This window comes from Stegostoma tigrinum, chromosome 15, assembly GCF_030684315.1.
Source record: "Stegostoma tigrinum isolate sSteTig4 chromosome 15, sSteTig4.hap1, whole genome shotgun sequence".
Taxonomy (NCBI): Eukaryota; Metazoa; Chordata; class Chondrichthyes; order Orectolobiformes; family Stegostomatidae; genus Stegostoma; species Stegostoma tigrinum.
In genome coordinates, this window is record NC_081368.1 from 71,691,172 (window position 1) to 71,835,350 (window position 144,179).

Sequence of the window (144,179 nt, forward strand, 5' to 3'; positions counted from 1 at the left end):
ACCTTTGTCCTTCTAGATGGTTCACATGAGTATAGAAGGGCAGCTTATCCACGATACAGACATTACAATCAAGCTGGCTTCAGAGGACTTGCAATGGCATTCTCTGTGCCCTGTGTCTGTGCCTTGATTCCTTATCAGCTACTGGTACCATGCGAGGCGGCAATATCTCTACTTTGATTTATGCCTGTGGATTATTTGAGGGGTGGTAATCTTCAGACATTGCAATGGATGCACTGAGCTAAATGCAGCATTCCATTCTCGATTTTTTTTTCAATTCAGTTCAATTCAATACATACAGCACAGGTATAGGCCCTTCGGTCCACCAAGTTTACGCCAATTCTTAATGCATATTTAGACCTGCTACTTATTTCCCATGTGCGGTTTCTATTCCTCTGTTCACTTCACATTCATTTGTCCACCAGAATATGCCTTAATCGTTGCTAACGTGCCTGCTTCTACCACCTCCAGTGGCAGTGCATTCCAGGCACCCGCCATCCTGTATGTGAAAAGTTTTCCCTGCACCTCTCCCTTAAACTTTCCCTCTCTCACCTTGTACTTGTGCTTTCTTGCAGTTGACCTTTCCATCCTGGGAAAAAGCCTCTGGCTATCCACCCGATCTGTGCCTGTCATGATTTTGTAGACCTCTATTAGGTCAACCCTTTCTCTCTATCTTTCCAGTGAAAACAAGCCAAGTTCATCCAATCTCTCCTCATATCTAAAACTCTCCAGGCCATACAATCCTGGTAAACTTTCTCTGCACACTCTTGACATCCTTTTGGTAGTGTGGCAACCAGAACTGTTTGCAATATTCCAAATGTGGTCTAACTAAACTTTTGTACTGCTGTAACATAACTTGCTAACTTTTATATTTGATGCCCTGTCCAATGAAGGCAAGAATCCTTCTTGACCAGTTTATTCACCAGTGTTGCTGCTTTCAGGAATCTATGCACCCAGATCGCTCTGCATTGATGCTAATGTCTCCTCTCAGGACAATATAAGACTGTCAGTCTCACCCTCTTCTGACTAAGGAGGCCGTGTGCAGAAGCCCCAATTCTAGAGACTTGGTCATTAATCCAAGCTGCTACTCCAGTGCATGGAAGTTTCAGAGACACTCTCTTTCAGAGTAGACATTGCACCTGGGCTATATCTGCCTTCTCAGGTGAATGTACAAAATCCATGGCATTATTGCTAAGAAAACTTGGAGAGTTATCCATAAGACCATAGATACAGGACAAGAAATGAGCCATTCAGCCCATCGGTTCTGCACCATCGTTCCGGGAGATCAGGCTGAGCTAACTATCCTCAGCTCAGCTTTTCTGTCTTCTCCCTAGATCCTCACTGATTGAAAGTCTGACTGTGTCAGCCTTGAATATACTTATGATACAGCCTCAACAGCCCTTTGAGGTAAATTTACACAGATTCTCCTCTGGGAGAAGAAATTCATCCTCACCTTCTAAATAAGTGACCCCTTATTTTGAGATCATACGCTCTAGTCCTAGACTCTCCCACAACCACTCCACATCTACCGTATCAAATTTCCTAAGAATCTCGAATGTTTAGACAATTATCTGTCATTCTTCTATTTTCTAACAAGCACATACCCAATCTACTCAACCTCTCATCAGAAGACAGTCCCTCCACACTTGACGTCAGCTTAGTGAACCTTCTCTAAACTGCCTCCAATGCTAATATATCTTTACTGAGATAAAGGGCCCAAATTTGTTCACAATATTCCAACCTAGGTCGGGCTAGTGCTTTGTATAATTTTAGAAAACTTTGAGCTCTGCTTTAATATATTATATATTTCTAAAAGCTCTGATACTATGTCCTTTTTAATTCACTTCAACATTTTTCCAATAACAGATGTTTTACGCACAGTCAGAGAAAAACAAAATGAGTTTAAACACTGCTTCCAGAAGACAAGAGGTCAAATCTTTTCAGCTTGTACAGATTAAGATGAGGATACAAGAAATAAATGGGATAAAATTGATATTGTTTATGAGATGAAGGTTTGTGATTTAATTTTGACTGTCTCTAGTTTCAAACAGTTGTCATTTCACATTGATATGTAAACTCTGTTTCTGTCTCCACAAATGCTGTCAGACTGCTGAGTTTCTCCAGCACTTTCTGTTTTTATTTGAGATCTCCAGCATCTGCAGTATTTTGGTTTTATTTGATTCACTCACATTTATCCCAGTCGTCCAGTCTTGTGTGTGACTCCAGATACACACTGATGTAATTGAGTCTTGACTATCTCTGAAGTGCTGCAGAGCACTCAGCTGCATGAAATTCAGGACAAATTAGTTCAAGCATTGTTATCTCAGCTAACCTTGCAAACCATACCAAAATGAAGAAATTCTTAACAAGGACGAAATAGTTTCCTCTATGTGCCCAGAGCCATTAGTATCTAGAACCTCCAAAGTCTGTTACGGCCTGGATTAAGTGCAGAGGTTGTCTCACTTCAGAAAGTCCTCATGTAAAGATTCAGGCTCAACATAACTTTTTTGCTCTGCTATTTTGATATTTCTAATATCAAACAGCCCTAACATACATGAATAAAGGCAAACTGCTGTGGAAGCTAGAAACCTGAAACAAACACACAGCAGGTCAGGCAGCATCTGTGGAGAAAGAAACAGAGTTAATGTTTTAAGTCTGGTAAGATTCTTCTTCCGAGCTGATATCTGCTGTGTGACTGAGTCGTTAGTACCCAGTTGTAAAGTATAATGCACTGTCAGCTGCTGACTACTGGAATCCTATCGACATTCCCACAATGGCTGTGATGGCTTCTACAAAGGCTTTTCTCTTCACTCTCAGAATGTCATTTCCAGAGAGTGAGCTTTGGGAATGTTTTGTGTGGGTCTGTACAACAACCTACTCAAGTGGAAATAGGAGTCTAAATCAATTTTGTTCATTTACATTCGAGGAGGAATTTATTTTTTTTTCCTTTTAGTGCCTTTTAAGATGCTAGATGGATCAGTTTTATTTATGAAAATCTCAGGAGAACCTGAGCAGAATAAGATAAAATTGAAGTTCAACGGCAAAGCAAAGTAATGCTAAATATTTCAGCGCTGACCTGCTTTCAGGGAACAACGGTGCTGTCTCATTCCAAATTAAATTGTGATCTCAGGAATACTGCTTCATCAAAGGTTGTGTTACTATGGCAATGAGTAGACTTATGGAAGTTCAGCATCAGCCCAGCCATTACATCCAGTGGGCCCACATTTTCTGGGTGGGGGTTGCCCTGTATGACTGTTGTCAGTTTGAAATCCCTGTCTGTGCTGAGTTGGCAGCTGTTAGTGGATGGAAATTGGGGCTTTTACCATCTGAGTGAGAAAGAAGGCAGTCAGACTGGTTTTGCCCCCTGTAGAAATGAATTCTGAAAGCTGTTGGAAATTGGGCATCAGGGAGAAAAAAAATTGAGCAGTTCCCTGTGATGCCCACTTTGATAGAATTGCACAGCTTCTACGCAATTCATATAGACAACAATGGATGATGTGTGAGAGGGCATCTACTTCTATTGCTACCATCATCCTGCCAAAGGTTCAGCACTGGAAGGAGGTTACAAGATTAGAGCAAATTAACAAGAAAGAGTAAAGAAGACTTCAATTTTAAATGCACCAAGAATTCAATTGGAGTGGTACAGAGAAAATGTTTCCTGTGCTGGGGAAATCCAGAATAATCATGGCATAGTTTTAAAATCAGAGATAAAGCATTCAGCAGAGCAGCCAGGAAACAGTGACTCAAAAGAGAGAGAAAATCTGTTGCTGCCTTCTTCAAAAGGACTGGGAGTACTGGAGAGCCAGCAGCCACTGGCCGAGAGGGACGGTGAATATTTAATAGATTCTATGATTCCTGATCCCAGGGGTAGAATTTAATGTTGGAGACCTTGGTTCCTCCAGCAGGCCTGAAAGTGGGCAGTTGGTTCAATCCAGCCACATGGTTGTCAGGCATTTGATGGTGAGGGTCCTGGCCATTCTACTGGGAGTGGACAGTAAGGTGGCACTCCCAACAGCTCCCATCCACTCAAAACGGCAGACTGATCTCTTCCTTCAGTGTCTCTGCTGCACTATATTGTTTGTCTGACTGCAGCTGAGGGAGGCTGCCATGCAGCTTCCAGCACAGGCCTTCGGTTCCATGTTACTGAAGATTGAGAAGGAAGATCCATAACCCTAGCAGCCCCCTAGAGTCTGCAGCTTGCAGTGAGGAAACGAGAGCCAAAAGGCTGATATTGAACACCAGACTGAGGCTGTGCTCGTGGTTCAGCAATCACGTCCAGTCTGTCTCCACTAAACTAAGAGGATAAAGGCATACACTTCCCTATCATTCAATGGAATGGTCCTAACAACAAGAAGTTTTAGCTATGAGGAATCTGGGGTTACTCTCTTTGGGCTGAAGACAGCTGACAGGGCATCTGGTTGTCGTTTTCAAAATCATGACTGAACCAGACAGGAAGAAGCTGTTCCCACTTGTAAAAGGAACAAGAACTAGAAGGCATAGATTTAAAGTGATTGTGCAAATGAAACAAGGGTGGTGTGAGAAAAAAATTTTCACACAGTGAATAGTTAGGGAATGGAATGCAGAGCCTGGAAACGTGGTGGAAGCAGGCATATTTTGGATGTTGAAGAGAGGCATTGGATGATTAATTTGATAAAAATGTTGTGCAAGAATATGGGGAAAAGGTAGGAGATTGGCACTTGTCAATAACACTGGTGCAGGCATGATGGGCCGCATGGTTTCTTTGTGCACAGTAATATTTCAGTCACTGTATGATTCTGTCTGAGGAGGCCTGTATGGTGTCAGAGTGCAGAGCATCACATATTAGCAGCTTTGGAATACAACTGCACAATTCATTTCAATGGCTATAAGAATGTCAGTGACCTCATTCAGTTCTAATTAAGGCATTTCAGTTTCCAAATTCAAAACCGACAATTAATTTCAACATAGGAGGGGAATTTAGCCAGCAGCATGAAGAGCTAATCAGATGAAGAATGCCTGCATGTAGACTATTTTACACTTGTTCGTGTGATGTAGTATCGCTGGCTGGGCCAGCATCTGCAGCCTGTCTCTAATCGCCCAGTCAACCACATTTCTGTAGGTCAGCAGCCACACATAGTCCACGTAAGGGAGGTATATTTCGTGAACCATGGTGGTTTTTGCAACAATTGATGATGTGTTCACCATTAGATTAGCTTTTAATTCCATATTTTTGTTGAATTCAAGTTCCACTATCTGCCATGGTGGGATTCAAAACTGTCCCCAGAATATTTGATTTTATTGTCACATATACCAAAATACAGTGAAAAGCTTTGTTTATGAGGCAGGCAAAGGCTGTATAGATCAAAAAGCCTTACAGGCATACAGGATACATGGCAGGTTACATTATTTCAGGCTAGAGTCCATTCAATAGTCTGATACAGCCGGAAAGAAGCTATTCCTGCTTGTATGTGTGTTCAGGCTTCTGTACTTCTGCCTGACAGAAGAGGAGGTTGTAGGAGATCATGACCAGGGTGTGATGGGTCTGTGATGATGTTGGCAGTCAATGATCAGTTCTTTAGTTTCACTGACGTTGAGAGGCAGATTGTTTTCATTGCACTGCATAGCCAAGCCTTCTATCTCCTTTCTGTATTTTGACTTGTCATTGTTAGATATCTGCCTCCTATGGTGGTGTCACCAGCGAACTTGTAGACATCACGGCAATACTGAGAGAAGATGTTCTTGAGGGTTGACTCACTGACTCCTTATGGAAAGAAGTGAGAAACAGAAAGGGGGATATAAAATTGGCTTGACAGTAGAAGACAGAGGGTAGTGATAGAGAGTTGTTTTTCAGATTGGAGGCTTGTGACCAGCAGTGTGCCACAGGGATCGGTGCTTGGTCTACCCTCACATCTACCCTCAGCACAGGCACACTTTGGTGGGTATTGAGTACCTCACAGCCAAGCAGGAGGCTGTGACAGTCAGACAACTGTGGAGACTTGGACTCATGCCTCATGAAGGCAAGTCTTGTACTGTAGGGCACACTACTCAACCCCTAGAAATCTTGTCTAGGACATGGGGACAAAAACCTGCAGAAACTCAGCAGGTCCAGCAGCATTTGTGGACAGTGAGACAGAGTTGATGGTTCAAGTCCAGTGACCCTCTAGATAGGTCCTCTCTGCCAGTGCACTGACTGTCTCCAGTGCTCTTTGTCTTCTGCAGACACATAAGAATCTCTCAGCATGCTAGAGGCTACCAGACCTTAGTCATGCAGAGGACAGCCACCAAAGTCATTTTAGGGAACAGGGCATCAAACTCAGAAGACTCCCTCCACCCTAATTGCAGCTGCCAGAACCACACACCAGCACATTATATGCATGAGACAATAAAACTTGGAAGCAGAGGTAATCCATTTTGAACCATTTGAGGCTGCTTAGCCAGTCATAGCTGTTCTGGTAATCCTCAACTCCTCATTCTTATCTTTTCCCCAGACTGATGACTTCCCTATTGAACGAAAATCTGTACAAATCAGCCCTGAATATATGTAATGACCCAGCCTCTGTCGTCAGGAATTCCACAGATTCACTGCTCCCTGAGGAAAAATAATCCTTAAATGGCCTCCACCTATTCCGAGATGATACCCTCAGGTCCTAGACTCTCCCACAAGGGGAAATTACACTGTCAAGTTCCATAAGAACAGAACGTAAAACATAGAACAATACAGCACAAGAACAGGCCTTTAGGCTCACAATGTTGTGCCGAACATGACCCCAAATTAAACTAATCCCTCTTGCCTGCTTCTGGTCCATAACCCTCCATTCCTGGTTTTTGTTGTGCTCATGTCAGAATGCTCTCAACTTGTATGTGAAATATCTATACCTTAAACACCACCCATTATTCCATTGCAGTTTCCCTATCAAACATCAATTTCTTTGTCTTGATCCTCCTTCATTCCATTGAAGTTAATCCTCTTCCAATCAATAAGTTTGGTCCTCTTTTTTTCTCTATCACTAAGCTAAAACTTATGATATGATTATCACACTTACCCAAGTGTTTTTCCAAGAGTACATGGTCTATTTGGTCTACTTCATGTTCCAGAGCCAAACCAGCATGCCCCTTTCTCCTAAATATGTTTCAGAAATTTCTCCCCTTATTATCATTTATTGTAATGTAATCTCCTTTGATATGTAGTTAATTTCAGTGGAGTAATTACAATTACACCTTGACTCTATAGTTCTTGCACTTTTTGTCCAATTAACTGGCAGATTTGCTTCTCTAATTCTCTCTCAGTATTTGGAGGTGTATAGAATGCACACTGAAGCACGATCAAGCTCCTTTCAGTCATCAATGGTTACTTTAAAGGTTTAATCAATCCCCAATTCCTATTTAACCGCTTTTATTATCATGTAATCTCTGAAATTATTTTTCCTAATTATAATTAATGCCATGTGAATTGCTGAAAATTAATACCAATCAGTAGAAATGATTGTTTACAGAGATTGTTTTCTTTAATTTATACCTTATTTCCATTAATACTGTATTTCTGATATTTCAGCAGACTTCTTCATTTAAATTGTTTATTTTAGCTAAATTTCCATTAATGACAATATCTTTGTTTCAGTAAATTAATTACGGTAGATTAATACATGTTTTGCCTTTTTGTTTATCTTTAAATATTTACATGGCATCCATTGTGCACTCAGCAGAAAATGGGTGATGATTGGTCAGTAACTCAGCTTTGATTGATTGAGATAGAACAAAGAGTTGTGGTTGCTGGAGATCTGAAATAAAAACAAAATTGCTGGAGAAGCTCAACAAGTCTGGCAATATCTGTGAGAAGAAAGGAAGGAAGGAAGGAAGCAAGCAAGCAAAGTTTAAGTTTCAAGCCTGGTGACTCTTCATCAGGATGGTAAGTAGCTGGGAAAAGCTGGTATTTATGATAGCCGAAATGGGGAAAGGTGGGGATGGGAAGGTCAGCCAGTAGGTAGAGATGGAGCCCAGAGGGAGAGAGGTGTAAAGGGTAGGTAACAAGGAGATAATTACAGGTACACCCTATGTACCCTTTAAGAGGAAGTGTAGCAGCAATAAATTCAGAGAATCCTGGGTGTCTAGGACAACTCAGGACCAAATGACTAAAAGAGAAAGGCTTTTAGAGAGTCTGAAGAGAGCAATTCAGCTGCGACCCTGGAAAAATAGATAAAGTGCAAGAAGCAATTTAAGTGAGCAATTAGAAGAGCGGAAAAGGGGGCATGAGAAAGGGCCTACAAACAGGGTTAGAGAGAATCCTAAGATACTTTATCAATAGATTAAATGGAAGATGTTAAACAGAGAAAGTGTAGGGCTCAAAGGGACCAAGGTGACAATGTGTGTGTGAAGCTGTAGGATATTGGAAGGATGTTGAATGAATATATCTATATGGTCCTCACCCAAGGAGAACATAGATACAGAATTAAGGAAAGAGAGTATGAGGAACTTGCATAGTTTGATACAGGAAATAGGGAGGTATTAGGGGTTCTGTCAGGTTTAAAAACAAATAAATCCCCTGGCCTAGATGAATTATATCCCAGGCTACTGTGGGAGGTGAGGCAGGAAATTGAAAGCGCTCTGACATAAATTTTTAATTCCTCTCAGGCCATGGGATAAGTGTCAGAGGATGGCTAATGTGGTTCCATTTTTAAATAAGGATGTTAGAGATGAGCCAGAAAATTACAGACCAGTAAGTCTCACGGCAGGGTTAGGGAAACTACTGGAAAAAATTCTGAAGGACTGAATTAATACTCACTTGGAAAGGCATGGGCTAATTAGGGATAGTCAGCATAGCTTTGTCAGAGGGAGGTCATGCCTAACAAATTACAATAAAATTCAATCACAAATATGTAAGTTGGGTTGAAATTATATCATCAAGTTTTGTTCATTGTTGATATCTGGGAAAAATTATTGTGACACTTCTGTTCAATTCCGATTATGTGATTTTTTTTGCCCAGGAGATTTGGAGTTTGCTATCTCAGAAATATCCTCTACACTTTGTGGAATATTGCGAGAATGTGTCACGTTTTTAATCAAGTTTTGCACTGTGTGTTTATCAGAAATGTGCATGCAATATTGCTCTGGTTACATCTTCATTGTAATTTCCTCAAAATTCAACACTTTGTTCTTTGAGATGCTGGCTGATGCGGAGCAGCAGATTCACCGTCTCCAGAATGTTGTAGACTGTAACTATTTTGTATCCAGGTGCATGGCACAGGAATTTGTTTTCGATTCCTCTCTCTTCAGCTTGGGGGAATGAGGCTGATCACAATGCATTCAACTTTCTCATCAACATCAACAAATTCAGCATTGCTTTCACCTGTGCAGTCTGTGTGGTACTAGTGCAACATATGTGTTGACTTTATCTGTCAGGTCATCTGTACCCAAGCTATGATGTTTAGAGCAAATGAAATATATGGAGCTGAAGAATCTGAAGGAGACTATTCATGATCCACTGTTACTTCGCCATTTGTGTCAATGGTGATTTTTGCAGGGACAGTAGAGGCTAAGCTGATAGGGTCAGTGACAGGGGAGAGTGTACATGGGGCTGTGGGAGAGGGTTTAAATGGGTTAGTAGAGTCAGTGATAATGGTAAATGATAAGGTAAATGGCTGTTGGGGCAGATTAGCTGTATAGGTAGAATTTGTGCTGGGGGAGTGTTGTGGGAGAGTATTGTGTCAATTGGATCCGTCATAGAGTTTGGAACATTAAACCAAACAGGATTAAGGGGAGGTGATTCTTCACTTTAAAGCCATTCTGCAATTCAATTAAGTAATGACTAGTCTGCATCTTAAGTGCATCCACCCACGTTGGAGCTACATTCTTAATCCACTTTCTTTGCTAAAAATCCATTAACCTGATTCCAAGCATTCAATTGGCATCCAGTCTCAATAACTTTGTCGGACAAAATATCAGAATTGTCACTTTTCTTTGTGTGAGGAAGTGTTTCCTAACATTATTCGTGAATATCCTAGCTCTAACATTGTGGTTGTTCTTTCCTGATTTGAGCACTCCTCAAAAATATGTGACTTTCTCTCTATACATCTTGTTAAATCCTTTAATTTTCATAAAATCAAAATCATGGTTTGATTGTTCATATTTTCATCACATTTTAAGTCTAGTCTAAATATTCTGGTTTCATAATGTAGCCTCATTTGCCTCAGTTGCTTTCCAATGAATCCATATTGGGTCAATTGATTAGAGTTAGGGCTCAGCAGAAACTGTGTGTCATTAATAGATCAGAACTGCAGCGAGTGGAGATTGAATCCCATTTGCTGCTAAAACAGACCAGGACTCGGGAAACAAATCAAGACTCTTGTAAGATTTCCTGTTTGTGAAAAACTGGAGTTATGCCCTGTGATTAAGGGCTGGAGAGCTATACTCAAGAGTCCAGGGAGTGCTGAGAAATCAATGGAAACCACCTCAATTGCAATTTGATGCACTTTGTTGGGTGTTGAATGGCATACACATTTGCCTCGTGTTATATCTGGGATGTTAAAATATAACGTATCTATTTTTGGAGAGCCTAACCATTTTTGGTGATAATATTTATGTTTTTTTTAAGGTTTTATTTGATAAATAAAGAAACCTGGATAAATTGGTTCTAATACAAAACCAGGTAGAGTCTGAGATTTATATCATTGGAAATATCATCACTTCAGTTAAAGTTAGAAATAGTGGTGACCAGTGGATGAGAAATGAAACAAGGCACCCCTCCAACCTCAGTTATAGCAGCAATCTGTTCCTCCTGAGTTGAAAATGCTCAAAAGTTGGTTGTTCCAAACGGAATCTACCCAGAGCTCTACACCACTGAAGCGTAACTAACACACGTGTATTGCAGTCTCCTTGACGGAAAGCCTCACAATTCATCAAGAACCATGGAGCATGGAGATCATTTAATCAATTGAGCCTATTCTACCAGAGTGAACTTTGGTTCTTTTCAGATGTAAAATCTGTCCAATTCAATACATTCATACAATATGTTTGAATACATTCAAAGACAAAGTTTACACTGCTCTCTGGCGAAGAGAATTCCAAAGACTAACATCCCCCTGAAAGAAGAAATTCCTCTTCATCTCTATCTTAAATTTAGATTAGGTTCCATACAGTGTGGAAACAGGCCCTTTGGCCCAACAAGTCCACACCTTCCTTGAAGCATCCCACCCAGACCCATTCCCCCATAATCCACACACCCCTGAACACTACAGGCAATTTAGCATGGCCAATCCACCTAACCTGCACATCTTTGGACTGTGGGAGGAAACCGGAGCACCCAGAGGAAATCTACGCCGACATGGGGAGAATGTGCAAACATCACACAGACAGTTGCCCGAGGTGGGAATTGACCCCAAGTCCCTGGTGCTGTGAGGCTACAGTGCTAACCACTGAGCCACCGTGCCGCCCTATTCAAAGACCAAATGTATCCCTTAGTTCTTAATTCCCCCAATATCTCATATCCGCTCAGCACGTAAATGGTTAAGCACCCTTGGAACCTTGCATATTTCAATAGGATCAACTCTAATTCTTCTAAACAACAGTGAGAATAAACCCAAGAAGTGCATCTTTCTTCACAAGGGAATCCCCTACATCACAGTCATCTTTAATCTTCTGTGAACCACTTCAAATGTGAATGTATCCTTCCTTTGGTAAGGAGACGACTGCTTTGCACAGTTGGAGCAAGACGACCCTGCTTGGCTACTTTATTCTTTTTACAATAAAGGCTAACATTCAACTTATCTTTCTGGACAATTACTGAATATGCAACATAAATTTTTGTGAGTCATGTATAAGGACATCAAGATCCTTCTCTGTTGCAGCATTCTGCAGTCTCTCTCTACTTAAGCCTCCAGCAGCAGATGGTGATGGTGAGGGAGTGCAGTGAGCAGGGGAGCTTGAGCAGATTTTCTGGAACCTGCAATAACAGTGAGGGAAGGCAGCGGAACCATAGAATTGATTCTGTCTGGGGGGAAAGAAAATGTCTCATTTGGGGGAAAGAGACCTTGCTGGAAAAAGAAACAAAGAAAAGGATTCCTCAACACAATCTAAACTACAGGCTTCACTCTTTGATAACAGTCTGGAGTTGGAAGCTGCATGTCAGGTGGCATTAGAAAAGCAGGGAGGTTGATATTTTGGGTTGGGAACCTTCTTCTTGCTATTTTTGGGGCTTCATTCTTTTTTTTTTGCCTTTAATTTCCCATCCTGTTTGTGATCACTTGATGCCAATGGAATAAAGAATCCTTGCTTCGTGATCTTTGAACTGGCTCTATGTTTAAATCTCATGACATCGCTTTGTGCCACCAACAAATGTTTCTGCACAGCAGTCAGTGCCTTCAGCCGAGTAGCTTTGGTGTAGGAAAGAGAAGCTTAATTTCATTTCTGGCACGGGTACGGGGACAGGAAGGAGCGGTACTGCTGAAACGAGGTCCACCCAAATTGATTTGGAAGGAGTGTTCTAGGAGGCCATAAAGTTTTTAACAATGGTTAAAAGAAGGAAGGGATTATGGTGAGAAAGAGAACATACGTAGCCCGTTTAAAAAATAAAGGGAAGCAAGTAGCAGATAACTGCAATTTAAGCAATATACCTAAAGGGAAAACTAAAAGATATCAGGTGATTAAACCAGAAGAGAAAAGTGAGAAGCACATGAGTAAAACATTAGAGCTGAACAACTGGTTAGGTATTATGCAAATAAGCATTCATAATAAACAAACAGAATGTAAAGATCAAAGTGCTGTTGTAAATTCAATTCGGAGTGCCAGGTATGGTTGCCATTTCAGAGGCTTGATTTCAAGGTGTTCAGGAGAGAAAATAAAAATATTTAAGATGGCAGTTTGATCTACCCTCTCTCTTTTTTTTGCTTCAGCATTATTCTGATAATTCTTGAGAAACAGCAGTGTGTCTCTAACTTTAGTGATTATGAATGAAATCATTTCAATAATATGAAAGGATATAAGAAGACTCACACAGGCAGTGGAAGCTTTACAAATAGTATTAAGAAACTGAAAACGATTTAGCATTGTAAATGTGAGTTGAATAATAAGCCCCTTGTAACTCCGTGATATTGAAGACTACATTTTACAGAGATTATATAAGAACAGGGTGGATTTAAAGGGGATTTTAATGTGCATGTAGATTGGGAGAAGGAGCATATCAGAAAGGTAATGAATTTCTTGAGTCTGTTGAGGTTGGTTTTCTGCAACAATATATTCCTGAAGCAGCAAGGGACGTACCATATTAGATTCAGTGATGGACAATTAGCTGGATATAATTTACAACCTAATGGTTTGTGAGCATTTACCTAATAATGATTACAGTATGATTGAGTTCAGAATAATGTTTGAAATGGAGAAACACAACACAGATATTTACAGAATCAGAAAGAAACCACTTAGGCCATTGAGTCTACACCAACGCTTCAAAGAGCATTCCACCATCCCTGCGGCCCCATGTGATCCCACACATTATGGGGCAAATTTTAGCATGGCCATTCCACCTAACATTGTACATCTTTGGACAGACACAGGAGGAATATGAAAACTCCAGACAGACAGTCACCCAAGGCTGGAATCAAACTCAGGTTCCAAGCATTGTGAGACAGCAGGCATCTTGCTTCTATTGAGAGTCAAGGCTTAGGTAAGGCAAATTTAAATGGAAGGAGATAGAGACTGTGTTCAGGAAAATAGGCAAAATTTGGAAGGTGCCAGAATACCATTGGAGAATGTTCAAACAAGAACATAATGTGATCCAGAGGCAGTTTATACTTCTCAGGGGAGAGAACACTGGTTGCCAAAAGAAATCCAGTGTGGCTAATGAAGAGATAAGAGAAAATACAGAACTAAAATGAAACATTTTCTGAACACAATTCCTGACAAATGAGAAGAATAAAAGATGAAAAAGCAGATTGTAAGCCTTAGAAACAGATACCAAATTTCTGTTTGGGGAAGAAAGAAGCGTGTTTAAGAAGAGCAGTAAATCCTTGAACAGACGTCAGTGGAAATGACCAACGCAGTGGATATATTGTAAGTTGTGACTTCCCACATTACCATGTCTAGTTACATTCTGTTGTACCAACAGAGCAGATTCATCACAGTGGTGGAGGGAATGGATCTCGGATTCCCGAAAATGAGGCTGGAATGTGGTCAGATAGAATGGTCCCTGTCCTCCCTACCATTACAATCATAATCACAAGCCCACCTAATCTCAACAGCTGCCCTGCTGAAAGGGAGTGGGTTTGACCTCTAAGGGGGGTTGATGCTGGAGTGCATGTTAGTTCTTTTAAAGGGAGAGTCATGCCCTGATCTATGGATAAAGCCCTACTTTAAATTTTTGCCTGAAATTTTTGCCAATTTTTGACAGAAGTGGTCATTGCTGCAGACACTACAGGTAGTCAATGATGGAGGTTGTCACTGGAGCCAGATGGTGAGGGAAATTGGAGAGATGTCCATGGTGATAGAATGGCTAGCCATGATCACGGGGTTGATGGATTGAGAGATTTTGAGGCTAGTACCAGATCTGTAATAGAGATAGGGTTGGGAAGTGACCTTGGGCACCTTCAGTGAGCACTGAAACCCCAAAGAAAACTACTACAACTTCCTGATCCTGGATAAGGGGGCAATGCAGCAAACATTGTTAGGCTTCCTACCTGATATGAGCATCCTCCTGCTGTAAATAGAATACTGGCAGGGTATAATGATCCTAAACTTGCCATTAATGAGCTACTTAAAAGCTTCAATTGGAGCATGCACAGAATTGCTGTTTAAATAATGTCAGCTAAGTCAGAGTAGGTAGGTACATGTTAGCCAGGCCATTCACTGGTTCTACAAATGCTACCCACTCACAATAAAACCTGCCAAGTGCTAGAGTGAGATCTGGTCCATTGACTCCAAAAAACCCAAGAAGTCATTTGAGAAATATAGACAAATCCACAACCTCATTGGCTAACGAATCAGTGCTCCACCATGTTGAAAAACACTAGGAGTAAGCTATGAGGATGGCAAAAGTATAGAATGCACTCTGGGTGCGGGAATTTCACTGTCCATCACTAAACGTGGCTCGGCGGCAGCACCACTGATTGAGCCGGTGGAGTCCTAAAGGACAGCGATGCAAGATTGGGTCTGGGAAAGATGGTGAGGGAACCAACAGAAAGTAAATATCTATCTTGATAACTAAGTGAAGGGTCTAGGCCTGAAACGTCAGCTTTTGTACTCCTAAGATGCTGCTTGGCCTGCTGTGTTCATCCAGCTCCACACTTTGTTATCTTGAATTCTCCAGCATCTGCAGTTCCCATTATCTCAGGAAATATCGACCTGCTTATCCCCAACAAACTGTTACTAATGGATCTGTCCATGACAGTATTGATTAGAGTGACCACTGCACAGACCTTGTGGAGACAAAATACAATTCTCACACTGAAAATACCTTCTTGTCGAACAATCAATATTGCAAAAAAGTAGGATATGTCTAGATAGGATATTTTTCAAAAAGTTAAAGTACGCAATGAAAAGATTCACAGCCATGGGCAGCAGTAGAATTGTATTCCACCACAACTGTAGCCTACTTAGTAATTGCATCGGGTGCACAGTGCCGATGTGCTGTCTTTCCTGCCATATCCAATCGTGATGGTGGTAAACAATTAAAAGACTAACTGTCGGAAGAGGCTCAATGAATACCCCCATTCTTAAGGATGTGCGAGCATGGCACATCAGTGCAAAAAGTAAGGCTGAAGCATTCACAATAGAAGTGCTAAGTCGATAATCGAGCTCAACCTCCTGCTTATTTCCTAGTATCTCGGATGCCAGTCTTCAGCCAATTTGATTCACTTCACTTAACATTTAATCCTTTCACTACCAGCGTACCGTGTCAGCAGGGTAGATGATATACAAATGGCAGTTAGCGAGAGTCTTCCAACAGAACTTTCCAAACCTGTGACTTTTATCCTAAAAGAACAAGGGCAGCGGATGCATGGGAGGACTGCCATGAGTAAGTTAACCTCCAAGCCACATCCTTTCCTGAGTTGGAAATATATCAGTGTTCCTTCAGTGTCACTGTGCCAAAGCTCTAGAAAGTCACTTCAAAAGCATTGTGTGTGTGCCTAAATGATTGCAGCGGCTCAAGAAGCTGAAACACCACCACTGTCTCAACGGCACCTGTTTGGGGGGGGGGGGGGGGGGGTGGAGGGCACAGCCACACCTACGTACAGTGAATGAATTTGAAAAAGTCCTGCCTCTCATCTTGATGCTTGACATGGGGACCTCAATCAAAAACATGACATTCGGTTCCATATCTATTATAACAATACTCTTGGCATGTCTCTCAATCTCTCCATTGCATCTTATGGATTACTACATAGGACTGGATAATTAAACACAGGGCAGACAATGAATCTTCATTATCCACCAATGAACACTATTTATCTCCCTGACAATGATCCAATGTGCAATCGGGTCATTCCAGGCTTTGATGTCAAAACCTCTACTGAGCCTCTCATACATACCCACTTCAATTATTCAATTCATACCCAATTCAATTATTCCAGCACAGAAGCAAGCCATTTACCCAATCATGTCTCAGCTAGCGCTCTGAAGGAACAAAAACTAAATATCACGACTTACTATATGCACTTCTATGCCATCACTTAATGACAGTTCTGTCTCAGCTTATCTGCTGCTGAAGCCCTCCTCCATGTCTTTGTAACCTCTAGACATGATAACTGCATTGCTCAGCTGGTCAGACTCCCATCATCCACTTGACATAAACTTTAGCTTATTCAAAGTTCTGATGCCCTTATCCTAACTCACACCAAATCCCACTCTTCCTTCTCCTCTATATTCACTGATCTATGGCAGTACCACATTTGACAGAGCCTCAATTTTAAAGTTTTCACCCTTGTTTTCAAATTTTTCCATGACCTTAGCCCTCACTGCCTCTGTTATTGCCTCCAGACCTACAACCCTCCAAAATATCTGTACTCATTAAGTTCTGGGATCTGGAACTTTCCTAATTTTATTTAGAGTATTAGAGTCATAGAGTTGAACAGCTCAGAAACAGACCCTTCCATCCAACTCATCCATGCTGACCAGATATCCTGAATTATTCCAATCCCATTCGCCAGTATTTATCCTGTATCTGTCAAAACCCTTGCTTTTCATGTACCTATCCAGATGCCTTCTAAATGTTGTAATTGTACCAACCTCCACTGTGCCTTCAGCCATCTAGGCTCAAACATCTGAAGATCGCCCCTTGACCAACACACACCCCACCCCAAATCTTCTTCAGTCGTTCTCCTCTTTCAAAACAGAAAGAATCCCTACAGTGAGGAAAGAAGCCATTCAGCCTATCAAATCAGCACTGACCATCCGAAGAGCATCCAACCCAGACCTCTCCCTATCGTATCCCTGTACTCCTGTATTTCCCATGGCTAACCCATCTGGCTCACATCCCCGGAAACTTCTAGATTAGATTCTCTACAGTGCGGAAACAGGCCCTTTGGCCCAGCAAGTCCACACCGCCCTTTGAAGCATCCCACCCAGACCCATCCCCCTATAACCCACACACCCCTGAACACTATGGGCAATTTAGCATGGCCGATTCACCTAGACGGCACATCATTGGACTGTGGGAGGAAACCGGAGCACCTGGAAGAAATCCACGCAGACACAGGGAGAATGTGCAAACTCCACACAGACAGTTATTTGAGGCTAGAATTGAACCCGGGTCGCTGGCGCTGTGAGGCTGCAGTGCTAACAACTGAGCCACCGTGCTGCCCAACTTTACTAGGCCAATCCACCAAACCTACATGTCTTTGGATGGTGGGAAGAAACTGGAGCACCTCAAGGAAACCCATGCAGATGCGGGGAGAGTGTGCAAAATCCCCGTGAACAGTCACCCAAGGCTGGATTCAAACCAGAGTTCCTGGTGCTTTGGAGCAGCAGTGCAAAGCTCTGCCACAATGCTCCCCACAGGTTACTCTTAAACAACCTGTTTTGCCAATCATTTGGTCATCTTACCATTTTTCCTGATATATTCTTCAGTGACTTGGTGTCAAACTATGGTGAATCTTGTTTTATGAAGCATTTTGGAATGTTTCTGCACATTTAAGACGTATGAAAGATGTTGTTGTTACTTGAAATGACCCATGTTTTGTTCTGTAGAGACATCAGAAACAGAGCTTCTTGAGTAATAACCACCCTCCAAGGACATCATGGTTATTCTGCAAACAAACTCCACATTGGATTTCTGTCTCACAAGGAGATCTACAGGTGTGCAGCACCTTTCGCCCATCGAGTCTGCACCAGCCACTGTTGGACTGGGGTGGATGAAGCCAGAAATCACATGACACCAGGTTATAGTCCAACTGGCTTATTTGACAACACAAACTTTTGGAGCCTCAGTGAACCTTTGATCTTCTACTTATAAAATCTGTGTCTGATACTACCTCTTCCGTTAACATCTGAAGAAGGACTGAGGCTCTGAAAGCTTGCACCTGTTGGACTGTAACCTGGTGTCGTGTGATTTCTGACTTTGTCCTAACTTTTAGACTATGCCTCCTGGTCCTAGATTCCACTATAAGGGAAAAAGATCTTCTCTTTACCTACCTTTTCTAATTCCCTTCATATGAAAAACTTCAATCATATTAGAATCATACTCCTTTTGAAGGACAATATCTCCTTCCTAAAATAACGTGTCCAGAATTGTTGTCAGTGACGTAAGGTATGAAGTTCTGAGGAAGGGTCACTGGACCCAAAACGTTCACTCTGTTTTTTCCTTCACAGATGCTGCCAGACCAGCTGAACTTTTCCAGCAATTTCTGTTTTGTTTCATGGGTTAAACAGCTTGTTGAATAATCGAAGCATGATTTCTATCCACTAATCACTTTTATTGGTAGATATTTATTGAAAGTTTTACACTTGTTAGTTTACTCAGTTATCACACTTGCTCCCTCTGTCAATTTATTGGTCATCTTGATTTTTAATCTTCACAAACCTCAAACTTTAATGTTATTTTTTCACAACTCTGCAAGACTCTTCAAATACAATGTTTCCCTTGACTTAATTAATTAACCATTATCTGAACACTTTTTATGTGGCATTTTTATTTCTAACGGAATTTGTGTTTTTGGGACCTATAAATTATTCACTTGTCCAACTTCAAATGTTTTAATTTAATTTACCAATCCATCTAAGCCAACTCTGACCTCCGGGGGCTGTAATTGGTCTTGTTTACAACTAAAACCCTAGTTCCATACTTAACAACAATGTACTCAAATCAATATTTAATCCCACATTGTGATTCATTTTCCAAGAGAATCTTTTGCAATAAGGCAATGTACAATGAGTAATGAATAATGCAGTATGTAATATGGCCTTATTACAAAACATTATAGCTATAATAGCTTGTTCCTACTTGTCACCTCAACACATTTCTCTCGAAAGCAGAGCGGAGGTATTCCATAGCAACAGTGCTCTTTAAACAACATTGTCCATTTGAATTTCAGTCCAGGTAAGGGGAGGTCAGGCTGGGTGAGGGAGAGGCTGGACAGAGGAAGGTTGGACTGGGTGAGGGGGAGATGATGAGGGCGGTGATGGCCTCGTAGTATTACCACTATACTATTAATCCAGAGACCTAGGTAATGTTCTGGGGACCCAGGTTCAAACTGTGCAATTGTCTGACCTACATGTGAGTTCAGACCCATAGTAATGTGGTTGAGTCATAGCTGCCCTTTGGATAATTAGGGATGGGTAATAAATACTGGCCTAGCCAGCAACATTACATGAGTTGGACTGGAGGAGGGGGAGGTTGGACAAGAGGAGGGGGAGGTTGAACTGGAGGAGCAGGGTAAAACTGGGTGACGGGATGGTCAGACTGGAGGAGTAGGAACTTGGACTGGGGGGAGAGGGAGTTCAGACTACAGGAGGGGAAGGTCAGACTGGGTGACGGGGCACGTAGATTGGAGAAGGGGAGCTTCTGATTTGGTGAGGCGAGACATCAGACTGGGGAATTTACAGGGTCTGAGATTTTTATAATCCTGCATATTTCTTAACCATTGTTCCCTGCGTTCAGTTTTGTTTTGCCTCCTGATTGTTTGACACTTCCTGAAACTACAGAAATGATTTGAAATGCTGGAGAATGTAGAGATATAGTTGATGTAATCACTATCTATTGGTGCTGGATCAAATTCATTGGAGCCTGACAACCAGTGCAAAGAATGTACAATTTGTTATAGAATTGAGCAATTGGGTAGCAGTGAAGAAATCTATGCTTGTGTTTGGAAGGAATGCTGAGGGTGTATTAGCAGAGCAGAGATCTCAACATATTTCACAATAAATGAACTTTTGTAAATTCAAGAGTGGGTAGCAGCTTACATTTACAGCACATCAAGGCGTTAATTTCCTGGACATGGCTTGCTCTGAGACCAGCATTTGCAATTGCACAGGACAGAAGCTCCAAAGTAAAATAAATGAAAAGTACGAACCACAAAAGGACCACAGAGTTTCAACTATAAAATTTAAATTCATAAAGGACAGTGCCAAGGAATGTGGGTCATTTTTCTGAAGAAGAAACTATTTATTGAATTCAGCACCAACTACTTCCAAAATCTTTTTATTCAGCCTTGGAAGTAGGTGTTGCTGGAAAGGTCAACATTTATTGCCCATTCCTGGCTGATTTGAGATATTGAGCAGATTTAACCTTTAACAGTTATAGATAATGGTCTGATACAACCACTCATAGACAGTGAGACCATTCCAGAGGGTATCAAAAGACACCCTCATTGATCTGGGACTGATGTCACTCATCAGTATCAATGGTCAAAGGAAGCCAAGGTTGCTTCCCTAAACAATTGCAATTTTACGCCATTAGAATAGAGCAAACGTCACTTTTGCTGATTCTACATTTTTAAAAAAAGTACAATTCACAATTCTCACATGGCTACGGTGAGAATGGACTCAAGTAATGCTGCTTTATAAATTCAGGTGTCTGGTTTACACATCCAGAAATGCAATCTCTCCCCTACAATTCCTACACAAAAGCTTGCTCCAGTGGAAATGTATATCCATGCCCTCATCCAAACACAACAGTGATTACTGTATATCTGGCTACATATTCTCCATGCAAAATGAACACTTCTACTTCAGTCCATTTCTGTAGCTTCTGGGATATTTGTTAACTTGGAAATTTTCTTTATGGATAGGAGCAATTAATTTGGAGTGAAATTGGTCGTTTTAGTTCAATGAGGACAAGGGGGTAATAAGGAGGAAACGAAAGATGCCACTCTGGGAGAACTGTCAGTGGTTAGGGTTGACGGTGATTTGTGACATTGCTTGCTATCATGTGTAGTTGCAAGGTTGTGTTTGGTTGGAGCAGTCCCAAGTGTACAATACACCTGCACATCTGCCAATGTGGTATACTGCATCCACTGTACCCGGTGCGGCTTCCTCTACATTGGGGAAACCAAGCGGAGGCTTGGGGACCGCTTTGCAGAACACCTCCGCTCAGTTCGCAACAAACAACTGCACCTCCCAGTCGCAAACCATTTCCACTCCCCCTCCCATTCTCTTGATGACATGTCCATCATGGGCCTCCTGCACTGCCACAATGATGCCACCCGAAGGTTGCAGGAACAGCAACTCATATTCCGCCTGGGAACCCTGCAGCCATATGGTATCAATGTGGACTTCACCAGTTTCAAAATCTCCCCTTCCCCTACTGCATCCCTAAACCAGCCCAGTTCGTCCCCTCCCCCCACTGCACCACACAACCAGCCCAGCTCTTCCCCCCCACCCACTGCATCCCAAAACCAGTCCAACCTGTCTCTGCCTCCCTAACCGGTTCTTCCTCTCACCCATCCCTTCCTCCCACCCCAAGCCGCACCCCCCAGCTACCTACTAACCTCATCCCACCTCCTTGACCTGTCCGTCTTCCCTGGACTGACCTATCCCCTCCCTACCTCCCCACCTACACTATCTCCACCTATCTTCTTTACTCTCCATCTTCGGTCCGCCTCCCCCTCTCTCCCTATTTATTCCAGTTCCCTCCCCCCATCCCCCTCTCTGATGAAGGGTCTAGGCCCGAAACGTCAGCTTTTGTGCTCCTGAGATGCTGCTTGGCCTGCTGTGTTCATCCAGCCTCACATTTTATTATCTTGGAATCTCCAGCATCTGCAGTTCCCATTATCTCTGATACTAAAGACAATGGTCTCTTTCTCAGCAACTGTCTAAGTGGAGGTTAGCTTCAATCCACTTCCAGATTTTTCTTACTTGTAAAGTATCTCTAGCATCATTGCTACATCATCATTGTGTATGTTTCTGATGCTAACGTTTGTGCTCACCGAGCGGCTCTGGAACTGAAATCAACAAAGTAGACAGAGCTACACCCTATGCTGCCCTGTCCTGGAGTGTTTGACGGGGATAGTGTAGAGAAAACTTTACAATATATATCACCCTGTGCTGTATCTATCCTGGGAGTGTTTGGTGGTGATAGTGTCGAGGCAGTTTTACTTTCAGTTTAAAAGAGTAGAGAAAAATTTACTCTGTACCTAAACCTGTGCTGTGCCTGTCCTGGGAGTGCTTAATGAGACTATAATAGAGGGAGCTATGCTCTGTCTCTAACCCTGCTCTATCCATGTCCTAAGGGTAACAGAGACAGTGTGAAGGGAACTTTACTTTCAGTTTCCAAAATAGAGAAATCCTTACTCTGTATATAACACTGCGCTGTCTCCTCCAATAGCAGTTGATTATGACAGTGTTGAGGGAGATTTAATCTCAGTTTAAAAAAGTAGGACAGTCGTTGTTCCATATATAACCTTGTGCTGTTCATGTCCTGGGAGTGTTTGATGGGACAGTGTACAGGGAGCTTTACTGTGTACCTCCTGTTCTGGGAGTGTAGTTGTTCTTCTTTTAGCTGACATTATTATCCACAGCACTTCAAAAGGGAAATGTAAAATCAACGTACCTGACTTCAGCTTCCTGCCCAATAGCAAAGAGATTGGAGACAACTCATGTCAGTGCTCCATCTCAGTAGTTCTGCATGTTATGAGAAGGCAAATCGATGATTGCTGCAGGATTGAGATAGCAATACAACAGTGGGGATTCCTTCAAGTAACTGTGGGGGTGGAGACTGTATGGAGGGGGTGGCTGAGTGAGCCAGATTCCAACTCATACCTTACAGCTGTGTTGTTCCTAGCAACCAACCAACCTACTAGCATTACCATAACAACCAGTTTCCATTTGCTCCTGAGTTCTCGGTTTTTAAATTACAGGACTGGCAAGAGAGCACGAATGAGATTATGGAGATCTTAGAAGGAAATAGTGTGACACTATCATATATTCATCGTGTAGTAGGGACATTCCTTTAACCCATCCATACAGATACTCTGTAAAGTAACCTTATCAATCCCCCCCTCCTCATTCTATCTTTGTCACTCGACAAGTTTATTTCGCTCAAGTGCTCCTCTAATTTCCTTTAGAAATCATTCATTGACACTGCATAAACTAGTTTTAGAGACAATGTTTTTAGGTTATTATCCTTCACTGCATTCACTTTTTTCTCTGCTCCTTGTCTCACCCATCATTGTCTGGTCCACTTGCATCTCCTCAACCTCCATTGTTCCAAGGAGAAAAACACGAGTATCTTTCAGCTAAACTTGTAACTAAAAGCATGCCATCCTTGGAATCATTCTGATAAATCTCCCCTGAACAGTTTCAAGAAGAGCCCTTCCTGAAGTGTGAAGACCAGAATTATAATTTATAATATTCTATGGCCTAACCAGCATTTTATAAAGCTTATATGTGATACCTCTTACGCGGAGCCCAATATCCCTAAAGATTTCTTTATTATCCCCTGAAAATGTCCTGCTACATTCAAATGTCTATGAGCATGGATGACATGGTGGTGCAGTAGTTAACACTTCTACCTCACAGAGCTAGGGATGCAAGTTCAATTCCATCCACGGGTGACTGTGTGGAGTTTGCATGTTCTCCCTTTGTCTTTGTTGATTTCCTCCAGGAGCTCCAATTTCCTCCCACAATTCAGAGATTTGCAGGTTAGGTGGATTGGCCATCCTAAATTGCCAATAGCGTCCAGGGATGTGCAGGCTAGGTGGATTAGCCATGGGAAATACAGAGTTTTGCAGATAGTATGGGAGTTGGGTGGGATGTTCTTCACCAGGCCAGTGTGGACTCAATGGGCTGAATGGCCTCTTTCTGCACTATAGAGATTCTATTAATATGAACTGTAGGTCTCTCTGTTCCTCCACAACCTTTAGAACTGGATCTTTTAGTCCATCTCTCTCTCTCCATACCTTCTGCCAAAATGTATCACAATTCATGATATTAAGTGTCATCTTCCACTTGCCTGCCCATTGTGCTTGCCTCACCAAATGATTAGTGTCATGTCAGTGTTATTATATCTCATTGCAAAATGGAATTAAATGCAAGAGTAGGGAGGTAATAGTAAGACCACATCTGGAGTACTATGTGCAGGACTGGTCACTGTACCTACAGAAGAGGGTCAATGTGGTGGAAAGAATGGATTGCCATATAAGGAAAGACTGGATCTGTATCGTCTGGATTTTAGAAGAATCAGAGGTTCCTTAATTGAAACATATAAGATCCTGAGGGGACATGACCAGGTAGATACGGAAAGGATGTTTCCTCTTGTGTGTGAATATAGAACAAGTGGTCTTGTTTAAAAATAAAGGGTCACGTATTTAAAACAGAGATTAGGAAACATTTGCTTCTCTCAGAGGTTGGAATTCCTTTCCTCAAAAGGCAGTGGATGCAGAATCTTTAAATGTTACTAAGACAAAGGTAGATAGATTCTCGATTACTGAGGGAATGAAAGATTATTGGGATATGCACGAACGTAGAGTTGAGGTTAAAATCAAATCACCCATGATCTTATTGAATGATGCAGCAGGCCTGAAAGGCTGAGTGACCTAGTCTAGATCCTGGTCTGTATAATCAACCTCACTGCCTGTCATGTCTCAATTTTAGCCAGAATGACACTCTTTAAATTTCTTACTTTGTATTCCAATGTCAGAAATATCATTTGTAAGAAATGGTCCTAGCAGTGACGCTTGGCAGAGCTGCCTACCAACCTCCAGTCTAAAGAACACCATTTACTCGATGTTTTGCATGTTTTATACATTGTTATTCCCTAAACCATCATCTTTACATCACTGGAACTAGTCTTTTATCCATTAAGGGAATGTGACCTCACTGGGTATGTTACCATATATTGCGTATCTTTAGTTGCTCTTGAGTAGATGATGGTGAGCTGTCTTCTTGAGCTTGCATTACAAATGCTGTAGGTTGATCCAAAATGATGGTAGAGAATGAGTTCCAGATTTTGACCCAGGGACAGTGCAAGAATGACAATATATTTCCACCTGAGGATGGTGAGTGGCTTGGAGGGGAAATTGCAGGGGGTGGTGTTCCCATGTAGCCCTTGCACTTGTCCTTCTAGAAGGACATGATCATAGGTTTGGATATTATTGACTGAGGATCTTTGGTGAGTTTCTCCAGTGCATCTTTTAGATAGTACACATTGCTACCACTGAACATCTGTGGTTGAAGGAATAGATATTTGTGGATGTGGTGCCTATTGATTGGGCTGCTTTGTCCAGGATGTTGTGAAGTTCTGGAGCTGCACCCATCCAGACAAGTGGAAAGTATTCCATCACAATCCTGGCTTGAGCTTTATAGGTGATGGAAGGTTTTGGGAAATCAGGAGGTGAGTTACTTGCTGCAGGATTCCTAGCCTCTGGCCTGCTCTTGGAGCAACAATATTTTTATGGCTAGTTCATTCAGTTTCAAATCAGTGGTAATCTACAGGATGTTGGTGTTGAGAGTTTCAACTAAGGAAATGCCATAACATGTCAAGGGGCAACTTGTGCACTCAGTATCTAAGGAGTCATGAATGATGCTGAACAGGATGCGATTATCAGTGACCATCCCCAATTCTGACCTTATGATGGAGGGAAGGTAATTGATGATGTTGCTGAAGATGAATGGGTGTAGGACACTACCCTGAATAACTCCTGCAGAGAAGTCCTGAAGCTGAGATGACTGGCCTCCAATAACCACAATAATTTTTCTGTGTGCCAGCTACAACTACAACTAGATAAAAGTTTTCCCCATTATTCCCATTGACTTCAGTCATGCTAGGGCTCCTTGATACCACACTCAGTCAAATGTGGCCTTGATGTCAACAAAGCAGAAACTTGGAAATTAGGAGTAGGAGTAGGCTAGTCAGCCTTTTGACCATGCTGCAACATTCAATATCAGTAACATTGATCTTAATGACATGTTCTTGTTTTCTCGCCATTTCCCTTGATCCCTTTAAAATCTAAAGATTTCTCTATCCCTTTCTTGAATATATTCAGTGATTTGACCTCTACAGCCTTCTGTAGTTGAGAATCCCATAGGTTCACTGCCCTCTGAGTGAAAAAAAAGTCCATATTTCAATCCTAACTCTTTTATCGTATGACTATGTCACCTCGTCTTAACTCCCCAATCAAGGGAAACATTCTCCCTTAAACTGGTTTGCCCAGTACTTATGGAATTTTTTGTGTTTAAATCACATCTATTCTCATACTACCAAACTGCGGTGAATACAGCCCCAGTCAATCCAAATGCTCTTCATAGGACAGTCCTACTGTCCTTGGTCTCAGCCTTGTAAGCCTCTACTGAAAATGGCCTCACCAAGGCACTGAATAACTTAATAAGATGTCTGAGCTCTGATCTCAAACCCTCTTGCAATAAAGGCTAATATGCCATTTTCTTCCTAATTGCCTGCTGCACCTGCCTGTCTATTTTCAGTGATTAGCATAGAAAGACATCAAGATCCCTTTGTACACCTACACTTCCCAATGTATCACCATTAGCATTAGTTGTTTTCCTTTATGTCTTCATAGAAGTGGTGTATAACTTTGTATTTATACGATTTGCACTGCATCTGCTATGTATTCACCCGTTCCCTCAACTTGTCTAAATCACCTTGATAACTCCTTACATCTTCCTCACAACTCAGGATACCACTTAAGTTTATGTCATCAGCAAACTTGGAAATGGAAATTATAGTTACCTCATTCAGGTCATTTATATTCATTGTGAATGGCTGGGACCTAAGCACTAATCCTTGTGGTACCACACTCGTCACTTTGTGCCATCTGGAACAAGACCCATTTATTCCCACTCCCCATTTCCTGTCTCAACTGAATCCATGCCGATATAATTTCCCCATTCCATATGCTTTAGCATTGCCCACTGACCTCTTATAATGGGCATCATCAAAGGCCATATGAAAATCTAAATACACCACATCTACTAGTTGTCCTTTATCTATTCGAATTGTTACATGCTGAAAAACCTCTGGTAAGATCAAAGTAATCAAATTTATCTTGCATAAATCCATGCTGGCTTTTTCCAATTTCATTAATGCTTTCTAAATGTGCTGCTATCACATCTTTTATAATAGACTTCCCTATTACTGATGGTAGGCTAACTGGTCAAAAATCCTTTATTTTTGTTTCTTCCTTTTTTAAATAGTCAGGTTACATTCACAAGGGCAGTCACACTCACCTGTTAATCATTTATGTGTTTTGCTTTGTAAAATTCCTAAAATCCATCTGGACAGTTGTATTCTTTTCATGGGCCATTTCCGTTCCTTCATCAAAAAATTCACTGAGATACGTCGAACATGATTTGCTGTTTTAAAGTCCATATTGGTTTTCACTAATCAACTCAAATGTCTCCCAAAGTCATTTTTTTCCTGGAATTATTATCTCTCAAGCATTAAACACCATTGATTGAATAGCTTGTTCTACTGGGGCTGTTCTTAATTTTTTTTTAGCCAGGGAACTATATTTTCCACTCTCCATTCTTATAGCAATTCCCCTCCATCTTCCTTTGGTGATCTCCAATCCTTTTCTGATCTGTGAAGAACATTTACCAGCTAATTTATCCATTCTAAAATAAAACAGATAACTTCAGATGATGGAGATCTAATACATATCAAAACAGAAATTTCTGGAGAAACTCAGCAGATCTGGCAGTATCTGTAGAGAGAAAGCACAGCTATAGTCCAGTTCAAGTCCAGAGTCATTGGACTCAAACATTAGCTCTGTTTTTCTTTCCACAGTCAACAATAGCCCGTGTTGTGATTGATTTTATAGTTCTTAGCTCCACACTGTTTGGTTCAACTGGTTTCTCAGATACTTCTTCACTGATGTTGCTTCTGTGGGAACTAGTGTTGTTTATTTGTGACTGAAGTGGAGACAGCAGCTTCTCTTTCAATAATGTATCTAAAACTCTTAGAACAGCTTGGAAATACTTGTTTCAGTGTTTATTTTCAAGAGATTCTGTGAGGTATGTCTGTCTATGACAGCCATGGTAACCAATGTCCAGTATTTCCATTTGTTAGCATCTTACTAAGACCATAATCATATAGAGTTTCCCTTTACTTTCCTCCTTCTCCAACACAGCAACGCCTGTCATCCTCACCTCCTCTGGACACTTTATCTGCTCTTTCACCTTCACTTTAGGTAGCTTTGCATTTTAATGCAGTTTCCTTGATCTCAGTCAAATTTACAAGAATGCCAACCAGTTGAAAGCTTTAAAACTCATGTCCTCAAAAATAAAGCAGCATAGTCTTGTTACACTGTATATCATGTCACATCAACCACAACCAAAATCGCTGAACTGTGAGCTCCTTTGGCTTGTGGAGACTTCAATTTTCACTGTTGGGCTTAGGATGCTTTCAGAGAATTTCTTGAAAATCCAAGTTTCTGCAAATGCCTCTTTCTCAATTACAGCTAATCTTTTTCACCTATCAGTAGGAGCCCTAGATCAGCCATCTGACCCTAAAGACTAGATACGATTTCTCCCAAACCTGTGGATAATGTGAAAACGGCCAAGAATGACAAGCTTTTGATTCAGTCAAACGAGTGCTGTTTATGCTCAGTGCAACAACATGCCTGATCTTGCTTGAAAACTTGTCTGAGGCCCCACTTAACTTGGGATAAATGGGGTAAGAATTTTCCCACCTGATTCCCATAAATCACTATCCTAAAGAACTCCTGCGTTGATGTCCTGAAGTATAGATGATTGGCCTCCAACAACCACAACCATCTTCCTTTGTACCAGGTATGACACCAACCAATGGAGAGTTTTTTTTCTCCATTGTAATTGGCTCCCACATTCATTCAGGCTCCTTGATGCCATAAGTATTCCTTACTGTCAAAATAATCAATTGTAGATCCACAGTATGAATGGAGGTTAGTAATTTGTTAACACCAGTCATTTCTTATGACAGAAGCGCTGTGTAACTGTTGTTTGAGGGAAGTACAAAAATAGTAGCGATGATAGGGAGAAAGTAAGTTTCTGAGACAGTTTTGTGTAGGAGTAGAGAAAAAGATGAGTTTATGATGTGAAGGAATGCAAGGATAAGTGTTCCTTCACAATGAATCAATCAGTAAATCAAAAACCCTGAAACAAAGGGCAAGTTTTCTTCTGCAGCTTGGGAAGATTCAGATGGTGGGGATTACATGATCTAGAGTCGTAGAGTCATCGAGTTGTACACTATGGAAACAAACGCTTCAGTCCAATTTGTCCATGCCAAATAGATATCCTAAATTAATCTAGTCCCATTTGCCAGCATTTGGTCCACGTTCCTCTAAACCCTTCCTATTCATGTACCTACCCAGACGTCTTTTAAATGCTGTAATTGTACCAGCCTCCACCATTTCCTGTGGCATTTTGTTCCATACATACACCCCTTAGCTTCCTTTCAAATCTTTTCCTTCTCACCTTAAAAATATGCCTCCTCGTTTTGGACTCCCCTACAATAGAAAGAATACCTTGGCTGTTCACCCTATCCACGGTTCTCATGATTTTATAAACCTCTGTAAAGTCACTCTTCAGCCTCTGATGCTCCAGAGAAAATAGTCCCAGCCTATTCAGCCTCTCCCTCCAGCCTTCAAACCCAACTGCATTGCTAAAAATCTTTTTAGAACACTTTCGAGTTTAACAACATCTTTCCTATAGCAGGGAGACTAAGAGTGAAAGCAGTATTCCAAAAGTGGCCTAACTAATGTTATGAACAGCTGCAACATGTCAATCTAACTCCCATACTCAGTGTACCGACCAACTAAGGCAAGTGGCCAAATGCTTCCTTCACTATCCTGCCTACCTCCATCTTAAAGGATCTATGAACCTGCACCCAAGAACCAAGATCTGCTTGTTTGGCAACACTCCGCAGGACTCTACCATGAAGTGCCCTGATTTGCCTTACTAATCTACCTCCCATTTATCCAAACTACACTTCATTTGCCACTCCATGGTACATTGGTTCATCTAACGAAGATCGTATTGTACTTAGAGATAACTTTGTTCAGTGTCCACCACACCACCAATTTTGGTGTCAAATGCAAACTTCGTACCCATTCCTCCTATATTCACATCGAAATAATTTATAAAAATGACAAAAAGCTGTGGACCCAGCTCCAATCCTTGAGACACACCACTGGCTGAAGCCTTCAGTCCAAGAAACAACCCTCCACCACCCTCTGTAACCTACTTTTAAGCCAATTTTGTATCCAAAAAGCCAGGTCTCCCTGGATTCCATGTGATCTAGCCTTGCCAACCAGTCTACCATGTTCAGCCTTGTCAAACGCGTTTCTGAAGTTATGATTGCATTCCCTGGAATTTAGAAGGTTAAACAGTAACTTGATCAAATTCTGAAAGATATTATGAGGAACAGATAGGGGCTGAGTAGAAATAAACTGTAAGCCCCTGTTGGAGGGTCAAAGGATAAGAATTAGAACCAGACATTTTAATTTTGAAATGAGACAACATGTTTGCAGAGCAAAGTTGATGGAGTTTCGATCCCTCTCTCACAAATGGCAACAGATGCTGAATTGATTGTAAATTCTAAATCTAAGACTGATAGTTTGTAGATGTGGAATCTGATCATAGATGTCTCATACTGTAATATTCATGTGTTGAATAAGGCAAAGAAAACTTTCAGCAATGTTTAAGTGTTCTATCGTAAATCTATAGCTTAGAACAAATGTCAGTTTCCACCTTTCCCTTCTGTTAACAATTGAATACACATCACAAACCAGGGGAAATGTGGCAAAAACACAAAGCAGAAGATGAGAAACACGGAAGGGAATTAAATCGAAATTATGCTGAAGTGAGAGATAGTGTAGTCCAGTGCCTGGAGCACTGACCTATCACTAAAAGGATTCCTGTGAGCACCTCTCCAAGTTAATGACTATCTTAGGCAGGCCCATGAAGAGGTCCTCTGACTTGCCACCCCACAGGAACATGGGGCTGAAGTGCAACTAAATGTGAAAGATTTTGTGTGTGTGTGTGTGTGTGTGTGTGTGTGTGTGTGTGTGTGTGTGTGTGTGTGTGTCTTGCCTATGAACACGAGCTATGAGTCATCTTTAAGGCCCTACACATTGGCAAGACATGTCATTTTGAAGGAGGTGGCCCAACACAAGTTTGTAACTGTGGTGTACAAAAGTGGAGAAAGAACTCAGCTTTTGGTTAATTTGTAAAGAAACCCACCACCGGGGCGGCACGCTGGCTCAGTGGTTAGCATTGCAGCCTCACAGTGTCAGGGACCCGGGTTCGATTCCAGCCTCGGGTAACTGTCTGTGTGGAGTTTGCACATTCTCCCCGTGTCTGCGTGGGTTTCCTCTGGGTGCTCCAGTTTCCTCCCACAATTCAAAAATGTGCAGGCTAGGTGGATTGGCCTGCTAAATTGCCCGTAGTGTTCAGGGATGTGTAGGTTATAGGGAGATGGGTCTGGGTGGGATACTTCAAGGGGCAGTGTGGACTTGTTGGGCTGAAGGGCCTGTTTCCACACTGTAGGGAATCTTAAAAAAAATTGACAAATAACCCACTTAATAAATTACAAACACTGAACACTCAGGGCAAGGTGGCAATAATAATTTTTAAAAAGCCAACAGGGCAGGAGTTATATCCAATTGATGTTGATGATGGAATTAATGCCACCAACCCTCTGCGGTGCCCATCTGTCCTTCATGGCTTCATGGGTATCAGTGGACCCCACATGCCCCTTTTCAAATACCTCCAAGCACAAACGTAGCCATGAAGGTCGGGCTCATGAGGAAGTCCTCCAATTAGCCCACCTCCGCCACATGAGGTGCCCAAAAGTTAGGAGTGTGGGCTGCCAGCAAGCAAAGGAACCACAAGTTTTTAAAATAGGGCGCAATCTCCCACAGACAATTTATCCATTCTGCATGGACTGCATAGCAGTGCAGAATGAATGCTGGTAGTCCATGAAGTGCTTTATGCATGGTTATATAGGACTGTTGTGTGTGACTCCCTCCACTCTGAGTCCTCAATGAAAAGCCAGAGGACTTCAGTATAGAGAGCCCTCTGCTGGGGAGCCCCTGCCACTTGATGATACAAAACCATGCCAAGGTGTGCTTGGGCAGTGGATGGAAGAATACAAGTGGATGGTGTGCAGCAGCAGCCTATACAAGAAACTCCTCCACACCAGACAAAAGGACACAGAGACCAACCCATGAGGTAGCTCACATTGTGGGGCATGGGGTCTTGAAGGTGGTTCAGGAAACCAGGATCAACATGAAATTCTACCTGAGCAGAGGATGCAAGCTAACAGATCCCAACACCGTGTCCTCTAATTGCTGCACAATGACAGCACTGAGTGCTGTGTTTTCAGGCAACAAATGGCATATGTTGCCACTCAGCACCTCCCCATCCAGGTACTGCCATCCAGCACCAGCCCTGGATTCCAATAACCAGCATCCAACCCAGGCCTCCACCACCCAATTCCCAGCCCATACTGTGCTAACCAGCACTCAACCCAGGCTCTGCCACCCAGCACTAAACCCAGGCTCCCATCGCCCACTCCAGGCCTCGACCACTCAGCACCCATGATCAATGATAATGATCAATTTCCTTGTACGAATTTCAAGCTACGTGGTGTATAGTTTCCTGTTTTCTGCCTCCCCCACTTCCTGAATAAAGGTGTTCTATTTGTGACTTTCCAGTCTGATGGAATCTTTCCTGATAATGGCAAAGTTTGGAAAATTAACACTGTTTACCATTAGGTACCATGAAGGTCAATCAGTCTAGATATTAGCAACGCACTGCCAAAATACATTTCTTAAACAACTATAGTAGTTTATTACAGAAAAGACAAAACTATGCTATATCATACAAAAACTAATGGAACAATCTCATTTTCAAACATTAGAGCAAAAGGTTCATCCCTTTTATCCCAGCAGTTCCCTTCCAGACACTCAACCCTCAGTGAATACTCACCCTTATCTCCATGCTAAAGCTCATATTTAGCTGACCCAATTTCATTAAGTTTTCATTCAGCCAATTTCCATGCATTCACTTGATATTTCTTGTCCCTGAGGTCTTTAAACCAACTTGCTAAACTTGCCAACTTGGTCTTCATCACAGCAACTTCCTCTTATAGTGTATATGCTGTACAGAACACTTGGTTAAGCTACTTTTGCAATGTTGCATTCAGTTCTGGTCTCTCTGCTATAGGAAAGACATTGTTAAACTTGAAAGGGTTTAAAAAAAACCTACAAGGATGTTGCCAGAATTGGCAGGCTTGAGCTATAAAGAGAAGCTGAATAATCTGGGATTTTTTTCTCTTGGAGCATGGAGGCTTAGGGGTGACCTCACAAAGATTTATAAAATCATGAGGGGCATTGAGAGGGTAAATAACCAAGGTCTTTTTTTTCCAGAGTAGGGGTGTCCAAAATTAGATGGAATAGGTTTAAAATGAGAGGTGAAAAATTTAAAAGGGACCTAAGGGAAACTTTTCACACTGAGAGTAGTGTGTGTATGGAATGAGCAGTCACACATAGTGGTGGAGTCTGGTACTATTAGAAAAATTGAGAGGCATCTGAATGGTTACATGAATAGGAAGGGTTTAGAGGGATATGGGCCAAATGCATAGTAAATGGGATCAGGTCAGACTGGGATGTCTAGTTGGCGTGGATGAGTTGGACTGAAGGGTTTGATTCCGTGCTGTACAACTCAATGACTCCATACATTCCCCCCCAACTTCCTGATAAATCTTTGAGTCAGTCTCTGTCATTTATTATGAAAAACTGTCATCAAAAGCATCATGATATTGAAGTCTTTTGTCTTAAATGAAAAAGGAGGTAAATGGAAAACACCAGGGGTTTACAGGTGCATGTGCTTCAATGTTCAGAATGCGGTTAACAAGTTGAATGAACTGCAGACACAGTCATCATCTGGGGCTGCTGTGGCAATGCTGGAAACCTGGGTCAAAGAATGGGAGCATTAAAATCTCAATATTTCTGCTTGATAGGTACTCAGGAAAGATTGAGAAGCATAGACAGCATTATTGACTGGAAAAGCTACTATAGAACTGGGAAAACATGATCAAATTGAAGGGTGAACTAAAAGCTCTTAATTGCATAGAATTAAGGAAGAATGGAGGTGCTATTACACTATTGGATATAAACATGAGATCCCCAGGAGTGGAAAGGAGGTAGAAGAGCAAATCTATGGGGAAAATGCATAAAGATGCAAGAAGTACAAAGTAAGAATAATGGGAGGCTTTACTTCACTGAGCATAGGCTGGGTAACTAACGGTCCAAGGGTCAAAAAGGGGGAAGAATTCCTGAAATGTGGACAGAACTTTCTTAATTTGTGCTTTCTGAGACACACAGGATTAAGTAGTGCTGGATTCATAAAATGCAAAGATAGTCAAAGATCAAGGCTGATGAGAGACAAAAAATAATCTTATTGAGGCAGAGGGGACAGTTAAGGTAGCAAATAGATACCTTGTGTTTGTCTTCACTGGAGAAGAGAATGCTGCTGATATAAGAGTAAGACGGGAAGTTGTGGTGAGGTTGGAAAAAATAAAAATAACAGAGAGGCAATTTAGAACTTGTCTGTCAAAAAAGCAAAATCATTCAGTCTCGCTGGAATGCAACCTGAGTTCCTGAGGGAAGAAAGGTAGGCAATGCAAAAACCTTGAACATAACATCAATGGTCAATAAAACATCTGTGGACAATAATCCAGGTCAAAATTATTGTTAGAAAAATCTTTTTTTTTCTAAATAAAAATAACTGTAGATTTGTTAAATGTAATTATGTTTGATTAACCTAAATGAGATCTTTGACAAAGTAACGGAAAGGGTGGTTGAGGGGAGTGCAGTTGAATGAACTTTCAAAGGAGTACATGAACTTTCAAAGGGTATTTTCCAAAGTACTTCAAAATTGATTTACTAACAAAATTCAAGCCCATAAGATTAAAAGGTCAATAGCATCATAGATGAGTAATAAATTCAGGAACTGGAATCATAATGTAGTGATTAAGGCATGAAAGTACACCATGGTTTCCCTCAGGTACTCAATATTGGAATCACTGCCTGTTTTGTCACGCATTTATTATTTAGACTTGGAGACATGAGGCATAATTTCAAAGTTATCAGACAGTTCACAGACAATGGCGAGCATAACAACAGACCTCTGACTAGTAAAAATGGATACACAAACATAAAACAGAAACTATAACAGAAATTACTGGAAAAGTCTTGAGCAGGTCTGGTGGCATCTGTGGAGAGAAATCAGAGTTAATGTTTCAGGTCCAGTGACCTGTCCTCAGAACTGACGGTAGCTAAGAAAGTTTTGTATTTTACATAAAAGATGGGGTGGGGAGGGGGAGTAAGGAGTAAATGATGGGTAGAGATAGAACCCAAAGAAAGAGAAGAACAGTTGGACAGACAAGGGAGTGAATAATGATCAGCCAGGGAGATTGAATTACTACTAATGGGGACAATTAGTGGCTAACAATGGGTTGTGTGCAATGGCAGACTATATGATTAACAAGGCCTGGTATGTAGTGGTTAGAGAGAAAGTGGCTCAAGCCCTAAAACTATTCAACTCTATAATGAGTCCAGAAGGCTGTAGAGATCCCCAGTGGAAAATGAGGTGCTGTTCTCCCAGCTTGGACTGAGTTGCACTGGAGCAGTGAAGTAAGACTGAGAATATGTTTTTAGCCAGGGAACAGGGTGATGTGTCAAAGTGGCAGGCAACTGAAAGCTCAGGGTCTTTTTTGAAAGGAGAACGTAGATGTTCTGTGAAGTGGTCATCCAGCCTACACTTCATTTCCCCAATGTAGAGGAGACCACATTGTGAGCAGCAAATTCGGTAGACTAGATTGCATGAAGTGCAGGTAAAGTGCTGCTTCACCTGAAGGTGTGTTTTGGCCCTTGGATACTGAGGAAGGAGGGAGTAAATGGACAGGTGTAACACCTTCTGCAGTTGCAGGGTAAGGTACCATGGAGCTGGCGGTGTGGTGGGGGGGGTGCATGTTGGGTGTGAATAAGGAGTGACCAGGGTGTCCCAGAGAGAATTATCCTTGCAGAAGGCTGACTGGGACGAGAGGGGAATATGTGTCTGATGGTGGCTTCTTGCTGGGGGTGGTAGAAATAGCAGCTAATGATTCTCTGGATGTGAATGCTGATGGAATGGTAGGTGAGGACAAGGGGGACCACTCCTTTGACTGTCCAACTGTTCTTGAGTATTTTTAGGCTCAATCCCCACATAGTTTACTCCCTAACCCCTTCCCGCACACCATCTTCTGAATAAAACCATTTTTTCCCTACCTACCATCAGTTCTGAGAAGCAGTCATTGGACTTGAAATGTTAACTCTGATTTCTCTCAATAGATGCCACCAGATCTGCTGAGCTTCTCCAGCAATTTCCATTTTTGAGTCCTATTTTCAGCATCCGCCGTTCTTTTGTTTTTTATTTAGACAAACGTAAAATGGAACTTCATAGAAGAGTGGTGTGAGGTGATACACTTTGATAGGAGTAATAAAGTGAAACATCTTAAGTAAATAGTCAAATTTTAAAGAGAAACAGAAAATTCTTAGAAAGACAGTAGCATCTGGCAGTGTCTGTAAGGCAGACACAGAGATAATGTTTTAGAACATAGAACATAGAACAGTACAGCACAGAACAGGCCCTTCAGCCCACAATGTTGTGCCGACCATTGATCCTCATGTATGCACCCTCAAATTTCTGTGACCATATGCATGTCCAGCAGTCTCTTAAATGACCCCAATGACCTTATTTCCACAACTGCTGCTGGCAACGCATTCCATGCTCTCACAACTCTCTGTGTAAAGAACCCGCCTCTGACATCCCCTCTATACTTTCCTCCAACCAGCTTAAAACTATGACCCTTCGTGCTAGCCATTTCTGCCCTGGGAAATAGTCTCTGGCTATCAACTCTATCTATGCCTCTCATTATCTTGTATACCTCAATTAGGTCCCCTCTCCTCCTCCTCTTCTCCAATGAAAAGAGACCGAGCTCAGTCAACCTCTCTTCATAAGATAAGCCCTCCAGTCCAGGCAGCATCCTGGTAAACCTCCTCTGAACCCTCTCCAAAGCATCCACATCTTTCCTATAATAGGGCGACCAGAACTGGACACAGTACTCCAAGTGCAGTCTAACCAAAGTTTTATAGAGCTGCAACAAGATCTCACGACTCTTAAACTCAATCCCCCTGCTAATGAAAGCCAAAACACCATATGCTTTCTTAACAACCCTGTCCACTTGGGTGGCCATTTTAAGGGATCTATGTATCTGCACACCAAGATCCCTCTGTTCCTCCACACTGCCAAGAATCCTATCCTTAATCCTGTCCTCAGCTTTCAAATTCGACCTTCCAAAATGCATCACCTCGCATTTATCCAGGTTGAACTCCATCTGCCACCTCTCAGCCCATCTCTGCATCCTGTCAATATCCCGCTGCAGCCTACAACAGCCCCCTATACTGTCAACGACACGTCCGACCTTTGTGTCGTCTGCAAACTTGCTGACCCATCCTTCTATCCCCTCATCCAAGTTATTAATAAAAATTACAAACAGTAGAAGCCCAAGGACAGAGCCCTGTGGAACTCCACTCACCACTGACTTCCAGGCAGAATATTTTCCCTCTACTACCACTCGCTGTCTTCTGTTGGGCCAGCCAATTCTGTATCCAGGCAGCTAAGTTCCCCCGTATCCCATTCCTCCTGACCTTCTGAATGAGCCTACCATGGGGAACCTTATCAAATGCCTTACTGAAGTCCATATGCACCACATCCACAGCTCGACCCTCATCAACTTTTCTAGTCACATCCTCAAAGAACTCGATAAGGTTTGTGAGGCATGACCTGCCCCTCACAAAGCCATGTTGACTGCATTTGATCAAGCCATGCTCTTCCAGATGGTCATAAATCCTATCCCTCAGAATCCTTTCTAACACCTTGCAGACGACAGACGTGAGACTTACTGGTCTGTAATTGCCGGTGAATTCCCTATTTCCTTTCTTGAAGAGAGGAGTTACATCTGCCTCTTTTGATTCTAATGCGTTTCTGCTTTAGAACCGAAGAGGCAGGATATGGGTTTTATGCTTTCAAGAAAGAGTAAGAGGTCAAGTGGAGGAGAAGAGAAAGTCAGGAAAAGGTAACAGGGCAAGGCAGATTAAGATCAAAGGTGCCAAAGAGGGACAAAGCATTGGCCAGAAAAGATGTTGATAGTATCATGAAAGTCAGCTCTGACTAAATGCAAAAATATGAAAATAAAATGCAGAGCCAGTCAGGGAGTTGGGGGCATAAAAAAAACTCAGTGAGGGCAGATAGTGTCGATGAATTTCAACAGCCTCCAGTTGTCGAAGAAGTCAAGTGTTTGATGACAAAGCCCAGCACCTGGTCATGGTCTACAGTGTACCAGTGTTCTCAGCTTTTCTGTATGCATTGTAGATATGGGCAACATGCAGCTGGCACCTCAAACCCCTTGAGAAATATCACTAGTGTTGTCTCTGCACAAATTCTGCAAATCCATTGGCAGGATAGGTACTCCACTGTCATTGTACCGTCTCAAATAGATTCCCCAGTATTGAGCATGAGTTATTGTCAAACACTTACATTGAGTAGGCACATTGACTACATTGTCAAACTAGGCCCAGGTGTCGTTCCTCAAGTTATCATGGTTCCAGACGGATTCCCTAAATTGAAAGCTGCAGAGAGAGGATGAATGAACGGGCTCTGCTACTTTATTCATCCCACCCCTCACTTGTTCACACCAAAGTTAATTTAAAAAGAATCCTTCCTTTGTGGATGCTGTTCTTCCAAAACAAATGAGACAGTGTTTTAAAAGGAGCCGATTTTAATTAGGCTTTCTTGAGTTAACAAAGAGTAAACTTGCTGGTTAATAAATAAGAGAAAAAAATAATAATGCAAATTACACAGATCAGAAACGAGAAGTGAGTCTGAACTACATAAAATGGATCAATCTCGCTGGGTCATTTGTGAAGGGTAGATGTTGGATCATTGATAGTTGAAGAGTTGATTTCACAATCCTTGGCTTCTTGTAGGCTATCCTGAAATCCTTTTCTCCTGTTTTCTTTTGTTGATTGTTATGCAGGGCACACAGTGAGGGAATCCTTCTTCTCCTGTTTTCTCCTTACTAGCTTGCCAGCTAGTTGGCTTCTAAGACTCAGGGTGAAAGAGGACACCATTTACCAACAACACAGAGGTGACTACTGGTTGGTTTTTTAATACGATTGACACAGCAGAGTAGTGCTTGTTTCATGACAGGGCACAAGGGTGCCATAGTTCACCAGCATACTTTCATCCACTAGCACACAGATTAAGGTTGTGTTTTTTTTTAAACTTCTGTTTTGTATATTCCTGGGAGAAGGTAAATGACAAAAATATTTGCCTGCAAGATGTGGCTTTCAGCAGAGAGGGAATACATAGTCAGCCCCCTCATAATCTCTTCCTGTGGTGTCTCTATTTGAACTTTCCCTGACACTCAACAGGTGGAACATTCCATGACCATGCTAGACAGCACCAATTTACATTCATAGTCTTGTGTTTTCTTTCATCTGTGGCAGTCCCCCTTTAAGAAATACACTTTAGAATGAAATGTTTTTAAAATGTCCATAGTACTTCATGGTTCACATCTATTATCATGACAATATGTCTAAAACAAAACTTTTGAAACAAGCTGTGACCTACAAGGTCATGATACAAAGTTCACAAATCCAGCATTAGGTTGTCATTGCTGGGGTGGGGACAGAGGAAATGCCTCATGAACGTCCTCAAAGCCTCCCTAAAATAAAAAAAATTACCATTAATTGATGAGAATCTCCACGCAAGACCGCCCAAACTGGCAAAGAAGCATTTGCAAAATTGCCAACTATCTCAAGAATCTCCATCAAACACAAATGGCAGGAAGAGTGTGTGAAACTCCCAGCATCTCACCCATCCACTTTAGCAAATATTGCCTGCCCAAGCCGGGGTAGGGAATGTTGATCCAACATCATTCTGTTCAGTGACCTGAGGTCCCATAACACCAGACTAGAAGGAAGCCATCCTCAGTACCGAGAAACAGCCCAAGAAGGAGGAAAAGGGAACTCACATGGTCTTGCTGCACTTTCCTAAAAGTAATTACCAGGAAAACTTGTAAATGACCCACACTGAAATCAAAACTAAAGCTCCTGGAGAAAATCATCACTTTGGCAGCATCTGTCGGGAAGGAGGAACAGAGTTACATTTTGGATTAAAATAGCCATTCTTCAGAACTCGACTCAAAACATTAGCTCTGTTTCTTTCTCCACAGATGCTGCCAGACCTGGAGTTTCTCCAGCATTTTCTGTTCTTTTTTGTTTCCAATTTCCACCATGCTCAGTACTTTAGCACGTATAGCATGTACAGAGAGGTGGTCACACCACTGGCTCAGACTCTGCAGGCTGGAACAGAATGGGTGACCACCAGACAGAGCAAGAGAGATAGCAGATAGTACAGGAATCTCCAGTCACCTGCAAAACAGATGTACGGTTTTGGAAACTGTTGAGGGGAATGACTTCTCAGGGGAATGCGGCAGCAACCAAACTCGTATTTCCTGTGTCCAGAATTACGTTGAGAATAGAAAGAATCTCAGAGTGGTAAACAGGCTGACAGACCCGCTGATGTTCTCCAGCACACTCTGTTTTTGGTTCAGATCTCCAGCATCTGTGCTTCTTTGTTTTATTTAACAATATCTATAGCAATACAGAATATGTAATAAAATTGATTGTGATGAGGTATAAGGGGCTAGATAATGTGAATTGAGTCAGATTGACTAGGAAAAGAGGGTATTGCGCATGGGCAAGTATAATCTTAGTGACTTTCCTGACCTGGTCAGATTATAGAGGTTGGTTCTGCTGCAAAGGGAAGGGATAAAACATGTACCAGGGCAATAGTTACAGGGGACTCAATTACAAGGGGAATCTTGAGGCTGCAATAGAGACTCCAAGATGGTATGTCGCCTCCCTGGTGGCCGGGCCAAGGATGTCTCAGAGTGGGTACAGGACATTCTGGAAGGGGAGGGTGAATAGCCAGTGGTCATGGTATGCATCGGTACAAACGACATAGGTCAAACGAAAAGGGATGAGGACCTAAAAGCAGAATACAGGGAGTTAGGAAAGAGGTTAAGAAATCGGACCTCCAAAGGTAGTGATCTCAGGATTACTACTGGTGCCACTTGCTAGTCAGAGTAGAAATGGCAGGCTCTATCGGATGAATACTTGGCTGAAAAGATGATGTCGGGGGAGGGTTTCAGATTCCTGGAGCATTGGGACCGGTTCTGGAGAAGGTGGGACCTGTACAAATTGGGTGGGTTACACCTGGGCAGGACCAGGACTGCTGTCCGAGGGGGAGTATTTGCTACAGAGTTTGGGGAGGGTTTAAACTAATATGCCAGGTGGATGGGAACCACTGTAAGGAGTCAGCGAAGGGGGCAGCAAGGACAAAAACAAAAGGTAGAAAAGTGAATAAGAAAAGTGACAGAGAAACCAAAGACAAAATTTAAACAGGGCCATTGAGAAAAATAAGAGCGAGACAAACAATGTTAAAAGGACAAGCTTAAAGGCTTTGAGCTTAATCCACAGAGCATTTGTAATAAAGTGGATGAACTAATTGCGCAGTAGATGTAAACAGGAATGATATAGTTGGTGTTATGGAGACATGGCTGCAGGGTGACCAGGGATGGGAACTGACTGTCCCAGGGTATTCAATATTTAGGAAGGACAGGCAAAAAGGAAAATGTGCTGGAGCGGTATTGCTGCTTAAAGAGGAAATTAACACAATAGTGAGAAAGAATATTAACGCTGACAATGTGGATCTGTATGGGTCGAGTTGAGAAATACTAAGGGACAAAAATCATTGTAGGTGTCACGTATAGACTCCCAAACTGCAGTGGTGATGTTGGGAATTGTATTAAACAGGAAATTAGAGATGCATGCGATAAAGGAATTTTGGTGATCATGGTTGATTTTAATCTGCACATTGAATGGGCAAATGAAACTAGCCATAATGCTGTAGATTAGGAATTTATGCAATGTATACGGGATGGTTTTCTTGACCAATATGTGGAGGTACCAACTACAGAGCAGGCCACATTAGACTAGGTACTGTGTAATGAGATGGGAGTCATTGCCAATCTAGCTGTGCAAGACCTCTTGGGAATGAATGACCATACCTGATAGAAATTTTATCAAGATGGAGAGTGAGGTAGTTGATTCAGAGACTAGGGTGCTCAATTGTAATAAAGGGAACTATGAAGATATGAGGCATGAGTTGGGCTTTATAGATTGGGGAGAGTTACTTCAAGGGATGACCATAGATAAGAAATGGCAAACATTCAAGGAACACATGAGGGATCTGCAACAACTGTTCATTCCTGTCTTGCACAAAAGCAAGATGGATGAGAGGGCCAATCCATGGCTTACAAGGGAAATTAGAGATAGTATCTGATCCAAGGAAGATGCATGCAGATTGGCCTAGAAAAGTAATATGTCTGAGGATTGGGAGCAGTTTAGATTTCAGCAAACAAGGACCAAGGGATTGATTAACAAGAAGAAAATACACTACAAAAGTAAGCTTGCGGGGAACATAAAGATTGAGACTAAGAGTTTCTATAAGTACATGAAGACAAAAAGAATGGTGAAGACAAATGTAAGTCCCCTACAGACAGAAATGGGAGAATGTATAATAGGGGACAAAGAAATGGCTGAACAACTGAAACATACTTTGGCTCTGTCTTCATAACAGGACCCAAATCAGACACCAGAAAATTTGGAGAATACAAGACTTAGTGAGAGGGAAGAATTGAGGGAGATCAATATTAGCAGAGAAATGGTGTTTGGAAATTGATGTGAGTGAAGGCAGATAAATCCCCAGGGCCTGATAATCTACATCCTCGAGGACTTACGGAAGTGGCTCTGGAAATAGTGAATGCATTGGTGGTCATCTCCCGGGATTCTATAGGCTTTGGAACAGTCCTGCAAAAGGTCACTCCACTATTCAAAAAGGGAGGTGGAGAGAAAACAGGGAATTATGGACTAGTAAGCCGAACATTTGTAGTGGTAAAAATTCTCAAATCCATTAACAAGGACTTTATCATGGAGCATTTGGAAAAGATTGGCATGATCAGACAGACTCAGCATGGGTTTATGAAGGGGAAATAATGCTTGACAAATCCACTGGAATTTTATGAAGACGTAACTAGTAAAGTTGACATGGGGAGCCAGTCAATGTGGTATACTTGAACTTTCAGAAAGCATTTGCTAAAGTCCCACATAAGAGATTATCGTGCAAGATTAAAGCACATGGGATTGGGGTAAGTATACTGAGATGGGTAGAAAGCTGTTCGCAGTGAGGGAACAGAGCAGAAATTAATGGGTCCTTTTCAAATTGGCAGGAAGTAACGAGTGGGGTGCCAAAGGGATCAGTGCTGGGACCCCAGCTATTCACAATATATATTAATAATTTGGAAGAAGGAACAAAATGTAGCCTCCAAGTTTGCAGATGATATCTAGTTGCATGGGGGGAGGGTGAACTATGATGGCGATGCAGGGATCCTTCAGCATGATCTGGACAGATTGAATGAGCGGGCATATCAATGGCAGATGCAGTGTAGTTTGGATAAATATGAGGTTATTCACTTTGGAAGCAAAAACAAGAAGGCAGATTATTACCTGAATGGCTGTAAATTGGGAGAGGGGAGTGTGCAGAAGGACCTAGGTGCCCGTGTGTAGCAGCCGCTGAAGGTAAGCATGCATGTGCAGCAAGTGGCGAAGAAGGCAAATGGTATGTTGGCCTTCATTGTGAGAGGTTTCAAGTACAGGAGCAGGAAATTGTTGTTGCAGTTATACAGGGCCTTGGTGAAGCTACACCTTGAATATTGTGTGCAGTTTTGGTCTCCTTTTCTGAGGATGGATGCTCATGCTCTCGAGGGAGTGCAGCAAAGTTTTACGGGGCTGATTCTGGGGTTGGCAGATCTGACATATGAGGAGAGATTGACTAGGTTAGGATTATTTTCACTGGAGTTCAGATAAATGAGGAGGGGGCATTTCATAGAGTCTTATAAAATTTTAACAAGACTATACAGGGTAAATGCAGGGAAGATGTTCCCGAAGGTGGGTGTGTCCAGAGGGGTCATAGTCTGAGAATTAGGCGTTGACCATTTAGAACATAGAACATTACAGCACAGTACAGGCCCTTCGGCCCTCATGTTGTGCCGACCTGTCATACCAATCTGAATCCCATCTAACCAACACTATTCCACGTACGTCCATATGCTAGTCCAAATGACGACTTAAGTGTACTTAAAGTTGGCGAATCTACTAGTGTTCCATTCCCTTACTACTCTCTGAGTAAAGAAACTACCTCTGACATCTGTCCTATATCTTTCACCCCTCAATTTAAAGCTATGCCCCCTCATGCTTGCCGTCACCATCCTAGGAAAAAGGCTCTCCTTATCCACCCTATCTAACCCTCTGATTATTTTATATGTCTCAATTAAGTCATCTCTCAACCTTCTTCTCTCTAACAAAAACAGCCTCAAGTCCCTCAGCCTTTCCTCATAAGACCTTCCCTCCATACCAGGCAACATCCTATTAAATCTCCTCTGCACCCTTTCCAAAGCTTCCACATCCTTCTTATAATGCAGTGACCAGAACTGTACACAATACTCCAAGTGCGGCCGCACCAGAGTTATGTATAGCTGCAGCATAACCTCATGGTTCGAGAACTTGATCCCTCTATTAATAAAAGCTAAAACACTGTATGCCTTCTTAACAGCCCTGTCAACCTGGGTGGCAACTTTCAAGGATCTGTGTACATGGTCACCGAGATCTCTCTGCTCATCTACACTACCAAGAATCTTACCACTAGCCCAGTACTTTGCCTTCCGGTTACTCCTACCAAAGTGCATCACCTCACACTTGTCCACATTAAACTCCATTTTCCACCTCTCAGCCCAGCTCTGCAGCTTATCTATGTAACCGACAACATCCTTCGTCACTGTCCACAACTCCACCGACCTTAGTGTCGTCTGCAAATTTACTAACCCATCCTTCTACGCCCTCATCCAGGTCATTTATAAAAATGACAAACAGCAGTGGACCCAACACTGACACTTGCGGTACACCACTAGTAACTGGTCTCCAGGATGAACACTTCCCATCAACTACCACCCTCTGTCTTCTTTCAGCAAGCCAATTTCCGATCCAAACTGCTATATCACCCATAATCTCATTCCTCCACATTTTGTACAATAGCCTACTGTGGGGAACCTTATCGAACGCCTTGCTGAAATCCATATACACCACATCAACCGGTTTACTCTCATCTACCTGTTTGGTCACCTTCTCAAAGAACTCAATAAGGTTTGTGAGGCATGACCTTCCCTTCACAAAACCATGCTGACTATCCCTAATCACATTATTCTTTTCTAGATGATTATAAATCCTATCTCTAATAACCTTTTCCAACACTTTACCAACAAGTGAAGTAAGGCTCACTGGTCTATAATTACCGGGGTTGTCTCTACTCCCCTTCTTGAACAGGGGAACCACATTTGCTATCCTCCAGTCTTTTGGCACTATTCCTGTAGATAATGACGAGTTAAAGATCACGGTCAAAGGCTCGGCAATCTCCTCCCTGGCTTCCCAGAGGATCCGAGGATAAATCCCATCCAGCCCAGGGGACTTATCTATCTTCACACTCTGTAGGATTTCTGATATCTCTTTCTTGTGAAGCTCAATCCAACCTAGTCTAGTAGCCTGTATCTCCTCGACAACATTGTCATTTTCTAGAGTGAATACTGTCAAAAAATATTCATTTAGTGCTTCCCCTATCTCCTCTGACTCCACACACAACTTCCCACTACTATCCTTGATTGGCCTTAATCTTACTCTCGTCATTCTTTTATTCCTTATATACCTATAGGAAGCCTTAGTGTTTACCCTGATCCTATCCGCCAACAACTTCTCATGTCTCCTCCTGGCTCTTCTGAGCTCTCTCTTTAGGTCTTTCCTGGCTACCTCATAGCTCTCAAGCGCCCTAACTGAGCCTTCACATCTCATCCTAACATAAGCCTCCTTCTTCCTCTTGACCAGAGATCCCACTTCCTTCGTAAACCACAGCTCCCGCACTCTACAGCTTCCTCTCTGCCTGACAGGTGCATTTAGCATGGTAATGAGCAGATATTCCTTCACCCAAAGAGAGGTGAGCTTGTGGAATTCGTTATTACAGGGCATAGTTGATGTCAAAACATTGAATGTACTCAAAAGGAGGCCAGATAGAGCACTTGGGGTGAATTGGATCTAAGATTATGGGGAGAAAGCAGGATTAGGCTATTGCTTTGGACAATCAGCCATAATCATGATGAGTGACAGAGCAGGTTCAAAGGGTCAAATGGTCACCTCCTGCTCATATCATCTCTGCTTCTATGTTTCTATGTTTACCTTTAAATGACACATATTGGTATGATCCATCTTGTATACTTCAAAATAGAGACTCACTGTGAGCAGTACATTCATTTCCAAATACTCCTGTTATACTTTACCAGTTTCTTTTCCCTCTGGGTTAACACCAGCTTTCGTCACCCACAATCAGAAACTTTTGGCTGTACCAAATATTGAACATTATGTTGTTAAAACTAACACAGCATGCTGCTTCAGTGTTGGAAGTATTATTATAAATTCCAGAGTCAGGCTTTAAATGTAAATTGGCAATGGCCCTCACCTCTGATTTAGAAGGCTGTCAGTGTTTTGAGTATGGTCCAATATTAGGGTCTAATAATCCCACTCAGGTAAACATGAACGCTCCCAGAAGACTATTCAAAGAGGTTTCCCTCATATCTGAGCTGACAGACATCTCCAAAGCAGAGTATGTGAGCTTTATCACATTTTCTAAATGTGGGATCTTGCAAGTGGCTGCTGAGTTATCAATATTTACAACCAAGCCTACACTTGGAGAAGAGTCCATTGACTATAACATGTTTTGGATTGCCCTAATGAAAGACGCTTCAATTCCTTATTCACAAAGATTCAGCTTTTGGGCTGTGGGAAAAGTTGATTTTTTGAGATCTCAAGCCCTACAAAAAAAAATTGAATCCCCTTTACTCCTGCATCAGAGCACAAACTCAAGCCGGCCCCCTCGGGATTACTTTCAATAACTCTTTGATCTATATTATTAAAGACTGGGATTATTTATTTATTACACATTTATTTCCAATGCATTATTCTGCTGTGATTGGTACTTTTGATTTTTTTTCTCAATGTGACCCCATTTTGAGGCTTGAAAATGATCATCATTCTCTCATTGAAAGCTGAAGAACTTTGAGGAGCACTTCAGAAGGGAGAAGACTGATGAGAGCAAGGGAAAAGGGGTGGCAGTCAACTGTTGCTGCCTCAAACAGTCACCGTCGAACTTTCAGCTTGTGACCCTCACATTAGGAAAAACTGCTTCAACATGATTAAATCTAACTGTTGCTGAATAGAAACAGATGTGAGTTTCTCAGCCTTAGACTTTCTGCGAGCTTGGGGAACTTGGTAGTGTGTGTCAGTTTATGGTCCGGATGTGAAGCACAAAGCACTAAAGAAAGGGTTATCTCAGTTCAAGTATTGTGCAGGATAATAAAATGTGAGGCTGGATGAACACAGCAGGCCAAGCAGCATCTCAGGAGCACAAAAGCTGACGTTTCGGGCCTAGACCCTTCATCAGCTATGCCTGCCTCTTTGTAGGTTACGTGGAACAGTCCCTCTTCTGCACCTACACAGGCCCCAAACACCACCTCTTCCTCCGGTACATTGATGACTGTATCGGCGCCGCCTCTTGCTCCCCAGAGGAGCTCGAACAGTTCATCCACTTCACCAACACCTTCCACCCCAACCTTCAGTTCACCTGGGCCATCTCCAGCACATCCCTCACCTTCCTGGACCTCTCAGTCTCCATCTCAGGCAACCAGCTTGTAACTGATGTCCATTTCAAGCCCACCGACTCCCACAGCTACCTAGAATACACCTCCTCCCACCCACCCTCCTGCAAAAATTCCATCCCCTATTCCCAATTCCTCCGCCTCCGCCGCATCTGCTCCCACGATAAGACATTCCACTCCCGCACATCCCAGATGTCCAAGTTCTTCAAGGACCGCAACTTTCCCCCCACAGTGATCGGGAACGCCCTTGACCGCGTCTCCCGTATTTCCCGCAACACATCCCTCACACCCCGCCCCCGCCACAACCGCCCAAAGAGGATCCCCCTCGTTCTCACACACCAACCTACCAACCTCCGGATACAATGCATCATCCTCCGACACTTCCGCCATTTACAATCCGACCCCACCACCCAAGACATTTTTCCATCCCCACCCCTGTCTGCTTTCCGGAGAGACCACTCTCTCCGTGACTCCCTTGTTCGCTCCACAGTGCCCTCCAACCCCACCACACCCGGTACCTTCCCCTGCAACCACAGGAAATGCTACACTTGCCCCCACACCTCCTCCCTCACCCCTATCCCAGGCCCCAAGATGACATTCCACATTAAGCAGAGGTTCACCTGCACATCTGCCAATGTGGTATACTGCATCCACTGTACCTGGTGTGGCTTCCTCTACATTGGGGAAACCAAGCGGAGGCTTGGAGACCGCTTTGCAGAACACCTCCGCTCAGTTCGCAAAAAACAACTGCACCTCCCAGTCGCAAACCATTTCCACTCCATGTCCCTCATGGGCCTCCTGCAGTGCCACAATGATGCCACCCGAAGGTTGCAGGAACAGCAACTCATATTCCGCCTGGGAACCCTGCAGCCATATGGTATCAATGTGGACTTCACCAGTTTCAAAATCTCCCCTTCCCCTACTGCATCCCTAAACCAGCCCAGTTCGTCCCCTCCCCCCACTGCACCACACAACCAGCCCAGCTCTTCCCCCCCACCCACTGCATCCCAAAACCAGTCCAACCTGTCTCTGCCTCCCTAACCTGTTCTTCCTCTCACCCATCCCTTCCTCCCACCCCAAGCCGCACCCCCATCTACCTACTAACCTCATCCCACCTCCTTGACCTGTCCGTCTTCCCTGGACTGACCTATCCCCTCCCTACCTCCCCACCTATACTCTCTCCACCTATCTTCTTTACTCTCCATCTTCGGTCCGCCTCCCCCTCTCTCCCTATTTAAAAACCTCTCTGATGAAGGGTCTAGGCCTGAAACGTCAGCTTTTGTGCTCCTGAGATGCTGCTTGGTCTGCTGTGTGCATCCAGCCTCACATTTTATTATCTTGGAATTCTCCAGCATCTGCAGTTCCCATTATCTCAAGTATTGTGCAATCAGGTCTGGTGTGTACTGCTGAAGCTCAGTCAGACTGTTGAGTTCCCAATGCAGGAGGTGAGAAAGGGTTTGTTGCTCTCTACCTGGGCTACAGCAACAAGGATCACACAAAAACACATAATTCTCCTTGTTAAAAAGTGTCCCTATGAAAACCACAGTCCAAATGACCAATCTCACAATCAAGAAGAAAACGTTTTTATTTTAATCTTCTTGTCTATGGCCCCTTTGGTTCTTCTGTTAACTACATCATAAGACAAGATTTGAGGTATTGCATTTTTGGTATTGCAAAGAAAGGACAATACCTAATACAATCAATAGTGAGGCCTTGGCTAGTATTATAGAACAGGGAGACCTAAGTGTTCTGGTACTTAATTTTTTTAAATTTGCAACACAGGTGGATAGGGTGGTTAAGAAGGCATTTGGCATGCTTGCCTTCATTCTTCAGAACTTTCAATATAGAAATTGGGATGTCATGTTGAGATTGGATGTTGGTGAGGCCTCTTGTGGAGTACTGTGTGCAGTTCTGGTTGCCCTGTTACAGGAAGCATATTTTTAAGCTGGAGAGAGCTCAGAAAAGATTTATCAGGATGTTGCTGGAATGGAGGGTTTGAAATATAAAATAGACCAGAAAAACTGGGATATTTTCTACTGGAGCCTATGAGTTTGAGGGTTGGCATTATGGAGGTTTGTACAGTCATGAGGGGCACAGATAGGGTGAATGACAACAGTCTTTTCCCTGTCAGTGGGGGCATTCAAAACTATGGGCACATTTTTAAGGTGAGAGGAGAAAGATTTAGAAAGGACGTGAGGAGCAGCCTTTTGCACAGGGAGTGATTCATGTGTGGAATGAACTGCCAGAGAAATGGTGGGCGCAGGTACAGTTACAACATTGAAAAGATATTTGGATAAGTTTATGAATAGGAAAGGCATATGGACCAAGTGTAGGCAGGTGGGACTAGTTTAGTTTTAGAACATGGCTGGTGTGGACCAAAAGGTCTGTTTCCATGCTATATGACTCTATAAGGGAAGTATCACTCAGTGGTAACTTTGCTGACTATTTAAGACTGAGGAACATGAACCCAATTGGATAAGACAGCCTCACGATTGCCATCTACAAATTCCCAGTGATTACAACAGTGTTAGGTCTGAGGCTAATGCATACTATTCTATAGGAAATTTTTAGTTTTAAGAGATATTAAATGCAATTGTCAGGCTAGGGCACACTACAATGTTGCATTTCTGCTTGTGTGTGTTCAACTTTTTAAAATAGATCAATATTTCCTGATTCTGTCCAGCAGATGTAGCTGGTAAATTCTGATTTTTCTTGGCTGTCTTATCTTGGATGCTGAAATTTTTCAAGACCGAGACAATGGAGTGAAACACCTTCATGGAAATGGAAGCAGTGCATTATTGCAGACAGGTTTGGAGCACCTCTAAAACCCACCAAAACTGTACAATGGTCTCTACAAGGGCTAGTGTAAGAATATTTTTTTTTAAGAAACCACTACTGAAATAAAAGGAACCAGGTCTCCAACAGGTAAACAAAAGTCTATTCACAAATCCAAATAAAAGCGCATTTTCAAACCTGTACGTAGCAATTGTACATACTTGTGTCGTCCTATAGTATCCCAAGGTGCCTCGCATGAGTATTATATAACAAGGATAGATTAGAGAAGGTGGACAGCAGCTTCGTCTAAGGGGTAGGTATTAAAGAATATCTTAAAGGAAGAAAATGAGTCAGACAGATAGTAGGGACGGGATTCTGGATCTTAGCACTAAGGAAGCAGAGCGGAGGCCACAACAGTTGCTCTGAGAGTGATGTGGAGTGAGTGCAGCACTCAGTGCTCTGTTTAAATCCACACATTAGATGGCGCATTGAGCACCTTCAGTGAACTGGAGCTTTGAGCTTAAGTTATAAATACAGACTTCATCAAGCTGGTGTTCCCCGGAGTGTTGGGGACCGAGGGAGTGAACTAACTGAGGGTATTAAACATGTCCACTGGAGATTTCGACATTGAGATGGATCGATTTTCTCTCGATGCCTGGGGAAATATGGATGGGTAAATGAAGCTGAGAGCTAAATCAGTCCTGACTCCCTGGAATGATAGGACATATTATGGGTCGCCTCCTGTCCTTAAATAGCTGACTGATCTTTTATATGCTGTTTGTTTTAATTTGAAATCATTTGAGGGATGAAGCTAACTGATTGTCTGAGGGTGTAAAATGCCTGGCAATGATAGGGTTAGTATCTCTCTCTCCCTCTCTCTCTCTCTCCGTCCCTCTCTCCCCTTCTCTTTCCTTCCTTTACCTCTTCTATGCGGGTCCACGCTGCTCATTTATTCCCATTGCTCCCTGGTCCTGACCAGACAATAGTGGCTCTGAATCCATCAACTGCACGAACCCTTAGGAGGGTTTGCAAACAGCAGCCTGGCTGTTTCTGCCACGCCATCTCTCCACCAGCCGCGCACTACCGCCCCCCCCCACAACCCCCTCCCTCAGTCTCTCATTCACTGGGAGTGTTGCACCTGATGGCTGGGCGCTTGTTCTGAGAGACCCTGGGGCAGCTCCCGAGCTGGGACTGAGCGCCCCGGGAAATTCTGATATCTTCCCGACCGAAGAGGTCTGCGCAGACACGATTGGAACTGGGAAGGATAATGCAGCGGCTGCTTTGCAGGTTGCTGAGCGTCACTTCGTTCCTGTGCCTATTGGACGCAAACGGTGGCATCAGGTAAGTGTAGATTGCAAGTTCAGAACCTATGATCCACGAGTAAAGAATCCTTAAACCACTGATTTCATGGTTTGAGCTGATGGTGATCTCGAGAATGAAATAATCTTCAATTCACCCTCTCCGGTCAAAGATTGCATGTTGATTTTGATATGGAAGCAAATGGTTACCACACTGTCTCCTGTAGCTGTGCTCCGGGCAGTTTCGCCTCTGCTTTCCATTCCCCGGAGCTGTCACTGACTGGACGGAAAGTTGTCGCGTCCCAAAGCAAAGCTCCAGCGCAGGAAGTCTCTGGAATCCTCTCGGACTCGGGAACCCAGCTCTCTCACTCGATCCTGCGTAGTGGTGATCTGCTTCCCATTAAACATGGTGTTCTTGCACTCCAAGGATACAGTGCTATCTCACAGATAGGAATCTAAGGAGCACAGGGATGCAAGCAGCTCCATATACAGCACTCCAGGGAGAGGGCGGAATTTAGGTTCAACCGTCCGATATATAGCACTCTAGGGAGAGGGCAGAATGTATATGCAACAGTCCCATATCCAGCACTTAAGGGAGAGGGCAGGACGTATATACAACAGCCCTATGTACAGCTCTCCAGGGAGAGAGCAGAATACATATCAAATAGCCCCATACATGCAGCACTCCAGAGAGAGGGCAGAAATGTATAAACAACAGCCCCATACAGAGCAGTTGAGGGAGAGGACAGAATGTATATACCATAGCCCCATATGCAGCATTCTGGGGAAAGGGCAGAATGTATATACAACAGCCCTATATACAGCATGCCAGGGAGAGAGCAGCACATGTACAACAGCCCCATATACAGCACTCCAGAGAGATTATGGAATGTATGTACAACATATATACATCTAGGGAGAGGGCATAATATATTACACAAAAATCCCATATACAGCACTCCAGGGAGAATGTACATATAAAGGTGCCATATACAACACTCCAGGAAAAGTTCAGAATGTGCATACAACAAAGGCATTTACAGCACTCCAGAAAGAGGGCAGAACACATGTACAACACATCCATAAAGGGAACTCCAGGGAGAGGGCAAAATGTATATACAGCAGCCCTATATATAACACCCTAGGGAGTCAGCGGAATGTATAAGCAGTGCCATATACAACATTCCAGGGAGAGTGCAAAATGTATGTACAACGGTCCCATATACAGCACTCCAGGGGATTCACTTTGCTGCATAAACAAACAAAGTAAAATTATAATAAAACTAAGAACTGTGGATGTTGGAGATCTGAAACAGATACAGAAGTTGCTGGTGAAACTGAGCAGGTCCTGCAACAGCTGAGTGAATATAGCATAATTAACATTTTGAGATCAGTGACTCTTCATCAGCCTTTTCTGGTGAATCACAGTGAACGTTACAGAAAAAGCAGAAAGCAAGTGCAAATTGTTCAGAATTACTTTTCAATGTTCTCAGAATCCAGACCAATGACCACTGGAAGATCAAAACTGATAAGTAGGCACAGGTCATCTCAAAAAGGAAAAAAGATATGACCTTATGAAAGTTTCTTCCTCCGAGCAGAAAAACCATTTGTAAAGTATTTTGTGAAATGGAGGCACATTAGATGGATACAGATAAGGGTTGAGACCTTTTGTCGGAATTCTTGAATCAAATTCACAAGAAAGATGATCTGTGAGTGCCTATGGTCATACTTCAATAGTTTTCAAGAAATACACGTATATTACTTGCAAGGTGGTATCATGTACACTAACAAATTGTATGATAGATTGGCAAACTTAAATTTAAAGATCCTTGGATCAGTATGAGCAATTATGTTTTTTGGATTGTGTTAACTGGAGTTCAATAGTCAAAGTGGGTAATTGGGGGACTGCTGTCTTGAAGAAACATTTTGGAAATATAAATATTTGTGTCAGCTTTTCTGCAACATAGAGGACATTCTGTGGTGACATAAGGAATAGGGAACACATTGAGTGCCAGGTTTTGAATGATATAGATACAGATCACAGGTAGGATTAAAGACAGTTTTTTTTAGCATAACTAGCTATTATGGTGAAGGATAAAATCTAAACACTTTTCTAAAAATAAATCTCAGGACTGTCCAAGGAACAGTTTGCAGTTGCTTTAGGTATTTCTCAAGTATAATTTCACAGTGAAATTCCCAAAGCAAAGAGACAGGATTCACAAAATGACACACAAAGGAGGAAATTCTGAGAAAGAGGCAGGGAGTAATCCTGAATCCTGAAAAAAACTTGATTGGTCACAAGGAACTTTTAGTCTTGTGATGAATTATTTGGTCACGGTTGTTTAATTGTGCCTTACCGGTAATGCCTGTGCTTCAACAGTCTGTGGAACAGATTGATTAACATATTAACACCAAGCAGTGAGGATTGTTAAGGAATATAAAAGTGCAATTTGTTGCAGGTTTGGTGATGACAGATCATTGAGTTCACTAAACAGAATAACAATTCAATGTGTAATAGCAGGCATGAGTCATTTGCTAAGCACCATTTGTAGCCTACAATGAGTTTCCTATGCTGTTGAGCCTATAAGGAATTAACAAATGGAACTTGATGTAGTCAGATACAGCACTCCAGGGGATTCAAGTAGAGGAGCTGATGCATGGAATGAAGTGCTGAAGAAGAGAAGGAATTGTGTTGATGCCTCTTTAGTAGTCGGGAAAGCTATAAATTATTAGAAAGATAATCAATTTTTTAGTAAGTATGTAAGTGAACTTCAGAGTTGCAGGGATTTCAGGCCAGCTGTTTCACTGGATTTCACACACTCACTCTTTCTCTCTCATACATCCACTCCCTCACTTCCTATCTCTCACACATACGTACGGATTCTCACATATACATAGTATCTCAAGCACACTACTCACACACATCCTCTTTCTAGCATGCACTGTCTCACACATTCTTTGTCACACTGTCTCACACTCCTTCTCCCTCACAGACACACTTTCTCTCTCACTGTCCCGCACTTACACTCTCTCACACAAACCCTACTTAACATACATTCTTTCTCACACCCACACATTATTTTTCACATACACGCACTCTCACATACACATACTCATTCACTCATATCAACACACAGACAATCTCACACACACATCTTTCTCAGGCATACTGAGAAAGCTTTCCTTCCACTCTCATATACATTTCTTTCACACATTCTTTCTCATACACTCTCTCATGCATTCTCACAAACACATTCTCTCATAAATACATTCTCACACACATTCACTCACTTTTTCACACACATTCTCTCTCATGCACATGCTCAGTCACAAACATTTTCTCTCTCTCTCTCTCACACACACATTCTCTCTCACACACACATTCTCTCTCACACACGCACATTCTCACACACACTCTTACATACATTTTCTCTCTCACACGCAGGCTCACTCACACAGTCTCTCTTACACTCAATTGAACACACTTTTATGTATGCTGTCTCAAACACTTTCTCTCTCATACTCTCTCTCATACACACTCTTACATTTTCTCACAAACACATACTTTCTCATACACACATGCACGTACATTCTGTCTCCTTTATATATTCTCACCACCTGCTCTTTCTCTCTTACACTCTCCCTCTCATATACACTCTGTCTCTAACATACTCTCACACATATTCCTTCTCACACACACTCTCTCTCTCACATGCGCATATTCATTTACTCATACACGCACATACGCTTTCTCTTTTGCGGACTCTTTGACTCCTAGACACAGATTGATTCATTCTCTCTCTCAGACATATCTCTCTCTCACACACTGTCACACATACACACACTGTCCCTCACATGTTCTCTCTCACATGTACACTGTCTCTCACATGCAGACTCTGACACACACACTCTCTCACACAGTGTCTTAAAAACACGGTCTCTCTTGCACACACGCTGTCTCACATATTCTCTCTCACTGTATCTCACACAACCTCATCCTGTCTCTCTCACACACACACAGAATCTCACACACTGTCTCTCTCATACACTGTCTCATACACACTGTATCTCACACACACACTGTGTCATGCATGCACTGTCTCAAATACACACAGTCTCTCATACACACACTGTCTCTCTCACTGTCTTTCACACTCAAACTCTATGTCTAAGATGCATGCTGTCTCTCAGACACACACTGTTTCACACACAATGTCACACTCTGTTTCTCACACATACTGTCTCACACACAAGCTTTCTTACACACATGCACTTTCAGACACATATGCTGTCTCTCTCACACACGTGCTGTCTTCTTACACACGCATTGCTGTCTTCTCACACACACACTGCTGTCTTCTCACACACACACTGTCTCACAAAGACAAACACAAACTGTCTCAAACATGCTGTCGGCCAAGCAACATCACAGAAGCAGGAAGGCTGACATTTTGGGCTTGGACCCTTCTTCAGAAATGGGCCCATTTCTGAAGAAGGGTCTAGGCCTGAAACATCAGCCTTCCTGCTCATCTGATGCTGCCTGGCCTGCTGTGTTAATCGAGCTCTACACCTCATTATCTCAGGTCTGCAGTTCCTGCTATCTCTCAAACACTCTCTGCATACTGCACACTTAATTATGCCCTGCACAAATACGGTATGATGTACTTGTGGTCTGCATTACATTCCCCAAAATATATATGTGTGATATGATCCAACCATTTCAGGGTTGAAAAAACACACAAGGACAGGGGAATTCTGAAACAAACCCTTCAGTCAGAAAGAGGTGCTAAAGTAAGAAACAGTTTGTCAATAGAGATGGTGACTGACTTTGATCTGTGATTGATGATTGGAGTCAGACCATCAGAGTTCGTGTGTTAGGGCTGTCATCAATTTCAGAGAACGTGCAGTATTCAGGAGTTTGCTGCGATCCATGTTTCAGGTATGTCTTCAATCTCAAGCGTGTTGTTTACATGTAGATCAGATGATGTCATGTGTTGTACACATACATGATGTACATGACAATCTCTTGGAGCCACCAACTGTGGGCACGTCCCAGCATTCCGCATTCTGTGACCAGTGACTGTCACTCACTCTGTCACTGGCTGCTCTCCTGGACATGGTTTAACCTGGTGGCTGTAGTAATGCTGTCTCATGCCGAGCAGCTCCTGAATCATCATCAGTGGAATATTGAAGCTGCAGCAGTAGTTCCTGTTCTCAGATATACAATCCTGCAACGACAACTTGTAAGTCTGTGGCCTCACACCTGCACTCAATGTGAACACCATCCAAATCAGGGTCAGAAATCTGATGGAACAGATCCTTTATATGTCATGCATTGTAATTTCATGGTCTTCTCTGCTTTGCTGTAGAACAGTGGGAAGTGAGATCATGGTGAGATGTGTTTAAATCCCTGACCCTGACCAGTACTGCACATCCTGATCTGGATGTTGTCCTTGACTAGAATTATCCTTAGTCCTAATCTTGCATACATTTCTGAGAGCTCTCTCAGAATGCCATGTCATCATGGAGTGGAGGAGTTGCAGTAATGGTCAAAGACGATATTACAGCTGCACTGAAGGAGGGCCCCATGGAAGACTCAAGCAGTGAGGTCATACGGGTAGAACTCAGAAATAGGATGGATGCAGTAACAATGTTGGGGCTGGAATAAAGGCTTCCCAACAGCGAGCGTGAGATAGAGGTACAAATGTGTAAACAGATAATGGAAAGGTGTAGGAGAAACAGGGTGGTGGTGATGGGAGATTTTAATTTTCCCAACATTGACTGGCATTCACTCAGTGTTAGGGATCAAGACGGAGCAGAATTTGTAAGGTGTGTCCAGGAGGGTTTTCTAGACTAGTATGTATGTAGTCCAACTCGGGAAAGGGCTATACTGGACCTGGTGCTGGGGAATGAACCCGGCCAGGAGGTTGATATTACAGCAGGGGACTACTTTGGAAATAGCAACCACAATTCCATAAGTTTTACAATACTCATGGACAAGGATAGGAGTGGTCCTAAAGGAAGAGTACTAAACTGGGGGAAGGCCGACTATACCAAGATTCGGCAGGATCTGAGGAATGTAGATTGGGAAAAACTGTTTGAAGGTAAATCCACATTTGATATGTGGGAGGCGTTTAAGGAGACATTGATTAGTGTGCAGGAGAGACATGTTCCTGTGAAAATGAGGAAAAGGCAAGATTAGGGAGCTATGGATGACAGGTGAAATTGTGAGACTAGCCAAGAGAAAAAAGGAAGCATACATGAGGTCTAGGCGACTGAAGACAGACGAAGCTTTGCAAGAATATCGGGAATGTAGAGCGAATCTGAAACGAGGGATGAAGAGGGCTAAGAAAGGACATGAGATATTGCCGGCAAACATGGTTGAGGAAAATCCCAAAGCCTTTTATTCATATATAAAGAGCAAGAGGGTAACTAGAGAAAGGATTGGCCCATGTAAGGACAAAGAAGGAAAGTTATGCGCTGAGTCAGAGAAAATGGGTGACATTCTTAACGAGTACTTTGCATCGGTATTCACCAAGGAGAGGCACATGACGGATGTTGAGGTTAAGGATAGATGTTTGCTTAGCCTAGGTCCAGTTGACATAAGGAAGGAGGAAGTGTTAGGTATCCGAAAAGACATTAAGGTGGACAGGTCCCCAAGTCCGGATGGGATCTATCCCAGGTTACTGAGGGAAGCGTGAGAGGAAATAGCTGGGGCCCTAACAGATATCTTTGCAGCGTCCTTAGACACGGGTGAGGTCCCAGAGGACTGGAGACTTGCTAATGTTGTCCCCTTGTTTAAAAAGGGCAGCAAGGATAATCCAGGTAATTATCGACCGGTGAGCCTGACGTCAGTGGTGGGAAGCTACTGGAGAAGATACTGAGGGATAGGATCTATTCCCATTTGGAAGAAAATGGGCGTATCAGTGATAGCCAACATAGTTTTTTACAGGGAAGGTCATGTCTTACCAACTTAATAGAATTCTTTCAGGACGTGACAAAGCTGATTGATGAGGGAAAGGCTGTAGATGTCATATACATGGACTTCAGTAAGGCGTTTGATAAGGTTCCCCATGGCAGGCTGATGGAGAAAGCAAAGTCACATGGGATCCAGGGTGTGCTAGCTAGATGGATAAAAAACTGGCCAGGCAACAGGAGACAGAGGGTAGTAGTAGAAGGGAGTTTCTCAAATTGGAGACCTGTGACCAGTGGGGATTACAGGGATCTGTGCTGGGACCACTGTTGTTTGTGATATATGTAAATGATCTGGAGAAAGGTGTAGGTGGTCTGATCAGCAAGTTTGCTGATGACACTAAGATTGGTGGAGTAGCTGATAGTGAAGGGGACTATCAGAAATTACAGCAGAATATAGATAGACTGGAGAGTTGGGAAGATAAATGGCAGATGGAGTTCAATCTGGGCAAATGTGAGGTAATGCATTTTGGAAGTTCAAATTCAAGGACGAACTATACAGTAAATGGAAAAGTGCTAGGGAAAATTGATGAACAGAGAGATCTGACTGTTCAGGTCCATTGTTCCCTGAAGGTGACAACGCAGGTTAATACGGTGGTCAAGAATGCGTATGGCATGCTTTCCTTCATTGGGCGGGGTATTGAGTACAAGAGTTGGCAGGTCATGTTGCAGTTGAATAGGACTTTGGTTCAGCCACATTTGGAGTACTGTGTGCAGTTCTGGTCGTCACATTACCAAAAGGATTTGGATGCTTTGGAGAGGGTGCGGAGGAAGTTCACCAGGATGTTGCCTGGTATGGAGGGTGCTAGCTATGAAGAGAGGTTGAGTAGATTAGGATTATTTTCATTAGAAAGACGGAGATTGAGGGGGACCTGATTGAGGTCTACAAAATCATGAAGGGTTTCGACAGGCTGGATAGCAAAAAGCTTTTTCCCAGAGTGGGGGACTCAATTACTAGGGGTCATGAGTTCAAAGTGAGAGGAGGAAAGTTTAAGGGAGATATGCGTGGAAAGTTCTTTACACAGAGGGTGGTGGGTGCCTGGAATGCGTTGCCAGCAGAGGTGGTGGACGCGGACACCTTAGTGTCTTTTAAGATATACTTGGACAGGTACATGGATGGGCAGGGAGCAAATGGACACAGACCATTAGAAAATAGATGACAGGTTCGACAGAGGATCTTGATTGGCGCAGGCTTGGAGGGCCGAAGGGCCTGTTCCTGTGCTATAGGTTTCTTTGTTTCTTTGTCTAAGGGTTGAAGTGAAGTTGACTGCTTCAGTAAAGCTAAGTTATTGTCACACAGTGTGGAAATGTAATGCATTAAGATCAGCTCCATCTTCAAAAAAGACCTAACAATAATGTAATATTTTAGCAATGTCTCCTTATTTGGAAAAATATGAAGAAATCAGACAGGTATCAAATTTGGCAAGGTACAGTTCAACTCTGGTATCTTGGGTCCATAACAGGTTGTTGTGAACTGTCTGTAGACAACATCTCTATCAATGTGTGTTGTTGAATGTGAGATTAACACTAATTTCTTACACAAGGCAGCTAAGTGGATCTCCCTTTAATAATAATTCATGTTGGACCATTAAATCATCAGAAAGTCATAGTCAGAATGGTAGACTTCGGATGTGTCAAACTCAATCTCTGTCCAATCTTGCTGAATGGTCACCCTCAGCTCATCTGCTGCAGAATATTGGAACTATTACCAGTGCACAGCTCTCAGCAGCTATGATTCATAAAAATCAATTTCCTGCAGCTCTTGTTTCCAATCACAGGGGTCAACTTGTGGTAGGTATGGCCTGGTCAGTTGTATTAAGCTTGAACTGATTTCTTCCTGTCCTTGTGTGCAAATTTCAGTCTGCATTTTTGGAATCACAGCCATATTGAAATCACAGTATTCTGTGTGGAATTTGCATATTCCCCCTGTATCTATGCAGGTTTCCGTCAGGTGCAGCAGTTTCCTCCGGGTGCTCCAGTCTCCTCCCACAGTTCAAAATGTGGATTGGCCAGTCTAAATTGTCCGTAGTGTCTGGGGCTGTGTAGGCTGATTGGATTAGCCATTGGAGATGCAGGGTTACAGGGATAGGGTAGGGGGTAGCGATAACAAAGTGTGGAGCTGGATGAACACAGCAGGCAAAGCAGAATCTTAGGAGCATAAAAGCTGATGTTTCAGGCCTAGACCCTTCATCAGAAAAGGGGAATGGGGAGAGGGTTCTGAAATAAATAGGGAGAGAGAGGGAGATGGACTGAAGATGGATAGAGGAGAAGATAGGTGGAGAGGAGAGTATAGGTGGGGAGGCAGGGAGGGGATTGGTCAGTCCGGGGAGGACGGACAGGTCAAGGGACAGGATGAGGTTAGTAGGTAGGAAATGGACGTGCGGCTTGAGATGGGAGGAGGGGATAGGTGAGAGGAAGAACAGGTTAGGGAGGCAGGGATGAACTGGGCTGGCTTTGGGATGCAGTGCGGGGAGTGGAGATTTTGAAGCTTGTGAAATCCACATTGATACCATTGGGCTGCAGGGTTCTCAAGCAAAATATGAGTTGCTGTTCATGCAACCTTCAGGTGGCATCATTATGGCACTGCAGGAGGCCCAGGATGGACATGTTGTCTAAGGAATGGGGCGGGGGGGGTAGTTAAAATGGTTTGCGACTGGGAGGTGCAGTTGTTTATTGCGAACCGAGCAAAGGTGTGCTGCAAGTGGTCCCCAAGCCTCTGCTTGGTTTCCCCAGTGTAGAGGTAGCCACAACGGGTACAGCGGATGCAGTGTACCACATTGGCGGATGTGCAGGTGAACATCTGCTTGATGTGGAAAGTCTTCTTGGGGCCTGGGATGGGGCTGAGCGAGGAGGTGTGGGGGCAAGTGTAGCACTTCCTGCGTTTGCAGGGGAAAGTGCCAGGTGTGGTGGGGTTGGGGGGGAGTGTGGAGCAGACAAGGAAGTCCCGGAGAGAGTGGTCTCTCCGGAAGGCAGACAAGGGTGGGGATGGAAAAATGTGGTGGAAAATAGACAGCGGAAGTGTCGGAGGAGGTCTGGGTCGGATGCTCTTCAAAGGTGTTGACTTGATGGACCAAATAGCCTCTTCCTGCATTGTAGGTATTCTATGATTCTACCTTGATATTTCGAAGTCACTTTGTACAGTGGTTTAAATGACATTGGTCCCAATAAAATGGTCTCTATAGTCATGTATTGCGGGTCTAGATGTTAGCCTCAGGTGAACTCAATCACTGTACAACCCATTCTCAAATTTTGCATATCTCATCATTGGATACATATGCAGTGGTTTCCCATTCTACATAATTATTTTTCTGAGCCAGGATTGCAACATGTTGCATCATAGATTGGCTGCATCCTTTGAGGTTACTTCTCAACCTCTCCCTTCTAAATCAGAAGTCGCACCACACCAGGTTGTAATTTATTTGAAATCACAGGCTTTCAAAACATAGCCCCTTTGTCAGGGCTACTCTCCCTTCTAAGGACTGGCATATCATGACCACTGATTCAGGTCCTTGCAGCAACAATTCACGTGAACCACACCAACTCCTTCTGTGTTAAATTCTTGAGTGATTTCATTATATCTGACAAAATAGGAAACACTTTTTGGATAGCAAGCAGGTTCAAGAATTTGCTGGAAATTGCTACAGTAGACAGCAGTGGGATCTTCAAAGCTGCTTTAACTTTGATTGGAGCTCTGATAATTCCTGTTCCATTGCAAAATGTTGAATGCTAAGCATTTCTTGCATTTTGGTGTTGTCTGTCTTTTTAGTGCATCCATGTAAACAAGCTTCCAAGGTTCCAATTGTCAGCAGAAAATGATTCTCATAACAGATCACTCAAATGATTGGGTTTAAAGCAGATGATGAGAGTGTCATTCTTTTAGTGTACCATTGAACTGATCTGTGAGGTTAATGTTGTGACAAGGATGATGTCCTATCTGACCAGGCTACCCAGGATTCTCTGCACTTTATCTCTTACAACTACTGGTCCTCAATATGGGATATATTATTTGAGGGCAATTCAGTGCTTTCATCAATCAATCCCACACCATTGCCGAATACTTGAGGATGTTTCTTTATTCAATAGTGTTTGTATTTCTTGAGCGTGTGTTGGAGCACCAGAGCTGTATTCATTTTATTATTCTCTGGATACATAGTGATGAACATCCCAGATAGGCCATTCTGTCTTGCAGACTGATGCTGTCCACAGATTTATACCTAAAGTCAACATCCTCAACGAAGATTTAATCTTGTATTTTTAAATAAGTAGACTTGCTCAGTGCTCCCTCGGCTATAATTGTTGTCTTAGTTGCCCATAATCTTTGAGAGCTGGAATTAGTGCTTTTTGATGTGTGTGGAGCAAATTGTGCTTTCATTTTTATTTGAAACCTTTAATTGCCTAATTCCAGTATTACTCATTGTAAGTCATCCAAACCAATAACATTAGCCACATAGATGACAATGTCTTCTTTTGTCCTTGGTGCTTCAAATATTGCTCAAAGTTGTTCTCAAGGGTGATTGGAAGGGAAGCCTAGCAGGAAGACGGTGAAGCAGCAATGGCAGGAGTTTCAGGGGTTAATATGAGAGGCAAAGCAGAAATTCATCCCAAGGAGGAAGAAACATACTAAAGGGATAATAAGGCAAACACAGCTGATAAGGCAAGTCGGGAACAGCATAAAACCAAACATGCTTTTCCTCAAGGACAATTAGAAATGGACAATGAATGCCATCCTAGCAAGTTGGACCTGCATCCTCTGAACAGCTGAAGAGACATGCTCTTTGAAATGATCAAGCTGTCTTTGTGATATACGACCTATGTACCTGGCAGTGAAATTCATTTAGCACACTAGTGTGTTGATAGAATGTTTTTTGACTTCATGGCTACAACCAGTTAGTGGAAGATGCCACTCCCGTGGTGTTCACGGATCTGTAGATTAGGTGGGTTATAGGGGGATGTGTCTGCGTCGGATGCTCCAAGGGTTGGTGTCGAGTTGTTGAGCTGAAGGGCCTGTTTCCACACCATAGGGATTCTATGATTCTATGTTGCTACTGCTTTTCTCAATAGACACTGATCATACTCATCCAGTCTGAAAAATGCAGAATATAACATCTAACAACAGATTTGATGCTTTGTTCAGAGAACACTGCAGTATAATTCTGAGTGTGTTAAGATTTACACCAACATTGAATCAAGCTGGTAGGGCGGTGCACTTATGATTTTTGGAAACTACATGTATTCATATGTGGAGACCTCATATTTGCAAGGTTAAAGAGCATTACCAGCTATGATATTTTTTTAATTAAGCTGAAGCAACATTATCTTGGAAATTATCAACGGTAGCGTGTCAACCAATCAGAGTTGACATACCAACAAATCATTACTCTTTTATCGTGCAATGTGAGATAGTATTCCCATTGAAGTTTGGCATTCCTGCATTTATCCTGAATAATGTAAGGTAAAAAAATGAGAATGGTATATCTCTTTTACAAAGCAATAAAGATCAAATTAAGCAAAAGGGACTCAGGCCTTAAAGTTCAAAAGAGACTAACAAATTCAAAAATTACATGAAGTACTCTTTAAAATCTGAAATACATTAAAGATTAGACAATCAAGAGTGATTTGGTGACAGATATCTGGAGATAGACCTGTGGTCAGTGAATGAAGAGAGAAAAAGAGACTCGGGATCAGGGAATCAAAAGAGAGAGATTCAGGGCAAGCCACGTTGCTTCTGCGATTGCCAGTGCATGCTCCTTTAACTGACTTCATGCTAACCCACAGAACGAGCAAGATTGTGCTATTAGAGTGAAGGTAGGCAAGGTCACCTCCCTTAGTGACCCACTTGCTGGACATGAGCGCAGGGAAGAGTGAAACCAGTGTCCCTCTCAACTGTGCTGTCTGTCCTGTTGGCCTCTGGATGAGTATATTGTTTTACAGCTGCCAATCCTGCTTTCTGTGTTGAGCCTGTGGCCTGTTACATGATCTCGTGGGTCTTTACGAGAGGATCAAAGGGCATGAGGAGAAAGCAGGAACAGGCTACTGAGTTGGATGATCAACCTATTGAATAGTGGAGCAGGCCTGAAGGGCTGAATGGTCGACTCCTGCTCCTGTTTTCTTTATTTCTATGAGTGGAGCTTAAGGCAACTTCAACATTAACTGTTATACTGTGATGGGTTGTGCTGGAGACCAGATTCGCTCTGTCAAGGCTGTCTGTGAAGATTTAACACTTTTTGAACATAACCTTTGCGTTCTTTGCCCAGCAGCAAGGTTGTGGTTTCAGCAGTGATTGGTGGATAGCTTCCCTACCTTTTAGTAATTTTATCTGTATCTTTCCATCCCACAGACCAGTGTCCTCCAGGGAACCTGAGACCAAGTCCAGCAGCAAACCACCATCATCACCCTCTGATTTCCTCGACAAACTTATGGGGAAAACCTCAGGCTATGACGCACGCATCCGGCCCAATTTTAAAGGTACAGCTTCCCTGAGCTAGCTCCAAACTGTCTGGATTCTGTCCATCATTATCTGAGTTTCAAAAGTCCTTATTCTCCATTGATTTCAGATGGACCAGCTGATTAGATATCGCAGCATGCAAAGAAAGATACCATTCAGGCATCATTGTAGATGCCGGTCACTGTGACAACTGTACATGGGGTGGCCCCAGGCAGAATTGGCAATCTAGGCGGAGATTTTTTCTACTTGGAAAACAGTTCATCTCCAACTTGTGATTTTTCTGAGTGCCAGAAGGGCTCAGGTTGGACCATTCTTCTCTGAAGAGAGAACAAATTTTCAAGGCTTTACTCATCTGGGAATCCCTTCCACACCAGCAGAAAGTGTAGAGCCCCAGAATCTTCCAGTGTAGAATGTAATAATTGAACTTTGGGAGCCCTCTTTCAGATTTAATGTGGAACATAAAGGTGTCAACAAAGTTTAATGGCTGCAATGGGATCTTGATCAACTGGGCCAATGGGCGAATGAGTTCAATTTGGAGTCAGTTTAGAAAAACATGGGCTGCTGTGTTTTGGAAATGCAAATCAGGGCAAGTCTTATATACGTAATGAAAGATCCTGGGGAGTATTGCTGAACAAAGAGACTTTGAGTCCAGGTCCATGGCTCCTTGAAAGTGGAGTTGCAGGTAGATAGGAGAGTGAAGAAGGCATTTGGTACGCTTGCCTTTAGCATTGAGCATTGAGTATAGGAACAAAAGCAAAGTTGCTGGAAAAGCTCAGCACGTCTGGCAGCATCTGCGAAGGAGAAAACAGAGTTAACATTCATGTCCAGTGACCCTTCCTCAGAACTCTCCTTCACAGATGCTGCCAGACCTGCTGAGCTTTTCCAACGACTTTGTTTTTGTTCCTGATTTACAGCATCTGCAGCTCTTTTGGTTTTCATTGTGTATATGAGTTGGGAAGTCTTGCAGCGGCTGTACAGGAGAGTGATTCGGCCAGTTTTGGAATATTGTTGCAATTCTAGACTCCTTGCTATAGGACAGACGTTGTGACACTTGAAAGGATTCGGAAGAGATTTACAAGGATGTTGCCCGGGCTGGAGGGTTTGAACTATAGGTGAGACACTGAAGAAACCAGGACTATTTTCCTTGGAGCGTTGGAGGCTGAGTGGTGACCTTATAGAGGTTTAAAAAATCATGAGGGGCATGGATAGGGTGAATAAACAAGGTCTTTACCCCTGGGTGGGGGTGTCAAAAACTACAGGACATATGTTTAAGCTGATATGAAAAAGCGGCAACTTTTTCACACAGAGAATGTTGCGCGTGTGGAATGAGTTGCCAGAGGAAGTGGTGGAGGCTGATACAATTACAACATTTGAAAGGCAACTGGATGAGTATTTTGAATCGGAAGGTTTTAGAGGGATATGGGCTAAATGCTGAAAGATGGGACTAGATTTATTTAGGATATCTGGTCAGAATAGACAAATTGGACTGAAGGGCATATTTCCGTGCTATACACGTCTATGATTCTATGACTCTATGATAGCTGTGAGAGACTGTTTGTTTCATTCAGTAGGAAAAACAAAACCAAGTGAAATTATCTTAAAGTTGTAAAATCGTAGAATTACAAAATTTTCCAGTTAGAAGGATATCATTCAGATCGTCACTTCCTTGGCAGCTTACTGAAATCCCACTCATGATGTTTTCGCTGGTGTTTGTAAATATTTCCCTTTCAGGAAGTGAAACAATTCCTTTCTGAAAGCCTCATTTGCACATGCCTCGAGTCCACTGTCAAACCCTGACCACTCAAGGTGCGCGAAAGGTTTTTCTCATGTTGCCTTTGTTTTTTTGCCAATCACATTAAATTGGTGCAACTGTTTTTGGTGCTTCTTCCTACAGGAACAGGTGAGAATATGAAGTGATATGGTGTAACGGAGTGTTAGTGCAAATTATCCAACAATAGATTGTGATTTAATTGATTGGTAGGGCAATCTCAAAGAGCTGAATAACTACCTCTCGTTCGTATGTATCATATGTGAGAGGGCTGAATGGACTCCTGTTCCTACTTAATAGCCTCGAGTGCCTAAATGGTTTCTGTATTTTTCTATCCTACATATTTGAGGGGCTGAATGGCCTTTTGTTTGAATGTATCAAACCAGAAAAAAATGTTCTTTATCTGTTTCTCCTGGCTAACATACTGATTTAAATTGTCATATAGAATTATCACCCAATTGTATGTTCATTCCAGACGTTAAATCCAACACGAGTAGTGCCAAGCAGATAAGTCCACTGGTCCTGATGGGATCCATTCCAGACATTGAGGGAGGCAAGAAAACAAATTGCTGGAGCATTGACCCTGTGGAACACCACTAGTCACAACTCTCCATTCTTTGGCCACAGGTGGTGTCCCATAGGACTGAAGAGCAGCCAATGTTGTACCATTGTTTAAAAAGGGTAGCAGGGATAATCCAGGAAACTACAGGCCTGGTAGCGAAATTATTGGAAAAGATTCTCAGGGACAAGATCAATATGCATTTACAAGCAAATAGACTTATTAGCAATTGGGGGTGGTTGTGCCTCACTAACTTGATTGAGTTTTTTGAGGAGGTAATGAAGATGATTGATGAGAGAAAAGCAGTTTATGTCGTCTACATGGACTTCAGTAAAGCCTTTGACAAGGTCCCTAATAGCAGACTGGTAAAAAAAAGGTAAAAGTCCCATGCTATTGACTTCAGCTGGCAAGATGGAAACGGAGGGTAGTCGTGGAAGGATGCTTTTCAGAATGGAGGGTTGTGACTAGTGGTGTTCCACAGGGATCAGTGCTGGGATCTCTGTTATTTGTGGTCTACATAAATGATTCGGAAGAAAACATAGCAGGTCGAATTAGTAAGGGTGCAGATGATACTAAAATTGATGGAGTTGTGGATATTGAGAATGATTGTCAGAGGATACAGCAACATGTAGATCAGTTGGCGGCATGGGCAGAAATATAGCAGGTGGAGTTTAATCCAGACAGATGTGAAGTGATGCATTTTGGAAGGTCAAGTACAGGTAGAAATTATACAGTGAATGGCAGAAAAGTTAGGAGTATTGATATGCAGAGGGATCCAGGTGTGCAGGCCAACACATCACTGAAGGTTGCAGTGCAGATAGATAAGGTTATGAAAAAGGCCTATGGCATGCTTGCCTTCATTAGAAAAGCCATTGAGTATAAAGATAGACAAGTTATGCTGCAGCTGTATAGAACATTAGTTAGACCACACTCAGAATATTGCATACAGTTCTGCCAGAAGGATGTGGATGCTTTGGTGAGGGTACAGAAAATGTTTACCAGGATGTTGCCTGGTATGAAGGACTTTACCAATGAAGATAGGGTGGATAGAGTGGGTTTGTTTTCACTGGAACACCGGAGGTTGAGGTACAAATTGGGAGCAGTTTATAAGATTGTGAGTGGCATGGATAGATTGTAATGTATAAGGCTTTTATCCAGGTTGGAGGGGCCAAATACTAGGTGATACTTGTTCAAGGCACAGGGTGGGTGGAAGATTAAAAGAGATGTGCAGGGCAAGATTTTCACACAAAGGATGGTGAGTGCCTGGAACATTCTGCCAGAGGAAGTGGTGGAAGCAGACACAATAGCACATTCAAGAAGCACCTGGACGTATATATGAATAGGAAAGGAATAGAGGGATGTCTCTGATCGTGTTTTTTGGATCCTTAAGGGGGAGGGGAAGCAGCTCCAAGTCATGGTCCACATTGGCACCAACGAGACAGGTAGGAAGAGAGATGGGGATTTAAGGCAGAAATTCAGGGAGCTAGGATGGAAGCTGAGAGCTAGGACAAACAGAGTTGTTGTCTCTGGTTTGTTGCCTGTGCCACGTGCTAGTGAGGAGAGGAATAGGGAGAGAGAGGAGTTGAACACGTGGCTACAGGGATGGTGCAGGAGGGAGGGTTTTGGATTCTTGGATAATTGGGGCTCTTTCTGGGGTAGGTGGGACCTCTACAAGCAAGATGGTCTTCACCTGAACCAGAGGGGTACCAATATCCTGGGGGGGGAAATTCGCTAAGGCTATTCGGTTGGGTTTAGACTAATTCAGCAGGGGGATGGGAACCAAAATTGTAGTTCGAGTATAGAAAAGGTTGAGAGTAGGGTGGTCCGAAATAAAGTTTCAGGGACGCAAGATGGCACCGGCAAGCAAGAAGTTGGTTTGAAGTGTATCTACTTCAACGCCAGGAGCGTCTGGAATAAGGTGGGTGAACTTGCAGCATGGATTAGTACCTGGGACTTCGATGTTGCTGCCATTTCGGAGACATGGATAGAGCAGGGACAGGAATGGTTGTTGCAGGTTCCAGGATTTAGATGTTTCAGTAAGAACAGAGAAGATGATAAAAGGGGGGGAGGTGTGGCATTGTTGGTCAAGGACAGTGCTACAGTTGAAGAAAGGATGTTTGGGGACTCATCAACTGAGGTAGTATGGGCTGAGGTTAGAAACAAGAAAGGAGAGGTCACCCTGTTGGGAGTTTTCTATAGGCCTCTGAATAGTTCCAGAGATGTAGAGGAAAGGATAGCAAAGATGATTCTCGATAGGAGTGAGAGAGACAGGGTAGTTGTCATGGGGGACTTCAACTTTCCAAATATTGACTCGGAACACTATAGATCGAGTACAATAGACGGGTCAGTTTTTGTCCAGTGTGTGCAGGAGGGCTTCCTGACACAGTATGTAGACAGGCCAACAAGGGGCGAAGCTACATTAGATTTGCTACTGGGTAATGAGCCCAGCCAGGTGATAGATTTGGAAGTAGGTGTGCACTTTGATGTTAGCGATCATAATTCTGTTATGTTTACTTTAGTGATGGAAAGGCATAGGTGTATACCACTGGGCAAGAGTTATAGCTGGGGGAAAGGCAATTACGATGAGATTAGGCAAGATTCAGGGAACATAACATGGAAGAGGAAACTGCAGGGGATGGGCACCTTAGAAATGTGGAGCTTATTCAAGGATAAGCTCCTGTGTGTCCTAGATAAGTATGTACCTGTCAGGCAGGGAGGAAGCTATAGAGCGCGGGGGCCGTGGTTTATGAAGGAGGTGGAATCTCTGGTCAAGAGGAAGAAGAAGGCTTATGTTAGGATGAGATATGAAAGCTCAGTTAGGGCGCTCGAGAGCTACGAGGTAGCCAGGAAAGACTTAAAGAGAGAGCTCAGAAGAGCCAGGAGGAGACATGAGAAGTTGTTGGTGGATAGGATCAGGGTAAACCCTAATGCTTTCTATAGGTATATAAGGAATAAAAGAATGACGAAAGTAAGATTAGGGCTAATCAAGGATAGTAGTGGGAAGTTGTATGTGGAGTCAGAGGAGGTAGGGGAAGCACTAAATGAATATTTTTCAACAGTATTCACTCTAGAAAACGACAATGTTGTCGAGGAGAATACTGAGATACAGGCTACTAGACTAGGTGGGATTGAGGTTCACAAGGAAGAGGTATCAGAAATCCTACAGAGGGTGAAGATAGGTAAGTCCCCTCGGCCGGATGGGATTTATCCTAGGATCCTCTGGGAAGCCAAGGAGGAGATTGCCGAGCCTTTGGCATTGATCTTTAACTCGTCATTGTCTACAGGAATAGTGCCAAAAAACTGGAGGATAGCAAATGTGGTTCCCCTGTTCAAGAAGGGGAGTAGAGACAACCCTGGGAATTATAGACCAGTGAGCCTTACCTCAGTTGTTGGTAAAGTGTTGGGAAAGGTTACAAGGGATAGGATTTATAATCATCTGGAAAAGAATAAATTGATCAGCAATAGTCAGCACGGTTTTGTGAAGGGAAGGTCGTGCTCACAAACATTATTGAGTTCTTTGAGAAGGTGACCAAACAGGTAGATGAGAGTAAACCGGTTGATGTGGTGTATATGGATTTCAGCAAGGCGTTCGATGAGGTTCCCCACAGTAGGCTATTGTACAAAATGTGGAGGAATGGGATTGTGGGAGATATAGCAGTTTGGATCGGAAATTGGCTTGCTGAAAGAAGACAGAGGGTGGTAGTTGATGGGAAATGTTCATCCTGGAGACCAGTTACTAGTGGTGTACCGCAAGGGTCGGTGTTGGGTCCATTGCTGTTTGTCATTTTTATAAATGACCTGGATGAGGGCGTGGGAGGATGGGTTAGTAAATTTGCAGATGACACTAAGGTTGGTAGAGTTGTGGATAATGACGAAGGATGCTATAGGTTGCAGAGACATAGATAAGCTGCAGATCTGGGCTGAGAGGTGGCAAATGGAGTTTAATGCAGACAAGTGTGAGGTCTTGCGCTTTGGGAGGAGTAACCGGAAGGCAAAGTACTGGGCTAATGGTAAGTTTCTTAGTCATGTAGATGAGCAGAGAGATCTTGGTGTTCATGTGAACAGATCCTTGAAAGTTGCCACCCAGGTTGACAGGGCTGTTAAGAAGGCATACAGTGTTTTAGCTTTTATTAGTGGAGGGATTGAGTTCCAGAACCAAGAGGTTATGGTGAAGCTGTACAAAACTCTAATGCGGCTGCACTTGGAGTATTGCGTACAGTTCTGGTCACTGCATTGTAAGAAGGATGTGGCAGCTTTGGAAGGGATGCAGAGGAGATTTACTAGGATGTTGCCTGGTATGGAGGGAAGGTCTTACGAGGAATGGCTGAGGGACTTGAGGCTGTTTTCATCAGAGAGAAGAAGGTTGAGAGGTGACTTAACTGAAACATATGATCAGAGGGTTAGATAGGATGGATAGGGAGAGCCATTTTCCTAGGATAGTGACGGCGAGCACGAGGGGGCGTAGCTTTAAATTGAGGGGTGAAAGATATAGGACAGATGTCAGAGGTGGTTTCTTTACTCAGAGAGTAGTAAGGGAATGGAACGCTTTGCCTGCAACGGTAGTAGATTCGCCAACTTTAGGTTCATTTAAGTCATCATTGGATAAGCATATGGACGTACATGGAATAGTGTAGGTTAGATGGGCTTCAGATCGGTATGACAGGTCGGCACAACATCGAGGGCCGAAGGGCCTGTACTGTGCTCTAATGTTCTATGTTCTACGATTCAGATGCTGTAAATAAAGATATGTTTCATGTGATAGGGCAAAATTAGTTGGCACAGCCTTGCAGGGCAAAAGGGCCTGTTCCTGTGTTGTATTGTTCATTGTTCTTTGTTCAATGGCAGGAGAAAACTTTTAGTACTGTAGCTGATAACAAGCGCCACCATTTCTGCCGATCTGCTATTGATTGTTCACAAAAGCCTGTGAATAAATTCATAACGCAAACTGCTATCTGTGGCATTATCCGCTCAATAAACACTTGCATCACTATTGAGCCTCTTACAACCTCAGCATGTCTCAAAAGGCTTTGCAGTCAATGAAATTAGATGCTGTTGTAACATAGGAACAACAGAAAATTTACACACTGAGAGATTCCACAGAGAGCAATCAAGTAGTGACCAGTAATTCGTTTAGTGATGTTGTTTACGTGATATATATTGGCTGTTGCCTCAGGGTAGCAAGATAAAGAATTGAATTGTTTTTTCTGGAATGGATTTAATGTAATGATCAGCCCTGTAAAAGCTGAAGGTTTCACAGTGATACATTTCTTGGGATTTGTTCCACTCTTCTGCTGCAGAAGAAAACAAGAAACAGCTATTACCTCCATTCGTAAATGAAGAAAATGAAGAAGGGTCTAGGCCCGAAACATCAGCTTTCCTGCTCCTTTGATGTTGTTTGGCCTGCTGTGTTCATCCAGCTCTACACCTTGTTATCTCTGCTGAAGCAGTTTAAAAGCACCTTCACTGAAGTAATTAGAGATAGGCAGTAATGATAGCCAAGCCCACACTCCTAAAATGAACAAAAGAAAAGAGGATAGAAAAAGAAAAAGAGGATAAGGTAGGGTGGAAAGCGAGGAGGGGCAAGTGATGGAGGAAAAATAAAAGGATGCAGTAGAAGTTTTAGTAAGAAAGCAAGCTGGGGAAACTCTGAGAAATATGTGTACAAATGCACCAAACAATGCAACTAAAACAGGTTGACCTTGTTGTGGGAGATCTGATACAGAGCAGAAAGGCTGTGGCTTAGGTTCAAATAGCACGCCCATTACATGATATTTGGCAGAGACAGTTGTGCTGATGGAGGGGGTGTGGGAAGATTATTTAATGAACCAGTTACAAGACCAGAAGGTAAAGGGCAGTCAGGGTGAATCAGGGCACAAATCTGTTAGGTTGTGGGTGACATTTATCAGGACAGTCAGTCTGTCCACCAGCCATTGCTTCATATAATCTCTGCATCCTTGATTACCAGGGACAATACTTTAAACAGGATAGAGAAGGGCACCTGGAGAGTGAAAGTGACTAAATTATTTCTGCTGTGTGCTGGTTTCACATTTTGGCATGAAAAGCCCTGTGTTGCAGCTTCACTGGGTCACATGTTTAGGTGTGTCAAGTGCTACTTCTGTGCAGCTCATTGAACCAGGATTGATCTACTGGCTGGTGATAATTGATATTCTGAGCTATAAGATTGCAGTTTTTCGTTGAACGCAGTTCTGCTGTTGCTGATGGTCCACAATGACTCACAAGACACTCAGTATAGAGCTGGTAGGCCTGCTTTTGTTGTACTATCTAACAATGTTTCAATACCTTACACTTCAATGGAGCACTCATGGTGCTAAGTTTAGGGTTAGGGATAGGTCGATTGATATTATTCGTATGGACTTAAGAGTCATAAAGTCATAGAATTATATGGCATGGAAACAGACCCTTCAGTCCAACTAGTCTGTGCCAAGTTTCCCAAACTAAACTAGCCCCACGTGCCTGCATTTGGCCCATACCCCTCGAAACCTTTCCTACTCATGCACCTGGTCCAAATGTCTTCTTAAATGTTTTAACTGTACCTGCATCTACCACTTCTTCTGGCAATTCATTCCGCATGCAAACCACACTTTCTATGTGAAAAAGTTGCCCCTCAGCTCCATTTTAAGTCTTTCTCATCTTACCTTAACGATATGCCCCCTAGTTTTGATTTCCTCCTCCCCCCACCCCATGGCAAAGACCTTTGCTATTCACTTTATGTATTCCCTTCATGATTTTTAAAACCTCTTTTAGTCCATGCCTCAAATTTCCTATGTTCCAGAGGAAAAAATTCCCCAGGCTATCCAGCCTCTCCTTTTAAGTCAAACCCTCCAGTCCTGGCAACAACCTGGTAAATCTTTTATGAAGCCTCTCCTATTTAACAATAATCTTCCTATAGCAGGGTAACCAGAACAATACGATAGAATCTCTACAATGTGGAAACAGGCCCTTCAGCCCAACAAATCGACACCGACCCTAAAAGCATCTCACCCAAACCCATCCCCCCATAACCCACCTAATCTACACATCCCTGAACACTATGGGCAATTTAGCATGGCCAATCCACCTTGTGTGCACACCTTTGGACTGTGGGAGGAAACCAACACAAGCACAGGGACCATGTGAAAACTCCACAGACAGGGTGGAATCAAACCTGGGTCCCTGACACTGCGAAGCAACAGCACTAACACTGATCCACTGTACCACCCCAAGTGTACACAGTATTCCAAATGTGGCCTCACCAACATCCTCAACCTCAACATACTGTTCTGACATCTACACTCAATGGTCTGAGCAATAAAAGCAGCCGTGTCAAACATCTTCTTAACCACTGTGCCTGCCTATAATGCAACTTTCAAAGAGCTATATACCTGAACACCTAGGTCTCTCTGTTTGACAACACTACCCAAAGCCTTACCATTAACTGTATAAGTCCTGCCCTTGTTTGTTTTACCAAAATGCAGCACCTCACATTTATCCAAATTAAACTCCGTCTGCCATTTCTCAGCCCATTGCCCCAACTTATCAAGATCCCTTTGTAATCTTAGATAACCTCTTCTCACTGTCAACTGTAAACCCAATTTTGGTGTCATCCATAAACTTATTTGCCATGCCTCTTAAATTCTTACCTAAATCGTCGAGATAAATGACAAACAAAAGTGGACCCAGCAACAATTCCTGCAGAACACTGCTAGACATCTAAAAACAGAGAGTAATGGTGGAGAGATAGTTGGAACTGTCAATGCTGGAGACTCTGAGAAAACACAGTGTAGAGCTGGATGTACACAGCAGGCCAAGCAGCGTCAGAGGAGCAGGAAAGCTGATGTTTCGGGTCGAGACCCTTCTTCAGAAATGGGGGAAGGGAAGGGGATTCTGAAATAAGTAAGGAAAGAGGCCAAGGCGGATAGAAGATGGATAACGGAGAAGATAGGTCAAGAGGAGACAGTCAAAGAAGTGGAGTTGGAGCCAGTAAAGGTGAATGTAGGTGGGGAGTTAGGGAGGAAATAAGTCGGTCCAGGGACGATGGACAGGCCAAGGAGGCGGGATGAGGTTAGTGGGTAGAAGATGGGTGTGGGGCTTGAGGTAGGTAGAATGGTTAGGGAGGCGGGGATGAACTGGGTTGGTTTTGGGATGTGGTCGGGGAGGGGAGATTTTGAAGCTTGTGAAGTCACACATTGATACCCTTGGGCCGCAGGGTTGCCAAGCGGAATATGAGATACACTTCCTGCAGCTTTCAGGTAGCATCATTGTGGCAATGCAGGAGGCCCAGGATGGACATGTTGTCCAAGGAGTGGGAGGGGGAGTTGAAGTGGTTCGTGAATGGGAAGTGTAGTTGTTTGTTGCAAGCTGAACATATGTGTTCTGCAAAGCAGTCCCCAAGCCTCTGCTCGGATTCCCTCATGTAGAGGAGGCCATAACGGGAACAGCGGATACAGTATACCGCATTAGCAGATGTGCAGGTGAACATCTGCTTGATGTGGAAGGTCTTCTTAGGGCCTAGGATGGGGGTAAGGGGGAAGGCGTAGGGGCAGGTGTAGCACTTGCTGTAGTTTCAGGGAAAAGTGCCGGGTGTGGTGGGGCAGGAGAAGAGTGTGGAGTGGATAAGGGAGTCACTGAGAGACTGGTCCCTCCAGAAAGCAGGTCAGGGTGGGGGGAGGGAAAAATGTCTTCGGTAGTGGGGTCAGATTGCAGATGGCAGAAGTGTCGGAGGATGATGTGTTAGATTCGAAGGTTGGTGGAATGGTACGTGAGAATGAGGGGGATTCTGTTTTGGTTATTATTGCGGGAACGGGATGTGAGGGATGAGTTGTGGGAAATGCGGGAGACATGGTCAAGGGCATTTTCGACCACTGTGGAGGGGTAGTTGCGGTCATTGAAAACGAGGACATCTGGAATGTCCATGAGTGGAATGCCTCATCTCGGGAGCAGATGTGGCCGAGGCAAAGGAATTGGGAATAGGAGATGGCCTTTTTGCAGGAAGGTGGGTGAGAGGATGTGTATTCTAGGTGGCTGTTCGAGTCAGTAGGCTTGAAATGGTTTCCAGGTGGATGCCAGAGATGGAGACCGAGCAGTTCAGGAAAGAGAGAGAGGTATCAGACATGGTCCAGGTGAACTTAAGGTTGGGGTGGAAGGTGTTAGTGAAGTGCATGAACTGTTCGAGCTTCTCGAGGGAGCAAGCGGCGGCACCGTTAAAGTCATCAATGTGATAGTAGTGGTGGAGGATTGCTTTGCCAACTGGAGGCCTGTAACTAGCGGTGTTCAAAGAACAAAGAACAAAGAAAATTACAGCACAGGAACAAGCCCTTCGGCCCTCCAAGCCTACGCCGATCAAGATCCTCTGTCGAACCTGTCATCTGTTTGTTCCATTTGTGTCCATTTGTTCCCCGCCCATCCATGTACCTGTCCAGATATATCTTAAAAGACACTAACGTGTCTGTGTCTACCACCTTCACTGGCAACGCGTTCCAGGCACCCACCACCCTCTGCATAAAGAACTTTCCACGCATATCTCCCTTAAATTTTCCTCCTCTCACTTTGAACTCATGATCCCTAGTAATTGAGTCCCCCAATCTGGGAAAAAGCTTCTTGCTATCGATCCTGTCTATACCCCTCATGATTATGTAGACCTCAATCAGGTCCCCCCTCAATCTCCGTCTTTCTAATGAAAATAATCCTAATCTACTCAACCTCTCTTCATAGCTAGCACCCTCCATACCAGGCAGCATCCTGGTGAACCTCCTCTGCACCCTCTCCAAAGCATCCACATCCTTTTGGTAATGTGGCGACCAGAATCCGGGATCAGTCTGGCTCCTCTGTTGTTTGACATTTATGTAAATGATTGGGATGAGAATATAGAAGGCATAGTTAGTAAGTCTGCGGATGACACCAAAATTGGTGACATAGTAGACAGTGAAGAAGGTTTTCTAAGATCACAGAGGGATCTTGATCAAATGGATCAAAGGACTGAAAAATGGCAGATGGAGTTCAATCTGGATAAATATGAGGTATTGCATTTTGGTACAACAAAAAGTGTTAGGACTTTTATAATTAATGTTAGGATCTTGGGTAGTCTTGGAGAACAGAGGGACCTGGGGTGCAGGTACATAATTCTTTGACGTTTGTGTCACATATTGACAGGGTGATTTAAAAAGATGTTTGGCACTCTTGCCTTCATTACTCAGTCCTCTGAGCATAGGAGTTGGGAAGTCATGTTGAGGTTGTACAGGATATTGATGAGGCCTCCTCTGGAATACTGTGTCCAATTCTGGTCACTCAGTTATTGAAAGGATGTTATCAATAATAGGAAGTATAGATGGAATTAGTGGTAGTTGTCTTTTCCCTAGGATGGGGTATTTAATGACTAGGGGGCACATCTTTAATATGAGAGCAGGAAGATTTTAAAAAAGACATGAGAGGCAAATTTTTTGCACAAAGGGTGGTATGTGTGTGGAATGAACTTCCTGATGAAGTGGTGGATGCAGGTACAATTACCATGTTTAAACAACGTTTGGATAAGTTCATGAATAGGAATGGTTTGGAGGGATATGGGCGAGGAGCAGGCAGGTGAGACTAGTTTGTTTTGGAATTATGTTTGGCACGGACTGTTTGGACCAAAAGGTCTGTTTCTGTGCCGTATGAATCTATGACATAGGCTTCTAGTCTGAAAAACAACACCCCACCACCACCGTCTTGTCTCCTACCATCAAACCAATTCCCAAAGTCATTCGAAAAGACACAACACGTATGCTTATTGGCAAAATTCAGCCAATGGATTGAAGATACAGGGCAAAATAAGAGATAGAAAGCAGAGAGTGGTGGTGAACTCTTAGTTTTCACACCAGATGGAAGTATATTGTGATATCTCCAAAGTTAATATTAGAACTATGGCTCTTTTTGACATTTATATGAATAATCTGAGTTTGTGATGACAGGACATCTCTTCAAATCTCACAGATAAGACAAAAATTGAAAATATAGTAAATAAACTTTGGGAGAATATAGCCCTCTGGTGAAATTTGTAGACATATAACAGATGCAACTTAATAAAGGGAATTGTAGAGAGGCATTTTGGTCAGGAGAAGGAAGAGAAGCAAGATAAAATAGACAGTATCATAAACTGTCCGTACACTAATCGCTGCATGCAAAAGGACAAGTTGAGAAGGCTGTTTAAAAACAAAGTCCTGATGAAAGATGTAAACCCGAAATGTTGACTTTGCCACTGCTCTGATGCTTTCTGACCTGCTGTGTTCCTCCAGCTCCACACTGTATTGACAGAATCTTTGAATTTACTAATAAAGCAGTAGAATCTCAAAGCAAAAATGTTAGGCATTAGTGGCACTGTTATGTTCAATTCTGAGCTTTTTTTAAAGTCAGTCATGGGATGAGGGCATTGCTGGCTAGGCAGCATTTATTGTCCATTCCTAATTTCCCAGAGGGTAGTTAAAATTCAATCCCGTTGCTGTGGGTCTGGCATCACAGACTGGGTAAGACTGAACTCATCTCCACAGGAACTCCCCACCTATGTTTGGGACACTACCCAAGCCCTCCGCTTCCTCCAAGATTTTCAATTCCTTGGACCCCCAATGCCTTCTTCACCATGGACATCCAGTCTCTGTCCACTTGTAACCCCAATACAGATGACCTAAAAGCCCTCCACTTCTTCCTCTCCCACAGGCCAACCAGTCCCCCTCCACTGACACCCATATCCACTTAACAGAACTTGTCCTTACCCTCAGTAACCCCTCCATTGACTCCTCCCACTTCCTTCAAACCACAAGGATGGCTGTGGGCACACATGTGGGTCCCAGCTCTGCCTGCTTCTTTATACTATATGTGGAACTGTCCCTTTTCTGCTGTTACACGGCACCGTGCCCCACCTCTTCCTGTACTGCATTGACTTCTGTATTGGCGCTGCCTCATGCTCCCTATGAGAAGCTTGAACAGTTCAAATAACTTTCACCCCAACCTCTCATTTGCTTGGATCATCTTCGATACCCCCTTCCCCTTCCCGGATCTCTCAGTCTCCATTCCGGTAACGGTCTCAATAACTGACATCTACTTTAAAGCCCACCTACTCCCGTGGGTAACTTGACTATAACTCAACTTACCCACCCTCCCACAAGAATGCAATCCTTTACTCCCAATTCTTCCACTTCTAACGCATCTGCTCCCAAGATGGAGCATTTCACTCCCAGACATCCCAGATGTCCTCTTCCGTCAAGGACCGCAACCTCCCCCCTCTATTGATCCAAAGTGCCCTCAACCACATATCTTGCATTTCCGCACTTCTACCCTCAAACACCCTCCTCCCAAGAAAAATAAGGACAGAGTCCCCCTGGTCCTCACATACCACCCCTCCAACCTCCGCATCCAGTGCATCATCCTCTGCCACTTCCGCCACCTACAATCCCACCTCACCACTAAAAAGATATTTCCTTCCCCATCCCTATCGGCCTTTTGTAGGAACCGGTCACTCCATGACTCCGTCATTTGCTGTACGTATCCCACCAACTCCACCACACCCAGCACCTTTCCCTGCAACTATGGGAGGTACTACACCTGTTCCTACACATCTCCCTTCACCTCCTTTCAAGGCCCAAGACAAACTTTCCAAATCTGACAGGGATTCACCTGTACATCCTCCAACTTCGTGCACTGTATCTGTTGCTCCTGATGTGGCCTCATCTACATCGGTGAGACCAAGCACAGACTTGGTGACTAACTGGCAGAGCATCTGCGCTCTTTATGCTATAATCAACAATAGTTTCCAGTTGCCAACCATTTGAACTTCTCCTTCCGTTCCCTGGGTGACATGTTCATCCTGGGTTTCCTCCTGTTCCACAATGACGCCACCAGCAAGCAGCACCTCATATTCCACCTCGGGAGCCTACAACCTGATGGCCTAAACACAGAAGTCACCAGTTTTAAAGACTCCCCAGCCTCGGCCTCATCCTATGTCTGACCCATCTTCTCATCCCCACCTCCTTGACCTGACCCAACCTGTCCATTTTCTTTCCCACCTCTCCATCCCACCCTTCCCACTGATCAATCTCCACTAACCCCTACCTCCATCCACTTATCGCCATCCCACCTACCTTCCACTAGCCCCATCCCTCTTTCCTCTATTTAGTTCCCAGCTCCCTTCCCCCTCTCCAGTCCTGATGAAGGGTCCCGACCTGAAATGTTGACATTCCTGCTCTTCTGGTGCTGCCTAACCCGCAGTGCTCCTCCAACTCCACACTGTAATGACTCTGACACCAGCATCTGTAGTTCTTACTATCTCTCTCTGTCTCTAGATTAACAGTCCAGCAATAATACCGGTAGAACATTGCCTCCCCAGTATCACACTTTAGGAATAATGTCATGGCATTAAAGAGGCTATAGAATGATACCAGAGATGAGTGAGTTTATTTACAGGCAGAGAGTTGAGAAATTGGGATTTTTGTCATGAGGTATTGGGAGATTTAACAAATATGTTCAAATTTCTAAATTCCTCTGAGAATTCTCTCCTTCTGCTGGTAGGAAAGTGAATGCGTGCCAAAGATTTTGAGTAACAATGGGCCATAAACCTCTGGGTTGGAGCAGTTTCTAGTCCCTTACTGTAGTTCTATTGTTGGAAAAGCATTAAACTAAAATAATTAGAGAGCGCAACAAAACCATTACAGTAATTATGTGGGAGTTTAATCTTCAAGTAGACTGAACTAATCAAATTGGCAAAACATAGTCTGAAAGATGAATTTGTAGAAAGCTTTTGTGACAGTTTCCTGGAATAATTACATTGTCAAACCAACTAATAACAAAGTTAGCTTGTACCAAGAATTATGGAATGCGGCAGAGTTAATTAGCAATCTTGTAATCAAAGATTAATGGGGATAAAGTCATCGTAATACCATTGAATTCCATATTAAGCTTGAAATTGGCATACTTCCATCCCAAAAATTATTTAAAATTAAATAAAGTCAAATAAAGCAAAAATTTGGTTGGATAAATGCACTAAAATTGACAATTCATAATGCTCTCCAAAAATGCATTAAATTGAAAAGCAAAAACTGAGTTAGAGAGGCCCACCGCTGACGTACTAAAAAAAAGTTTGAGGATTGTATTAGATTAAAGTAAGCCCATAACATTGTGAATCGTCACAAACCTGAGGATTGGACACATTTTGGAAACCAACAAAGAGTGATCAAATTTATACTAAAAAGGGGAAAATGTGAGAATAAACTAGTCAGGCATATAACAAAATAAATAGACAGAGCCTCAGCAATTCACAACTGTATTAGTTACTAAGGTAAAGAGACCAAGAATACTCTATCTAACTGTGTTGACAATAAAAAGAATGTTGAAATTCAAGTTATGACAAAACACAAAGAGATGTAGAAATGTACAAACTAGGAGCAATTGGCTATTCAACCCTTCATACCTGCTCCATCATTTAATGTGATCGGAGCTGACCTTCTATCTCAATGTCTCCACAGTCTTCTGTGGTAGAGAATTCCACAAGTTTACCACCCTTGAAATAAAGAAAATTTTTCAGATATCACTCCTTAATAGTCTAACTAGGACCCTAAGACTGTATTCCCAATTCTGGACTCCCTAACCAGGGAAAACATGGTCCCTGCATCTAAGTCGGTCCAGCCCTGTGTGAATTTTATATGTCTCAATCAGTTCCAACTAATCTTCAAAATGCGCGCAAATATACACCCAGTCATACAAATCTCTCTACCTACGACAGTCCTGTCATCCCTGGTTTCAGCCTAGTGAACACCTGCTGCAATCCCACTAAGGCATGTATATCCTGGTTGGATAAATGCACTAAAATATATGATAATAAATAAAGTGAAAATTTAAAGAAACAATTCGTAATGCTCAACAAAAATGTATTCAGTTAGAAAAGGCAAAACTCGGTTGGAGAGATCCACCACTGAATTACCAAAGAAGTCGAGGATGGTTTTAGATTAAAATAAGAAGCTCATGATATTGCAAATAATGGTAAAAAAATCCTGAGGATTCAACAGCCCTGGTACCAGACTAGTAAACTTCTGCTGCAATCCCCCTAAGGCATGTATGTCCTTTCTTGGGTAGAGAGACCAAATCAATACCCCATGTGCGGTCTCACCAAGACCCTGGAAAACTGCAGGATGAAGCCTCTACTTCTGAACTCAAATCCTCTTGCAATGAAGGCCAATTTGACTTTCCGATTGCTTGCAGCACCTGTCTGTCTATTTTCATTAATAGGTAAGGAAAGACACCCAGATCCTTTTGTACATCCACATTTCCCAATAATATCCTCATTTAAATATTATTCTTCCTTTCTGTATTTCAAACCTAAATGTATAACTTCACATTTAGCCACATTGTGTTACATCTGGCATGTGTTTGCCCACCAAGTCAACTTGTCTAAATCACTTTGTAGCCTCCTTGCATCCTCCTCACAACTCACAGCCCCACCCAGTTTTATGTCCTCAGCAAATCTGGAAATGTTGCAGTTGGTTCCCTCATCTAGGTTGCGTATGTATACCATGAGTAGCTGTTTCCCAAGCATTGATTCTTGCAATACCATTTACTCCCACTCTCGGTTTCCTGTCTGTCAACTATTTCTCAATGCATGCCAATATATTATCCTCTTTCCCATATGCTTTAACTTTGCCCTCCAACCTATTATGACCTTATCAAAACCCTTTTGAAAATCCAAATATACCACATCCACACATTATCCCTCATCTTTTCTCCTAGTTACATCCTCAAAAAAGCTCTGGTAGATTTGTCAATCATAATTTCACTTTCATAAACCCGTGCTGGCTCTGCCCAATCCTGTTAAGGCTTTCCAAACGCTCTGTTATCACATCTTTCATAGTAGATACAAGCATCTTCCCCATAACACGTGAGACGAACTGTCTACAATTCTGTAATTTTTATTCCTTCCATCCACTTTTAAATAGTGAGGTTACAGTTTCCACTCCCCAATCTGTAGGAACTGCTCCAGGATTTATAAAATTTTGGAAGATGGCCACTAATGCATGCAATCTTTCCATGGCCAGTCCCTTTAGTACTCTGGGATGTAGACTATCAGACCTTGGGGATTTGTCAGGATTTAACCTCCTTCACCTCCCCACTTTCTTACTGAAACTGATTTTAAAACTAATGTATTAGTTCAATATGGACCTGAGTGTACTCATATGAGAAACAGAAAGTTAACATGCAGATCCTACAAGCAATTTGGAAAGCAAGTAGCACATTGGCCTTTCTTAGAAGGGGAATGGAATACAGGAATATGGGAGTCTTGATATGGTTATCCAGGGCGTTACTGAGACCATGGAATATCCTGCAGTTTCTGTTTCCATGTTTCAGGAAGAATATACGTGCATTGAAAGTTGTACGGTGAAGTTCTCTCAGTTTGACCCTGGGATAAGAGTATTCTCTAACAAGAAGCTGAATAAATTGGGCCTGGAGTTTAGAAGAAGAGTGATATCTCAGTGATATCTCAGTGAAACATACAGGATTGTGAAGGGATTTGACGGGGTACAGACTGAAAGATTATTTTGGCTGATCAGGAACAGCTAAATTGCAGGATATGGTCTTAGGATAAAGGATGAATAAAGATGTGAAGAAACTTCTTCACTCAAAGAGTTGTGAATTTTTGGAATTTTTGACCTCAGAGGATTGTGGATGCTTCATCATGTGTGTATTTAAGTGAAATGCAGACAGATTTCTGGTCTCTTTAAATCAAGCCAATTGGAAAATGGGAGGAAGACTGGAATTGAGGCAGGAAATCAGGCAGAAATATATGTCTCAGCTTCTCCCTTTGCAGTCTTTGGCCCACTGGTCCTCTCGCGCACACTTCTATGCTTGTCTTCACTTTCTTACCCTTGCCCTTTCTTTCTCTTGCTCTCCCATGCGGGCGCAGCTAGCCCGAAGTGGCTGGCAGTAGGAGTGGAAGCCGGCAGCCCAATGAGGTGGCGAGAGCAGGAGCAGGAAATCCAAGACAGCAGTAAGGTGACGTTGAGGTTGAGCCCAGGGAGGGGGGAAGATTGAGCCCTTGTGAGGAGTGCAAGCCTAGCATGGCTCAAGACTTCTGAACTGTGGTATTGAACTGTTAATTGTGTTTAAAATCTAATACAGCTTCTGTTTTTATTAAGGTTTTTTTTCTGCTTATTAGTTAGAAGTACTGTAATGTTTAACTTTGTTTTCTTTATTTTTCTGATTTGTAACCTTGGTACCTAAGATGGCACCGTAAAAGGCAACTTGTAAACTTTCCACTATTCTCATGCAAGTACATGTGGTAATAAAGCTAATTCAATTCAATTCGAATCAGTAATCATATTGAGTGGTGGAGCAGATGCCAGTACAGAGAGATCTACACCTGCTCCTATCTCCTCTAGCCTTATAATTAAAGGCACAAATTTAAGATACTTGGTCAAACATCAGTGACATGATAAGAATTACATTTTACACAGTGGGAATATGCTTTCAAACAGAGCTGGCTGAATCCTGGAAGAGGAAAACATTTGAGGGCTATGTGGAAAGATCAGGTGAATGACCTGTTGCCAAAGACCCAGCAGGCACAGTACCAGCAAAAAGGTCTCCTTGTGTGCTGGGAGATTCTGGTGTTGTCTAATTCCAGGGCCAGGGCCTACCCTTTGCTGTTCAGATTGCCTCTATCTTTGCTGCACCAGACGTCAGCAATCAGAGAAATTAGAATGACTTTATTGTGGTGACGTTGGTCCAGTCAAACACTCACACTACTTTAGACCCCCTGTGAGCTGGAGCATCTTCATTGACCTGATTGCGCTGCCTCTGCAGTAAATTGCCAACATTATAAGATCAATCTCCTCTCTATCTCCTCACTCATACACACGGCCTTCTGGATAGGTGGCGCTAAAAGGCTGTGTTCATGTTCGGATAACTTACATCATTTAGGAGTCCCTGGTCAGGTGGACTGAAAATACAACAAAGTTCTTATTCCCACTTAACTGGGTGCAACATATCATTGGTGTGCGAATGTAATAACATGATGGCTTAGTGGTTAGCACCGCTGCCTCATAGTGCCAGGAACCCACGTTTAATCCCACCCTCAGGCAACTGTCTGTGTAGAGTTTGTATGCTCTCCTCGTGTCTGCATGAATTTCCTCCAGGTGCTCCAGTTTCCTCCCACAGTCCAAAGATGTGCAGGCTATGCGGGCTGGCCATGCTACATTGCCCATAATGTTCAGGGAGTGTAGATTAGGTTCTGGGATGTGTAACATTGCCAGGAGCTGGATCAATCGAGTGAAAACTATTCTATCATGAACAAACATTGCAAAATGCATCCATAGCTGTCATATAGTGAGCAGCTAAACTATTGAAAGTGGGAAGCCCGCACTGCTTCATTATCAGTGCAGAATAGGAGGTGTTTTTATGTCTCAGTCTTTCTGTCCTTCCCTCTCTGTCTGTCTGCCTCAATCTCCTTACCTGTCCTTCGGTATCTTGAGCTTTTGTGTACTTGTGTCTTTTATTTCTCTATCTTTCTGTCTCTCTTCCACTGGATTTTTCTCTTTCTTTCACTCTTAATTCTCACTGCCTTTCCCTTTCTCCTTGCTCTGTCTGCCCATCCCTTCACCTTGTGTCTCAGCTTTGGTCTTCTCCTTTCACTCTAGGTGGCCTACTCTCCATCTCTCAGACACTTTCTTACTCTTGCCCTCTCTGTCTCTCTCTCTCTCTCTCTCCCTCTCTCTCTCTCATGCTCTCCCTTTTGCCCTGAACCTGTCCTCTCTCTCACTCTCACCATTTCTCACTGTCCTTCTCAGCCTAACTTTCTCTCATGCTCTTAACTTTGACCTGTTTTTCTTGAGGTCACCCTCTTTCTCACCTCTATTCTTGCTTTCCAGCACCTACTCACTCTCACTCTGTTGCCTTTGATCACTCTTTCCTTCTTGACTGACTCACTTGCCCTCGCTTTCTTAACTTTTCACCTAATATCCACTTCCTTGTTCCAGCTTTTTCTCATTCTCCCTCTTTGCCTTGGTCTCGTTCTCTCTCACCTTCATCCTTTCTCTATTCCTTATTCTCACCCACCTGCCCACTCAGTATCTCATTCTTACTACACTAACTGTTATGTTCTTTGTTTTCCAGGTCCTCCAGTGAATGTCACTTGCAATATTTTCATCAACAGCTTTGGCTCGGTGACGGAAACGACCATGGTGAGCATTGGGTGATCTGGTTCAATTATGTGATATAACATCAATGATTGCTTCATCAGCCTTTGCACTGTTCTATTTTAATCACCTTCCTTTCCAGAACAGGTCTCCACTGTGGGTTTCCCCTGAAGAGGACACTCCAAGTTGTAGGTTTGACCTATTGCCCAGAAGTGGTGTCTTATGTACACAAAATTAAACTGAAATTTTGCCTGCTTCCTCAGATGGATATAAAAGATCACCTGGCACATTTCCAAGAAGATAGAGGACTTTACCCCAGTGTTTTCCAATATTTATCCCTCTAACAACCTTGGGGGAAATCTAAGAACAAAAGGAGCAGGTGTAGGCCATTTGACCATCAGACATGTGTTGTATTTTATAAAATCTTGGCTGATCTGCCCCAGGTCTCAAATTCTCTTTAATGCTACACCCTCATAGCACTCAGCTCTTTGGTGCTTCACAGAAAAATTACTGTCTCTTTGAATACCTCAGTGATCTAGCCTCCACAACTCTCTGTGTTAGAGAATTCCAGACATTCACTCCCCTCTGGGAGAAGAAATTATTTTGCGTCTTAATTTGAAGTGAGACATCTTCTATTCTGTAACAATGTCCCCTATTTCAAGCTACCCCAACTAGTGAAAATATCTTCTCAACATTGACTCTATCAAGCTCCATCAGAATCTTGTACGTTTCAGTAAGATCAACCCTCATTCTTCTAAACTCTTAGTGAATAAAGGCCCCACCGGATAGTATGTTAGTATCTAGAGGTCACAACTTCAAGACTGTGAATAACAGAGCTAGGGGTGAAATGAGGAGAAATTTTACTCAGAGAGTTGTTTGGATTCAGAACATGCTGTCTGGGAGAATGGTGGAGTTGGATCCCAGATGAGGTTTCAAAAGAGAGCTTCGTGTATTGAGTCATAGTGATAGAGATACATGGCTTGGAAACAGACCCAACTAGTCCATGCTGACCAGATATCCTAAATTAATCCAGTTCCATTAGCTAGAATTTGGCCCATATCCTCTAAACCCCACCCATTCAGACACCCATCCTGATGCCTTTTAAAATGTTTTAATTGTACCAGCCTCCATCACTTCATCTGGCAACTCATTCCATACATGCACCACCCTCTGCATGAAAAAGTTGCTCCTTAGGTCCCTTTTAAATCTTTCCCCTCTCACCTTAAACATATGCCCTTCACTTTTGGATTCCCCTAGTGGCGGGAAAATACCTTGCCCATTCACCCTATCCATGCCCCTTTGATTTTATAAACCTCTATAAGGTCCCCCCTCAGCCTCTGACACTTCAGAGGAAATAACCCCAGCCTATTCAGCTTCTCCCTATAACTTAAACGCTCCAACCCTGGCAACATCGTTGTCAATCTTCCTTGAACCCTTTCAAATTTAACAACATCTTTCCTATAGGAAGGAGACCAGAATTAAAAAGAGTATTCCAGTATTTGATAGTGATGAAGATAGAGGGCTATGGAATGGGACTATCTGGGTAGTTCTTTCAGGAGCCGGTACAGACACGATGGGTTGATTGGTCTCTTTCTGTACTGTACAATTCTGTGATTCTACAATTCTATAACGTGGAACATGAACAACAGGGAGTTGTTCATGTAAACAATTAGAGTCAAATACAAAGGGAAGCTTCAGAAACACACAAGGGAGAGATGGACGAATAGGAAGTTACGTAGAAATGCTGAGTTGAAATATAGTGGAATGAGGTTCATGTGGAGCACAAGGCTGTGAGCAGAATGGCCTGTTTCTCAGCTGGAAATACTATATAATATGATCAGTTAGCAGTTTACACAATCCTTCCGACTGATCCATTGATTCTAACAGCCTATTATTTCTCTCAGGATTATAGACTCAATGTGTTCTTACGACAAGAGTGGAATGACCCTCGGTTAGCGTACAGTGAGTATCCCGATGACTCCCTTGACCTTGACCCTTCTATGTTGGACTCCATCTGGAAGCCGGACCTGTTTTTTGCCAATGAGAAAGGAGCCAGTTTCCATGCAGTAACAACAGATAACAAACTGCTACGAATCTTCAAAAACGGGAATGTGTTGTACAGTATCAGGTAAGAGAACACATGGGGAGAACTTTACTTTGTATCTAACACTGCGCAGTCCCTGACCTGGGAATGTTTGATGGGGACAGTGTGAAGGGAACTTTACTCTGTGTATTTAATTCTGTGCTGTCACTGTGCTGGGAGTGTTTGATGGGGAAAGCATGGACAGAACTTTGTATCCAAAACCACCTGTCGTAGAGTCATTGGATCATATAGTTCAGAAAAAGCCTTTTGGCCATCAAGTCTACACTGGTAATAACTACCATAAAGAAGCACTAATCTCAATTTCCTCAGTTGTTCCATGTCCTTGAATGTTATGATATTTCAAGTGTTCATCCAAATACTTTTTAAAGGTAATAAAATGTGAGGCTGGATGAACACAGCAGGCCAAGCAGCATCTCAGGAGCACAAAAGCTGACATTCCCAGCATCTGCAGTTCCCATTATCTCTGATACTTTTTAAAGGTGTCGGGTTTCTGGCCTCGACTACCTTCGCAGGCAGTGCATTCCAGATTCCCACCACAGCTGAGTGAAATGATTTTTCCTGAATCCCCTCTGAATCTCCAGCCCTAAACTAAACTTTAGTTTTAGCCTAAAACTGTGCCCCCTCATGATTGACTCCTCAACCAAGGAGAACATCTGCTCTCTTCACCATCATAATCTTATACACCTCAATCTTGTACTCCCCTCAGTGTTCTCTGCTCTAAAGAAGACATCCCAAGCCTATCTAATCTCTCTTTATAACTCAATTTCCCAGGAAATATCCTGGTGAACCTCCTCCGTACCCTCTCTAGTACCATCACATTCTCCATATAGTGAGGTGAACAGAACTGCATACAATATTCCTGATCAATGCTCTGTTCAACATTAACGTTACCTCCTTGTTCTTATACTCTATGCCACGACTGATGAAATCCAGTGTCCCATATGCATTTTTAACTATTCTATTCACATGCTCTGCTGATTTTAGGGATCTGTCAATTATTATGCCAAGATCCTTCTGTTCTTCTAAGCCACCGGTGTCCTGCCATTCAATAAGTACTCCCTCACCTTGTTCCTCTTCCAAAGTGCATCACCTTGCACTATCAGGGTTAAAATACCATCTGCAACTGCTCCACCCATCTGACCAACACATCTATAACTTCCTGTAACCTACAAACATCTTTGCTATTAACCAGACTACCAATCTTGATGTCATCTGCAAAATCACATAACAGTCCCCCCACGTTTTCATCTGAATCATTTATGTATATAACAAACAATAAGGGTCCCAGTATTGATCGTTATGTTACATCGCTGGACACTGGCCTGCAGTCACTCAAACTGCCTTCTACCAATATCCTTAGTATCTTATTACTAAGTCAGTTTCTGATCCATTTTGCCAAGTTTCCCTCAATTCCATGTGCTTTAACCTTTGCAATCAGTCTCCCATGTGGTACCTTGTCAAAAGCTTTGCTAAAATCCAGATAAACTATAAAGATTCATACATAGAACATAGAACATTACAGCACAGTAAAGGCCCTTCGGCCCTCGATGTTGTGCTGACCTGTCATACCAATCTGAAGCCCATCTAACCTACACTATTCCATGTATGTCCATATGCTTGTCCAATGATGACTTAAATGTACCTAAAGTTGGCGAATCTACTACCCAGTTGGCGAATCTACTACCTTAAAAAGAAGGAACAAGTCTGCAAACTTTTTAAATATCAGGCTTTATTTCTTATTGTGTGTTGATTAAATGGTTGCAAGTTAAAATCTCTGTAGCAACAGCCTTTTGTTGTGCCTTTATACATTTTGTTTGCTTGATCCTCCCTGAAACTGCATACCTTAACCACAAGAATAGGTGATAGTTTATTTGTGACATACGCTCATGTTTGCTTTGGACCGATTTCACCTGGACTTGCAAGTTTCCTTTCTGCATTAGTATTTGCAGCTTAACCCTTGTTATGCTGTAGCTTAATCACACAGTTTTCAATATACTCCACAGACAGTGTTTTGGGTGCTTTCAGATTAAAAATTAGAGGGGACTTTTTTGTTAAATGAGTAGCGGCAACTTTACCTTCGGTTTACTTTCTGTTTAAAAGGGTAGAGATAGCTCTAACCCATAGCTAACCCCATGTCGTACCTGACTTGGGAGTGTTTGATAAGGACTGTGTACAGGTAGTTTCAATTTCAGTTTTAAAGAATAGAGGAGCTTTTCACTGCATCTAACCACATGCTGTACCATTTTGGGAATGTTTGGTGAAATAGTTTGAAAGGAGCTTTGCTTTCAGTTTAAAAGAGTGGAGGTAGCTTTACTTGCCATTTAAAAGTGAAAAAGAGTAAAGACAGCTTTAGTCTGTACCGAACTCCATGCTGTATCTGTCCTGGGCATGCCCAGTAAGGACAATGTGGAAGAAGCTTTTACTCTGTATCCAACCCCATGCAGTAACTGTCCTGGGCATGTTTGAGGGGGACAACATACAGGGAGCTTTACTCAGTATCTAACACCATGCAGTTACTGTCCTGGGAGCGTTTGAGGACAACATGTAGAGGAAGCTTTACCCTGTATCTTAACCCATACAATAACTACCCTGGGAATGTTTGATGGGAACAGTGTACGGAGGACTTTACTCTTATTATAACACTGCACTGTGCCTTTCCTGGGTATGTTTGCTGTGAACAGTGTAGAGGGAGCGTTACCCTGCACTCTACCGGTCCTGATTGTGTTTATTAGGGACAGTGTAGAAGAAGCTTTACTCTCTAACTAACCTGTGTCCTGGGAGCATTTGATGGGGACAACATACAGGGATGCTTTATTCTGTATCTAGCCCTGCGCTGTCCCTGTCACAGAAGTGTTTGACCGTGACAGTGTAGCTTGAGGTCTACTCTGTATCTAATCCTATGCAGTTCCTGTTGGGACAGTGCAGAACGAGTTCTATTCTGTATCTCATCTTGTGCTGTGCCTGTTCTAGAAGTGTTTGATGTGGTCAGTGCAGAGGGAGTTTTACATTGTATCTAACCTGTGACATACCAGGTGGACACTGCACCGCTCAAGCTCCTGTCCTCCTGATGTGATTTTATATTGATGCTCCAAGTTTAAGTGAACACTGGAAATCCCATGTTGGTGTGGTGCCTGAATTAACACACTTCCCTAAAGGCACTGGTCAGTTTTCTGAGGCTGCTGTGCCACTAATTGCTATTGTAATGATCTGATTAATGAGTGTAACTGTGCCTCTGAGTAATTCATCATGTGTGAAAGATATTGCAAAGTTCCCCAAAGACACTGAAGTGTAAATGCAATTCTCAATTATTTTAATTAAGCTTTCGGCACCATGAAGCTGTGGAAATATGATTCCATAAAGATCTGCGTTAGGACAGAGACTGACTTTATAATATTTACATTTACATTGTTTAAAGGTCGTACTCAAGTTGTCCCTGTCAATGGGAGATTAATATCTAATATGGTGAGTGTGCCTCAGAGATATTAATTTTCAGTGCAAACCGTGCCAGATGACGAGAAACTGTCACCCATTAATAAGAGCTTCCGACCCACTACCATTAAGTGCTGTAGGTGCTGTGCTATCAACAGCTAGCAACTTGTTTCTTTTTTTCCTATTTTTCTTCTAAACTAGCAGCTCATAGTTTATTGCATGATAGTAAACACGTACAAATAGCATTAGTAAGTTAGATATTGTTGTTAGGACTGCGAGAAGACCTAAAGTCTGTTCTTTTTGAGATTCAGGACTGTTCTACCTTCTAAACACTCCCCTCCACCTAATTCCTTTTGACATCCTCAGATTAGTGGGATTTCACAGAGCATCCAATGTTAACCCTTCAAACACCTTATACATCTCACCCCAAGCTTTGTCCCATAGTTAATATCATATATCCAAGGGTATCATAATATTTACCAACAAGCCATCTCCCCAAGGTTCTGACATTTCATATTCAGGTGCTGTGGTGGTTTCGTTATTCTTCCAGAATGTATTCTCTTCAGATATGGAAGATCGGTAAGTCTTTAACTTGATGACTTTTGTCCTCAGTTCTGTTCTTGATCCTAGAACTGGTCTGTAAAGTTGCTCTGCTCTGGATGACTATGTCTTTTGGATGTGCTTCACCAAGGATGTCCTTTCTGATAAGGAACCCTTAATACTCTCAATATCTCTCATAAAGGAGCTGTTCCTTACTGAATCAATCAATTGCCTCATTCCATCAACAGGGAGACCTTTAATCTCATGAATTTCATGGTCTATTGAAACAGATAATTCATTTTTGCAGTATCCTGGATTTCTGGTTCAAGCAATTTCTTCTTGAACATGTTCCGAATCAGTGGGCATTGGTTGTCCCACCTCATTGTTGGCTCCCATGGGTTCAAATGCAGCCTATCTTCAATCTGTGTAAACTAATCTTTATTAATCTGCTAATAAATTTGTGCTGGTGTGTGTAAGCTCTTTACATCAACTTGTTGATTAGGGTGAATGTCTTCGTTCACCTGCTGAGGCTGATCTACTTACGAACCCAACACAATCACATCTTTAGTCTTGCTACCTGAGGTTTGCTGCTGACTTAGCTCTGTCACTGTGACTTGGAAGATGTAGAACTGAAATGTTCCTCTTGGATTTGCTCTGGTTTATCATTCACATCTTTAGTCTTGCTACCCGAGTATTGCTGCTGACTTAGCTCTGTCACTGTGACTTGGAAGATGTTGAACTGAAATGTTCCTCTTGGATTTGTGCTGGTTGATCATGACATTTAATGCAAATCTCCTATTATGCTTTGTTCACTAGGTGCTGTGTTGGTACTGTAACAACTTCAGTTAAAGATTGATCGATGAGCTCAAGTGGGTTTTACTGCTCATTCTATTTCTCCTTATCTCCAACTTCTTTGCTGCTTTCTGTCACCTGGAACTTTCTTCAGTAATGATAGGACTATTTTATAGCTCTGACAATTGTGGATTTCACAATGAGTACGGACCACCACGTTGCTAGAATACCCCTAATAGTGTTCCAGGTGATCCCTAAGTATCCCCAACATATCCTTTCTGGGATGTCTTCCTGAAGGAAAGCTGGAATAATTTGTAAACTAAGATAACAAGGTGCAGAGCTGGATGAACACAGCAGGCCAAGCAGCATCAGAGGAGGTAGAAGGCTGACATTTTGGGCCTAGACCCTTCTTCTGAAGAAAGTTCTAGGCCCAAAACGTTGGCCTTCCTGCTCCTCTGATGCTGCCTGGCCGGCTGTGTTCATCCAGCTCCACACCTTGTTACCTCAGATTCTCCTGCATCTGTATTTCCTATTATCTCTGAAATAATTAGTAAGCTGTCCATAATTATGAAATGCTGTTGGCGTACAAAGTCTGCTGTCTCTGCCAACTCCCTGATATCAGGTGTGGTAATTCTTTAACAATGCCAGCAAATGGTAGCTCATTCTCAGCCTCTTTTACTTCTTGTTGACTTCGCTTCAACTTATTTTGGTAGGTTGGCTATTGGTTCTTCTGAGTCACTTGGAACGTACTTCTTACACTATAGATTCTTTCTTCTTTTTAAGTTCTGTCGTGAGTCAACTGTCTGAGGGGTGTTTCTTGACCTAAACAAGAAGTGGTTTACTATAAGATAGCTAGTTATTTACATTATAACTATAGCTACAAAAGCTATAAGGACATCTACTGTAACCTGTGTTTCCTCTTCAAGTTACAAAACTGTTCTGCCTTTTCCCTATTTAAATTCATAAGAAACCATCAGAGTGGGTGGAGCTTAATGCAGTCCCCAACATTAGCCCTTTCAGAACTATTCCATTATGTATTGATCAGTAAAGCTTTCTACTTCTCAGTTTTTGGCTGTAGTTTGTCATGTGAGGCCGTTTCTGCAGCAGTTAGGTGCCTGTGTATTGAAGCTGCTCTACTGCCAATCTAAGTGTCCAGTTGACATGTTGCCCTCTCATCAGTTGCCAGTTTGTTTTAAATGTGTCTCTTTGAAGATCAACCATTTGAGAGGTCTACCCAAAACACGTTTATATCTAACAAGCCTCAGTTTATAGTACTCTCACCTGAGATCTTGGATTCAAAGCTCACGCCAGGAACTTCGACTGATCAATATCACTGACACTCCCAATAGAGCGCTGACAGAGTGCTGCACTGATGATGGGCATATCACAACGGATGGAATGCTGGAATGATGTAACTGCCGGTTTCTGATTGAGACGTCACATGCAAGTCCCATTGGTCTTCTCAGATAGATATTAAGTATCCAATTGCAGGGGAGTTCACGCCAATCTCCTGAGTCAATATTTATTTTTTAACCTAAATAACTAAACCAGTTTAACTGCTCATTGTTGTTTGTAGAAGTTGCCACTGTGTGAATCAGTTGCAGGGGTCAGTTTAGCTCAGTTGGTTGGATGGTGGGCTTGAAAAGCAGTGTGATGCCAACAGCATGGGCTCAATTCCCATCTTCAATTGACTTTATCATAAAGGACTCTCCTTCTCAACCTCTCCCCTCACCTGAGTTATGGTGGCCCTCAGATTAAACCACCACCAGTTGTCTTTGTCTAATGAGAAAGCAGCCCTGTGGTCTGGTAAGACCATGGCAACACAGCAACAACAATCAGATGTCATCCTTCTTTCATTTGAGAATAAGTACTTTGATTATACACTGCTTATGGATATTCTTGGGCTACGAAAAGCACAAGTAATGCAAATATTTTCTGTCTGAACACACTCGTGTATCCTACAAGGCCGTCTACAGAGACTGAAGGCAATCCCACAGTCTATCCCCTGACCTTTCACCCCTGGTACCACAAATGGTTCTGTCCTCATCTATTGACCTGAGGAGTCACTGTGATGTTAACTTAACAGGAAACCAAACCTTCAGGTGCAGTGACTTGTTTTCTCTTGCCTTGTAGGCTTACATTAATCCTCTCGTGTCCCATGGACCTGAAGAATTTCCCCATGGATGTCCAGACATGTGCCATGCAATTAGAAAGCTGTGAGTACTCCACTTCCTGGTTGACAACCCTCAATACGGTTCAATTGTTCTGTGCTTTATTATGTGAGTCTGGTAACTAATCTATGCTTACTGTGCTGGATTGGTTAAGCCTAGGTAAAGTAAACCAAAGTAAACCGGCATCAAGGAGAACCGGATGATGGTGCAGACATTTTAAAGAACTGTATAAAATCTGTAAATAGAAGTTCCTGGACATCGAAAAACTACTGTCATCTCTGCATGGTAATAAAATGTGAGGCTGGATGAACACAGCAGGCCAAGCAGCATCTCAGGAGCACAAAAGCTGACGTTTCGGGCCTAGACCCTTCATCAGAGAGGGGGATGGGGGGAGGGAACTGGAATAAATAGGGAGAGAGGGGGAGGCGGACCGAAGATGGAGAGTAAAGAAGATAGGTGGAGAGAGTGTAGGTGGGGAGGTAGGGGAGGTCATCTCTGCATGGATTTGTCCAGAAACTAATATGCTCTCAGGCCCTCTGCCACTCGTTTTGTCATATTTTGACCGGCAGTTGCACCTGCCGTCTTATTCACCCTCTCTGTCTGTCTGTCTCACTGCAGTTGGTTACACAATGAATGATTTGATATTCCAGTGGCTTGGAAAGGAGTCGGTCCAGGTAGCAGAGGGTTTAACACTACCGCAGTTTATCCTGAATGATGAGAAAGACCTGGGATATTGCACCAAGTACTACAACACAGGTGAGCAGATCATGGCTCTTAAACTGCTTTTAACCACAGATAATGTCTCCAGAGCTGAGCTGAGCACCACTGTGAAAGGTTGTTCCCGACCTTATATAAGGCTGGTGCTGGACATAAATGAAGACCTTTGCTCCATCTAGTCTATCCTATGCAATTATAAAACTTAGACATAAAGTACATGTTCCATTTATAGTCCATGGTCAGTATGCTTTGCATGACAGAGGTTCATCTTTTCTTACCTTGGAGCATGGATTGCAATTAAATAATTTTTCAGTGGCAAACATTTGTGAGTTTAAAAATGAAAAAAAGCTTATGCTCACTTACTGCAAATTCAATTTAGTATCCCATTCACCTATTCTGTCATACCTACTCATACACACAAAAGTTAGCTACAAGTGGACAGACTATAATTTTACGGAACATACAGTAAACATCTTATTAACCAGCACCTGTGGGACCAGGAGTGTAGCAGTTAATCAAATATTCTGATTGATTTTGTGGACTTCTTAATCAATGTAAAAACATGCCTAAGTCATAGAAATGTAATGTAGGGTATATACACATTATTGTTGGACTTAATTTATAGCATAGATCACTTAAATAACAATGCAAATTTGCCTTAAATAAAACTTAACAAAGAAACAAAGAAACCTACAGCACAGGAACAGGCCCTTCGGCCCTCCAAGCCTGCGCCAATCAAGATCCTCTGTCTAACCTGTCATCTATTTTCTAACCGTCTGTGTCCATTTGCTCCCTGTCCATCCATGTTCCTGTCCAAATATATCTTAAAAGACGCTAACGTGTCTGCGTCTACCACCTCCGCTGGCAACGCGTTCCAGGCACCCACCACCCTCTGCATAAAGAACTTTCCAAGCATATCTCCCTTAAACTTTCCTCCTCTCACTTCAAACTCATGACCCCTAGTAATTGAGTCCCCCAGTCTGGGAAAAAGCTTTTTGCTATCCACCCTGTCTATAACCCCTCATGATTTTGTAGACCTCAATCAGGTCCCCCTTCAATCTCCGTCTTTCTAATGAAAATAATCCTAATCTATTCAACCTCTCTTCATAGCTAGCCCCCTCCATGCCAGGCAACATCCTGGTGAACCTCCTCTGCACCCTCTCCAAAGCATCCACATCCTTTTGGTAATGTGGCGACCAGAACTGTACACAGTACTCCAATGTGGCTGAACCAAAGTCCTATACAACTGCAGCATGACCTGCCAACTCTTATACTTAATACCCCGCCCAATGAAGGAAAGCATGCCATATGCCTTCTTGACCACCCTATTGACCTGCGTTGTCACCTTCAGGGAACAATGGACCTGAACACCCAGATCTCTCTGTTCATCAATTTTCCCTAGGACTTTTCCATTTACTGTATAGTTCGCCCTTGAATTTGATCTTACTGGCAAAGAATCTTCTTAATTGTGCCCTCAACTGATTACTTGGACATCAAGGAGATCGCAATAATACAATAAACGTCCAGTATTTCAGGAATACAACTTTTGCTGGTTTATCGAGAGTGCCAGTTCATAAATTGCTGGTTAAAACAAAGTTTGCTGTTCCACTATTTCAGTCCCTAACTTATGGTCTCCACTGTCCCATGTGGCAGACCTATAATTTGTTGATGGTGTTTTAAAGTATGGCCTTTACAAAGCAAAGTATTTTCAGATGACTGTGAAGTTTCTTGTAGTCAAATCTCTAGGATATTGAACTTGAACTGGGACAGGTTACTTAGTTTGGCTGATTGATGGCATGCTAGTTTCCACGAAAAATTCCACAGACTAATAGTTCAATGTTTATTATGGAACTATTGCAGACAGCTTAAAATGCAGGCAAAATCTGGGCATATAGTAGGCTGGGATGAAGAGGTGTGTTGAAGGGCCATATGAGTCATCTGTGGTTTTAATCACTGACCAGCATCAGACATTAACAGCATAGCATGTTGCTGTGAACCGAATCATATCGGTATTGTGGTGTTTTCTGACGCTATAAGAAACAGGAGCAGAAACAGGCCATTGAGCCAATTGAGTCCACTCTGCCATTCACTGAGATCGTGAATCATCTGATAGTCGTCTTTTCCTGATGAGCCCGGATTTCCTTACTGATTAAAAATCTGTTTATCTCACCCTTGAATGTACTTCAGTCCTTGATTTTTCTGTTTCTTTATGCAATTCAGGTACATTCACTTGCATTGAGGTCAAGTTCCACTTGGAGAGGCAGATGGGTTATTATCTCATTCAGATGTACATTCCCAGTCTTCTCATTGTCATCCTGTCCTGGGTGTCCTTCTGGATCAACATGGATGCTGCACCAGCACGGGTTGGCCTTGGGATCACCACAGTCCTCACTATGACGACACAGAGCTCAGGCTCCAGAGCGTCACTTCCAAAGGTCAGTATAAGGCCAGGTGAAATCTACAAACTGCTTTTATTATTCACCATCTTGGTTTGGGGCTTTGCTGTACCCCAATTGGTTCCTATGTTTGAAAACCAAAAGAAGTGCAGGTGCTGTATAAATCAGACACAAAACAGAAATTTTTAGAAAAACTTTGCAGGTCTGGCAGCATCTGTGAAGAGAAATCAGAGTTCATGTTTTGGGTTCAGTGACCCATCACCCAGAAACATTTAATTCTGATTTTTCTTCACAGATGCTGCCAGACCTGCTGTGCTTTTCCAACTATTTTTGTATTTGTTCCTCTGCTTCCTATGTTACAGCAGTGGTTATCCTTCTAAAGCACTCCATTGGGTATGGGATACTTTGGAGCATCCCAGGGTCACAAAGAGCACTGCAGAAATGCAAGGATTTCATCTTTTCTAGCACAGTTATGAACTATATTTAATGTTGACTGTTCAAGTAGTCTTGGGGATGCCTTTGCAAATTATCTTTCAAGAAAGGGTAAGGGGAAGAAATTTCAAGGGACAACAATGGCAAGCTATCATTGAGAATTACAATGAAGGACATTCACCCTAGATTTTAGCAACTTTTCATTAATGCATTCAATATGTCCATTACTCACTCAGTCACGATTTTCTCCCCATCCCTAATTGCCCCTCAAGAATGTGGTGGTGAGTTGCCTTCTTGAACCACTGCAGCCCATATGCTGTAGTTAGACCCACAGTACTGTTTGGAACGGAATTCCAGGTTTTGACCCAGCAACAGTGAAAAAAAATTTTCCGAGTCAGATGGTAAGTGGTTTAGAGGGGCACTTTCTGTTGGTAGTGCTCACGTGTATCTGCTGCCCTTGTCCTTATATATGGAAGTGATTGTCTCAGGAGCCTTGGTGAGTTGGTGCAGTGCAACATGTAGATAATTCATTCCACTGGTACTGAGCATTGGATTATGGAGGGAGGGAGTGAGTGTTGAAGCTGGTAGATCTGGTGTCATTCAAGCAGCTAGTTAAGTGTCAAACTTCTTGAGTGTTGTTTGAACTGCACTCATCCAGGTAAGTGGGAAGTATTCCATCAACCTTCTGGGCCATGTAGGCAGTGGATAGATTCTTGGGAGTCAGGAAGTGGGATACTGACTTCCAAATTACCAATCACTGATCTGTTGGTGAAGTTAATCGCGTCTGTATGTTCAAATGGAAATGCTATTAAAAGTAAAGATGTGATGATTAAATTCTCTCTGGTTAGAGTTGATCATTGACAAGTACTTGTGAAGTGCAGATATTACTTGCCATTTGTTAGCAAAGCAGAAATGTTGTTCACCTGTGTTGCATTTGAGTATGGACTGCTTCAGTATTTGATGAGTCATGAATGGAGCTGAACATGGTGCAATCATCAGTGAACATCCCCAATTCTGACCTTTATGATGAAGGAATGATAATTGGTGACGCAGCTGAAGATGGTTTTGCCTAGGACTTGACCCTGAGGAACTCCTGCAGAGATGTCCTGGAGCTGTGATGACAGACCTCCAACAACCACAACCTTCTGCCTACATGCCATGTATGGTTCCAACTAGTGCATAGCGTCCCCTGACTTCTATTGACCTCCATTTTACCCCAGTCTCCCGTGCCATATTTAACCAAACGTAGCCTTGATGTCAAGTGCTGTCACTCTCACCTTACCTCTGGAATTCAGCTTTTTGTCCATGTTTGAACCAAGGCTGTAATGAGGTCAGGTGGTTCTTTTGGTCCGTAAACTGAAGATTTTTGAATAGATTATCACTAAATGTCACTTGCTAACCTCTTCCAGCACTTCACTAATACTTGAGAGTGGACCGATGGGGCAGTAATTGGCTGTGTTAGATTTGTCCCGTTTATTATGTACAAGACATACCTGGGCAATTTTCCATATTGTTGGGTAAATGTCAGTGCTGTGGCTATGCTGGAACAGCTTGGCTAGGGGAGCAGCCAGTTTTGGCACATAAATCTTCAGCACTATTGTTGGAATGTTGTCAGGACTCATAGCCTATGCAGTATCCAGTGCTTCCAACTGTTTCTTGACATCACATGGAGTGAAGACTGACATCTATAATGCTTGGGAGCCTTGTGGAGGAGGCCAAGATGCAACATTCACTCGGCATTTCTGGCTGAAGAGAGATTCAAATACATCACGTTATCTTTTGCACTGATGTGCTGTTCCCTTTCATCATTGAGGTTGCAGATATTTGTGGAGCCTCCTCCTCCACCAAGTTATTTAGCAGATTTCTGTCCATCATTTATGACAGGACATGGCTGAACTGCAGAGCTTAAATCTGATTCATTGACTGTGGGATAGCTTAGCTCTGTCAATCATTTGTAACTTCTGCTGTTTATTATATTATGTGTTGTAGCTCCACCAGTTTAGAATCATCCTATGTGCCCTGCTCCCTGCTCCCTGCTTTGGACACTCCCAATCCTTAACAAGCTTCCGTCCCTTCTGTTCTGTTTGTGCCATGAGATTTTCAGTTGTACTCCAAACTGGAGAGTGGGTTTACTTTGGTGAGAGCAAGGCTAATTGAACTGAACTTAATTCCCTCATATGCATCTCAAAGATGGCACCCACTCCACACCATTTGAGAAGTATGGAACTTGGACATTAGTAAGAAAATAATTGAGACGATTGCTTTCTTTGCAGCTCCTTGAGGGAAGCTACTTCAAGTGTCGCCAGAACCTGCCCTTGTATTGTTTTAGATAGAACATTTGTTAGTTGCCCAGGGGAAGATGGACAAAAGTTGCTCTCTGCATTGTTTACATTACCTGAAGTGTGATGGAAAATGCAATGTTCACACATGTACACTAGACTCTGACCACAGCGATACAGCAGGTATCCTCAGAGCCCATTCATAGAGTCTCACATCCTAACCCTCCCCCCCATCTTACCATCCTGGCCCCACTCCCACACTACTGACGCTAGTGAGTACAGCTGCAATGATAATTGGCCATTCCAGCACAGCATCATAAACTTTTTTCACTGTAATATAGTTTTGAGGACTGAAAACTGTTGCAATACCTTGATGAGTAATATGGGGAAATGGGAGAGAAGAGAAATAGAGCAGCGAGAATGGAGGAATCAGCCATTTCTGCATCATAGCTCGTAACATCAAATTTTCAGCTTGTGACCGCACTTCAGTTACCTGATGCCCATGCCTGCTGGGTTGGGTGATGCATGCCATAGTCTTCAATGAACTAGATTTCTTTAGACCATGTCTACAAAATAGTCAGTCTAAGAGAGTGGTATGAGGTTCCAGATGATGAGATTGTAATCTGGGTAGAGTTGATTCTTTCATTCAGGAAAATATTCATAGAAACAAACAAAAAGAAATGCGTTCAGTGCATATCCTGATGAACAACTGCGTCAGAAACCCTTCGAACACATGTTGCTGACCCTGTTGCACTCAACACTTCCTCCTGGTTTTAGCTGTTCAGTGCTTTCTGTTTTGAAGCTGTGGTTCGCTGTGAATAATGGCAGTCTTTATTCTGACAGGTCTCCTATGTTAAAGCCATTGACATTTGGATGGCTGTCTGCCTTCTGTATGTCTTTGCTGCACTACTCGAATATGCAGCAGTCAACTTTGTATCTCGACAGCACAAGGAATTCATGCGACTTCGGAAAAAGCAGAGGCGAAGAAAGATTGTAAGTCAGAGATGTGCAATCCGTGATGTTGGTGGGGGTGTTTGTTTTGGTGGTTCTAGACTTGTTTGGTCTTCACAGCCCTATGCAGTCATCTGTCTGGTCTATTTAAGATGTTAATTAACTTGCAGAATGTAAGTGTGTAATTGGCAGCTTAGTTGAGCTGTAAAGATACTGAGGCAAAGTCTCCTACAATCATAAAATGCCTGAGAGGTTAGTGGAGCAATGTAGTCCACTTACTCAAATCACTAAATGCACATAAATAGGAGCCAGAGTAGGCCATTTAAGTCCTTCAGTAAGATTCAATTAAATCAAGACTGATATACTTTAGTACCAGTATCCCCATGTCACGTGATGTTTTTGATCTGTGGAATTTTATCAATCTCAGTGTTAAATATATTCAGTGACTGAGCTTCCAGCTACAAGTGACTCAAGTTAATGAGACCTTCAAAACATCAAGTCATGCTGTTCATGGTTAAAGGAATAAAATTCAAAAACAGAGGTTTAAACCTTGGTTAGACTACACTTTTAATACTTAGATCAGTTCTGGTCTCCATATCACAAAAAAGATGTCGAGGGATTGGAGAAAGTTCAAGGAGGATTCACAGACATGATACCAAAATGGCCATATTACCATTATCAGGAAATATTGAACAAGCTGAGTTCTTTTTTAAAGAAACCAGAAGTCTAAGAGGTGACCTAACCAGTTTTGAAAAGTGACGTGAGTGTGTGTGTGTGTGTGTGTGTGTGTGTGTGTGGTATTGCAGTGGAGAAAATGGTTCCTGTTGTGGTGACAGTCCAAGTCAATGGCTGTAAGCATAAAACAGTCAACATCTAACTTGAATAAGAATTCCAGGAGATCCCTTTTCACCAGAGAGTGGCTAAAGTGTGCAGCTTTCCACTACATTGAGGAAATAGCTTTGATGCCTTTCAGGAATCACAGTGTGTTATGGTACAGAAGGAGGTCATTTGGCCCCTCATGTAAAACAAGAAAGGACGAGATGGATATGTCGGTCGGGTGTGATGGAATGGAAGCTCTTGTGGGGCATTTATACAAGCATAGACCAATCAGGAACAAGGTGCAGTGATGCAAATATTATGTTATTCTGCGCAAAATATACAGTAACATGGCAGGACTTCATTAGTTCCTATGCTTCCCACTCCAGTATAAGTCAACTTCACTTTGTAGTTTCTCTTCTAAAGTTTATTTTCTTTGACCTCTCACTTCTGTGTTTCAAAATCCTCTAATGTTCTCTACTTCTCTCACATTTCCTGATTGTTCCTTATTAGCACTCTTTAGCTTTATTTTTGCTGGGTGAAGAGCAAAAACTCTTCCAATCTTTCTGTGGCCTCTCGATCTCCTCTCGCCCCACAGCCCTCTGAGAAATTTGTGCTCTTCCCGTAACTAGTTATTCAGGCATTCCTGATATAACTGTATCTTCAGCCGTCTCAGTCCTAAGTTCTGGAACTCCCTCCTGAAATCACTTCATCCATCTATGTCACTCTCCCACTATAAGTAGCTCCTTAAAATCTACCTATGCAGCACCTCAGTTACGATTGTGTTATTTGGCTTGGTGTTAGACTTTGTTTGATTTAGGTTGTGAAGGACTGGTGCATGTTTAAGGTGTTCTCATTATAAGTAATTGTCATTAGTAGTGACATTTTAATTTTATAAGTGTGTGCTCCTGAACATATCCATAATCCATCTGTGCTGCCATGAGGATAGTATTCAGCCCATCTTGTTGATCCTTCTTTGGGTTCACCAGTCATGGTATAGAATACACCTTGCTGCACTGTTCAACAAACAGGACAATGTACTCACCACAATATCTGTCAGTGTTCCTTTGCGATTGTGTTGCACTGAATTTAGTTGAATTTAGAATATAAAAACATAAAAACCTGGAGCAGGAGTAAACAATTCAGCCCATTGAGCCTGTTCATCATTTAATAGGATCGCGGCTGATGTCATCTCAGCCTCAACTCCATTTTCTTGCACATTCCTTTAACCAATTACCAATTAAAAATCTATCTCCTCCTTAAATTTATTCAGTGTCCCAGCTTCCATTGTACTCTGGGATGATATTACAACTTAAACAATGAGGAGTTGAGACTCCAGCATTATAACTTTTTACTTACTGGGTGGAAAGACAGATAGACAATCTTCAAACAGTAAAAAATACTCACCCTGTTAGTTACTAGATTTATCTTTCAGCGGTGCAATTAATTAATAAGTAATGTACGAATGCTGCAATTTCGCAAAAATTACCATGAAATGAAACACGAGACGCCATCTTTTTTTGTTTGAAGTTAATACCAGAACAGTTCAAATCATCTGCAATTTGTCTTAATTGTCTATCTCGCTGCAAGTTTTTGGTTAATTTTCACATCATTACTAGCTTGCCTCTTTCAAGCATGATTATTTTTACAGCAGAATCCAACCCGTTAGGGGTGAAATTCTCCATAGTGCCAGGCCTCAAACTTCCTCTTGTGTGGTCTCTGACCAGCGGCCAATGGATTCAGCAGCAGTTCACAAACAAATACTTTACATAAGTAGGCCAAGCAGCATCAGAGGAGCAGGAAAGCTGACGTTTTGGGCCTAGATCCATCTTATTTCTGAGAAGGGTCTAGGCCCGAAACGTCAGCTTTCCTGCTCCCCTGATGCTGCTTGGCCTGCTGTGTTCATCTAGTTCTACACCTTGTTATCTCAGATTCTCCAGCATCTGCAGTTCCTACTATGTCTCATTCTACATAAGTTGGTGCTCCCATATTGCCTGGACTCAGCAAGTTTATTACATAAAAGAATCAACAAGATGCAGGCAAATGTCACTCTTTTAGTGTTTCAGGTTAAGAGGCAGGTCTCTTAGCTGTGTTCAATGATCTGTATGGCCTAATTTGCATTGTCCCATTTGGTTCTTTTCATGGCCACTTTCTCTGCTTTTGTTTCCACTGGGCTGCATTTACAGCAGGGACTGGTTCACCGAACCGAAAGTGGTGATTCGCTGGGGCCTGAGTATGGTCTGAGGAGCAGGGAGCCAACCTTTGGGACTCTGACTCAGTTCTGCAACCTAGGCTTCAGGGTAAACTCATGGTGTTGTGTCTGTGATATGCATCGGTGACTGCAAAACTATCTATTGTGTTTATGAAAAAGAAAGACAATGTAACCATGACTTTAGAGCAGGCCTCTTGGAGCATACTTTGCATGTTGTGCATGCTATGAAACTATGAAAGCATACTATCTCAGAAAACAGACCAACTCACTGTATTGAATAGGCTGGGAAGGATTTGAAAAGGACATTGTTAATTCTAAAACTGAAAACAAAACTTGCTGAAAATCACAGCAGGTCAGGCAGCATCCTTGAAGAGAGAGAAAGTTAACATTTCGATTCTTGATAACTCTTCATCAGAGCTTCTACATTATTAGTTCCATGTCCACAACTAATGCCAGATTTGCTGTAACACGGTCATAGTTCCTTAGCTTTGGTTAACAACCTTCAAAAGTGATTCATGCATCATGAATGTTTGGGGATGGTCTGAAAGAAAGCCAAAAACAGGACTATGTGAACTCACCAGAGATAAAGGACAAAGACAGGACACTATGACCAGCTTGAAAAGTGATGGGGAGGACAAAGTCAGGACTAATTCAACAGCCTAAAGTGAGAGGGAGAAGATAAAGTCAGGACTTAATGACCAGCATAGAGAGAGGGGAGGAGAGAACAAAATCAGAATGGAACAATCATGTTAGAGAGAGACAGAGAGAGGATAAAGTCAGGATGGAGTGAATGGAGAAAGGGAGAGACAGAGAGAGAGAGAGAGAGAAAGAGAAAAGGATAAATTCAGGGTGAAGAACCACTCCAGAGAGGGAGAGAGAAGATAGTACCAGGACTGTATCCATTCTAGAGAGAGACAGAGAATTAATGGTTTAGAGGGAGAAAGAGAGGACTAACCTACGACTGAATGTCCACTCTAGTGAAAGGGGTTATAACTGGTATTAAGTTCCTACTCTTTGTTTGGTACAGAACGATAATGAATGAATCCGAGTCAGTCTCCTGATGGATTTTTCTTGCTTTGTTTGCAAACAGCAGGTAGAGGACCAGCAGAGGGACAGCCGTTTCTACTTCCGTGGCTATGGCCTGGGGCATTGTGTGCCAATGAGGGACAATGTGGAGCTGGACGGGACCAGCCTGTTCAACTCTCCACCGCCCCCTACCAGAGACACAGAGTCCATCCGACAGAGATTTCTGGACAGAGCTAAACAGATTGATAGGATATCCCGTGCCGTCTTCCCACTCACATTTCTTGTATTTAATATTTTTTACTGGCTCACATATAGAATCATCCGTCATCGAGATATCCATGAGGTTTAGCTCAGTGCCAGCGAATTTATTGCTGAAGCAATCTGCTGCACAAATACGTATAGTCAGCCAGGCTGAAGAGAGACATGGAAACACACATGCATATGTGCACATGCAGTGACACACACACACAATATGAAAATACACACTTACACACATACAAACACATATGTGCATGTATATATACACACACACACACACACACACACACACGCACACACAGATCAAGTCTCAAGAATAGTCTGTCTTATTTCATTTTGGTCCATCATACTGAAACCAGCTACGCTGTGTCTAAACAAGTCAGATACAGTGATCACATTGTGGTTTCTGGCCTGCAGTGTACCTAGTTACAGTTATTACAATCTGTGAGTGATATTCCTGTTTAGAGTTTGGTTCCAGGACAAAAAGTGTCTATTCAACTCATCGAGTCCTTGTCAGCCCTCTGCACGAGCAATTTAAGTAGACCCATTCTCCTGTTTTTCCTGTACTCTTGCAAGTTCTTTCCCTTCTGGTGCTTACCCAAGGTTAAACTATCAAATCATCCTGGCAAGACATTGATACAACCTGTCCGGCCTTCTACACAACTGACCACAGTGTCCCAGGAAGCTAAAGTTCTCCCTTTTGCACCATTTCTCCAGCCATGCACATTCCTCTCTGCATCAACCTCCTAGTCTTAAGGTATGGCACCAGGGATAAACTGAAAATCATTCATAGAACATAGAACATAGAACAGTACAGCACAGAACAGGCCCTTCAGCCCACGATGTTGTGCCGACCATTGATCCTCATGTATGCACCCTCAAATTTCTGTGACCATATGCATGTCCAGCAGTCTCTTAAATGACCCCAATGACCTTGCTTCCACAACTGCTGCTGGCAACGCATTCCATGCTCTCACAACTCTCTGTGTAAAGAACCCGCCTCTGACATCCCCTCTATACTTTCCTCCAACCAGCTTAAAACTATGACCCCTCGTGCTAGCCATTTCTGCCCTGGGAAATAGTCTCTGGCTATCAACTCTGTCTATGCCTCTCATTATCTTGTATACCTCAGTTAGGTCCCCTCTCCTCCTCCTCTTCTTTTCATCTTTACATCTGTCTACTTCCTAGCTGGCAACAATCTCTCTGCAGACCCTCATGTATCTTTTGAGTGACATCACTGGTACTGAAGGACCTGATATCAAGAGCCTCATTTTCTCATCTCCGAGTGCTCTGCAGCCATTAACCATGGTTATCAGCGGAAGGGAGGCAACCCATCATCCTGGATCTACACCTCTGACCACATAAACACCTGCATGTTCCCTGACAAATAATGGAAGGTTGATGATGCAGAAAGAGAACGTTTGGCCAATCATGCTCATACCAACTCATTAAAATGAGCATGATTACTCATACTAATTTCCAGCTTTTTCTCCATATCTTTGCGCATTTTTTGATGCAAGTAACCATCCAATGCCCTCTTGAATGCCTCAATTGAACCAATCATCATTATATTTGTAGGCAGTGCATTTCATACCCAACTACTCGCTAAGTGAGAGATTTTTTTCCCTCATATCTCCCCAGTTTCATTTGCACATCTTTGCCCTCTCATTCTTGATGTGTTAACAGATTCTCCCTATCAACTTTATCCATCCATACAGGGTTTTGGAAACCTCAAATAAGATCTCCTCTCAGCCTTCTTCTCTTCAAGAAGAACAGTCCCGATTTCTTCAATCTATCCTCCTCACTGAAGTTTCTCATTCCTGGAAGCATTCTTGTTAATTGCTTTTGCACTCTGTCCAATGCATTTATATCTTTTTCTGTAATGTGGTGCCTATCACTGTACTCAAAATGCTGGCTGAGGTCCTACAAGTGTCTTGTACAACATGATCATTATTAATCATGAAATACACCTGATGATCTCTTCAATACTTTTCATATCCTCCCTGACTGGCAATCATCAATATCTTCTCTGTCTGGATACACTTAAGCTATGAGGAGACCACTTCCTGAAATGTGCAATCCATGCAATTTTACACACTCTTCTGCGTATACCAGTGCAGAGTATACAGGGGTTATAGATTGTGCAATCAGTACATGCCCGCAAAAACGTTTTTTAAAAATCTATGCATGGGATGTGGGCATCACTGTCAAACCACCCAGAGGACAGTTAAGAGTCAACCACATTGTTGTAGGTCTGGAGTCACACGTAGACCATATCACAACCACAGATTTCCTTCCCAAAAACAGCATTAGTGAACCAGATGGGATTTTAACAACAAAGAACAGTGGTTACATAGTCACTATTAATCTAGCTTTTTGTTGAATTTGAGTTTCAATAATGGGATTCAACCATATATCCCAGATCATTAACCTTGGGTTATATACTACTATACTATCTAGACAGTATCACAACGCCACACCACCTCTTCTTCCAACCACCTTGGAGAAGTGTTTACCTGTTGATCAAAATGCTCCCTGTTACAACTGAAGTGGGCCAGAATTTATCAGTATTAGTGTTTTTGAAAGTCAGCAAAAGATGACCTTTGACAAATATCTTTGGAAATATGACACCTGCTGTAGACCATTAACCACTTGTTTATCTCTGTCCCTGAACACAAGAAATCAAAATCAAATATCATGCCCTGGTGAATTGAGGTTAGGGAATTGGACTTGACCAAATAAAGATCATAAATGACTGTTAGTAGTGTCCCTAGCTGAACCTAAACAGGACATCTATGAGAAAGATGTTGCTAAATAGGTTGACACCTTCCATCACTTTACTGATGATTGAGTGTAGACTGATGGGACGGTAACTGCTATTTGGATTTGTCCTGCTTTTTGGGTATACGATATACCTAGGCAGTTTCTCACATTGTCAGGTATGTGTCAGTGTTGTAACTGTCCTGGAACAGCTTGGCTAGGGGATTGGCAACTTCTGGGGCACAAGTCTTCAGTACTATTGCCAGAAAGTCGTCAGGGCCTCTAGCCTTTGCAGTATTCAGTACCTTCAGTCATTTCTTGATAATATTTGGAGACAATCAAATTAGCTAAAGGCTAGCATCTATAATGCTAGGAACCTTAGAGATGGATCATCCACTGAGCATTTCTGGCTGAAGTTGCTGCTGACGCTTCAGTACTTTTGGAGAAAATGCTGGAACTTCCTTCCAGAAGCTTGTTGGTTTTATCTACTACAGTGTTTTCAGAAGGCAGTTCACCACCACCTTCTCCCAGGCAATTAGGCATGGACAAGAAATGATGCCTAGCCAGCAACATTGACATCCATAAAAATATACCTCCCATTCAGTCACAGTTGCAATGCCTCCATTGGCAAGTACATCCAATTATACTGTGACTTATTTACATAAGAGCCTTCTATTCTAAATGTGAACAGAAAAATTCTAAATGGAAAATGTGATCGGTAAGTCAACACTGGCAAAAGATTCTTAAGATGGAATCCTTAGGAATAAATAGAAAGATATGGAATATATCTCTACCTAATGTGCATATGTGAACTTTGACCCTGCTGCTTCTCTGTCAGGGAAATAAAACTAACTGTCACACAAGTGGTAACACCTCTGACAGGAAGAAAAGAAGATCTTTAACCCATAGGACCTGTTTTCCTATACGTGTTCTGCACTCTAACCTGTGTACTTACGTTAACTCCATTTTTCCAGATACGATCAGCCAGCAAGAAGCTAACAGTCTCAGTCTTAAAGAATATCAAATTGCTCCTTGAGCATTGAGATCCTTTGGTGACTGGTTCCAAACTGTATACAAAAAAGTTTTCTAATCTTCTCCCTGAATGACCCAGCTGAAATTTTAAAATTGTAGAACATGCTCTGTGTGGAAGCACACAAACCTCTTGTCCCAGTCTCACTTCTTTCCAGTACTGTGTTAGCAGAATAGTGAATTGGCTAGGTTTAATATTGAAAACTCTTTGTATACTGCTGCAGTTCCCTATCCCTCTGTCCTACTTCACGAGCCTTATGAGAAAATTAACCCTTTACTCTTTCTTCAGTGCTCTCTTCCAATTTTACTCTCTAGAATGAACTAATTCACTTGTACTCAGGTTTATTTTGAAAATGTTTTTGGCAGCATTTCACTAAGAAAAAAAATCTATTTAGAAATGAAATAGATGGGCCATCAGTAAGTGACTGGGGAAGCTTATGATGACACGTTTTATTGAAAGATACTGGCATCATAAACCAATAAGGTAAACTTTATAACTGATGACTTGATCTCACATTGAAATTAATGTCTGCAGCATCATCTTGACCATACAGGAGTCTGATTACAAATGCTGATATAGAACACAGAAAGGCTCTGTATTTATAGCAAGCATAGGTTAGATGCAGATTAAATCTCCCACTGGAGCTATAACTAGTGATTGGGAAATGCATCCTTCAGTTTTTGCCAAATCTTGTTTTTGGCAGAGGACACCATCTGTAATTAAATGCATTTGTATGTGAATGCAGTTGTGTGTATGCTTGCCCATATTTGTACATGCATGTCCATGTACATATGTGTGTATATGTACAAGTCCATGCATTTGAACATTTCCATAAGTGTGTAGGTATGCGTGGATGTGTCTAGACAAATGACTGTTCGTGTGAACTATCATGAAAGCAGTGGACAGGAAACACCACCATCTTGGAATGAAGTCGAAAGCCCAGTATTGCCAGAGGCCCACCCTCTATTTCCCCCAGTCGGACTGTAGTTTTATAAATGCACTGCTTGTTTAGCACATGCCATTAGATGCTCACTGAGTAACAGAATCTGATTCCTTCCCAGCATCGATTATTTGTGTCTGTAATATTTATACTGGCTTCAGCCTTTTTGTCCATGAATCTATTTCTGATTTTTTCTGTGCCATGTTTTCTTATATATTCAATTTTCAAATTAAACATCTCTGCCATAAATGTGCTTGTGCCTCTGATTAAAATGATTTAGCTCACAGACCAATTCCACGATATCCTGTCGCAGGAGGGTATTTAGTTTTAAAATGGATCATTTATTTTGATTATGTCGTTACTTTTTTTTCTCTGAATCAGGATGTTGCACATAACTCCAGGCCTTAGAGTTCATGGGGAGGGTTATTCCTAGGCTCTCATCTGTTCCATTCTGGTAAGTGGAGTTAGTTTCAGTTTCTCACAGTGACTGACAGAAACACATAAACTCTACCACCACTGTCCCAATTTCTAGGGCCTCACCACCTTGAGGTTTGTAACTGCCAGATTAGACCGAACATCCTGCCAGATTTGGCGTCAATCAAGTATCAGGGCATCGCTGACAGGAAGCTACAATAGTGATTGTGGCAGTCCCACTAGTGGGGCCGTGCTTGTTAATTGCTATTTGTTTAGTTGCCTAACTGAGTGATTTATATCATGAGTATAAATAAGAATAAAGGGGGACCTCTTGTGGTACAGTGGTAAAGTCTCTATTCCAGACCTGGGAGGCCCTGGTTCGTGTTCCACCTGCTCCAAATGCATATACTATCATCTCTAAACAGATCAATTTGAAAAATAGATTAATAAAGACTTCTTAAAAAAGGAATACTGGGTTGTTACTCAAGGACAGACAATTCAGGTTCAAGTCCCACCTGCCCAAGACATGTGTCAAACATGTTTGAGTAGGTTGATTAAAAACAAAGAGCTGGGTTTTCACACTGCCCATGGTGTCTTCATAAATAAAGAGCTGGATTCTTATTATACCTGCAGACATGACTGAATTGTCGAAACAATCAATGTGAAATGCCAGTTCAAGTGTTGTCAACTGCACTTTGAATTGATACTTGTTCAGTGGATTAAATGGATGATTTGACAGATGGTCCTTTTAAAAATAAAGCTGGATTCTTCCCCAGTGGAGGGTCAGCTTCTGGACAGGGAAAGGTGGAAACTAATGTTTGTGCAAAAGTATAAGTTTACACTCGAACCCTTGTAAATCTGTGAATCTTTTGCTGCCTGCTTTCATGCATAGATATCAGTATTTGAAACCGGGTTAACTCTGGATATTGTACGAGTATAACTTATATAGTTGTACATATAAAATATGTTTGACAAATTTCCTCATCCCTTTAGCTCATAGTAAGAGGAAAGAATATAGAACCTGCTTCCATAGCGTGGAAAAAAGCTATCCAGCCTCTTGAGCACTGGATTGTAGAGGTATGGGCTCCCTGACACTAAGCACCCTGAGTGGCTTACTGATTGTGCCCAATCCCCGAGACTGATATTGGACACAGTACCTTTCACCCACTGTGCCAGGACACCCTTTCTGAAATATGTTTCCCATGACTAGACTGAGGTCTACTCACCCTCAGACTTTGAAACATGGCTATTTGTTTGAAACACACAAAATGTGTCTGGCAGATAGCTGGCATTGACATTAGACTGACATAGCACAACAACAAACAGCAATGTATCCACCATTTGGCTGATAACAGAATCACAGAGAAATTTCATTCAGCCCACCATGCCTGCTCCAGTTCTATTATCGAATACAACTCTCCTGTATTTTCATTACATCTATGCACGCTGTTTCTAATCAAATAATCATCCAATCCAGTCTTGAATGCTTCAATTGAACCTGCATCTGTCACATTTCCAGGCAGTGTGTTCCATACATTTACAACTCACTGTGTGAAAAATATTTTCTCAATCGCCATTGTTCATCACTTTAAATCTATGTCCTTTCATTCCTTTTTTAAACAAGGTTCTCAACCCAGCCCACTCATCATTTTGAAAGTGTCTTTCAAATTTCCTCTCAGTCTTCTTCTATAGAAGATAGAATCCCTACAATATGGAAACAGTCCCTTTGGCCCAACAAGTCCACGCTAACTCTCACAGCATCCCACCCAGACCCATCCCTCATAACCCAACTAATCAACACATCCCTGAGCACTATGTGCAATTTAGCATGGCCAATTCACCTAGCCTGCACATCTTTGGACTGTGGGAGGAAACCAGAGCACCCACAGGAAACCCATGCAGACACAGGGAGAATGTGCAAACTCCACACACACACCCAAGGGTGGAATCGAACCAAGTTCCTGGTGCTGTGAAGCAGCAGTGCTAGCCACTAAACCACTGTACCACCTTCTATTTAAGGACAACCATCCCACATTCTTCAGTCTGTTCCCATAGCTGAAGTTTCTCACTCTTGTAAATCACTTCTCCACCCTCTCCAACAAATTCACATCTTTCCTTTAATGCAGTGCACACAATAGTACAAAATACTCCAGCTGAAGTCCAACAAGTGTCTTCTACATGTTCAACATCACTTCCTTGCTCTTGTACTCTAGACCCCTATTAACAAAGCCATGGATACGGCATTTTTTTTTACTGCTTTCTCCATCAGTCCACCTTCAATGGTCTGCTCGTACAGTCACAAACATCCCTCTGCTTCTGCTGCACCTTTAGAATGATACCCCCATTTGTATTGTCCTTCAACGTTCCTCTGATCAACCTCATGTTTGCCACAAAGTGTATCATATCACAGTTCTCTGCATTCAACCTGATCTGCCACCTATCTGCCCACTCCACCAACTTGTCAATATCCTTTTGGAGTTCCACATTGTTGTCCTCACAGTTTACAATGTGATACCATTCAGGTTTTGTGTCATCTGTAAATTTTCAAATTGCACCCTGCACACCAAGATACAGATCATTAATGCATATCAGGAAAAGAAAGGATCCCTATACCAACCTCTGGGGAACTTCACAATAGAACTTCCTACAACCTGAAAAATATCCATTGACTATAACTCTCTGTTTCCTGTCTCTCAGCCAATTTTGTATTCACATTACTACAGTTCCTTTTAATCCATGATCTAGAACTTCCCTCATGAATTTGTTGCATAGCACTCTATTGAATAGCGAGTTTTGAGAAGATTTGTAGCTCAGGTTGAGCTCAGGTCTACAGGAAAACAACACATACGGACCAAATACTGAACTACAGGAGCAACCATCCCAACACCCACAAACGAAGCTGCATTAGAACATTATTCCAATGAGCCACCACACACTGCAGCACAGAGGAACTACGCAGGGCAGAGGAAAATCACCTATACAGCATATTCAAAAAGAATGGGTACCCTATGAACACAGTCCGCCGATTCCTCAGCAATAAACCCAAACAAACAGACAAAACGGGCTCAGAAACCATAACCACTCTCCCCTACATCAAAGACATTTCCGAAATGACTGCCAGACTATTCGGACCTCTTCGCATCAGGGTAGCCCACAAAGCCACCAACACACTAAAACAGTAGCTAATGAACTTAAAAGACCCTATACAGACAACAAATAAAACGAACGTCATCCACAAAATACCTTGCAAGAACTGTGACAAACACTACATTGGACAAACGGGCAGAAAGCTAGCCACCAGGATACATGAACATCAACTAGCCACAAAACGACATGACCCACTAACACTCGTATCCTTACATACAGATGAGGAAGGACACCACTTTGATTGGGACAACACATCCATCCTAGGACAAGCCAAACAGAGACACGCATGAGAATTCCTGGAAGCATGGCATTCCAACCGGAACGCCATCAACAAACACATTGATTTGGAGCCAATCGACCATCCTCTGAGAAAAAGAACAGGAAATGACATCACCAACCCAAGGTAACCTAACCAGATAAACAGAAAGCGGGACATAACACCAGCGCTTCGTTGGAGGCTCACTGTTGATGTTACCTAGAATGGTGACGAAACATCTGGGAACAAACCTTCAAGCTCAGTGAACCAGCTTACATCTGGAACAAAATAAAGACCCACTCTCTTGTGGACCGAGAGGAGGAGAGTGCTGTCTTGGAGGTGAAAGGAGGACGTCAGGTTGGCTGTGCACCCTTGCAACCAGTGGATCTTAAAGCTGGCTTCGGCCTAACGCTGGTTCAGGGGAGCAGCCGACCTGCAACGATGGCTGCGGCAAGTGCTCGTGCCCCAGGTCAGGGGGTCCGGAACACCATCCGTGTTTCAGGAAAGAAGGTGGGTAAAGGTGCACCTGTGGACCGCACCTTCTTCGTGAAGAGGGTCCTGTTGGACTGTTGTGGGTTCGCTGCTGCGGACATTTACTGCCTGCAGGATTTCCCCGGAGGAGGTTTTTACGATGTGACCTTCAGGTGTGCCAAGCTTTGTGAGCGCTTCCTGGAGGTTTTCAAGGAGAAAGGAGGTGAGGGCCCCCTCTCTGTATTGACCGCTGTCCCGCTGTTTGTGATGCCAGCGCAGAGGAGCCGTATGGTGACTGTACACATGTACAACCCGCATGTGCCAGCAGTTGATGTCCTGACCTTCCTTGGAAGGTACGTGAGGGTCGAAGGGGACCTAACTGACATCATGGACCCCTTTGGTATCTGGACCAGTAAGAGGCAGGTCAAGGTGATGCTGAGGATGGGCGCGGACGGGAATGTCGTACACCTACCGTCCAGCTTCGCGATCGGCGGGAGCAAGGGCTACCTGACCTATGCAGGGCAACCTAAAGTCTGCCATGCCTGTGGTGGGTCAGGTCACGTGGCGGCCGACTGCAAAGCCACCATCTGCAGGGAAGAGGGACACCTTGCAAAGGATTGCCCACAAGAGAAACACTGCAACCTTTGCGGGGAAGCGGCCACCTCTATAGGGCATGCCCACAGCGGGGGACCACCTATGTCCAGGTCGCCGGCAGGGGCAATGCGGGGCCAGTCCCCCCCGGAGGAGAGGAAGGCACCAGGACCCAGCAAGGACCCCACTAATGTGCAGGAGGGCCAGGTTGTGCAGGAGGGCCCAGCCCTTCAGGATGGGCCCGAGGCCAGCAAAGCGTCCCTGCAGGCTCTTCTTCCCCCCTACCCCACCGACAACCCGGAGTCGATGGAGGCGGCGACAGGTGACCCAGGGGAGTGGACGACGGTTCGGAAAGCGAGGAGGAAGGTGCGTCGACGGGCCCAGAAACCGCAACCGTCAGGCGGGAAGAGGCAGCTACATTGGGGGCTATAAGAGCTCCTCTGACGAGGGGGATTCGGAGAGGGCCCGCCCGATGCAGAAGTTAAAGATCTCGAGGGAGAAGGAAAGCAGCACCCCGCTTCCAGGTGACGGGTGGCGTCCTGAGGCTCCCTCCGACACCCAGTCGAGTGCCGCTGGGGCACTGGAGGGCCCCCCGGAACTTCCAGGTGGGAAGGAGGAAACAGCACATCCCCAGCCTGACCCAGAGCCGGACCCTCCTGCCACCGCACCCCTGACGGGGTGATGCCACCCGGAGGGCAGCACGGACAGTTTCCTGAGCCCAGAGAGCGTCCAGCAGTTAGCCCGGGCAATGGGCATGAAGGGACAGATGGAGGGGCTGGACCTTGGACTTGGGGAGGGTACTGTGGTCACTGCCCACAATGGGGGTACGAGTTGCGAGCATTAATGTGCGCAGTGTCAAGTCCACCGCAAGATGTGTATCCACGTTGGCCTACCTGACCACCATAAGGCGGACCTCCTGTTTCTGCAGAAGTGCGGGATACCGCACCTCGGCAGGTACGGGAAGTGGTCCGGCACCTGGACCTGTGGGCCTTCGATCTGGTCAGGGGGTAACGACTGTCGCTCCTCGGGCCTGGCTATTCTGCTGCGGGGGCACTACTTCACCATCTCTCAAGTTCAGGAGGTGGTGGGGGGGCGCCTCCTAGTGGCTGACATCACCTACAGGAACGCTCCCCTGAGGCTGATCACCGTGTACGCCCCAGCGGTACGGAGTGAGCGGTTGGCCGTCCTGCAGCGGCTTCCACCCCTGCTGGCTACATCCAGGCCGGTCATCCTAGGCGGAGACTTCAACTGCATCATCGATGCAGATGGAAGATCCGGCGTGGGGACACCGGGTGGGGGGAGTCAACTGGACATCACGTCCAGATTCCTGATGGGCACGGTGAAGGACGCCAAGCTGCTCGGCGTCTTCAGCACCCCTGCAGACAGAGCGCAGCAGAGGTACACCTGGTCGCGGCCAGACAGGTCTATCCGCTCAAGGATAGACTTCCTGTTTGTGTCACGGGCGTTCTTGGTCAGGTCCACCGGCGTCGAGCCGTTGTTCTTCTCTGACCACTGCCTCCTGCTGGCCGACTGTCACTTACAGGATGACCAGACGGCCGGCAAGGGGACGTGGAAGCTCAACACGACTCTGTTGACCCCAGAGAACGTCGAGGATCTTAAGAGGGAGTACGCCGGTTGGAGAACCGTGAAACCCCTCTTTGAGTCTCTGGGAGACGGTGAAGGAGAACATCAAGAGGTTCTTTGTCCTCAAGGGTGTTCGGAAGGCGAGAGAGAGGCGGGGAAAGCTGTCGCGACTCCAGAAAAGGGTGCAGAACCTGCTCCTTCTGCAGTTGATGGGGGTCGATGTCACGGAGGACCTCCGCGAGGTGAGGGGCCAGCAAGCCTTGCTCGTCGCTGCGGAGGCCTCCAGGATAATCTTCCGGTCCAGGGTCCACTCCGTGGAGCAGGACGAGACGTGCTCGCGTTTCTTCTTTCAGAAGGTGCACAAAGAGAGCTCTGTGCTTAGCCAGCTGAAGGAGGACGACGGCTCGGTGATGTCGTCTCGGCCCGACATTTTGAGGATCAGCAGATCCTTCTATGCCGGACAGTACGACACGAAGCCCACGGACAGCACGGCCTCTGAGTCGTTCCTGTCGTCTATCATGGAGGTCTTAGACGACGGCACGAGGGAGTGACTGGACCGGCCAATATCCCTGGACGAGCTGACCAGAGCCCTCAAGTCCTTGGAGAGGAATAGGACTCCCGGAAGTGATGGCTTACCGGTCGAGCTGTATTCCGCTCTGTGGGACCTGGTCGGCCAGGACCTGCTGGACGTGTACGATAGTGCGCTTCGGGCAGGGGAAATGTGCAAGTCCATGAGGAAGGGCATCATCACCCTCATTTACAAGAGGGTGGGGGACAGGGAAGAAATTAAGAATTGGCGTCCCATTTCACTATTGAACGTGGACTACAAAATCCTGGCCAAGGTCATAGCCAACCGGGTCAGGTCTGTCCTGGAGTCGGTGATTCACCCTGACCAAACCTGTGCTGTACCGGGCAGGAAGATCGCTGAGAGCCTCGCGCTCATCAGGGATACGATCGCCTACGTACAGGACAGGCGGGTGGACACCTGCCTCGTCAGCCTGGACCAGGAGAAGGCCTTCGACAGGGTCTCTCATGCTTACATGAGGGACGTCCTCTCCAAATTGGGGTTCGGGGAGGGCATCCGCAATTGGATGCGGCTGCTCTACGCCAACATCGTTAGCGCAGTCTCGATCAACGGGTGGGAATCGGACAGTTTTCCGGTCAGATCTGGAGTCAGGCAGGGCTGCCCGCTCTCTCCTGCCTTGTTCGTGTGCTGTGTGGAGCCCTTCGCCGCATCCATCAGGAAGGACGTGAGCCTGGAGGGCGTGACTATCCCAGGCAGCGGAGGCCTTCAGGTCAAGTCCTCTGTGTACATGGACGATGTCGCCGTCTTCTGCACCGATCGTCGGTCGGTGAGTAGACTATTGGACATCTGTGGCCAGTTTGAACTGGCCTCGGGTGCCAAAGTCAATAGTGGTAAGAGCGAGGTCATGTTCTTCGGGAACTGGGACGACCGCTCCTTCATCCCCTTCACCGTCAGGACAGGCTACCTGAAGGTGCTGGGTGTTTGGTTTGGTGGAGCTGCGGCGTGCACTAAGACTTGGGAGGAGCTTATCACCAAATTGAAGCAGAAGCTGGGCAGGTGGATGCTCCGGTCCCTCTCCATCACGGGTAAGAACCTGGTTGTCAGGTGCGAGGGGCTTTCGGTACTGTTGTATGTGGCGCAGGCCTGGCCTATTCCCTGAACCTGTGCCGCTGCAGTCACCCGGGCCATCTTCCACTTCATTTGGGGGTCGAGGATGGACCGGGTCCGCAGGGACACCATGTACTTCTCACCCAGTCCCAGTCCTAATATTCCATCCAACACTGTTTCCTTATTAATTTTGAATCTTTCTTGTGATAGAATTTCCTCCTCTATCAGCATGACCTGATTGGCATCTTCCTTTTTTGTAAAGACAAATAAAATGTTCATTTAATAACTTAGCAACGCCCCGTGCCTTCATCTATAAACTCCATTTTTTGCTGCTGATGGGACTAACTCCTTCTTTAATCACTCTCTTGCCGTTTTTAGGCCTATTGAAGACTTGGGATTTCTCTTCATGTTTGATGTTAGTCTTTTTTCATAATTTCTCTTTGTTTCTCTTAGTTATTTTCTTCCCATTTCCCCTTAAACCTACAGTATTCCTATTAATCATCTGTTGTATTTTCTGCCTTATTCAGATTAGATCAGGTTCCCTACAGTGTGGAAACAGGCCCTTTGGCCCAACAAGTCCACACTGCCCCTTGAAGCATCCCACCCAGGCCCACCCCCGCTATAACCCACACACCCCTGAACACTACAGGCAATTCAGCATGGCCAATCCACCTAGCCTGCACGTCTTTGGACTGTGGGCGGAAACCAGAGCACCTGGAGGAAAGCCATGCAGACATGGGGAGAATGTGTAAACTCAACACAGACAGTTGCCCGAGGGTGGAATCGAACCCGGGTCCCTGGTGCTCTGAGGCTGCAGTGCTAACCCCTTATGCATCTCATAAGCACAGCATTTCTTTATAATGTTATTTTCTATCTCCTTTGACATCCAGGGAATTCAGGATTTGTTTTTCCCACTTTTTCATTTGTGGGAATACACTTTAAACAGTACCCAAGCCATCTGGCATTTGAAGGTAGCCCATTGCTTAGTTAATATTTTCCCACCAACCTCTCATTCCAATCAATCCTGCCTAGGTCTGTCCTTGCCCCATTGAAGTCAGCACTCCACCAATTGATTCTTCTCACTCTGGATTGATGCTTGTCATACTCCACCATCATCCTGAACGTTACAATACAATACAATGATCACTGTTTCCAAAAGTGATCACCCGCTATCACTTAATCCATTTAGCCCATCTCTTTTCCAAGGACCAGGTCTAACAATGCATCCTTTCATGTTGAACTGTACAATATGGCTGCAGGGTACTCTCCTTAACATAGTCCAGGAACATTTGTCTTTGCTGCCGCTTACACTACCAGTATCCCAGTCTACATTTGGATAATCAAAGTCTCCATTATAACTACTGCAAACTTTTTTCTCTAATTTCACTGCAGATTTGTTCCTCTGCATTCCTTTTCATTCATTAGTGATCTATACACTACAACAAGCAATTAATTGCAACCTTTTTATTCTGTAGCGTTAATCAAATTGACTCCATCCTTGCACCCTCTGAAATAACGTTCTTCTCCAGCACTGCAATGTTCTTCTTAACCAAACTCCTCCTCCTTTCCTTCATTTTCTATTTTTCCCAAACAACTTGAACCAGGAATATTTAATATTCAAACTTGGCCTCATTGAGACAGGTCTCTGTCACTGCTACAACATCATAATTAAACATTGCAATATGCTTCTGTAATTCCCCGAGCCTATTTAGTACACTCCATAAATTTAGAGTCATAGGGTGATAGAGCACAGAAACAAACGCTTCAGTCCAACTCATTCAGCTGACCAAATGTCCCAAATTAATCTAATCCCATTTACCAGCATTTGGCTCATACCCCTCTGAATCCTTCCTAGTCATGAATCCATCCAGATGCCTTTTAAATGTTGCAATTGTACCAGCCTCCACCTCTTCGTCTGGCAGCTCATTCTGTACACACACCACTGTCTGTGTGAAAAAGTTGCCCCTTAGGTCCCTTTTGAATATTTCCCCTCTCACCTTAAACCTATGCCCTCTAGGTTTTGACTCCCCCACCCTGGGGAAAAGACCTTGTCTATTACCTATCAATCTACTGATCTCCATGCTAGTGCCAGCTGTGTCACTAAGTATTTTGCAAGCCCTGTCATTATCTTCTGCCATCATTTGCTGGTTTCCACATCCTTGCTTTAAAACCCTCTAGCATATTGGCTTCAAAGGAACTCTGTCCCAGCTCTATTCAGATTCAATTTGTCTGGTTTGCATCGGTGTCATCTTCTCCAGAGCCAGCCCCAATGTCCCAGAAACTTAAATCCCATCATCCTGCACCACCTTTCCAGCCACACACTTTGTTTTATTTACTCACAGGATAGCCAGATCAGGTAACAATGGTAGTTTCCTTCCATAAAGGATATTGGTGAACCAGATGGGTTTTTCTGAAAATAAACAATGGATTTACGGTCACCATTAGATTGTTAATTCCAGATTTTTATAGAATAAAATTCCACGATCTGGTGTGGCAGGATTTAAAGCCGGGTCCCTGGAACAATACCTGGGTCTCTGGATTAACAGTCTAGCAATAAATACCACTAGGCAATCACCTCTCCCTCATGCGCCTTATTCTGCTATTACTGTCCTCACGTAAATGCTGCATTGGGAGGTAATCCAGAGATTATATCATCTGTGGTCCAGCTTGCTAACGTTCCACCTAGCTCCCTACAATGACAACTGCCTTGCTTCATGGCTGTGTTGAAAGGTCAGTCAAGACAGGAATACTGCCTTTAAGCTCGGTTTGTGGGCCCACTAAAAGGCAAAAAGACAAGGCAGTGAGTATTCAAGCAGGCAGGAAGTGAGTGAACAGTAAGTGAGCAATCAGGGAGGCCTGAGATGGAGCCTGGTACAATCAATGTGCTGGGTACCTGCCCCTGCATGCATCATGTCCTGGCAGCTGCATTGCAATGAGAGGTGCCAGCGGACTTCAAAATGGAGCAACGAAGCGCAGACTGTAAGTGGATCAGAAATATGCCATCATGCTGCAGTGAGGTTGGCAGGCAGCAGATACCAATGTCAAGGCAAGGTGCTGCAAGCTGCCACTGCCCATGGAGTGTGCCATGAGATGTTGGTGTCTTTGAGTGTCCAGATTGGCAATCTGAAGGAGGAGGCAGTGAGCTGGAGTTACCAGCTCGGACTTTCATGTTGGGAATTATAGCTGTCTGCTTTCTATCTGTTGCGTGGGAGAATGAGGAAGTGAATATCAATGATGCAAGGCTAACTAACAATGAGACACTAATGAGCACCATTAGACCTCTGACCACTCTCAGCCAAGGGTCCCATCTACTGGCGTTGTCATATCATGTGTTGAGACAATAATGCATGTGCAGAGGTGTCGGCAAACAGAACCTGTTCTGTAGTATCGTTAGGGGAAGATGTTTTGACCTGGCTCATTCACTGACTGATTATCAGAGAGCAAGAACACCCCATTGTGAGAATTACCTGATTCTCTCCTGAAGTCAGTCAGCTGGACGAGTTGCAGTTGTGGCCACTTTACAATGAATATTTCATGAGCAAATGTGTAACTTTGCATTAAAACAAAGGCTTGCATTTACATAGCACCATTCACATTCTCAGAATGTCTTAAAACATTCTGCAAATAATGAATTTCTTTTCATTGTTGTCACTGTCATAACGTGGATCCCACAATTCAGCATCCATGGAAATGATGTCGCCACCTCATTATGGGAACAGGAAAAGCCATAAATTAAAACAGTAAATGTCAAAAATTTCAGCAGCTCAGACAGCATCTGTGGATAGAAACATCATTGGACTTGAGGCATTAACTCTGTTTCTCTTGGGCGGCACAATGGCTCAGTGATTAGCACTGCAGCCTCACAGAGCCAGGGACCCGGGTTCGATTCCCACCTTGGGCGACTGTCTGTGTGGAGTTTGTACATTCTCCCCATGTCTGCGTGGGTTTCCTTCAGGTGCTCCGGTTTCCTCCCACAGTCCAAAGATGTGCAGGATAGGTGAATTGGCCATGTTAAATTGCCCATAGTGTTCAAGGGTGTGTAGGTTATAGGGGGATGGGTCTGGGTGGGATGCTTCAAAGGGCGGTGTGGACTTCGGTTGGGCCGAAGGGCCTGTTTCCACACTGTAGGGAATCTAATCTCTTTCTGCAGATGCTGCCAGACCTGCTGAGTTTCTCCAGCACTTCCCAGGTTTATTCCAGATTTCTGCAGTATTTTGTTCGAAGAGTGACAAGATGATGGGGTTGGGGGGATGCAGGAGCCAAAAATATGGGGGAAGAGAGAGAGGGTAGCATTGGAGATGAGAAGGAAATTAAAATGAAGCAGACCAATGGATAATCTCAGACCTTCATGAAGTGGGATAAGTATTGAATCTGGGAAGGGTTTAATTGCCTTTACTTTCTCCTTGACATATCAGTTGTTAAGGACAGAGAAGACTGTCTGTATTCACTAAAGTTCAGCAGTTGATTTCCAATTAAAATGGAATCAGTGTCCATTATTTGATACTGTTAATATTCCGATTGTAGCACAGAGTCTGCAGGGCGCAGCTTCAGCTTTAAAAAAAAATTTGTGATTATGAGATGATCAATCTTCCTACAACCTGACTAAAATATAGCTAGTGAGCTGATTAAGTCAATGGCTACAGAACAGACGCAAACAAGTGTCCTTGCCATCTCCTATCAGTTCACTGAGCGGTGGTTCTAATTGATATGGATGTAATGTTGGGATAGTGTCAAATATGGGAACAAAATGTGCAAGAATCTTAATGATTAGGGTCATGAGAAGTCAGTTTCTGATGGATTGCAGTATTTACACCATCTGATGCTTTTTAAATTGTATTTCTGCAGACACTAACTGCTCATTAGGTTTCTCTAATGTCAATCTCTGGTTTCATACTTCAGAGATTAGAATTACTGAAATTTGTCTGCTTCAAGCTGTTTTATCTGTCAGTCACACTGCCAGGCGTGTCTGTGATCCCTCCTAAATTGGCCTGTTGGCCGAGCATGCACAGCAGAGTGAAGCTTATTTGAGTAAACTGGAACCAGTCACAAGCCTTCATCATGGTGCCCTGTTCACTCATACAGAAGAGAAACACAACATCAGGAGGAGTTACAGGAGTGAGCACCCCTTTACTAAAGCTGTGCGCCTTTCCATGGTCCCTTCCAATTCTCTACAATAGCAGCTCACAGCTCAGCATGGAGCTGATCAGATTGACCTGTCCTGGGAGAGACTGCGCCCTAAACCCCAGTGTCAATCCCAAAATCTCAAATCACAACATCACCCCCATCAGACTGTACCAAGCAAAGTCCCTTATACACTCCCAAGCAACTCAGCCCCACCCCACGTTTACCCAAATTCCTCACTCCAATGGCAACCCAAAGATCTAATCCCTTTGCATGATGGCAGCAGAGTAGGATGCTCCAGCTGGTACTCCCCTTCTTCGCCAGTTCCTTTTCCTTTTTCTTTCTTTCTTTTCTTCTTCTCTCTGCTGCAGTTTTTTTTTGCCTTGCCCAGCCCAAATTTTAACTTTTAAACTTCTTAAACTGTCCCGCAATGGAGAATGAAGGAGGCAAGTCTGAGCCCAGACAGGTGTGGGAGAAAGTCCAAGTACAGGCTGGCCTGGGAGACGAGTCCCGGAGACAGGTCCTGGGCTGGACGCCAGTGCAAGGAAGCAGCAAGGCCTTGAGTTCTGAAGCCTGGCGGGCATGGATTTAATGAAAATGGACTGTAATTTGAATACATTTTTAAAAAAATTTTTGGGCTTATACAGGGCTTTGAGTAATTTGAGTACATTTTAAAAACTTTGTATTCCCACACTGGACTCTTTACAATTCTTTCAATTCTATAGCAAATACTTAAGTATATGTACGTAGGTATCCTGTACCTAAGATGGTGCCAAAGCATTTGAGTGCAAGTGATTATAATGCCAATTCTAATTCTAATTCTAATTCTAAAGGACAACCCAAATTCTACCCTGTATTCACATGGCTCCTCAAAATGCAACGTAAACTCCTCCATAACAAATAATTCTGTACAATACAAGCTCAACCATACACTCAGACTGTGCAGAAGTACCTCTATTTTTCTCGGTTGGGCAAAATTCTGCAGGTTCTATCCACCAAATAGGACAACATCCGATTTTACCACATTACACTCTATCTGCCTATCCTTTGCTTACTTAAACTATCTATATCCCTTTGCAGACTCTTTGTACCCTCTTCACAACTTGCCACCTGATCTATTTTTGAATAAGTACAGGCCCAACCTTTCCAAATTAGGCAACCCACTCACCCCAAGGAGTAAATAGAATCTTTTCTGTACTCAGATCTTCATACGTGTACTTTATCTCTTGTGTTTAGAATTGTTCTAGGATTCGCCATCCATTTTGTCTCTTGATCTTCCCTTGTTCATAGGATGTTGTTAGTGTCTAATATTAATAGAATCATAACAGTGTAGAAGCTTTCCATTTGGCCCTTCAAAGCATCTGAAGAGCATCCCCCACAGACCCAGGCCCCTTCCCTATCCCTATAACCCTGCCTTTCCCATGGCCAATTCATCTAGCCTGCAGATCTTTGGACTGTGGGAGGAAACTGTAGCAGCTGGGAGAGACTCATGCAGATATGAGAGAACATGCAAACTCCACACAGTTGTGTAAGGCTAGAATCGAACCTGGATCCCTGGTGCTGTGAAGTAGCAGTGCTAACCACTAAGCCATCACAGTCCCCTGTGAAAGATTTGTTTAAAGTTTCCGAAGAAACCATTTACCTAATCCTTTATGTTCACTCTTATCATTTGGCATACACTTCTGGATCATGCTCTTGTGGTTCTTCTTCCATGATAGTCGCTTATTGGTGGATATGAACTCATTCCCCATTTCCTTAATGAAAGTTTTATCTATATCCATCGGCACGGACCCCCAAAAGCAAGCCTTTCTCCTTGCTGACCAACCAGAACAAACATAGCATTGATAGTTTATAACAAAACATTGTATGATTTCAAGAACGTGTCAGATAAAGCACTTGGACTAAAGGGGGTCAAAGGATATGGGGGTGGGGGAAAAAAGTAGAAGAGGTTATTGAGTTGGATGATCTGCCATTATCATTATGAATGATGGAGCATGATGAATGGTCCACTCCTGATCCTATTTTCATTGTTTCTTTGTTTCTAGTTTCCTCGTGCCTGCACTTGCACACCAGGTTCCCAACGTGCAGCCATTCTCCTGTCTTATCCTATAAGGAACCAATGCTTACTTTAGCTACTCTCTTCCTTTTTATTTACCTGCAGTGACATTCATAACTGTTTTTATATTTCTTGCTTGTTTCTGCCTTACTCCAATTTTTTGATTGGGGCAGTGTGGAGCAGCTAAGAGCCAGAGTGAAGTAGGCTGCAGGTATGGACTGGTGCAGAGGGGCTAACAGTCGGTGTGAAGGGGACTGGAGGCATGGAGGGGAGTGGTTGAGAGCCAGAGTAGAGGGGGCTGGAGGCATGGAGCAGTGTGCAGCAGGATGAAAGCATGGAACAGTGCGGAGCAGGCTAGAGGCATGGATTAGAGCAGGAACAGTTGGATTGAGTTCTGGTGCATGCGATCAGCAGCTTGCAAGGCTGGTCAGATCTCGTGTGGAAGGTCCTGAACTGAAGTACTGCAATGTCATGTTTATCTGTAGAATCATAGAGTCTCACAAATATACAGCAAGGAGACAAATCCTTCAGGCTGACTCATCCACGCTGACCAGATATCCTAAATAAATCTAGTCCCATTTTTGTCTGCATTTGGCCCATATCCCTCTAAATCCTTCCTACTCATATACCTATCCAGGTGCCTTTTAAATGTTGTCATTGTCCCAGCTTCCACCACTTCCTCTGGCAGCTTGTTCCATACACACACCACCCTCTGCTCGAAAAGGTTTCCCCTTCGATCCCTTTTAAATTTGTCCCCCCTCACCTTAACTTTTGGACTCCCCCACCCTGGGGAAAAGACGTTGGCTATTTACCCTATTGATGCCCCTCATGATTTTATAAACCTCCGTAAGGTCACCCCTCAACCTCTGATGCTCTAGGGAAAATATTCCCAGTCTATTCAGCCACTCCAACTTTATAACCTTGGCAACATCTTTGTAAATCTTTTCTGAACCCTTTCAAGTTTCACGACATCATTCATATAGCAAGAAAACCGGAAATACTTTCAGTATTCCAATAATCACCTAACCAATGTCCTTTAAAGCTGCAACATGACCTCCCAACTCCTATAGTTAATGCACTGACAAAAAAAGGCAAGCATACAAATCACTTTCTTTCAGCATTTGTGACTCCACTTTGAAAGAACTGTGAACCTGCCCTCCAAGGTCTCTTTGCTCAGCACAACTCCCCAAGATCTTACCATTAAGTGTGTAAGATCTGCCCTGACTTGTCTTTCAAAAATGCAGCACCTCACATTTATCTGAATTAAACTCTGTCTACCACTCCTCAGCCCATTAGTCCATCTGATCAAGGTAACATGGTACTCTGAGGTAACCTTCTTCGCTGTCCACTACACCTCCAATTTTGGTGTCATCTGCAAATTTATGACCCATACCTGCTATGTTCACATTCAAATCATTTATATAAATGACAAGAAGTGCAGATCTAGCGCCGAACCTTGTGGCACACCACTGGTCACAGGCCTCCTGTCTGAAAAGCAAACCTCCACCAACACCCACTGTGTAACTTGTTTATCTGACTGTAATGTTTATCTTTTTTAACTGTGTCTTCTAACTTTTAGGTTATGCAACCTTTCTTCTTCTTTATTCCTTTTCTGTACCTAAGATTTGTACCTAACATGGCATCATGAGATGTGACTTTGTGAACTTTTCACTGTACTCCTGCACTCTGTAACACATGACAATAAGATAACAACTAATTATTTTAGTTATTCTTTTCTAGTTTCCAAATTTTCCACTTCTTCTTGAATAATCTTTTCAGCATTCTCCATCTTCATGTTGACACTAACTTCCATTGTTAGCCATCATTCTTATAGTATCATTTTTTTCTCAACAATTTTTATTCTCAGTGTTTCCCCAAAATTACTTGTCAAATTAGTTCACCAAACTTGTCAGCCCAATTGAGCCTCTTTCTTAGTTGTAGCAAGATAATGCTGATTAAGGAATTTCTACTCAATACATTTAAGGAATTCCTACCCTCTTTACCAATTATTCGAGCACAATCCCAATTGGTACTTGGGGAATTAAAGTCTCCCAGCAGGTAACCTTCTTCGCTATCCACTACACCGTGCTGTTGAGTAGTGTGAAACATCTCCTTAAATATCTACCTCTACTTCCCTACTGCCTTATCTTTTAACTTATTTTCCTAGTCTGCACTGCCCAACTCTGTCTTCATTGATCTTTTCCATCATGTTTATATAAGATGAAAACGCTAGTTTGAGGTCCAAATTTCTTATCCTTAGACTGATTACAAAAGTCTACCATGTTATGATGGCTTTTACCTATGGGGCAATTTGCACCGTGGTCATTAATCATTAAGTCTTCTTAAACATAATCTGACCTAATCTTGCTTGATTCCCCCACGGTTGGCTCCAGAGCGCACATATGTAAACTTACAATACCTGATTATTGCAAGTGATTAGCTACCAAAATGAATAGTTCTATGGGAATGTGATATAGCAAGACTAATAGCAATTTGACTTGAATAAAATGAGGGCTGTTAACTTGGTATTCAAAGGCACAACAGATTCAATATACATTGGGAAGGAGCAAAGGCAGGTAGGTGATAGTTTAATTGGAGAAAACATTTTACTGTCAGAAAAACAGGATTTCTTCATGAAGCCAAAGATGGAATCCACATGGTTAAAGATTGGAAGGAAACAGAACAATCTTACTACTGGGGATATGGTAGAGCTCTCTCAGTTGCGACTGAGGAGCAAGTTTACAGCAAAATGACAAAGGTATGCGAGCTTTATAAAGTAATGATGCTGGGAGACTTTAATTCCCCAAGTACCAATTGGGATTGTGCTCGAATAATTGATAAAGAGGGTAGGAATTCCTTAAATGTATTGAGTAGAAATTTCTTAATCAGCATTATCTTGCTACAACTAAGAAAGAGGCTCAATTGGGCTGACAAGTTTGGTGAACTAATTTGACAAGTAATTTTGGGGAAACACTGAGAAAGTACAATGAATGTATGACAAAGTTTAGATTAATAATTGAACAGATCAAGGAAAAAATTAAATTAGAGGCTGGAAATGTGAAAAAGGGATGATTTCAATGGAATTAAAAGAGATCCTGCTGTAGATTAAAAAGACTGACAGGCAAGTAATAGTGGAACAATGTGCTATCTTTAAGGAGGACATATTTCAGGAGGGAGTATCATTGTAAAGAAATATGAAGTGGACTAGCCATCTGATATACTTTATAATATAATGGGGGCAGCATGGTGGCAGAGTGCTTAGCACTGCTGCCTCACAGTGCCAGGGACCCAGGTTCGATTCCAGCTTTGGATGACTGTCTATGTGGAGTTTGCAAGTTCTCCCCACGTCTGCGTGAGTTTCCTCCCACAGTCCAAAGATGTGCAGGCGAGGTGGATTGGCTGTGGGAAGTTGTCCATCATGTTCAGGGATGTGTGGATTAAATGGGTTATAGGGGACTGGGTCTGGGTGGGATGCTCTCAGGGTCAGTATGGACTTGATGGGCCAAAGGGTAGGGATTCTACGATGCTATGATATTATAGCCATAGCTTCAAAAGCCAATCAGTGAGTGATAAATCTGTGCTGAGCAGCTCATTTTCTGACACCCCAAAGGTTGTTCATAATCTACAAGACACAACCCAAGAGTACAACAGAATATCCACCATTTGTCTGGATGGATGCAGCTCTAATAAGAAGCCTGACACTACCAACACCTTCAGCTTTCATTTCCTCCATCACTGATGCACAGAGACAGCATTGTATACCATCTACAAGTCGTACTGCAGCAATTCACCCAGGGCGCTTTAGTAAGCATCTTTGAAACTCGTGACCTCTTCCACTTAGAAGGATAAGGGCAGAGAACGCATTGAAATACCACTAGCTGCAAGATCTTCTCCAATTCACTCATCATCATGTCTTGAGAATACAATGCTGTTCCTTCACTGTTACTTAGTCAAAATCTGAACTCCTTTGTTCATAGCACCATGTGCTGCAGCTTCAGAAATTTAAGAAGGTAGCTTACCACCACTTTGTCCAGCCCAATTAGGGATGAGCAATAAATGCTGGCCCAACGATGTCACATTCCACGAACTAATAAAAAACACACATCTCCTATTTTGAATTACAGCTTTATGTGAATTTTCACAGATTAGAGTTTGGACTTCATCTGCAATTAAAACCTGTAAACCTGAGGAAATATAACTTCCACAGAAAGAATATACAAGGCAGTTGTATTTCATGAAACTTTTTTTATAGAGAAGATGGATTTTTGACTGTACTGGGACTAACTGGAGTAAGTACTCATGGTTTGTGCTCAGTGACAGAAGGCATTAAAAAGATACATCAGTAAATGGAGAAATCAAACAATAGAAATATTCCATTACTGCTGATGATGCAAGGTACAATTAAATGATCATGATCTCATGTTGAAAACTTACACTGAAGCACACCTGAAGAATTTTAAAACAGTAGGGGATAATAGGAGTGTGGCTTCCTCTACATTGGGGAAACCAAGCGGAGGGTTGGGGACCGCTTTGCAGAACACCTCTGCTCGGTTCGCAATAAACAACTGCACCTCCCCGTCGCAAACCATTTTAACTCCCCCTCCCATTCTTTAGATGACATGTCCATCATGGGCCTCCTGCAGTGCCACAAGGATGCCACCCGAAGGTTGCAGGAACAGCAACTCATATTCCGCTTGGGAACCCTGCAGCCCAGTGGCATCAATGTGGACTTCACCAGCTTCAAAATCTCCCCTTGCCCCACCGCATCCCAAAACCAGCCCAGTTCATCCCCTCCCCCCACTGCATCCCAAAACTAGCCCAGCCTGTCTCTGCCTCCCTGACCTGTTCTTCCTCTCACCCATCCCTTCCTCCCACCTCAAGCCGCACCTCCATTTCCTACCTACTAACCTCATCCCACTTCCTTGACCTGTCCGTCTTCCCTAGACTGACCTATCCCCTCCCTACCTCCCCACCTAAACTCTCCTCTCCATCTATCTTCTTTTCTCTTTATCTTCGGTCCGCCTCCCCCTCTCTCCCTATTTATTCCAGAACCCTCTCCCCATCCCCCTCTCTGATGAAGGGTCTCGGCCTGAAACGTCAGCTTTTGTGCTCCTGAGACGCTGCTTGGCCTGCTGTGTTCATCCAGCTTCACATTTTGTTATCTTGAATTTTAAACAGTACACTTCTTTCATATTCCTTTTGTACAGGAGACTGCCCCTTTATACCTGTGTGTGTCTGATGTTGGGTCTTTGTTATTTTACTTGACATAAGCAGACATTGCCAAAAAATTGTCATTTCTTTTACTCAAGAAAGCCTTGAAAATTCTCCTTATTGATACAGTAGACATTGGGTGACTTTTTTTTATTAAGTGGAAGTACAGCCTCATGTTAGGAAGCAATGTTTTAAATTTCTTGTGATCAACTGAAGTGGTTAAAATGACAAAAACCAATTCATTACCCTTTAGCTGGTTATAACATCTTTGCTGCCATGAGGGAGAGATAACTGACACTTTGTATGCTATTGCCAATCAACAATGTTCTTACACAGTCAGAAATTCTCGTGCCACTTTGACTGTTGTTTACTTAACACTGCTATAGAAATTCAGCTTGACCCGTTATGCTGTGAGTCAGTCCTCAGTGAAGAAACGCCATCCCTAGAACCACAAGGAGATGCTTTGGCTTTTTTATTTCACATTGAGAATGCCGCTGCCACAGAGGCTGATGATCTATCCAGTCGGGTCATGGAGATATACAGCATAGAAACAGAACTTTTGGTCCAACTTGTCCATGCCGATCAGATATCCTAAATAAATGTAGTCCCATTTGCCTGCATTTGGCCCATATCCCGCTAAACCCATCCTATTCATATACCCATCCAGATGCCTTTTAATTGTTGTAATTATACCAGCCTACTTCACTTCAACTGGCAGCTCATTCCACACACACACCACCATCTGTGTGAAAAAGTTGCCCCTTAGATCCCTTTTAAATCTTTCCCTTTTTGCCTTAAACCTATGCTCTCTAATTTTGGACTCCTCCCATCCCGGGGAAAAGACCTTACCTATTTATCCAATCCATGCCCCTCATGATTTTACAAACCTCAATAAGGTCACCTCTCAGTCTCCAACGCTCCAGGGAAAATAGACCCAATCTATTCAGTCACTTCCTATAGCTCAAAACCTCCAATCCTGGCAACAACCTTGTAAATCTTTTCTGAATCCCCTTCAAGTTTCACAGCATCCTTCCTGTAGCAGGGAGACCAGAATTGCTTGCAGTATTCCAATAGCAGCCTAACGAATGCCCTGACTAGCCGCAACATGACCTCCCAACTCCTATAGTCAATGCACTAACAAATAAAGGCAAGTATTCCAGACGCCTTCTTCACTATCCTATCTACATGCAAATCCACTTTCAAGGAACTATGAATCTGCACTCCAAGGTCTCTCTTTTCAGCAACAATCCCCAGGACCTTACCATTAGGTGTAAGACCTGCCCTGATTTCACTTCCCAATATGCAGCACTGCACATTTATCTTACTTAAACTCCATCTGCCACTACTCAGCCCATTGGCCTTTCTGATCAAGGTGCCATTGCACTCTGAGGTAACCTTCTTCACTGTCCATTACATCTCCAATGATGATGTTATCTGCAGCCTTACTAAGCACACCTCCTCTGTTCACATCCGAATCATTTATATAAATGACGAAAAGCAGTGCACCCAGCACGAATCCTTGTGGCACACCATTGGTCACAGGCCTGCAGTCTGAAAAGCAACTCTCCACCACCTCCCTCTGTCTGCTATCTTCAAGACAGTTCTATATCCAACCAGCCAATTCTCCCTGTAATCCATGTGATCTAACCTTGCTAACCAGTCCACCATGAGAAACCTTGCTCAGCACCTTAATGAAGTTCATATTCATCACATCCACTGCTGTGGAAGTCCCACCTTTGGCTCTGCTGTCTGGCGGAGTGGTGATAATGTTTCTGTTCTCACTTTTAGGAGTTATACTCTCTCATAGTAAAAACCAAGAAAACAGCTTATTTTACTTTTTTTCTTTATTTGTTAACGGGATGAGGACTTCGCTGACTACACCAGCATTTATTACCCATCCTTAATTGTCCAGAGGGCAGTTATGAGTCAACCACATTGCTGTGGGTCTGGAGTCACATGTAGGCCAAACCAGGTAAAAATGGCAGTTTTCTTCCATAAAGGACATTGTTACACTGTCCACTGTTGATATGCAGTAACCTTAGCAAGTGGCCAATGAGCCACCATCCAGAGAAAAGATGGACTAAACTTCAAACTAGAAGAAGCCAACAGTGAGAGGCTATCAATCTGCAAAAATGTCTGAAGTGTGCAACTGAATACCATTAGCAAGCCATGGAAGTACTCAAATTGTATTTCAGTAAGAAGTGGAAGTTCATACTACAGAGCTTTTGAGGAATATCTTACAGAAGCTTAATGGTGAATATCAAATGGACTTTGAATACACCAAAATTAATCAAGAGTCAGAAAATTCTATCTAATAGCGACTTCTGTGCTAAAAGCTCAACTATTGTCAGTCACACAGTACAACCAAACTGCAGGGCAAATATCTGAAAAAATACATGCACTAAGCAGTTCTTCCCATCGCCAATGAACCTCCTGTAGAGAAATTACTAATGTGGACGTTAAACCTTTCAGAAACTCCAGCTTGAGCTTGTTGTGTTCTTTTCTTACCATCACTCATATTCAGTTACGTTCAACAAAACCTGTTAATGTTTACTCAATGGAGGGCAAACTGATCTCACTCTAGAGTGCAGAGTGCGTATGTTGCCTGGTTCAAATGGTTTCCAGTTCAGGAGGGTTTGCTTAATGAAACAAGGATGGAGATAATGGAGGCTTGCCATTATCTTCCAATCTTCACTTGATTTAAGGGAAGTAGCAAAGAAATAGAGATTGACAAATGATTCATGAATATTCAAGAAGGGATGCAAGGACATTCCTAATAACTCCATCCAGTCAGTTTAACCTCAGAAGTCGGTATGATTTGAAGAAATTAAAATCAGCCTGCATTTTGGGAGGTTTGAAGCACAGTGGCTCCGTGGTTAACGCTGTTGCCTCACAACACCAGGAACCTCGGTTTGATCCCAGTCTGGGCAACTGTCTGTATGGAGTCTGCACATTCTCCTTATGTCTGCGTGGATTTCCTCCAAGTGCTGCAATTTCCTCCCACAGTCCAAAGATGTGTAGTTTAGGTGGATTGGCCATGCTAGATTGCCCACAGTGTTCAGGGATATGCAGACTACATGGGTTAGCCATGGGAAATACAGGATTACATGATTAAGGTGGTGGGGGTGGGGGTGGTTCTGCGTGGGATGCTCTTCAGAGGAGTGGGGTGAGTATGCTGTGGACTGAATGGTCAGCTTTCATGCTATAAGGATTCTATGAAAGAGAGCCAGCACAGGTTTGAAAAGGGCAGATGGTGCTTGACTAATACGACTGAATGGTAGAGAAGCTGCCCTTGGTATGTTGGCCAACAATTATCCAGTAACTAATGCATTAAAACTGATTATCTGGTTTGTTTATCACATTGTTGGCTTGCTATGAACCACATTTCAAAATTGTTTTAACAATTATGAAGTCCTTCAGCATACTCTGAGGTCACGAAAGTTGCAATGGAAAGAAAAGTTGTTCTGCCTTGCGTTCTCAGGGCAGAATCGGTGTGATACTGCTCATGATTCCTCAACATCACTGGAAAGAACTCAACATCCACAATGCCACTCCCTCCTACACCTTGTTTCAGCTCTTCCAGTGAATGCATTAAACAAAAACATCAGAGAATTTTATTCCATTTAAAGAACAAAGCCATTAGTACAAGTTATCGATAATAGGAGGACATCTAGAAGACTGAAAGAGGAAAGATTTCACTAATAAAAGATAAATGAATTCAGTTCTGTACAGAACTAAAGGCAATATTTAACTATTACACTGCTTACTGAATGAATGATATTTCACGTACATTGTGTCAATCAGTTTTCTTTTAACAAAGAACAAAATCAAAGAAAATTACAGCACAGGAACAGGCCCTTCGGCCCTCCAAGCCTGCGCCAATCGAGATCCTCTGTCTAACCTGTCATCTATTTTCTAAGAGTCTGTGTCCATTTGCTCCCCGCCCATCTGTGTACCTGTCCAGATATATCTTAAAAGACACTAACGTGTCTGCGTCTACCATCTCCGCTGGCGACGCATTCCGGGCACTCACCACCCTCTGCGTAAAGAGCTTTCCACGCATATCTCCCCTAAACTTTCCTCCTCTCACTTCAAACTCATGACCCCTAGTAATTGAGTCCCTCACTCTGGGGAAAAGCTTCTTGCTCTCCACCCTGTCTATACCCCTCATGATTTTGCAGACCTCAATCAGGTCCCTCCTCCATCTCTGTCTTTCTAATGAAAATAATCCTGATCAACTCAATCTCTTTTCATCGCTAGCACCATCCATACCAGGCAGCATCCTGGTGACCCTCCTCTGCACCCTCTCCAAAGCATTCACATCATTTTGGTAATGTGGCGACCAGAACTGTACACAGTACTCTAAACGTGGCCGAACCAAAGTCTTATACAACTGTAACATGACCTGCCAATTCGTGTACTCAATACCCCATCCGATGAAGGAAAGCATGCCGTATGCCTTCTTGACCACCGTATTGACCTACGTTGCCACCTTCACGGAACAATGGACCTGAACACCCAGATCCCTCTGTTCATCAATTTTCCCTAGGACTTTTCCATTTACTGTATAGTTCGCCCTTGAATTAGATCTTCCAAAATGCATCACCACGCATTTGCCCGGATTGAACTCCAACTGCCATTTATCTGACCAACTCTCCAGTCTATCTATATTCTGCTGTAATCTCTGACAGTCCCCGTCACTGTCTGCTACTCCACCAATCTTAGTGTCATCTGCAAACTTGCTGATCAGACCACCTACACCTTCCTCCAAATCATTTATGTATATCACAAACAACAGTGGTCCCAGCACAGATCCCTGTGGAACACCACTGGTCACAGGTCTCCAATTTGAGAAACTTCCTTCTACTACTACTCTGTCTCAAGTTTTAGTTATAGTGAAGCAAACACTAATATTAAAGAAATCAATCTCAAACATACTGGGTTTTAAATCTAAACAAACAATAATATTGCAGTCATAAACCTATGCAAACCCTAGGAGAATGATTTAATACCAGTCATCGAATCAAACCAGCAAAATATCATAGTAATAAATCTATGCAAATATTGAGGATAGATGTATTGCTGGATATTAGCAATATTATCGCAATTACAAGCTACTCAAATAGCAAAGATGAGTTTTTTTACTCATTAGTAACTGTGAATTATTAAAATACAGATTAAAAGTTTGTTAAAATTAAAATCAGCTATTAATCTATTTTAAATTGGCTGACACTGATTGGTGGCATGTGGGTAACACGGTGGCTCGGTGGTCACCACTGCTGCCTCACAGCACCAGGAACCTGTGTTTGATTCCAGCCTTGGGTGACTGTCTGTGTGGAGTTTGCATATTCTCCCCGTGTCTGTGCGGGTCCCTCTGGGTGCTCCAGACTCCTCCCAAAGTCCAACGATGTACAGATTTGGTGGATTAACCATACTAATATTGCACTGCATTGCCGTGGGATGTGCAGGCTAGGTGAGTTAGCTGAGGTAAATGTACGTTTACAGGGGTAGGGTAGGACTGGGTGGGATACTCTTTGGAGGGTTGGTAAGACTTGATGTACTGAATCGCCTCTTTCAACACTGTAATGATTCAATGATTTGCTTGCACTATTCAATCCTTTTCCTATCCTCATTTTAAATTAATCATAGAATCACTGAAACTTACAGCTGAGAAAGTCCATTCAGCCTATAATATGTGTGTTGACAAGCAAGGATCAATCTAGCCTAAACTGAGTTTCCTGCTCTTGCTCTATAGCTTTGTAGGTTACAGCATTCCATGTGTCATTTCATTGGTTTTAGTTTAATTTTTGTTAATGTTCACTTGGAAGCGACTCAACAGAATGAATCTGAACTCAGGAAGTCAAAATAAATATAATCTCCCTAATTTACTAATCTCAGAATTTGTGACTAAGAAATGGAATAACCCCTGCTCATGTGCCAATGAGTTTCAAATATATGTAGCTGAAAATCTGGTTAAAATGGGAAAAATGAAATAAGTCATGATCTCAATGCAAATAGAAGGATGGGCATGTAAAGTTGTCCATTTGGATATTCAGAAGATCAAGAGCAGAAATTCTGAAGGAGCTGAACCAAAGCTCAAATGGTCTAAAATCAATGGTAAACAAATGTTTTGTTATCAATCAATTAAGAAATCACTATCAATAACAAAATTAGTTCTCACTTGGAGAGCAGGAGATAATAAATGGACATACTTCGCACATTGACTCAGTTCTTTCATGAAGCATTGTGCAAGGTTTATGCAGTTAATGTAGCAGATGATGTGTACATGGATGTTTACATGACATTTCATAAAGCATTGAATAACAGACTTATTTGGAAAATAGAAACATACAGCATTAACGAGATTTTAGTAATATGAATGGCAGGTTGGCATGTTGGCTCAGTGGTTAGCACAGCACCAGGGACCCAACACCAAGCTTCAATTTCACCCTCAGATGACTGTCAGTGTGGATTTTGCACATTCTCCCCATCTATGTGTGGGTTTCCTCTGGTTTACTCCAATCTACAAAATGTACAGGTTAGATCAATTGACCGTGCTAAATTGGTCTGTAGTGTCCAAGGATATGTAGGCTAAACGGATTAGCCATGGTAAATGCAGGATTACAGGGATGGGTCTGGGTGGGATGCTCTTTGGAGGGTTGATGCAGACCTGATAGGCCAAGTGGCCTTTTCCTGGCCGTACGGATTCTATGAAATCAATGCTGATTTCCAGGAATGCAGAATTGGGTAAACACTTTTGGTGATTGTTTTCTTTCTCACTAGATTAAAAAAAATACAGTGGGTTCCATATGGGCTGTAAGGATATAGACAGAGTGGGGAAATGGATGGCTAAATGGCAGCTTCATCCATCGTCCTGTGCTCATGAACCTCCTATCTCTTGGTCCAGCACTGCTTTAACTTTAAAACAAACAAAAACAGAAATTGCCAGTAAAACTCACCAGGTTGCAGCATTTGTGGAGAGGCAATAGATTTAATGTTTTGAGTCCAGGGATCCTTCCTCAGAACTTGTCACTGGATTTGAAATGTTAACTCTGCTTTCTCTCCATAGATGCTACCAGACCTGCTGAATTTTTCCAACAACTTCTGTTTTTGTTTATCTCAGATTTCCAGTATCTGCAATTCTTTTTTTCTGTCTGAAATTTAAAATCCTTTTCAAAGCCCTGTCTGGCTCCCACTTCAACCTGATACATGTTTTTAACCCAGATTATGTTAGGATAATTAAAATAATTTTCTATCTCTCTGAACTGTGTTCAGCTCTCTCTTTCAATCTCCTCATTCTTAGCCTGCAATAAACATTCAGAATTATACCATTTTCCCTCCACAATCTTAATTTCATTCTTATGGATTTGACCTTAAAATATCCTTGGGGAGTCTTATATCCTAGTCACTGGGTCATTCGCTAGTCCATCCTGAAAATATTAAACCCAGGAGTAAGGGTCCTGAATGTCCCAGAGACTTGCTCCTGTCGTAGGGGTGTACCTTTGTTGCATTTTAATGTAACGTACATAGGTACAGAAATTAAAAATTGATTTGCAGAGCATTTCTCACCACTCTGCTGGCTTCTTTGTTAAATTATCATAACTCTGTTTCTTTCACAGTCAAAAGTAATGAGAAATGTCCTAAATCAATACTAATTATATTGCTCCTTAAAGTATAGATTGTAAAAGCATTGCTAACCGCTTAGTGACCCCATGAGGGTCTGATTTATGAACTGAAAGCATCCAAAAGCAGTTTGGCTCATTACTTATGCATATAAGACTGTAAAAAGTTACCTCCTGGCAGTTTCAACATTGCTCGTTGAATTAAGCACCATTTTATTGTGGTAATATAACTTAACAAATGCATTTCACCTGTCATTAGTGGCTGTAACATTTCAAATCGTCCAAGAATTTGTGCATGTTGATTGGGCGGGATCAGTCGAAGGTGTATCAGTCTTGTCTCATGGCCACCTGACTAACGACTGCAAGGAGTCCAGGAGCTGCAAAATGTGTGGTGAAGCAGGCTACCTGTACAAGCCTGCCCAAGACAAGGGTTGGGGTGGTACAGTTATGTACGTTGAGATGGCTGGAAGTGGCAACATGTATCATAGACCCCAAAGGATACTCTCCAGCAAGAAGACTGAAACAAAGGGCATCCAGAAGGAGGGACAGGATGAAGAGGAAGAAGAGACAGCCAGCACGGAGGCACAGCAACTAACTCAATCTCGACCTGAATAGACAGTCAACGGAGAAGGAAGAATTGAGGGAGGCAGCGGAGTGAATATCAGTGAGAAACAACCAGAACAGGAAAACATGTTGGGGCCCGATGGACCCACCAGCAGCTCTTCTGGCAATGAAGACATGTAGAGGAATGGCCACCACCAAATATGAAGCACAGTATCACAGGAGAGAGGAGCAGCCCCCAACACAGAAGCATTGAATGTTGCAAGGCCCAGTGAAACCCAACCTCCAGCCATTGACAACCAAGGACTACCCACCACATCACTGCACCAGGTAACCGGGAGTAGCAACGTTCAAAATAATGATCAGGGCACAACAGTCCTAGTGTAAGACTCTGAACCAGACCTCCCTGACATCATTGATAATGGGAACTGCAGATGCTGGAGAATCCAAGATAATAAAAGGTGAGGCTGGATGAACACAGCAGGCCCAGCAGCATCTCAGGAGCACAAAAGCTGACATTTCGGGCCTAGACCCTTCATCAGAGAGGGGGATGGGGTGAGGGTTCTGGAATAAATAGGGAGAGAGGGGGAGGCGGACTGAAGATGGAGAGAAAAGAAGATAGGTGGAGAGGAGAGTATAGGTGGGGAGGTAGGGAGGGGATAGGTCAGTCCAGGGAAAACGGACAGGTCAAGGAGGTGGGATGAGGTTAGTAGGTAGGAGAAGGAGGTGTGGCTTGGGGTGAGAGGAAGGGATGGGTGAGAGGAAGAACGGGTTAGGGAGGCAGAGACAGGTTGGACTGGTTTTGGGATGCAGTGGGTGGAGGGGAAGAGCTGGGCTGGTTGTGTGGTGCAATGGGGGGAGGGGATGAACTGGGCTGGTTTTGGGATGTGGTGGGGGAAGGGAAGATTTTGAAGCTGGTGAAGTCCACATTGATACCGTTAGACTGCAGGGTTCCCAAGCAGAATATGAGTTGCTGTTCCTGCAACCTTCGGGTGGCATCATTGTGGCACTGCAGGAGGCTCATGATGGACATGTCATCTAAAGAATGGGAGGGGGAGTGGAAATGGTTTGCGACTGGGAGGTGCAGTTGTTTATTGAGAACTGAGCGGAGGTGTTCTGCAAAGCGGTCCTTAAGCCTCCGCTTGGTTTCCCCAATGTAGAGGAAGCCACACCGGGTACAGTGGATGCAGTATACCACATTGGCAGATGTGCAGGTGAACCTCTGCTTAATGTGGAAAGTCATCTTGGGGCCTGGGATAGGGGTGAGGGAGGAGATGTGGGGGCAAGTGTAGCATTTCCTGCGGTTGCAGGGGAAGGTGCCGGGTGTGGTGGGTTGGAGGGCAGTGTGGAGCGAACAAGGGAGTCACGGAGAGAGTGGTTTCTCCGGAAAGCAGACAGGGGTGGGGATGGAAAAATGTCTTGGGTGGTGGGGTCGGATTGTAGATGGCGGAAGTGTCGGAGGATGATGCGTTGTATCCGGAGGTTGGTGGGGTGGTGTGTGAGAACCAGGGGGATCCTCTTTGGGCGGTTGTGGCGGGGCGGGGTGTGAGAGATGTGTTGCGGGAAATGCGGGAGATGTGGTCAAGGGCGTTCTCAACCACTGTGGGGGGAAAGTTGCGGTCCTTGAAGAACTTGGACATCTGGGATGTGCGGGAGTGGAATGCCTCATCGTGGGAGCAGATGCGGTGGAGGCGGAGGAATTGGGAATAGGGGATGGAATTTTTGCAGGAGGGTGGGTGGGAGGAGGTGTATTCTAGGTAGCTGTGAGAGTCGGTGGGCTTGAAATGGACATCAGTTACAAGCTGGTTGCCTGAGATGGAGACTGAGAGATTCAGGAAGGTGAGGGATGTGCTGGAGATGGCCCAGGTGAACTGAAGGTTGGGGTGAAAGGTGTTGGTGAAGCAGATGAACTGTTCGAGCTCCTCTGGGGAGCAAGAGGCGGCGCCGATACAGTCATCAGTGTAACGGAGGAAGAGGTGGGGTTTGGGGCCTGTGTAGGTGCAGAAGAGGGACTGTTCCACGTAACCTACAAAGAGGCAGGCATAGCTGGGGCCCATGCGGGTGCCCATGGCCACCCCCTTAGTCTGTAGGAAGTGGGAGGAATCGAAAGAGAAGTTGTTGAGGGTGAGGACGAGTTCGGCTAGGCGGATGAGGGTGTCGGTGGAGGGGGACTGGTCGGGCCTGCGGGACAGGAAGAAGCGGAGGGCTTTGAGGCCATCTGGATGTGGAATGCAGGTGTATAGGGACTGGATGTCCATGGTGAAAATGAGGTGTTAGGGGCCAGGGAATTGGAAGTCCTGGAGGAGGTGGAGGGCGTGGGTGGTGTCACGGACGTAGGTAGGGAGTTCCTGGACCAAAGTGGAGAAAATGGAGTCCAGATAGGTGGAGATGAGTTTGGTGGGGCAGGAGCAGGCTGAGACGATGGGTCGACCAGGGCAGGCAGGTTTGTGGATTTTGGGAAGGAGATAGAAACGGGCCGTGTGGGGTTGGGGAACAATGAGGTTGGAGGCTGTGGGTGGGAGGTCCCCTGAGGTGATCAGGTCATGAATGGTGTTGGAGATGATGGTTTGGTGCTCGGGTGTGGGGTCATAATCGAGGGGGCGGTAGGTGGTGGTGTCGGAGAGTTGGCGTCTGGCCTCGGCCATGTAGAGGTCAGTGCACCATACTACCACTGCGCCACCCTTGTCTGCGAGTTTGATGGTGAGGTTGGGGTTGGAGCAGAGGGCTGCCCGTTCTGCAGGGGAGAGGTTAGAGTGGGTGAGAGGGGTGGAGAGGTTGAGGCGGTTAATGTCTCGACGGCAGTTAGAGATGAAGAGGTCGAGGGAAGGTAGGAGGCCTGGGGGTGGTGTCCAGGAGGAGGACTTGTGTTGGAAGCGGGTGAAGGGGTCAGTGGAGGGAGGGTTATGTTCCCTGTTGAAGAAGTAGGCGTGGAGGCGAAGGCGGCGGAAAAACTGTTCTATGTCCAATCGTGACTGGTATTCGTTCATGTGTGGTTGTAGGGAGACAAAGTTGAGCCCCTTACTAAGGACTGACCGTTCGTCCTCAATTAGTGGGAGGTCTGGGGGGATGGTGAAGATGCGGCAGGGTTCAGTATGGCTGTCTTCTCCGGGGTTGCTGGCTTGGAGGTTGTGGGCGGAGCGATGAGGTCGTCGGCCGTGGGCGGGATTCCATCGGCGTCGGCCGGGGGCGGGATGGGCGGCAGCAGCTGCGGTGAGGGTGGTGTGTGAGGTGTTGTAACTGGAAGTGGAGGCGGTGACTGCAACCGCGGTCCCGGAAGTGGTATGGCCGGCGGAGGCGGATGTGACGGTCTCCGGCCGTGTCCTCATGGTCAATGGCGGCGGGTGCATGGTGCGGGAGGGGCAGGGACAGACTCGGGATTTGGGAGGC

At 43.3% G+C, this 144,179-nt stretch overlaps 1 protein-coding gene across 4 annotated transcripts; it reads left to right on the plus strand.

The window, feature by feature from the left end:
• Positions 1-51,571: 51,571 nt before the first annotated feature.
• glra4a (glycine receptor, alpha 4a) lies at positions 51,572-112,363 on the plus strand. Of its 4 annotated transcripts, none has more exons than XM_048544964.2 (10): positions 51,572-52,429; positions 65,696-65,823; positions 87,250-87,317; positions 89,177-89,400; positions 96,271-96,353; positions 96,927-97,064; positions 99,246-99,460; positions 102,976-103,125; positions 106,086-106,199; positions 107,205-112,363. In XM_048544964.2, the coding sequence occupies exons 1-10, from the start codon at positions 52,356-52,358 to the stop codon at positions 107,484-107,486; spliced, it is 1,476 nt and encodes a 491-aa protein (XP_048400921.1). In that variant the 5' UTR covers positions 51,572-52,355; the 3' UTR covers positions 107,487-112,363. The 4 variants fall into 4 exon arrangements, with proteins under 4 accessions (XP_048400921.1, XP_048400922.1, XP_048400919.1 ...); XM_048544962.2 differs by having other exon boundaries at positions 51,575-52,429; positions 107,202-112,363; XM_048544965.2 differs by lacking the exon at positions 106,086-106,199 and having other exon boundaries at positions 107,202-112,363.
• The last annotated feature ends 31,816 nt before the right edge of the window (positions 112,364-144,179 follow it).

What these genes read in the sequence shown, in the direction of transcription:
- glra4a (XM_048544962.2), top strand. Translation starts at nt 52,356, where the DNA reads ATGCAGCGGCTGCTTTGCAGGTTGCTGAGCGTCACTTCGTTCCTGTGC. An exon ending in CATCCGGCCCAATTTTAAAG is followed by an intron (nt 65,824 to 87,249) that starts GTACAGCTTCCC and finishes TTTGTTTTCCAG; the next exon opens with GTCCTCCAGTGAATGTCACT. An exon ending in TGCCATGCAATTAGAAAGCT is followed by an intron (nt 96,354 to 96,926) that starts GTGAGTACTCCA and finishes GTCTCACTGCAG; the next exon opens with TTGGTTACACAATGAATGAT.